The sequence below is a fragment of the Saccostrea echinata genome, unplaced genomic scaffold (genome assembly GCF_033153115.1).
Source record: "Saccostrea echinata isolate AGI-Se365-2 ecotype Australia unplaced genomic scaffold, CSIRO_AGI_Sech_v1 ptg000041l, whole genome shotgun sequence".
Lineage (NCBI taxonomy): Eukaryota > Metazoa > Mollusca > Bivalvia > Ostreida > Ostreidae > Saccostrea > Saccostrea echinata.
The window spans coordinates 1,285,831-1,425,335 of NW_026889790.1; the positions used below are offsets into that span (position 1 = coordinate 1,285,831).

At 34.3% G+C, this 139,505-nt stretch overlaps 12 protein-coding genes across 15 annotated transcripts; 6 read left to right on the forward strand and 6 right to left on the reverse strand.

Annotated features, from left to right (window-relative positions):
- Positions 1-1,845: 1,845 nt before the first annotated feature.
- Positions 1,846-14,174, reverse strand: LOC133200904 (uncharacterized). Its single transcript, XM_061336718.1, has 15 exons — positions 14,058-14,174; positions 13,727-13,828; positions 12,825-12,923; positions 7,885-7,983; positions 7,659-7,750; positions 7,070-7,421; positions 6,746-6,943; positions 6,317-6,618; positions 5,716-6,221; positions 5,441-5,598; positions 5,058-5,185; positions 4,877-4,968; positions 4,574-4,737; positions 4,272-4,396; positions 1,846-2,430 (listed from the first exon to the last, which is right to left on the reverse strand). Exons 1-15 carry the CDS (start codon positions 14,160-14,162, stop codon positions 1,950-1,952), a joined length of 3,003 nt encoding a protein of 1,000 aa, XP_061192702.1. The 5' UTR covers positions 14,163-14,174; the 3' UTR covers positions 1,846-1,949.
- A 1,240-nt stretch (positions 14,175-15,414) lies between these two features.
- LOC133200833 (uncharacterized) lies at positions 15,415-25,369 on the forward strand. Its single transcript, XM_061336649.1, has 8 exons — positions 15,415-15,419; positions 15,839-16,238; positions 16,328-16,511; positions 16,609-20,036; positions 20,143-20,405; positions 20,490-20,630; positions 22,596-25,257; positions 25,331-25,369. The coding sequence occupies exons 1-8, from the start codon at positions 15,415-15,417 to the stop codon at positions 25,367-25,369; spliced, it is 7,122 nt and encodes a 2,373-aa protein (XP_061192633.1).
- On the forward strand, positions 25,337-30,705 carry LOC133200703 (uncharacterized). The gene is made up of 2 exons (XM_061336469.1): positions 25,337-26,883; positions 26,998-30,705. The coding sequence occupies exons 1-2, from the start codon at positions 25,369-25,371 to the stop codon at positions 30,073-30,075; spliced, it is 4,593 nt and encodes a 1,530-aa protein (XP_061192453.1). The 5' UTR covers positions 25,337-25,368; the 3' UTR covers positions 30,076-30,705.
- Positions 30,706-31,369: 664 nt separating this feature from the next.
- On the reverse strand, positions 31,370-40,335 carry LOC133200905 (diisopropyl-fluorophosphatase-like). Its single transcript, XM_061336719.1, has 5 exons — positions 40,156-40,335; positions 33,319-33,459; positions 32,599-32,730; positions 32,253-32,469; positions 31,370-31,911 (listed from the first exon to the last, which is right to left on the reverse strand). The coding sequence occupies exons 1-5, from the start codon at positions 40,327-40,329 to the stop codon at positions 31,640-31,642; spliced, it is 936 nt and encodes a 311-aa protein (XP_061192703.1). The 5' UTR covers positions 40,330-40,335; the 3' UTR covers positions 31,370-31,639.
- A 172-nt stretch (positions 40,336-40,507) lies between these two features.
- Positions 40,508-59,346, forward strand: LOC133200702 (rapamycin-insensitive companion of mTOR-like). The gene is made up of 35 exons (XM_061336468.1): positions 40,508-40,591; positions 40,683-40,730; positions 42,461-42,620; positions 42,905-43,036; positions 43,272-43,462; positions 43,905-44,077; positions 44,212-44,279; positions 44,691-44,758; positions 45,056-45,138; positions 45,269-45,356; positions 45,531-45,621; positions 45,756-45,822; positions 46,030-46,110; positions 46,265-46,365; positions 46,892-47,060; positions 47,239-47,343; positions 47,489-47,535; positions 48,076-48,211; positions 49,137-49,196; positions 49,431-49,579; positions 50,177-50,303; positions 50,407-50,571; positions 51,072-51,227; positions 51,337-51,443; positions 51,541-51,628; positions 52,128-52,220; positions 52,643-52,749; positions 52,946-54,274; positions 54,502-54,670; positions 54,776-54,857; positions 55,309-55,428; positions 55,691-55,858; positions 56,103-56,226; positions 56,628-56,766; positions 58,000-59,346. Exons 1-35 carry the CDS (start codon positions 40,534-40,536, stop codon positions 58,111-58,113), a joined length of 5,163 nt encoding a protein of 1,720 aa, XP_061192452.1. The 5' UTR covers positions 40,508-40,533; the 3' UTR covers positions 58,114-59,346.
- A 574-nt stretch (positions 59,347-59,920) lies between these two features.
- On the reverse strand, positions 59,921-65,944 carry LOC133200707 (ATP synthase subunit delta, mitochondrial-like). The gene is made up of 4 exons (XM_061336474.1): positions 65,753-65,944; positions 63,720-63,873; positions 63,233-63,321; positions 59,921-60,160 (listed from the first exon to the last, which is right to left on the reverse strand). The coding sequence occupies exons 1-4, from the start codon at positions 65,891-65,893 to the stop codon at positions 60,029-60,031; spliced, it is 516 nt and encodes a 171-aa protein (XP_061192458.1). The 5' UTR covers positions 65,894-65,944; the 3' UTR covers positions 59,921-60,028.
- Positions 65,945-65,978: 34 nt separating this feature from the next.
- On the forward strand, positions 65,979-73,136 carry LOC133200705 (beta-lactamase domain-containing protein 2-like). 2 transcript variants are annotated; one of them, XM_061336473.1, is made up of 10 exons: positions 65,979-66,030; positions 66,333-66,428; positions 66,608-66,746; positions 67,367-67,558; positions 68,236-68,335; positions 68,783-68,888; positions 68,982-69,104; positions 69,536-69,693; positions 71,038-71,295; positions 72,580-73,136. In XM_061336473.1, exons 3-10 carry the CDS (start codon positions 66,634-66,636, stop codon positions 72,835-72,837), a joined length of 1,308 nt encoding a protein of 435 aa, XP_061192457.1. In that variant the 5' UTR covers positions 65,979-66,030; positions 66,333-66,428; positions 66,608-66,633; the 3' UTR covers positions 72,838-73,136. The 2 variants fall into 2 exon arrangements, with proteins under 2 accessions (XP_061192457.1, XP_061192456.1); XM_061336472.1 differs by having other exon boundaries at positions 66,003-66,030; positions 66,283-66,428.
- Positions 73,137-74,649: 1,513 nt separating this feature from the next.
- Positions 74,650-86,056, reverse strand: LOC133200708 (DNA excision repair protein ERCC-6-like). Its single transcript, XM_061336475.1, has 22 exons — positions 85,716-86,056; positions 85,443-85,542; positions 85,236-85,353; positions 85,045-85,138; positions 84,795-84,949; positions 84,254-84,638; positions 83,980-84,157; positions 83,538-83,663; positions 82,983-83,135; positions 82,631-82,766; positions 82,088-82,258; positions 81,604-81,780; positions 81,405-81,515; positions 81,180-81,275; positions 80,798-81,013; positions 80,356-80,466; positions 79,930-80,144; positions 79,095-79,816; positions 78,884-79,006; positions 75,807-75,990; positions 75,631-75,715; positions 74,650-75,404 (listed from the first exon to the last, which is right to left on the reverse strand). Exons 1-22 carry the CDS (start codon positions 85,954-85,956, stop codon positions 74,973-74,975), a joined length of 4,329 nt encoding a protein of 1,442 aa, XP_061192459.1. The 5' UTR covers positions 85,957-86,056; the 3' UTR covers positions 74,650-74,972.
- A 242-nt stretch (positions 86,057-86,298) lies between these two features.
- Positions 86,299-93,664, forward strand: LOC133200906 (tether containing UBX domain for GLUT4-like). Its single transcript, XM_061336720.1, has 18 exons — positions 86,299-86,407; positions 87,475-87,533; positions 88,131-88,343; positions 88,576-88,657; positions 88,815-88,888; positions 89,316-89,784; positions 89,963-90,094; positions 90,206-90,252; positions 90,386-90,410; positions 90,509-90,575; positions 90,769-90,841; positions 91,153-91,301; positions 91,437-91,499; positions 91,633-91,685; positions 91,875-91,926; positions 92,137-92,209; positions 92,403-92,539; positions 93,510-93,664. Exons 1-18 carry the CDS (start codon positions 86,330-86,332, stop codon positions 93,518-93,520), a joined length of 1,857 nt encoding a protein of 618 aa, XP_061192704.1. The 5' UTR covers positions 86,299-86,329; the 3' UTR covers positions 93,521-93,664.
- Positions 93,665-94,252: 588 nt separating this feature from the next.
- On the reverse strand, positions 94,253-114,786 carry LOC133200709 (coiled-coil domain-containing protein 33-like). 3 transcript variants are annotated; one of them, XM_061336476.1, is made up of 21 exons: positions 114,498-114,786; positions 112,442-112,905; positions 112,163-112,329; positions 111,917-112,038; positions 110,051-110,160; positions 109,634-109,738; positions 109,456-109,547; positions 109,260-109,380; positions 108,884-109,016; positions 106,409-106,542; positions 104,314-104,385; positions 103,921-104,163; positions 102,043-102,084; positions 100,389-100,561; positions 98,412-98,665; positions 97,777-97,865; positions 97,290-97,485; positions 96,167-96,240; positions 95,949-96,059; positions 95,604-95,723; positions 94,253-94,777 (listed from the first exon to the last, which is right to left on the reverse strand). In XM_061336476.1, the coding sequence occupies exons 1-21, from the start codon at positions 114,775-114,777 to the stop codon at positions 94,724-94,726; spliced, it is 3,156 nt and encodes a 1,051-aa protein (XP_061192460.1). In that variant the 5' UTR covers positions 114,778-114,786; the 3' UTR covers positions 94,253-94,723. The 3 variants fall into 3 exon arrangements, with proteins under 3 accessions (XP_061192460.1, XP_061192461.1, XP_061192463.1); XM_061336477.1 differs by lacking the exon at positions 97,777-97,865 and adding an exon at positions 97,972-98,060; XM_061336479.1 differs by lacking the exon at positions 102,043-102,084.
- Positions 114,787-116,912: 2,126 nt separating this feature from the next.
- On the forward strand, positions 116,913-122,229 carry LOC133200710 (caspase-7-like). The gene is made up of 6 exons (XM_061336480.1): positions 116,913-117,024; positions 118,135-118,207; positions 118,696-118,949; positions 119,163-119,338; positions 119,639-119,780; positions 121,277-122,229. The coding sequence occupies exons 1-6, from the start codon at positions 116,991-116,993 to the stop codon at positions 121,507-121,509; spliced, it is 912 nt and encodes a 303-aa protein (XP_061192464.1). The 5' UTR covers positions 116,913-116,990; the 3' UTR covers positions 121,510-122,229.
- Positions 122,230-124,410: 2,181 nt separating this feature from the next.
- LOC133200907 (RNA polymerase I-specific transcription initiation factor RRN3-like) lies at positions 124,411-135,669 on the reverse strand. The gene is made up of 15 exons (XM_061336721.1): positions 135,594-135,669; positions 133,810-133,866; positions 133,624-133,713; positions 133,355-133,493; positions 132,970-133,075; positions 132,546-132,714; positions 132,348-132,425; positions 132,026-132,185; positions 130,455-130,585; positions 129,553-129,683; positions 128,504-128,679; positions 127,771-127,879; positions 127,411-127,554; positions 126,243-126,315; positions 124,411-125,200 (listed from the first exon to the last, which is right to left on the reverse strand). The coding sequence occupies exons 1-15, from the start codon at positions 135,654-135,656 to the stop codon at positions 125,057-125,059; spliced, it is 1,770 nt and encodes a 589-aa protein (XP_061192705.1). The 5' UTR covers positions 135,657-135,669; the 3' UTR covers positions 124,411-125,056.
- Between the last annotated feature and the right edge of the window lie 3,836 nt (positions 135,670-139,505).

Below are 139,505 nucleotides of genomic sequence, written 5' to 3' on the forward strand. Positions count from 1 at the left end.
AGAATTTTTTTCCGCAAAAAACTTGTTTTTCATAAATTATTGGGTTTCAATGATAAGAACTAAATTGATAAGAATTTTGAGTTTTTATACATTTGAAGCTATAGGTTTTGCACGCCTTGTTTGTCCATCTTCCTTTCAAACTTCCCATATTAATAGTTATATAGAAACCTAGAGGGGTATGGTTTGATACAGTATTCTTCTCAACCAATGAAATTTCAAGATTAATATTAGAGGCAGATAACCTTATTTATACCGTTCCATTAATTGTTTTTTCCCATTATTTTGAAGAGAAATATCTATTTCTTATCTGTAAATCAGAACTGGATCAATTGGTTTTTTTTTCAATTTCAATAATCGATGATGTAACGGTATTTTTTTAATTCCAGTGTAAACCTATGGTGGCATATTTCTGCCCCTTGTGTGCAAGTTATTTTTCTGTCAAATATGTCGACATGCAAGATAAATATGTTGACATGCAAGATAGTTATGCCAACATGGAACATAACTATGTTGACATGCAAGAAAATTGCAATCAAATAAGAATTATAAAAAATCTGTAAGATATCTCAAAAATTGCCCACATGTGACTTCCAATATGCTAGATGCTACTTATTTATGTCGACATGCAAGTTATTTATGTTGACATGCGAAATAAAAATGTTGGCATGCAAGTTATTTATGTCAACATGCAACTTACGTATGTTAACATGCTACTTATTTATGTCAACATGCAACTTAGTTATGTCAACATGAAATTTGTTTATGTATATATATATATATATATGATTGTAAAAAAGTAAATATCAAAAATTGAAATCACAAATCGATGTAAATGTCTTAAGACTCATGAATCCCAAAAGAGTTTACAGTGAATATGATCGATTTGCGATTTCATTTTGGATATATACTTTTTAGAATATGATCAATTATTCAAAATGATAAGATTTTGAATTAAATGATTAAATTTGAATGCAAAAGAAGTTATGTGATACAAAATTTGTACATTTGTGCGAGCGTGCAGATTCGTTACTACCCAAGACACGTGCAATGAGGCACGGTTCTGTTTTATTTTTCTGTCGGTAAAATTGAAGTTGATTTTAATGATCGAAAATTTATTTAAGCAAATGTTGCAGTTTAAATTATTTTCTATAATATGAGGTGGACAACACAACATAAATTGGATTTCCTTAGATAAAATGTCCTGGCAATTAAGAACGTGACCGTAGATTATAAAACGTTTTTAGGGCCTTTCTCTGTGGGCTACCTATAGTAATTAGTGTGTCCGTCCATCTGTTCGTCTGAGGTCTCTTTTAAAGGGTGTGCAGTGACCTTGAACTATGTTTTAAGGTCTAAGATTAAGGTCATAGCAGAACTGTATCTGAAAAATGCATGTAAACATAAATAAGTTGCATATCGACATAAATATGTTGCATGTCAACATATTTATCTCGCATGTCAACATAACCAAGATGCATGTCGACATAAATAAGTTGCATGTAGATATAAATAAGTTGCATATCAACATATTTATCGCGCATGTTAACATAAATAAAATGCATGTTGACATAAATAAGTAGCATCTAGCATGTTGGATGTAACATGTGGGCAATATTTGAGATTTTTGAAGATTTTTTATAATTTTTATTTGATTACAATTTTCTTGCATGTCAACATAGTTATGTTGCATGTTGACATAACTATCTTGCATGTCAACATATTTATCTTGCATGTCGACATATTTGATAGAAAAATAACTTGCACACAAGGGGCAGAAATATGCCACCAAATAAACCACAATTATCTACATTTTGAATATATTTCGTAAAACTAAAAAAAAATGCAGAATTTTTTAATTTATAAAACATTGTTTTTGATCAGCGTAACGTTCACTTCATAGCATAATTCAAGGAAAATTTCACTTCAAATATCTTTTCTTCCATTGTTGCTATCTAATTTGCTAATTCAGATTGAGATTCTGAATTACGAGTGTTGTCTGCAGACAGGTTAACATCATCTGCCTTTTCCTCTTCATCACTAACATCAGACTCGTCACTTGATTGATTTTTTGACATATGATCCGCTTCATTTCCTTTGTCAGATGTCTGCCCGATATTTTTCTTTTCCTTAAGCTCAGATTCATCGAATTTAGATGTCCCATAAGTGCTCTCGCTTGCCTTTTGATAAATTCCACTGCTTTCAACATCATCTCCCTTTTCTTTGTTTTCGGGCTTGGACTTGTATTTTTCATCTTGTTCTGAGGTAAGATTCCCAGCCTCCTTGTGGACTGCTTGAGGAGTCATTTCCTCGTCGTTTTCATCCTCTTCCTCCTCTACCTCACTGTCATCCTCCTCTCCCGCCTCTTTCCTGATAGATCTCTCCAGATCAAGCTGAAATTTCGTCATTTTCCTCTTATCCTTATTCTTTTTTGACCTTACAAAATAAAAAAAAATCAAAGCAAATAAATAAGCAAGAAAGCAAAATCATCTTGCATTTAAATATCTGTATCTTCAATGAAATATATTTGTTCTCCTTCGGGTGAGACCGTATAAACCGAGGTTCCGTATCGCAGTAAGTGCTGGTACAAAAAAAGATCCCTTACTGCTCAAAGGCCCTAAGTGCCGAGTAAAGGCCTAAATTTACAGACCTCCACCGGCAAGTGGTGGCGTCTCAATATGAGTGTAAAATTCTCGAAGGAACTTTAAACAAACAAACAAATATTTGTTCCTTTATAAACAATGCAAATGAACCTACGTTTGGTCTAAATGGAAAAAGAGAGGACTAATTGACTAGTGGAAGTCTTAATGATTATTAAACTTATTTGCCATCAGTTGGACTTAGGTTTAAATGAAGTACATCTTCCTTGAATTAAATTGAACAAAATTTCATCCTGAAGAGAGATAAAGATACAAACAATGAAGTATTTTTTCTCTGTTCTGATTTTGATTCAGTTTGTATTAATTTGAATGGAAGCATAGGCGAAAGAAAAATGCCGAAAATGAATTTATAAAAAATATTTTGATTTCATGCTCATGCTCTCTATGAATTTTTTAATAGTTTCAAAACATTTGCATACTCTATATGTTAGTTTGGCAATTTAAATGTATTATTGTTTTTACGTCCATTCACATTCATTTATAGATTCTTTGTTTAACGCTAAAAAAATTAAGCAAATATTGAGTTCTGTTTTCAAAGGAATAACATATTACAACGCCATGATTACACTAGGCTTTTTTTAGGTCTCCAATTAGAAATCAAGTTTTTTATAAAAAGCACATATACATTTATTATGCAAAATATTTTCTTAAATATATTTTATGCTGAATATGCACAATAGGCAATTAATTTCTGTAAATTAATTTCCAAATTTTACCAGCTTAGAGAATCAATGTTCCAATAATAATTGGAATCTTTTCTGACTACATGGTCAAATTGAAAAAAAATAATAATACTAAAAGAAACCAAGAAATGCTTTTTTTTTAAATTCTTACTAAAGGGGGTCTGCCTAATATATATCATGTGAGGTATTTATACTTGTAAATATTCAAGTAGGCGTTTAATTTCAGGGATAAAATTGCATTAAAAAAGTACTGCGAAGACTCCAATCTTTTGTAGAGAAAAATATTTCTGAACACGTTTTGTGCTACCCCAATTTTAGTGAACTGTGAATCGTTACTATCCTAAAAGAACAAGGTACGGTTTCAATACAAATCTTGCCCTTTGTTTTTCGTAAAGATAAAAGTGATGTAAAAAAAATTAAAACTCATGCTTGAATCACTGAAATTCCATGCAGAAAGATCATACAAATCATTTTTCTCACACGACCTTCTAAAAGCTAATAGTTACGTCATAAATTTGTGCATTTTCCCGTACTTTCTTCAAAGTTGCAGAAGACACCAATTTTCAATGGAATTTTCTTTTAGATAATATTGTCCACAGGCATCGCCCACAAATATTTTGAGATATGCTATTTTTCAAAGAATTTTACACAACATATCCGAAAATTAAAGTGGGCGACGGCTGTGGACACTATTTTCTTAAGGAAAATAACCCTGGAAATGGGTAATTTTGATGATTAAGACGTCAGAATGGTACTCCATGCCATATTCTTTCCTGATTTGTCGCAGTCATATACTCAACTAATATTTAAGCCAGTTTCAAAACTTTTTGAAAACATTAAATCTTTAGGGCACAATAAAGCTAAAACTGCACCTTCTTCTTTATCGCGAACCATTACATTAAAACATTATCAGAACCAGTCATTGCATCAATACCATTCATTTTTGCAGTTGTGAATCCAATCTACGGCGTCGTAATTTTCAGTGGCTTGAAGAGCATTAATAAGATCTATTAAAGCCTCCATGCGGTCTTCATGAAGTTCACGTGCTACAATCAGCATCTAAATGAGATTTTAATAACAAAATTATTAAAAATATGAAGGAAAATCTCTGTTAAAAACATTGCTTCTTGAGACTGATGACCTCAATGCTGTAAGAACAACTTTTCCTCAGTGAAAGAAAGTTTAGTTTAATGAAATATGCTTATGCAACAAAGCTGGAAGGAATCGGTAACTCACACGTAAAACTTTATACTGGTAGTTAGGAAAAGTTGTGTCGGCAAATATGTTGGCATTTTGATTTTCTGGTATTCCTAGCAACACACCTAAATTCTGAAAATCCGGGTTAGCAAATTTTTCTACGAGGAGAACGAAAAATTCGTCTGACATTGGTTCTGGGTAATCTACAAAACGGAAATAATGACAGTAAACTGTTGTGGAAGTAAAAAAAAAAAAAGATAGAGAAGTAAGGAAAAATCCCAAATTTTGTAACTTTTAAATTTTTATGCGATTTGGCCGTAATTTCAGCGCTTTTAATTTTACCTTCATTTTTCGATATCTCCAAAGTTCCTTTCATGGCATTTTCTGCCCACTTATAAAACCTGTCACCCTTCTCAAATTCATTGTTTTTCAACCTTTAAAGAAAAAAAAATCTTGGGTAAGCATAAACATGACAATATGTAAAAAAAAAAATTGATTTACATTATTTTATGTTGTCAAATACCATTCACTCAGATCCTCGTGAACTAGTTCTGAGATGTCGTTCCGCCCCACTCTGGATAGGGCCGTGACTAGATCCACCACTCCCATATCGTCTAGGTGCTGAGAATTTTTCCGCCATTCTAACAATATCTGTTTGAAACAGAATTCTGTTTCTTATTAATAGAAATTGGTTGCTGTAAGTTCAGAGCTTGTACTTTTGTGGAAATGATGTCTGCAAGCTGTTTAACTATTTGGTCTATGAATGTAGGGAACCCGTTTCTTTAGAATACATCAAATTTAGTTTGAATATTTTATATTTAAAAAAGGAAAGTAATGATGGTCAGTTGATTAGGGAAACTTTTATTTAGTTTCGAAACTTTTTTAGTTTCGTTTCACGTCACTAACCTTAACAACTTTATTTTCTACCGATGCACTTTTTGTTGTCGACTTGACACGAATTTTGTCCACTTTGTGAAACGGAACCCCCAGCAAAACACAAAACTGAACCCATTCAGGACCGAGCTTAGAAGCAATCTCCCTGAGCAGTTTCTCTCTGGTAAAACCTTTATTTTGATAAAGAAATTATGACAATTACATGTATTATGTCGTAATAAATGTCATTTTTAAAACCTGGGCGGTTAACTCTGATTATTGACCGAGTCTGCTTATCGATATCATACCTTTAAATGTATCTTCTTCCTTAGGTACTTCCTTAACAGGCATATCAGAGAGCCAAAGAATGATACTGGTCACCTCCTTCTCTTTGGGAATTTCCATAACATCTAGAGCGCCGCACGGAGGTTCCTCCTTGTTTAACATGGATATAACAATGTGTTGATAGTTATCTCTTTTTGAGTGAAATTCCAGTTTGGTTGTTCCAGAAAACTTTTTAATGTTACCAGACAATGTAATATCATACTCCTGTTTTTCATATGTATCATATTCTCCAGTGCATTCAGGATTCAGCACAATAAAGTCTTGAGCCTTCCAATGATTCAGTCTGTCTTTCACTTTCTGAGGTTTTGTACACTCTAGAACCGTCCAATAAAGGTTTCCAGGCACAGCTTTAATTACAGCAAAAAACTTGACTATTTTTGCTCTTTTCAGTGCTTTAGTATGAAGTTGAGTGACTTGTATTTTTAAATCTTTGTCTGTGGCCCCCTTCCTTTTTTCAGCCAATACGTGTCTGAAAAAACAAAACACTTTCTTGTATTACTGTTGATGAAAAGTGCTTGGAATGACAACAGTGGCTTTTTATTTTCTTGTCTTTGCAATACATACGTTGAGAAGTGAGAAAGATCGCAGGAAACTTTTCCTTTCTTCGTCTTTGGATCTCTTTTCAAAACTTCCCAAACATTTTCGTCCAGAGCCTCATCTAAGTCGGGATCGAAATCTTCTGGAATATCTGCTGCTAATACACATAGTTCTCCCTCGTTTTCATACTCGTGAGGTAAAGGAGAAGTAAAGGTAACACCATTTTCTTGAAACTTGTTACAGCCCAGACTGTGGTGCAGGTCATAGAAGTGACCAATGGATAACACATCCCTGTACTGTTCAGGTTTATACAACGGAGTTGGAATGACCTAAAAGAAACTCCCCAGAATAGTATCCAATCAAAGCTTTGTACTTTTTCCGTATTTATTTACCGGGTACTTATAAAATTTTAAATTAAGCTATATCTAGCTTACAGGACAATGATATCTTTATTACCTCTAAGTTGACTGTCCCTGAATGGAAAGTATACGGGGCAACTCTTATGTTAATAAATCTGTCCACCCCAGAAACAAACTCCCCTCCACTAGAATCTATGGGGAATTTCTCCATCTTTGGTATCGTGATTAGTATGAAAGATTTTGTTTTTGTAATGTCCAAACGTATTCTTAACTTCCATCGCAAAATTCCTAGATGCTACAAAAATCCAAAGAAAAGCACAACTAATTTAAACTACATGTATATTTTTATTCTTTTATTTTAGATTCCATCGGTTTTAAAATAGTTTATAAAAAAAATGAAAATTTGATCAGTGGCATTTACCTCGCTTAATGTTGTTGGTCCTTCAACTATTGCAGATGGATCCTCTATAACACCTTCGTTCGTTTTTATCTGGATTACTTCATATGGATCAGGATGATCGTAAAGTGGAACTTCCAGCTCTACCATTTTTCTTACATGAACAGTGGACGTAATATACTCAAACGCATCACTGATTAGGATTTCTTTCCCGACAGGTTTCAGTGATTCCATACAGAATTCCGGACGAACACGTCTACACAAGAAACTGAGGCTAGTCAGATCAAAATTGTGGGGAGTAAATATTTTCAGTTCAATGTCTTCAAGGAAACTAACCTTTCCTGGAAGGAGTTCATCGTGTTGTATAATTACATCTCTGTAAAATAAAACAGCACATGTATTAATAATATGATCGCAAACAAATTAGCATATTTAGAAATATCCAACATAACATGTTCACCAGTACCCACAAGCATATTAGTTTTATGACTTTGGGAAGAAAACACAGGTGAAAAATGATGAAATACCATTTTCAAAAAAAAATTTCAAAATATTTGTAATGCAGCCAAATTAACTTTTAAGAACAAATGAATCACTCAAAAATATGCCATACTTGTTTTTTATACCCTCTAGAACTTTTCTGGACTGACTGGCAATTTTTCGAAAGGCTTCATCTCTGTTGATGGAAAATGGGCACGCTCCTTTCTTTAAAAAAAAATAATGATTACAATTCAAACGTAAAATTAAACTCAAGTCTAATCAGTAGTATGAACTTACATAAGCATGTCGCATCAGAACAGCTAGGAACGGCAAATAATTATAGAACATTGACGGTATACCTTATTTTTAGAGTAGGCGTCCGCTCCACAAAAGATGAGAATTTCTGTTGCTGCTAAATTATTGCGATCTGCGGCGTAGTGTAGAGGCGTGCACCCCTCCTGAAAATTGGAAAATCTAAATTGAAGAATACGCTCCTCGGGCAGGTAAAATTGGAGAGACGTGTAACAACTCTGAAAAATCTTACTTAAATCTGAGTTTAGACCTTGTAAAGAACCACTGTAAAAATATGTTCTATGGAACTCTCGGTCATAAGAAAGCAAACTTTTTCTCATATATTACAGCAGATACTATTTGTATTAGCACTTCGCTATCTTTCCTTAGGCAAATTTTCAAAATATTCAATACCCAAAATAATCACTTGTTACATTAGAAGATTCCACGCAAGTCTTCAAAGTCTACATCTATATATACCCAAACCATTCATGAAAGTGTAATTTTCTTTTCAATTTAATCGATCTTTTAAACAAAGCAAACCTCCTGATACAAGTGTTACAGGTGTAGAACTTTGGATACAAGTATTACATGTGTAAAACTTTTGATACAAATGTTGCGGATGTAAGGATCTTCGGATACTAGAATTACAGTTGTGAAGACTTTTGGATTTAAGTACTACAGGCGTAAAGAACCTCGGGTACAAGTACTGCAGGCGTAAAGAAGATCGGGTACAGGTACTACAAGCGTAAAGAACCTCGGATACAGGTGCTACAAGCGTAAAGAACCTTGGGTACAGGTACTACAGACCTAAAGAACATCGGGTTCAGGTACTACTGACATAAAGAACCTCGGGTCCAGGTACCACTGGCATAAAGAACCTCGGGTACAGGTACTACTGACATAAAGAACCTCGGGTACAGGTACTACTGACATAAAGAACCTCGGGTACAGGTACTACTGGCATAAAGAACCTCGGGTACAGGTACTACAAGCGTAAAAAAGCTCGGGTCCAGGTACTACTGACATAAAGAACCTCGGGTCCAGGTACCACTGGCATAAAGAACCTCGGGTACAGGTACTACAAGCGTAAAGAACCTCGGGTACAGGTACTACAAGCGTAAAGAACCTCGGGTACAGGTACTAGTGACATAAAGAACTTCGGGTCCAGGTACTACTGGCATAAAGAACCTCGGGTACAGGTACTACAAGCGTAAAGAACCTCGGATACAGGTACTACTGACTTAAAGAACCTCGGGTACAGGTATCACAGACCTAAAGAACCTCGGGTACAGGTACTACTGACATAAAGAACCTCGGGTACAGTACTACAGACCTAGAGAACCTCGGTTACAGATAAGTTACATGCGTAAAGAACCTCGGGTACAGGTACTACTGACATAAAGAACCTCTGGTACAGGTAAAACTGACATATAGAACTTCGGATACAGTTACTACAAGCGTAAAGAACCTCAGGTACAGGTACTACAAGCGTAAAGAACCTCGGATACAGGTACTACTGACATAAAGAACCTCGGGTACAGGTACTACTGGCATAAAGAACCTCGGATACAGGTACTACTGACATAAAGAACCTCGGGTACAGGTACTACTGACATAAAGAACCTCGCATACAGGTACTACAAGCGTAAAGAACCTCGGGTACAGGTACTACTGACATAAAGAACCTCGGATACAGTTACTACAAGCGTAAAGAACCTCAGGTACAGGTACTACAAGCGTAAAGAACCTCGGATACAGGTTCTACTGACATAAAGAACCTCGGGTACAGGTATTACTGGCATAAAGAACCTCGGGTACAGGTACTACTGACATAAAGAACCTCGGGTACAGATACTACAAGCGTAAAGGACCTCGAGTACAGGTACTACTGACATAAAGAACCTCGGGTACAGGTATCACAGACCTAAAGAACCTCGGGTACAGGTACTACTGACATACAGAACCTCGGGTCCAGGTACTACTGACATAAAGAACCTCGGGTACAGGTACTACAAGCGTAAAGAACCTCGGGTACAGGTACTACTGACATAAAGAACCTCGGGTACAGATACTACAAGCGTAAAGAACCTCAGGTACAGGTACTACAAGCGTAAAGAACCTCGGGTACAGTTACTACTGACATAAAGAACCTCGGGTACAGGTACTACTGGCATAAAGAACCTCGGGTACAGGTACTACTGACATAAAGAACCTCGCATACAGGTACTACAAGCGTAAAGAACCTCGGGTACAGGTACTACTGACATAAAAAACCTCGGATACAGTTACTACAAGCGTAAAGAACCTCGGGTACAGGTACTACTGACATAAAGAACCTCGGGTACAGGTACCACAGACCTAAAGAACCTCGGGTACAGGTACTACTGACATAAAGAACCTCGGGTCCAGGTACTACTGACATAAAGAACCTCGGGTACAGGTACTACAAGCGTAAAGAACCTCGGGTACAGGTATTACAGACCTAAAGAACCTCGGGTACAGGTACGACTGACCTAAAGAACCTCGGGTACAGTACTACAGGCGTAAAGAACCTCGGGTACAGGTATTACAAGCGTAAAGAACATCGGGTACAGTACTACAAGCGTAAAGAACATCGGGTACAGTACTACAGGCGTAAAGAACCTCTGGTACAGATACTACAAGCGTAAAGAAGCTCGGGTACAGTACTACAGGCCAAGAGAACCTCGGGTACAGATACTACAAGCGTAAAGAACCTCGGGTACAGGTACTACAGACCTAAAGAACCTCGGGTTCAGGTACTACAGACCTAAAGAACCTCGGGTACAGGTACTAATGTCATAAAGAACCTCGGGTACAGGTACTACTGACATAAAGAACCTCGGGTACAGTACAACAGGCCTAGAGAACCTCGGGTACAGATATACTGGCGTAAAGAACCTCAGATATACAGAATTTTTTATGACATGCTTTTGGGGTTTTTTATTATTATTATTTCAATATTGATTGATTTATAAATCATCAAAATAATTCCAATCTTCAGCTTGCATGTTTACATTATTTAACTGCACGATAGATGTTGCTTGGGTAACATAGGTGTTTTAGAATGGTTCTCTACTTTTGAAATATAAAAAAGTTGGGTTTTTAAATATTCATTATTCTAATTCGTATTTTTATGATTTAGTCAAACTTTGACATCAAACAAATATAGCACACTTCTGGAATTGAAAAACCATGATAATTCTGGGTGACTTTTTTCCAATAGTTAGGATATTGCATACTACATGTAGTATATACGTATCTCCTATGATAATCATTTATATTTTTCTATCTAAAGTATGGATAACTACGAGGGTTGATCATAACTGTTATGTCACAAAGCTACAAAATTTTTAATTTTGAATATTATCACCGAAAATTCATATACTTATTCCCCTATTGAATTTGATTTTCACTTTAAAATTCCATTCCGTTATTTAAAATACTTTTCAAAATATTAAGACAAGCACAACATTAGGTTTTGTCAATCGTCGCACGGCAAGAATTTTACCGGCGTCGTTATGACGTTACTTTTCGGCACTTATTTTCAGTTAATCCGCATATCTCATTAAACCTCTCATGTGCTTCCTTTTCATAATTTTTACTGCCATTTTGCTATGAAGCGTCTTGATTTGAGTTGCTGTATTTAAATTATTTGAACTTTGTTCAAAATTTATTTCTAAATCTATTCCTTCCTTTTTGCGTATATCTTAGTTGCGGATGAGCTGAAAATGAGTGCCAAGAGAAACGTCATGACGACGTGTACATTCTTGCAATGTGGCAATAGACGACACCCAACGTTAAGTTTATTTTAATTTTCTAAAATACACTAACTATATATATGAATGAAATTTTAAGAAAAAAAGTTAAATTAGATAGAGGTATTAGAATAAAAAATTTTGTAAGATTATATGGCAATTGTGACATAACTAGTCTTTTGGATAAACCTTCGTATCACATTTTCAACAGAGGGTATTGTGCTATGAAAAGTAAAATTGTTGGGAGTGTTTGGAAAGAAGCCTGATATTATACATCTCTGGCTATGATAAGTTAGATTTTTGGTAGTGTTGGGATGGAAGCCTGATATTTACCACATCTCTGGCTATAATGTTACATTGTTTGGAGAATTCTGATATTTACCACATCTCTGGTTACGATAAGTTACTTTGTTGGTAGTGTTAGGATGGAAGCCTGATATTTATCACATCTCTAGCTATGATGTTACATTGTTAGTAGTGTAAGGATGGAATTTTGATATTTACCACATCTCTGGTTATGTTAAGCTACATTGTTGGTAATGTTAGGATGGAAGCCTGTTATTTACCACATCTCTGGCTTTGATGTTACATTGTTGGGAGTGTTAGGATGGAAGCCTGATATTTACCACATCTCTGGCTATGATAAGTTATATTATGGGGAGTGCTGGGATGGAAGCCTGATATTTACCACATCTGGCTATGACGTTACATTGTTGGGAGTGTTAGGATGGAAGCCTGATATTTACTACATCTCTGGCTATGATGTTACATTGTTGGGAGTGTTAGGATGGAAGCCTGATGTTTACTACATCTCTGGCTATGATAAGTTATATTATGGGGAGTGTTGGGATGGAAGCCTGATATTTACCACATCTCTGGCTATGATAAGTTATATTATGGGGAGTGTTGGGATGGAAGCCTGATATTTACCACATCTCTGGCTATGATGTTACATTGTTGGGAGTGTTAGGATGGAAGCCTGATATTTACCACATCTCTGGCTATGATATTACATTGTTGGGAGTTTTAGGATGGAAGTCTGATATTTACCACATCTCTGGCTATGATAAGTTACATTGTTGAAAGTGTTAAGATAAAAACCTGATATTTACTACATTTCTAGCTATGATGTTACATTGTTTGTAGAGTTGGAAGTCTGATATTTATCACATCTCTGGCTATGATAAGTTACACTGTTTGGAGTGTTAAGATGGAATTCTGATATTTACCACATCTCTGGTGTCTATTGGTGACTGGTAAGCCAGTAACAACTTAAGGGTTTCCGTGTCCCCTGGTTCTGCCGTGTAATGAATCGCCGACAGTCCCAGCTGTATGGTAGAGATACATAAAAATTCACATTTTACCATATTGGATCTTGGAGATACAAGCTATAGTACTATATTATAAATAAAACTTTTCTTTTACCAGATAAAAAATGGTATGATGACTACAGGCTAATTATCTTAAATACAGTGTTAACTTTCTTACTGCTCTGCGAAAGTACTTATCTTCAAAATAAAAGATAGATTTTTTCCCTAACTCTTTAATCTTATGTCCATTTATTTATTTTTACTGGCCACCAACATTGCAGTTCATAAACATTTACAAAATAACTTAGATATTCATGATCAGTTTTGCACAAGCATCTCCTGCCGGTACATACTAATATTTGATAAGCATACGACTTTTCTTAATGTACACTTAAAGACGTATTTTGAACACAGTCATTTTCCAAAATAAATATACGTATAGATACGTATCTGACACTAAAAGCAAACATCAACATATTTTCCTGTTGATCGTGTTTCATTATTGATAATGTATTGCAGTGTTTCAGGAGAACTAAATAAACAAAAATTTTATCGGTAATCAGGATTCTAATGAATGAATATCCCCTCGCAACGAAGGTTGGGGAGATATATTAACGCGCTTGTATGTAATTGGGTGAGTGACTGCGTACATAATGGACGTTAATCAATTAATTGCATTATTAGCTTTCTTTATAGATGAACCCTTCCTAAAATGCATTTGAATGTTGGAAAAAATCTAATCAGACTATTAAGAAGAAGGGTATACTGGTAAAAGGTACCGGGCAGGGTGTGTACAGCACGTGTTTGACAACGGTTCTTACCGCATCCCTTGAAGTGATATCTGCTCCTCTTTGTAGGAGTAACTTTTGAACCACGTGATTTCTATTCTTAGCTGCTTTAATCAAAGGTGTTGCTCCATCATCCTTGAAATTATTGAAAACAATGCATGATGTTTGTTTGAATTCATAGTTTTATTAATCCGGTTATGCAATATCATTGTGGTAAGCTTCATCAGAGGTAAAACGTGAATTCCTAATTACTGTATGTTTAGTCACCCTAATTTATTTATGTTTTTTCTTCATCTCAAGTGGAATGTTTGTCTATAAAGTGTCACGATGTTCTGAAAACAAAGATGGCGGCGAGTGCACTTACCCGAGCTCGGCAGTTGACGCTTGCGCCCTGCGAGATCAGTATTTCTATCATCTTGGTGTGTCCTTTATCCACCGCCACGAAGAGTTGTCTCTCCTTTAAAGTCATCTCGTATCTATCGGGTCTTCTTCTTCTACTTCTGTTCATGGACACTGAGATTTTACAACGTTTCATCATTAAAGAACTCAGTATCTGAATACCTCTGAGTCTTTTGCAACATAAAACTACCCAGGAGTACTCTTAATGCATGTTAATGACCATTGCATTATTCATTTCAAATGTTTCTAACTAAGTCTTATCGTTTCAGCATTTGATAAAAATGTATATTTGACATCGTTTGAAACTGAATTAAGTTATAAATGTTTCCATTTGACAGCTTTCGATTTGGGAGTAAACTCCACAAGACTACATAACCCCCATGTACACTTACCTAGTCCAGGTGAGTTATATCTTGAACAGGTATTCAGCTGTTCTTTAACAAACTCTGTGGAACAAAAATGTAAGGCATTGATTTTTAGAACTCAATCTCTAAGAAGTGTAAAACAAATATTAGAAACAGATTTTTAAAGAATTTTAAATGAGTAATTGGAAAATATCACGAGAACGTACTTCACTTACCTTTTGTGTTAAATATCTCCAAAACGTTCAGGTGTTTTAATATAAATTAGGACTAGCAGTCATGTATGCCTCCAATGTGGTATATGGTGAGACTATTTACACTGATCCATTATCAATCTAACAGGCTTGTGAATCTGCCCAAGTCTAGCAGACAAGAAATCATTTTTGTGCCACAAGATTTGAAACCTGTTTATTTTCACTTTGACGAGAAAAAAGAACATATATAAACAAGTTGTAAGAATATCAAAATAAAATGAATTGGCGTCTGATTAAAGAGCGTATTTAAATGCTACTGACAAGGAGTGACATATTGTCTATAAACTTAGTCATCTGAGAATAATGCACTGCTCATAAAAATGGTTATCAACCTTCCATTTAAATGCTTCTATAGATATTAAGTCCACGGATGTGTATTTCCGAACAACAATACACAGGGTGGACATCATGTACTATTGTAGGAGATACTAAATTAAATGTAAGAACAGGGAAGATTTTAAGTAAATAATACAAAGAAAGCACATTAGTTCTCACAGGTGTCTGAATGTCGATCGATAATGCCCCAAATAAGAGATTTAACTGTAGATATCAAATAATTATCATTTTTTGTTGTGCTAACAGGCTTTAAAAATACAGATCTTGGCAACGAGGACGCCGATTATGCGCAGTGAGGCATTTTTGATTCTTACAACATTGAAGGGGAAACACAAATATGGGTACAGGATAGATAGGAGATATAGGTGAAATGGGGTATGTGTCGTTCTTTATATATGGTTCAGACATAATAATGTACATAAAAAGCATCTTATTCTGAGATTTGTGATAATTTTAGATTGTTTTAAGCTGTGTTAGCAGGAAGCCCACTGATTTTTTTTTTCTCCGGAAGGATCCAAACACTTAAGTGTCAACGTTCAAAATGAAAGACAACCATCAAACTGTCAACACTGTACTAAATAAATAAAAATTTTGTTTAAGCGATACATGTTTGTATAAAGGATTAATAAATTATCATGCAGTTGCCGAATATACCATTCTTAAATTATTCATTCTATTTATGATATGAAGAAAGTGACTAGTCAAAATGGCATTTCTACAAGAACATAAAAAGATGCATTTTATGATTGTTTCACACAGTTGTTGAAAGATTGAGTAGATAATATTATTTTCAGAGTAATTGATAAGGCGCCAGGGTATGGCGAGGATGGGTTGTACTCGTTCTCCTCACGCCCGGTCACTCCAAGAGACAAAGGTGGAGATCTCCTGGTGAAGTTCCAAGCTGTCAGTAGAACGCAACAAACCTTGACACACCACTATATCTCTGTCAACTCCAAAGATAAATTGTCGCATGTCCGACGCAGTATTAATCTTTATTTCAAGGAATACTTCGAAAGAGGGTTCATTTTCTTGTGTAAAACAAGAGAAATCTTGCGATCAGACGAGAAGACGACAACCGTTTTTGACATACTTCCAAAAATTCCTCAAATGAACTCAGTTGATCAGGGCAGGTCCAATCCAAAATGGGAATTACCGATGGAAAAATTTAGATACCCGGATGTAGAGTACAAAAGGGTATGGCATTTATTGCATAAAAATGAATTTCGAGATATTCGTGTTACTTTATCATAAATCCGTGAATCCCGATTTGTTTTTTTTTTAAGGTTGCACACTCCTATGATGGAAAGCGCTACATTGTAATGTGTGCTTGTGTGATTTTTCTGTACGAGCGGAGTAAAGTCAGCCACTGGACTCCACAAGAACTGAATCAACAGTTGTGTGAAAACCTTCTGGAGGGATTTTCTTTCATACCAACCGATATCATGTCCTGGAAACCAAATCTCTTGGGTAATCAACCATGATTGAAATTAGCTGAAACAACGATTAATTATATCAGTTAATATTACCATCTGTTAAATACAAAATGACTTTTTCTGTCTTTCAGAGCTAAAAGCGACATCTCTTCATATAAATGCTGCATGTGGAAACTTAGAGAAATTAGAGGAGGCTCTTCAAAAACTTCCATACACACCTAAAATATGCGATATTTGTGATGAACGAAATGCAACACCGCTGCATTATGCCGCTGAAAATGGAAAATTGGATGCTTGTGAAATTCTCATTAATGGCATTGGGAGAGATCAGATATATACTAAAGACATGAATGATAAATCCCCATTACATTGCGCCCTATATAGAAGAAGGAAGGAAGTAATAGTATACCTTCTCCAGCTAAACTCAGATGTCCTTGACGTGGATAACTTAGGAAACAACTGCATTGATCTGCTCCTTCTACAGAAAGAGGCTGATATAGAGTATATCGCTTCTAAACTAGAAACCCTTTCCCTCAGCAAACACCTTCAGTTTTACTTGTGTTATCTCATGCTTTTGTTGAAAAAAGAAAAGCATGCTCTTCGGCTATTAACGTTGCTTCCTGACTATGACACGCTTGATCCAAGGCTGGAAGAGTTGGAATGTTCCCTGCTACATTTGTCATCCACACTGAGTCCTCAGCTTACTGAGGTTTTATTAGAAAAGCGTTTTCCTAAGTGTAAGAAAAATATAGAAGGTGACCTACCTTTTCATTCTGCTTGTCAGTGTGGAAACGTGAAACAAGTGCATCTACTCTACGATGAGAGTTTACAGGAAGGGGATCTGAATAAAGGCATCCAAAAAGCTCTACAAAATTGTCACTATGGGGTATGTTTAGCTATTTTTGAGATTCGGAGTAACCTAATACTTTATGAATCCACAGTTTGCAAGATCATGAAATCATTAAAGAAAGTATTTGATGGATATCGGAAGGGTTTTCAAAAATGCAGAAATGTTGAATCTGTAGCAGAAAAACTGTTGCCTTTACTGAGTGGTCAAAATGGAGCATCTGAAAGGTATACGTTTGAATCGGCATCTCTTGGCCTCCATAAGATATTGCTTCTTCTGAAATCCCTAAGAATACCTTTCGACTTATCAGATGAAATGAAAAGAACGCCTTTGCACGAAGCTTGTCAGAACAATCACAGTGAATGCGTCAAAGTGCTTTTGGAAGCGGGCGTAAATTCAAACCCTACAGACTGGCGAGGTGCTACCCCTTTGCACTATGCCTGTGAAAAAGGACATGATATAATAGTAAATATGTTGTTGCACTCAGATCGTCAAGTCGATGCTAAGATACAAGATAACAGCGGAAAGACTCCATTGATGACTGCTATTTACAGAAATCAGCAGAAGGTGGTTAGAGTCCTTCTTCAGAAATATACTAGTAAGTGCAATTTAAAGGCTATTGACAAGTTGGGTCAAAACATCCTTCATTATTTGCCAATAATTGAGGAAGATCTGGAGGACATCGTCATACAACAATTGAAAATAGAACAGGCTAGTCAGGACAAACGAGAGAAAATAGTTCAGAGGCAAGAGGAAAGGAACATTATGTGGAATGAATCAATGAACTTTACAAACTTTTGCAGATATGATCGCCCTTTTCGAGAATTCAATAGGAATGAAGATCCATTTCAGTACGACAATGAAAAAGAAAAACCATGGAATAAGTTCTGGTCACTTAATTCAAAAGTACCCAAGTTGATCAGTAGTCCAACTAAGCGATACAAAAAATGTCAAAAGTGTTGCGATATTATTAAAAGTAACTCAAAGCATCACTGTGGAAAAGGAAATCCTGAAAGTCAAGAAATCTATGTTCATTTGAGAGCTTTTGAGTTCAAGCATCATGAAGAAGTAGCTTTCAGTACTCCACTGGAATGTGCTATTAAAGCTGGAAGAATGACAACAATGAAGAAACTAGCTCAGAATTTTCCAAACCTTTTGAAGGATACTGATAGTCTCGGAAGATCTATTATGGACTTTGCAATTCAACAGTATTCCTTTAAGATCATCAAGTCGATAATGGATGTTGTAAAACCCAAAGCCAGCTTTCTGTATCATTTGATGATGTTTTCAAAGAACGGAAAAACAGTAGTAATGCAGAAAGTTTTGGAACATTTTATGCAGTCAGCAATAATTGCGAGTGATATTCCAGAACCTGTAAATGTTATCCATGAGCTATGTGGATTAGCAAGATATAAAAAATCTCAACACTGTTATTTGAACTGTTTCTTTAAGAATCATTTACCAGTTGAAGCTGCAGTTATCCTACAAAATTTTCCCCTTTTCACCGCCATTCTTGAAAAAACAAAGGATGATAATTTAGGAATTGCTTTACATCTAGCGGTATATTATGGACAATCTCGATTCATCGACGCCATATTGAAGAAGAAACATAAACATGAAACAAACAAAGAGATGCAAGAAATAGAGAATATGTACATCCTGGACATAGCATGTAGATCCCCTTACGTCAATGAGAAAGTTTTTGAGACATTAATAAAGTATCAACCTGATATCTTGAAATCTCGAGATATTTTCAGTTGTGACGATCTGTCAGAGTTAAGACCTTATATCTGGGAAAGCATAAAACTTCTTACAATGCATGAAAAAACAACTTTAGCAAAACTTTTGTCTTCCAAACACTCAGAAAGAAATTCCAACAGAAAATTTAAGATAAGGGACAAAACGATTTTCGATAAAATGGGTTGTTTCCTTATTAGGTCGGGTGTTCAAATGGGAAAATTTGAAATTTTCGAGGAATCTACTGATACATATGTGCATGGCATATGTGAAGCGTTTTTGCTTGCTTTAGAATCAGGGCACTTTAATTCTGCAGCTCTGATGCTACATAGAGAAGGACATCTTTTATGGCATTGCGCACTTTCCTCAAACAAATGTCAAATTCAAAAACAATTTAACAAAACTTGGCAATCAAAATTCAGTGACAACGATAGCATTGTTAAGATAGAGTACATCAAGTATATCCTTGCCTATGCGTGCCTAAAACATGTCCCTGAAAATATTTTGCAGAGTTTGATACAGTCAGGTAGGGAGGTAGAGGGAATGAAGACAACTGAAATAACAACGAAAGAATTTGAAATATCCAATAGATTGTACAGTCTTGCTGAGTGCAAGAGCCCATTGGAAAAGATAATTAGGTGCATGGTTGAAATTACTACTGGGGGACAATTTGTGGAGGAAGTCTACAATAAGTTTCTGAAAAGAAAAATTTGGAAGCAAGGAAAAATCAAAAACTTTGAGATCCTTCCATTACTTCAATTAGCACCAAGGATTGTGACTAGTTTTAGTAAATATGAAATGAGAGGACTATTTGGAATAACGGTTTCAAAAGAGGAGACTAGAATATTAAGAGATTGTACAATAATGATGAATCTCTCGGGAGAACCTAACAGTATCAGCTTTCCCTCCGGTACTACACTTCTTCATTTGGGGTCCTGCACAGGAAATGTTGAATTCGTCAAAATGATTTTACAGGTATAGATACTAGTATTTTTGTTGGTCATAAAAATCTTGATTTGTTTCTAGAATTTCTCACTCATAGAATTTTAGCTTATTTTTAACTCTGATATCTATTTGTCAGGCTCCTCTCCCCGTGACTATTGACGCCAAGACAAGTGATGGTGTAAGACCTTTAGATCTCGCAGTAATATATGGATCATGGGATATCTATAAACTTCTTGTTGAATATAATGCCAAATTTACAGTAGACACCATCGTTGCCTGTTGCTCAGATGAACGATACAAGCAAGTAGAAATCTGGACAAGAAAAATTCGTGACCTGTGTTCTTGTGAGAAACCCTCATCGAAAGCAAAGAAAAAAATATTGATGGATTTGTATGAACGGTATGTATACAAAACAAATTTAAATAGCAGATTTGATAGTGTGTAATGGGAACATGAGGAACACCTTGACATTTTTTAATGCAGGAAGAAGATTGACTGGAATTTCTTCAGTCAAGAGATTGGAGGTCCTCTCCACAATGCTATTGAAAGTCATTTGGATGACATAGTGCTTTATCTAGTTGATACCAATCCTTCTCTGCTAGTGAGGGTCCTGAACTCCAACACGTGAGTACATTTCGAAATTTTGGGGTAATAAACTCGTATCAAAACACCAAGCCACATACAATACTTTACTATAAAAGTTAACTGTGGTAATATTATATCCTTTACAAATACATAATAGAGGGATTCATTTTTTCTGCCGGTATCTGTAAATGTAAACTTTTTATTTGTTTGCATATTAATTCTAATAAGAAGTAATTCTAGGGTATTTCTTTTCATGTTAAACAAGAAAATTTTTCAAAACATCACGCCTCAGTAAACTGTAAAGGCAAATAAAAAAATCAAAAACACAAAAGTTTCTCTACGCCACAGTAAATTCATATCATTAAGATTTGCTATTGTCCAACGGTCTACCTGAAAGACAGGGACAAAAAATGAATAAAAAATATAGTTTTTACGTCCTTTTGCCGAAATACTATTCACACGCCTTGAGTCATACTGAAAAAGTTGAAGATAACCAACAGTGATTGAACTCAAACAATACAAATCTGTGAACAGGGTATAAAACACGGACTGAACTCGGAAATTCCAGAGGTAGGATGAGGCGCCTAGGAAGAGTTACTATGAGGAGTAAGAATCCCCTTTCGACCGATCACACCCGCCTTGAGCCCTATGTATAGATTTGGTAAACGAAATACTATGTAGTCAAATTTAGTAAAAAGAAAAAAACCACAAACGCCCAACAATAGGTATACGTCAGTCAAAATACGACCTAATGAAAGGTTACATTTGCTATGGAAGTCATTATAAAGAACATAGATGTACGAAATACTGACATTAAACGAAGTTGTTGAAATCATAACATCAACTTATTTGTCACTCACCTGTCTTTTAAGTATCGGATAAGTTTAGAAACATTAACACCATAAATACAGGTGATAGCAGAATATTACTACATATATGAGGAAGGTTGACGATGGAAAAGCTGAAGTCATCTCTTTTGGCCCCTAAATCGTCTATAGTCAGTAAAATGCCCAAATATGTAACGGATGTAGCAGATTCTGAGGTGTTTTTAATTTAGAGTTCATTGAAATATATCAAGTCGACAAATGAATGAAAATAGGTATTGTTAATTGATAAAACGTTGTCGATAAAATATGAAGATAACGAACAGTAGTCAAGCTCAAAAATCCATTGGAACAATACAAATTTGGAGCAGAGCAAACACAGACCTCTAAAAACATAAGAGGTGGGATCAGGTTCCATGGAGAGTAAGCATCCCCTGACGACCTGTCATATATCTGAATGTCGAGTTAAAGGCGATAGCAAGTGTTTTCTTCTCATGTAGAAGTTTTTTGAAAAAATTATGCTTCAGCTCGGCTAATAAAGGGGCATAGTTAATGCCCATCGGAATTGCAACAGTTCTTTGGAAGCGACTACATAGATGTTGTCAATGAGGAACTCCAGCATCTTTTTAATATCAACTACAATATTTGTGCATAGAATCAGAGTGACTTTAACAAAGTTTGTTGATGACCAATTACAATTTCTGAGCTCAATTTTTATTGAAGAAGCAGTTGCCTTTGATATAAAATAAAGGTCAAGTTTTTAGTTCATCGTAAGGAATGGTTGTATAAAGTATGAAAAGTCGTAAGTTTTGATGTTACTGACTTTTGAACAATTTGGTGATTTTAATTTTTTTTAAAAAGTTTTTTGAAGTTTTTGAGAACCCACGTTTAATTTACACCACTTCTTGAATATGCTGTTCCACGGTACTTTATATTAGCAGTTAATATTTTGTGAAGAGTACGGGTAGGGGCTTGGCAGAGTATCTTTATTTGTAAAGAAAAAAACATAAATGACTAAGAACCCTGAATCATATATGAAAAAGAGAAATAAAAAATGTTTCCTGAATAAACAGTACATTAAAGAAAAGAAATGTTGCCTCCTGGTCCATTATGATATTTTTGAGTCAATCTCTAATTATTACACTTTTCTGCATCCTTAAACTAGCCAATTTATTTTCAGGAACATTGTTGCACAGCTACAGAAGTGCAAAGAAGGAACAATTGCACATGTGTACAACACCATGGTAAGTCAAGTAAGTAAGCTGGAAACAAAAACCCTGGGACAACTGCTACTCCAGACTGCTGTAAGCCGGAAAATGCATCTTACAGAGACTCTGACTAGAACATTTCACAGGATCCTTGAACAGGAGCAATGGGAAAAGGCTGTTGAAGAAGTGGATAAGCATGGAAGAACCATCTTTCACTTTGTTGCTATTTTTGGCTGGGAAACAATTGCCCGAATACTTACTGAGGTTGTACACAGGGAGAATTTGCCTGGTTTTCCACTGAACAAAGTGGATTTTGCTGGAGCATCCCCTCTGTGGTATGCTTTAGCGTACAGGCAATGGAAAATTTCAAGACTTTATCTTCTAAATGGCGCTAGTCCTTTTTTAAAGCGCGCAGTACCAGGATGTTTCACAAAGAGACACAGACCTCCTGAGATTAAAGATGTACGTTTCCGTGAATGTGAACATTCTTATTCTTTTATCTCTAAACATGGCATAAAAATGAGTGCAAGAAGGAAGATCAAATTGCCAGATAATAAAGATACCAGTGTCAAAGTTTGTATACATGGAAAGAATAGTTCAGACTTGCATGAATCTAGAAATGATCAACAACGAATAGAGGGGTCAGACTTAAAAATAGTAGTCTCTCCACCAAATTCCCAGACCATACCAATGAACAAAGATCAAAAGATCATTGAATATCTCTTCAAAAAAGCACATTTGTCCAGAATCTCAGGGTATTCTTTGATTCATTTTGCTTCAGGCATGGGAGATATGAAGCTTTTTGAAGAAATTCTTAGTATATCAGAGAACAAATTAAAGGTCAGTGATGATTACATGATGACGGGCTACAGATGCGCAATGTTGGGAAACCACAGAACTATTTGTGATATCTATCATAAAAATAACATCTATCTCAATGATAACCAAACTTTTCATTCCATTGTTTGGCAGGCACTCAGAACTGATAAAGTTCAAAGGAATGTCTTTCACTTTCTTTTCAGCATGTTTGGGTTTGTGTATGACAATATAATAACATCTGGCAAAACACCACTCTTGCGACAACAAACTGTACCGAAATACCATGGATTCAGTTACAAACATGAAGGGTTTAAATTTGCTGACTTTTTAACCAAACTTTGCGAAGTTTTGTCAGAACAGAGAGTAGAAAAGAGCATAGTCAATCAATTAAAAACGAAAGTTCAATATATTTACGACGAGATGCAAAAGAGTTCGAAAGAAACATTGCATATCACAGCCTTGCAAACTTCAGAGCAAAATCCACCTCATGGGAAAATTCTTACAAACTTTCTTAAATCAGTAGATGCGAATACTAGAATAGATGAAAATGACGTTCTACTGTTGTTATCGATGACTGAACCTTGGGTGATTTCTTCATTGATTGCTGCAAGTAAAACTAACAAGTATGTGTACAAGCTACTGAGAAAACAACTACTTTGGAACTTGAATATTCTGGATTGTATTGTTATTTCTCTACCCAAAGACTGCGGTAGATCAGATGCAGTTTTTCTTTATCAGCAAGATATAAGCGAGGAGGTTATTGCTCTAGTTGATCAATTTGGATTGAATTTACAAGAGACAACAATCCATTTTGCCTGCAATAAAAGTCTTTGGACTTTTCTAAGGCTTGTAGCTTCCCAGGTGATTCCAAGAGAACGAGAGCTGAAGGTGTGTTGGCAGCTTTCTTTGGCGCAGGCTGTTAGAGAAGGACAAATAGACTTTTTGAAGTCTATTCTCGACAATATTTCAATATCAAAACTTCCCGAAACAGTTCAGGCCAGTTTTGCGGCACTTTTGTGCAAGGCTGCATTCTATGGTCAAACTGACATTGTTAAATATCTTTTCAGGAAAAGTGTACCCATCAGGTTCGATACTGAAAACCCAATGTTTATGGATCTTCTCGATAAGATTTACATGAAGAATTTTGATGTGATAGAATATGCCATTCGTAGCAAACGACCCGACACAGTGGACGCCGTGTTAAAGTTTTGCAAATACGATCGTGAATTTATGAAGGCTGCAAAACCGGAATTTTATTTTGAGCTAGCTGCCTCTACTGGAAATTGGCCAATTATGAAGTATTTTACTGAAATTTTTTCAAGCACTGGACGGCCTACAAAGCAGACTTGGGAAAGATTTTTCATTGGAGCAGCCTCAAAAGGGCAAGAGGATTTCTGTGCACAAATTCTGACAGCCTTCAATGATGTGGACGTTTTGTGTGTAGACAAAAGAAATAAACATGCTTTACATTATTGCGGAATTTACAACATGAAACTTATTGCCAAATGTGTTCTGGAGAAGACAACTAGGGGCTTGGATGTTAGCGATTCGGATGGTATGAGACCAATAGACTATGCCGTGCTCCTCGGAAATATCGAAGTCGTTAACTTGTTCACTGAAACAAAAATTATGCATTCAAAAGAAAACATCGACAGTGTGGAAACTTATGGCTGGTTTCATTTTTTCATGAACAAGTTAAACACAAGCGGTACCGTTATGTCAGATGTTGACATTAGACCTACTCTTCCTAAATCGCGGCAGCTAGATCTAATCAGTCTATATAAAAAGGGAGATGACAATGCCGCGGCCGCTGTTGTGTCAAGTTCCAAACATATCCCCAAATTGCTCTTAGAAAACCCTTCATCACATGGATTCCTTCTACTTGAAGCAATCAAACATGGATGCAAGAAGGCTTTTCATGCTTTAATGGCATATTTTGATGGGGAAACAGAAAATCTTCGCCAAGTACTTAAACTTCAGGTTAAGGATATATGTCCTTTGGCTGTTGCTGTGTCTAATTCTCAACTAGAAATTGCAGAATACATCTTTCAGTATGATGACGGAATGAGCTGGAAATCAAAAAAATCAGCAGAAAATATTCTCCATCTTGCCATTCAAACTGGAGATCCAAAAATGATCGGACTAGTTCGTTCAAAGACAATGGGAGGGCTTTGCGAGGAAAAAGACGTGTGCGGATTAACTCCAATTATGTATATGAGTGCTCTTGGGCTTCAAGATTATTATTCTCTCCTTAAATCAGATGCTCTGCTAGACCCATGGGGGGATTCTCACGCTGGTCACAAAGACGATGATCCTGATATGTCGTGCCTCAATTGTTTGTTAAATAAATGTATTGGTTGGTCAAAAATATATAACAGGGGTCCACTAAATAAGGATACACAACCAATGAGGTCAGAAAATAATGCTCTTCCTCCTCAATTGCTTACGGAGTACTTCTGGAAATTAGGGAAATATAGGTCGGATAACCCATTGATTTCTGCTATGATGATATCTTGTGGCTATAATGCAACATTTACCTCTTTAATCAAAATGGTGTCCAGAAAAGAAGGCATTGAAAAAATGATATCCACGGAGGGCATAGAAAAAACACTGGACGAATTCCAAAACAGTCCCACTATTCTTGAAAATATACTAGCCATGTCCATTGTCGCTAAAAATGAAGAGGTTTTTGTGAAATTGCTAAGTCTTGCCAGCGGTTTAAACAATACAATGAAGAAAAATTATGGCACATCTATTTTTGAGGCTGTTATTGGGCTCTCCAGATTAGACCTTCTTGTCCATCTCAAGAAAGCTTTGAACTATCAAGAGGACGATTTTTCGACTTTTAAAGAAATCCAATACACATTACCCCAAAAACAACTTTGGTTATCAGAATTGGACAACATTGGAGGTAAACAATGGCCGAATTTTGAATTGTCACCAGAGAGACATGATCCAAGGATTCTTAAGTCTGATTTATGGCTGGTCCAATCAGTAACATTTCCAGAATCGATCAGACAGGAATTGGAGGCAAAGAGTGCCAAAGAAAACATCATTCCTTCAGAGTTTTCTGACTTAAAATACACTGTAGACTTCGACAGTTTTCGCAAAATTGCAGATTTTGGGAACTTTTCTGATGTTTGGATTCAATGTTTCCTAACATCTAGTATAGTTCTTAATCATATTGAGGACATTAAAATTAGTGAGGCCACTAAATCTACTCCTGTGAAGTCAGTTAAAGTAGTATGCCTTACGAGTGGAACAGCAGATCATCCGAAAGTCACCATGGATAACACGGGAGCCATTTTAAACCAGATTCGTGTATCCACGGACAAAGGATCCCTCTTTGTTAGATTAGACAAAAGCTGCTGTCAACGACAGAATGAAATTCTACTTAAAGAAGATGTACAGGAGAATGTAATTCCATACTTTGAAGATTTTGTAAGTATATGCAATTACTAGGACTTCCTTTGTATGAATACTATAGTTATGTCAGTATTTCGATTTTTTTTTATTTTTAAAACGACCATATTTACCGATTATTTTCTTTTACAGATTCAAAAGGAATTTGGACTTGGTATAAAAATAAAGGTAGACTGGAATGCCATTGAACTAAGAAAAAGGACTTACAACACAGAAGTTGTCATGAAATCCTTAAACGGATTAATATATGGAAATAAGTTAGGAGGGTTAGAGGATACATTAAATGAGTGCAGAGATATGAAAAATGATATCGAATCAATGTTTGATAGAGAGACCGCAAAATACGCCCTCCGCGATGTTTTGAACATGAAAGAAATTATAGTGTCACTTGAAGATAAGATGACTTCGCAGCAAACTGGATTCATAAGTGGACACAACCATGTTATTGGTAAGGTTAACTGGAAATTCACGATCACAAGATCTCGTCTTTACTATGACAGATCGCAATTCCCGTTATGGCAAAATCTTACCATTTTGCGCTCTGTCTGTGGAGCAGTATGCCAGTCCGTTTATTCCATCTCCAAGATCAATGGCATAGAAGACAATGATAACGCAAACAGCACAAAGCGCTGCATAGAACCTGTTACTTTCGAAGTAGACTTACCATCCTTTGGAATAAATGACCTGTCAATTTTGAGAACGCTAATGTGTCGTGACGTCGGCAGAGAGCTTGTAGCTATCGCCTACGATTGCAAATCAATGCTAAGATTAAAATACACTTCTAAAAGAGTGCTACTGAAGAACACTATATCCCTGCAGCACACGGGGGTATCTTTCCAAGATGACACAGCGACTGTTCATGTCTGCTGCAATGAGACAGACAATAAAGAATGGATTGTAGAAAGGAGCAACTCGTTCTCTAGATTATCAGACGCAGAAGACAAGCAACTATTGGTGGAATGGCCTGCGGAGAGCAGTAATGAACTCAGTCAAACGGTTATCAACGTTCAAGATGAAATCAAAAAGAAAATTGGAGTTGCCATTACTTTTCAGTCAGATGAAAAGCGATTAATACCAGCTTGTCTTTTGAAGTTCAGACGCGAATTGAGTCATCCACATGATTTGGTTAGACTCTCCTTGAAAGCTTCCTATACAGAATATAAAAATGCGTATATTCGAATCTTTGATGACCTTCTTTTGTCACAGAGGTACCCAGTCATAAATCAGAATCCAATTCCACAGGGTTTATCCGGAGTTTGGGTGAAAATTAAGCCAAATAAAGTAAAACCAGGACAACTTGTATTAACAAAGAAGCTAGCAAAGACAGAGTTGCTATCATGTCTTGAAAGACCAAAGTACGTGAAACTGCCTATTCTCGAAAAGGAATGTTTTGAAATGATTTCTGAATCGACAGAGCTCAAAGAACACCTTGAAGTATGGAAGCATGAAATCATAACAGAGAAAACTCAAGCTGATTTTAACCATTTTGTTGTTTTGCGTGAAGGAAATATTTTCACATTTTCTGATTCTGAATTTTACAAGAAATGCATTCAGGAATTGCCCTTGCGTGTTGTGATATCACAAGATACTGCATATGCTTTAGAGAGCGGATATAGGGATTTTCTCCGTAATAAAATTATGGATAATATAACACAAGCTGAATTTCCCTCGGTTAATATATTTCAGTTACATGTTAAAGCGAAGCAAAAAATCAAAAAAATAATAAATATTGAAAACATAGACATACAATGGAGGACATTTGTCTTCAAGGATGACTCAGAAATCGACCAAACATTTTCGGATTGTCTAAATGCTGTAGTGGAGTCATTCCATGACATTTTTCCTACGGTACCAGAATGCACTGTTTCTCAAAAAGTGCTGTTGGAAATGCATTCCATGTTCTCTGGTGTGTCAGGTTTGCGCATTGCGATGCGAGAACGCATTAATGCAGTGGATGAGGAAGGTATAGAAAGAACAATATCTGACGAAAAGAACCCTGGTGTAGTGATTCGGATTTTCAGTGGAAATATTCTTGAAATTATTTTCAGGCAAAAAGTGAAAATAACAAAATTCTCAGACCTTCTGTGTTCTGCAAGTGCTCAGCTTGCTGAAATGAAAATAAAATCACTGATAGGGTGCAATAGTAAGAAACAAAAACCTGCAGGTCAAGCTGAGGTACAGAAAGAAAGACCAAGGCCTATTATTCGTCCATCTTATGATAAAGTCATGCTTCATCTTGGAGATATGACATTTGCTGTGTCTTCAATCTGTTCCAGCATCAAAAGCTTTATAACAGTTGTTCCTGACGAGGTGGATGACTTTTACTTCGTTACTTCTAGAAGAAAAACGGGCTTCGTGCTGAAGAACAGAACATTGCTCTACAGTATCTCCAAGAACAATGTGAATCCTGGGGTGCTAGCTGAACAGCTTCTGGAGGAGTTTGAATTTCAAGGTTTAAAGAAGTCATTGGTCATTCTAGACTTGAGTGTAAAAGCACCAGCTTTTCACGATAAAAACAATAAAATATTAATTGTTACTATAGCAATCAGTAATTACAACGAAGATATGGATACCAGCAACCAATACAACTTAACAAATGCAGATGACTACAGTGTCGTATTACAAGAACACACAGAGAGCCTTAAAGTTTCTAGAGTGGAACAGAAAGAGGAACATTTGATCTTAACAATACCATTGTCTGACAAAGTAAAGATATGCAACAAACAAGGTGTATCAATTCATCACAAATACATTAGGCAAGAAAACTCCAAAAGTCTTATTTTGGACACTCATTCAGACAAACTTTCGGAACACCAATACCCAAAAGAAATGAATAAAGAGATCACTGTAAAGAAAAATAAAATTCTTAAATTTCTTCTTGAGCATAATACAGTGCTTAGAGAAGATGGGCATCAGCATGAAAGGCATACAAATGAGGGAAAATGTGAAGTAGTCCTTCATTCCCAGAAAGTAAAGTTTACCTTTTACTTTCAAAAGAAACATTTCCCAAGTTCAGCACCAACAATACCATTCAAATTGTCAGCACCATGGAATGGTCCTTACTCGTTGCTAGTAAATGATTCTCAACGCGGCTTCAGAGTCCGAGCTCAATGCCTGTGCTGCAACCAATATTTGAACATTATCACTCATCTGGGGAAAATTGATTCTAGTCTTGACCTTGAAGTGAATTACAGTGAAGTGGAATCCTGACTTTAATTTTGTGGACTATATATTTTTTTACAAAGGTTATCACAAAATTGTAGGTTTTGTTCTATTCATTTCATTATTATACATGTATATATATATATTTCTTTATTTTTATGTAGCTAAGAATGAAACAAAAGCAATGTAAATGGGTACGATTTTGTGAAGAAGATTGTGAAACTAACCATAATGCTAAATATCTCAATAAACAGTGTGAAGATTTCAAATTTTATTAAACTTCTAGGGCTCAGCATTTAAGGTTCATTGACTCTCTGATAAGCGAGATAATCTGTATACTCTTTAGAAAATTTTAAGTTGAAAGGCGATTTTTGTCAAATTTTGCTGAGCAAAGGCCATTGTATACTGAAATTGTGTGTTTTAACTAAAAATTACCTTTCTTTTGGAAAATCATCAGCATTAAAGCATTTTATAAATGAGTGAGCAGAGAGATGGTGAACCTTAAACCCTTTATATTGAGCATGTAATTTGTGTAGAATATGGGGATTAATCTATTTTGTACTCTCTTTTTCTCCTTGACATAAATGAAGCATGATAACTAACATTTTATACTTTGATACTATTAGTAAAAATACATGTACTTAATGTTTGCTTTGTAATTTTTAATTTATTATTGTCTCTTACACTTGTTTTATCATCTCATATTATTGTATGCATAATGATATTTATATTTTCCAAACATACTGAAAGATACAAACTGACAATGAAATTGATTTTCATATGTAATCTTTTTTTTTTTTTAAATTTAGCACCTTTTGACTTATCAGCACAATGAATGTCTTCACACCTGCAGAAAATTACAATTTGGTGGTGATGAAATGAATAAACTACTGAGTTCGCCAAAAGTGCCAAATATGAATTATGTTTAACACAACTAACAGTTTTTTTTTCCAATATATCAGTATCAAATTTTGTCGATGCATCGGTACACTTTGTGTCATTTCATCCATACTATTGTTTCAAATTCATAAAATTTTATTGAAAACCTCTTAAGTTCACAAGCTAAATATTTTCTAGATCTAATTATTTTTTAAGGTATATTTTCAGAATGTTTTGTATCAGTTCAATATTTATTAACTTTTTCAATGGCATTGACAACAAAAACAATAGATTTGCATAAAAATTATCTATTGGAATGTTTACAAATTAACAATAAAATTATGAAATAATCAACAGTAAATAAAAATAAACCATTGCTCTAAAATATGTAAACATTATTTCAATAAATTTGCAATAATCAAAGTTTAAAATACAATATAAACAAAAATTTTCGATGTAAAGATACCTGTATACAATTATTTTAAAAATGATTGTCATTTTAATATTTAAAACAAACTACGCAGTTATTGTTAATATATTGCATTTATATGTATATCAAAATATACATACAAAATGTCTGTTTTCTACATCAATAAATGCATCATACAATGTTTGTAGTGTCATATTTATTTTTAAACATTTTTTAACAACCAAGCTGTGTTTTAAGGTAAGAACCTAGCACCACTGATAAAGTCATAATAACTCAATAAATACAATAACATTATTAGCTGCCTCACAGAGATATGATGTCACAATACTGTAATTTGCCTGGTCTCTGCCACTCAAACTTCCAAACCCCATGAGAATCATGCTCAGTAACGTATACTTCCTTTGTCCCTTTCCTGAAGTGGAGGTTACTAGTCCTGGAGAAGGGGCACTTGATGCGTGTGTGAGGGCTCCCTCCCTCTCTTCCAAACACCTCCAGAAATCCTGACCCCCAGTGAGCCACTAATAAGTTGTTCTCCTCATCAAAGTCCATGCCATCTGGTCCTCCTTCTGTGTCACCTTTCAAGAAAAATATAAAATTGGCATAAAAACTTCTGTATTGTAACCTGATATGGAACATCTCAACTCCTAGCAAGTGCTCAATTAAAATTGTCATAAATATATGTACAGATAGTTTCTATAAATGAAATGGAAAAGTAGGCAATGTAGTTGTCTGTATATATATATCTATACTTTATTATTGCAGTCTATGATTAATTCTCAATACTGCATTCATATTTTATATGCAAAATTCAAGAGGATTTTTTTATTTCTAAATTAAAATCATTGAACTAATACTGAACTGTGCAGAGAAATGCATCAATCATGTAAATTTGTGACATTTTTGTTTTGATATATACCTGGCAGTTTTCCCCACAGTTTCCTCTGTCCTACTTTCCCATTACCCTGGATTTCATAGGCCCACAGGGATTTAGTGGGGGTCTCTGCTACAATCAGGGTTTGAGGTCTGCCATCTGGGGAATGTAACACAGCAATGCCATTAGGAAACCTAAGCCCAGTATCAATCAACGACATCTCCTTCTGACTAGTGAAGCAGTACACAGACCCAAAAGGTTCCTAAAAGCAAACTAAAAGATTTAATTTTCTGCACTTCATTTAGCGGAATTTATTACTACATGAATGAAGTAAAATAATACACATTAAATGCTCTCTCACAAAATTGCCCTGAAACAGTCATGTATGTACCTCCATCGACCTCTCGTATGGGTGAGGGGCAATTTTTCCAGCTGGTGCCGTTATCCACAGATTTCCATCGTAATCAAAGGCGCAGTCATTACAACCCTGCATTGTACGGCCTGTCTTGTCCTCCTTACAAATCTACAGATATGTCCAGAATTTAATCAAACTATCTGAGAATATCTTTACAAGTTTTTCTTGTCTGGTATCATTCAATCAGAATTCAATTTGCTCAAATTTGATGCATAAAGACAAATATTTACATTTGCAAATGTTTTCCCTTTCACATTCAATTTATACCATTGAGGTTTGTAAAAGTTAATCATTTTATGGGTTTAAAATTTTAGTACATAATATACATAATGAATCAGTCTCAAATGTAAATACCGGTATAAGTAATAAGATATCATTTTTAAACTTTTATTCTGATGTAAGTATGGGTTGGCATATGATCAAATCTACCATAAAGCTCTTTGGGCTTTATGGGATTTGATCACATGACCAACCTGTATTTACATCCCGATAAAAGTTGAAAAATGATTCCTTACTTCTTAAATAAAGTTTTGTCTCTTAAAAGCAGAACAGTAAAATTGTCCAAACAAAAAAATGAAAGAGCTTTTTTCTCTTATGAAGACTGAAATGTGACCTTTTAATTTACTTCCTAAAAATTACTGACATGTTAAACTATGATTCAATCTTGAAAATTCCATTGCTAAGATAATCACACACCTGTTTGAAGTCACCATTTTTGTCCACAGTGATAAGACCAAGCCTCATGTCTGCAATCCATAAGACGTTGTCTTTGTCACACTGACACCCAGCCGGAATTCCCCCTTCTCCATCCACAACAGGCTCGCATAAAATGGACGACTAAAAAAAAACAGCTTTACATCACTTTAAGTAATTTAACATTTGTACCAATATACTGTAAATCACTTTTTATTCATGACAACTTTATTTTCGCATAATTACACTAGACAGTGTGCTCGCAAAAATTTCATTCTCACGTATAATAGTATTCCTTAAGATTATATAGAGCAATAACCACCATTCTTGAAAATTTTGTCTCACATTAAAAAGATGACCACAATTCTTGAAAATTTTGTCTCACTAAAAAAGATGTGATGACTATATCGCAAAAATAAGATGTCGTGAAAATTTAGTGATGTACAGTACATAATTATGCAAAAAAAATTACATGTCCTTTTGTTGTTGATTAAAGCAATATAACACAGTTAAACTCTGAACCACTGATGAAGCATTTGTGAATTTGAATCATTGATCAGTGTCTGAGTCTGAAAAACTGATTCAGCGCTGGAGACTGAGCCATTGTTCCCTTGTTCTACTGATCCAATGATTACAAAAAACAATCCTTAATTGAGTCTGAACCACTTGATCCATAGATGAGTCTGAACCACTAAATCAATCCATAGTTGAGTCTAACCCACTAAATCCATAGTTGAGTTTGAACCACCAATCCCAAGGTTATGAATATGAACCACTGATCCTGTGGTCTTATTGTGAACCATTGATCCTGAGGTGGCAAGTCCAGGACAGTAAACTTAATATCCACTGCATCCAGGTCCGATAAAAGGACCCTGTCCCAATTGAAAATTGACTCTTTTTTGAAAATTTACCTAAAAATTCCCAAATGACAAGCAGATTGAATTTTTCAATGCTTTTTATTTTAAAAAAACTTGAATTTCTTTTTAATTATAATGACCCATCAAGATGTAAAAAAGGAATAAGCCTAAATTCTAACACTTCAATCTACAGTTTAACATAAGACATCAATAATTCCAAATTTTGCCCCCTTCTCAATTTTAAATTCCCAAATTGAAAGTGTACAAGACCCTGTACCAAAATAGGGCCAATTAAGCCCAGAATCCTGAACCACTGATCCTATACATGGTTCTGAGTCTGGACTACTGATCCTATGGTTCCGAGTCCAGACCACTGATTCCTTGGTTCCGAGTCTGGACTACTGATCCTATGGTTCTGAGTCCAGACCACTGATTCCTTGGTTCCGAGTCTGGACTACTGATCCTATGGTTCTGAGTCCAGACCACTGATTCTTTGGTTCTGAGTCTGGACTACTGATCCTATGGTTCTGAGTCCAGACCACTGATTCTTTGGTTCTGAGTTTGGACTACTCATCCTATGGTTCTGAGTCCAGAGCACTGATTCCTTGGTTCTGAGTCTGGACTACTCATCCTATGGTTCCGAGTCCAGACCCCTGATTCTTTGGTTGAGAGTCTAAGTATTAATCCCATGAGACTGCACGTTCCATTAAATTCAGACTGATGACTGCCCTCCTTACAATAGCCTTGTACACTTCCACCAATACTTGCACAACTATCAAGTTCTCGTTTCTTTCCTTGCTAGCACCTTATCCTGTTTATGTGAGTATTCCATTTATTTTAATATTTTATAGACATACTTAGATACTTAGCCATATGTACTGCAAACAAGATTTCAGTTTGTAAATTTAAATCAATGATATCACCATGGCAACATAACTTCATCACTTTCCCATAAGTGATAATTACTCCATGATTACCACACACATTGTTGTTCTATCAGTAGTAAATTCACCAAGAACAAAAAAAACCATGCAGGACTTAAACAATCTAGCTATTCCTGGAGGTAATGCTTTCATGGGTAGGTATAATTTTATTAGCTTTAAAATTAAAGAAAATCTATTTAGTAAATGAAATCAAATTCCCAATAGGTACTTAGAGAAAACAGATACAAATATATGTATAAGAAATGTACAGACTAAAAAAAAAATTTAGAAACTGCAAGCAAAAATAAACCATACAAATCTTGTTCATTACTTTCATTTTTTTTCTTTATCTATATACATTCACAGTTGTACCCTCTCAGCAATAAAGCCAATATACACATAAATTGTGCCTTAATTGATCCGACACATTATACCAACTTATTTTGATAAGCATATTGAATAATATACGTTTAGAATATTGTTATTATACCTTTCAATATTTTTTTTTGGTGAAATTTGACTTAATTTCATGGTTTCATGGGGAGACTTGTAAATCATACAGACTGCATGATTCTGTCATATGTAATAGTTATACCCACACTTTCCCCTTTTCTAAAGTTTCTAAGAATTAGCTATTAGTCATAATACATCTTTTAATCTAAACATATGTTCTACTAATCCATTGCCACTTTCACTCATTGTTTCTGAATTCTCCATTCACTGGGCTACACTCGGCCACTCTGAATTCTCCATTCACTGGGCTACACTTGAGATCACAACAGCTCGCTCAATTGTTCACTCTGCTCATAGTTTAATTTGTTCATCATTTGCCCTCCCTTTGCTTACCATCTATTATTCTCTTGTAGACTGTTTCCAATTAAATTAATAAGGAATATATTTTTAACTACATCACAGCAGCTCGCTATTTCAGTCAATTGAACACACAGTATGATTAACACTTCTGTCCCTATATAGCAGCTATGCTAACATATCATTTGAGGCTATATAAACCTACAAAGTCACTATTATCTTGAACACACCCCTGTGCTTTAATCAAGTGTTTCAACTCCACTCTGAACACACTCAGCATTCACTTCAACTCATCCTTTGCTCATTGTTCACTCTGCTCATAATAGTTTAATTTGTTCATCATTTGCCCTCCCTTTGCTTACCATCTATTATTATCTTGTAGACTGTTAACTTATGTTAATAAGGAATATATTTTTAACTACATCTCATTTTTTACTGGTAGACACATCTAAAACAATTCATTTGTTAATTTGTTGCTAGCTGCAGAAGTGTAGCTCTCCAAAAAATTTTTTTTTACATACTGAAAAATATGTACATTAAAGGAAAAAAAGGTATGATAAAATAGCAAAATCTAGCTAGTTTGAATAGCTAATTCAGTTAAGTTACATATTGTGCCGGAGCTGTATGTAGCAACAAAATAGCTGCAGAACTGTAGCTCTCTGAAAAAAAAAAATATTGACAGACCGGAGAGCTACAGTGCCACCCATAGGGAAAACAGTATATTTATTGTGCACAAAAAATTGCGCTTGATTCTAGATTTATTTCTCCGTATATTTAAACTGGCATCTCAAAATATTACTAACCGTGCGTTCCTAACATATTCTTAAACTATTTCGACAACAAAATATCCCACCATAACCATTGGTAATAGCCCTACTGGGCCTGAAATGGAGACCAACAAAAATATTTTGCTTATTTATACTGCCATTTTGGGTGGCAAGACAATTCGGTCCCTTGCGCTTCCTGCAGATGTCAACTATATCTGTAGTTGATAGAGATCTAAGGAATTTCATGAAATCGATCTTTTGTGCAGATGAGGTAAGAATTTGGAGAAATAAATCCAGAATTGAGTGCAATTTGTTGTGCGCAATAAATATACAGTTTTCTCTATGGGTGGCACTGTAACTCTCCAGTCTGTCAATATTTTTTTTTGCGGAGAGCTACAGTTCTGCAGCTTTGTTGCTATATACAGGTCCGGCACAATATGTAGCTTAACTGAATTAGCTATTCAAACTAGCTAGATTTTGCTATTTTATCATACCTTTTTTTCCTTTAATGTACATATTTTTCAGTATGTAAAAAAAAGTTGCACTTTGTTGCAGTGATAATTTTCAACTTTGTATTGGTCTGAAAACATGCTCATCCAAATTTGTTTCTTTTATAGACTTTGCACTCAAAAGTTCTAAATGTTTTTTAGGCTATACACACTTGCCAACCTCCAACATGTAAAAAGAGGGTCATGACCCTCTTTGGAAAGAAAAAAATCTGGTCATAACACATAATGACATTCCCCAAATATTTACCATGACAGAGCTTTCAAAAAGATAAGAAACAGGAGGAACTTTTACAAAAATAGGAGGTACATTGTGGAAGCGATTTTAATTAAATGTTTACTTATCAAAATTTTCTACAACAAATATTTTGGCTGGTACAATCATGATTTCAGCCAGGTGAAAATACCGGGTACCGGCAAATTTTTAAAATGTTGAAAGCCAATTTCCAGAATCTGCATGGCTGTTTGGAAGAAGGAAAAGAATTTTGAGCTAATCAAATTATGTTGGTTTTGAAGAAAACTTTCTTCTCCAGATAAACAAATTCTTCAAATAAACAAGTGAAATTTTCATGTAGTGTACAATTAGCCTTATACAATCTTTGATCACTTTATATTTTCAAATGAAATTTGTTTTCCAAGGTTTCTTGATATGTACATAAATATCATTTTCTTTTCATTGGTGGTCTTCCTGTGGGCCCTGATAATGATTTCATATCTGAAGACATTTACAATGATTTCAAACTTCGCTTTGTCAAAACAACTCACAGATTTTGTTATTATTTGCACTAATAATTGACCTTTACATACTGAAAAAGGCCACCTGCACTGCTTATGTAGATACAAGCTTGGGTTGATAACTGAAAATCACACATGCAAACCAATTTGCAAACTAAATCTGGTATTTGGAGATTTTCAGGTGTTTTGGCAAAAATCAGGTGAAAAACATGACCTTCCATGTCATTAAAAAAATCAGGTTAAGGGTTGAAAAATTGGTGTTATCGGGTGAGTTGGCAACTATGGTGATATGAACATGATAAAACAATTGATTTGTGTCTACACAATTACTTCTTGAATGAAATTATATAGCAGGTCAATTCTGGTCAACAAGATAATCGATTAGTAATAATTTAGCACAATGTAAAGCAACGCCCATCACTCACAAGGTGTAACTATATAGTTACCAAAACAATGGAAATACATCTCTTGCTTAAAAGTATTCAAAAGCTGCAATGTTCAATTCATCTTTGATTTGAACTGGTTTTTTTAACAGTCCATAGTTCAAATATGAGTAGTGAATTTTGTCTATTCCTAGTAAAAAGCACATTTGTGAAAAACTGTAAAGACTGCATTGAAATAGCTTTTCTTGAAAAGCTTAATAATAATTAATTATACTTGAAAAGCTAGTTCACACAATATAGCTAAATCAGGAGATTGTGCTAGACCTGATATATACAGTGTGCAATTAACGCCTGTCTGATAGGGTCTGATTCTACCTCAAGTTGAATCGGGCTATCCCGATCCAAATTAAAACAGGCTGCATTGTCTATCATAGTTTTGGCCATGGTTAAAATATTAAGATTCAATGAGAAGGAGCATTTTATATTTATAACATGTAATAATGGAAAAAAGGAATTGTGCAGAATAATTTTATACTTGAATTTGAAATCCTTATTTTAACAGAATTACTGTTAATTCCCATAACTTATTAACATGATTAATTTATAACATTGTGCATTAATTTTTCCATAAATGAACAATGTCCTTTTTAACCCAACTCTATTTGTTTGTGTACATCCACCATGCTGCAATTTCTTATCACTGGAAGCACAGTTAGACACAAATTAAGTAAACATTTATAAGTTATTGAGTTGACATTTAATTGAATTTGCAAGTATCAAAAATCAAGTTCAGTTGGGGGCAACAAAATTTCCAGTTTTCATAATATTAAAAGCCAGTTGCTTTCTTGAGCCGTAACCTTTCTGGCTGCCCACGGTCCATCAAAGCAACTAGTTATAAGACCCTAGGGAGACCCCAGGTTGAATACACCTCCAACGTATGGGATCACACCAACAAGACCCATATTAATAAGATAGAAGCGGTACAACGAAGGGCTGCACGATACATCATGGGCGATTACAGCAGGGAGAGCAGTATTATATCTATCCAACAACTCCATCTTGATACCCTGCAGTCCAGACGGTTAACAGCACGAGCCACCATGATGTTCAGAATTGTGAATGACCTCATAGACATTCCATCCAGTCATTTACAACTAACAAGTAACTACACCAGAGGACATGCTTTGAGGTTTTAACAACCATTCTGCCACCTCAAATGCTACCAGGATTCCTTTTTCCCAGCTGTAGTAGTGATCTGGAATTCTCTACCAGTATCCATGGCCTTCAAGTCCCGAATCAGTTCCTACTCATTTAAGAAATATTGATGATTTTTTTCAGATTTTAATAAGGCCTTCCTCAGCATAATTTTAACTTTTTATACATGTGGGATAATGCCAAACATTGGTGCCAGGCACATTAATGGAAGAAGAAGTTGTGAAGTTGTAACATTTTCCTGGCACATAAAATATCAAAATCATGAAAAACACCTGGAAAACGTCAGATATTTCGGACTAGCTGGCCGGTAAAGCTCAAATATGACGTGTGAACATGTGGTACAGTTTTTGTGAAAGGCACAAACTCTGATTTTATATTTCATTTTCACAAGATAAAATGAAAATATACTAGTAACAGATAATTCAATAAAAATAGATACATGAATAAAAAAAAAATTAAAAATATGAATAAAAATCATTGCACATTTTTTCGTGCTTGGTTCTTATGGACAGTCCCAGTTATCCACGGTTTATATATACCAATCCAAAATGAGATAGCCCAACAGGCTATTTCATCCTTGTTATTTTCGCACACTGTATATATCACATGATCAGGTGAAAGATACCCCTACCCCCCTCTCTTACCTTGCTATTCTTCAGATCAATGCGAAGAACTTGGCCAGCAAAAGGTCCATTTTTCTCTACCTCAGGTGCAACCATGTAGAAATTAGCGTCCTTGTCAAATACAGGACCTTCGGCTCCCATCATGCCATCTAAAAGTTTTGTAAACTTTGGCTGAACCACCTCCATCTGGTCCATGTTTTTCTTTTCGGATTTTGGCAGTTGTCGTAATCTGACGATACAATTTTCCTTCATCTTTTTTTATCATTAAAAGTAAAATTGAAATATGCCATTTAACCTTTATTCATTTCAAGTTTGCACTTTACCAAGACAGTCTGATATATAAATAAAAAGAATTAATTGACTACGACATAACATAAAGTAGGAAGTAATAGAAAAAAGATGGCGGCCAGTGGTCGCCACGGCGGTCGACCTTTCGTTAAAAGTGGCCGATTCAGAGGTAAAAACTGGAACAATTTCATAAATCAGTATTAAGTCACAGCAGTAAATCTCTAGATTTTCAGAATAATTGCATATTTTCTTCATTTCAGCTCGACATGAAAGTGCAGACGAAATTTTGAAGCTTGATTTTTCGAGAGGTGTGTACTCCTTTTTAAGATATGCAATATTTTCTTTTTACTATTCCCAATTAGTTGTGCAGTGAAAAAAAGGAGTGCTTATCAATTTAAAAAAAAACTTACAAATGGTTTCAGATCCTCTGAGTGACCATAATTAAACCTTAACTTAGTAAATTCGAAATGTAGAGGTTTGCTTTTTGTTTTATTTTGGGAGAATTGAATTAAAGTGGGAGCAATAAGGAAGCAGTTTTAAGTCTTTGTAATCTGCTGGAATTCCACTGCTTCACTGTTATACTAAGAAACCTTCTTCAATTGACCCAAGGCTCTGTCGAATAAAATATGGAAGAGTAGGAATGGGGAAAACCGCATATTAAGGTCAGACGACATGTTCCTTAAATATCTTTTTTGCATTCCTTTGTAATATACCAAAAATATTTATAATTATCATTATATTTTGATTTCTAACCTATTTTCAAAATGTCTGAAAAATATAAACACCAAAAACAATGGTATAAGCAGTTCAAGTGATCTCTAGTATAGGATTATATAGGAAATACCATCCTCCAGAATCTTGCACATGTGTCTGGTAATGCACCCCAATTTTTTGTGAAGGAACTTCTTGAAGTATCAATCTTTCAATCATAAAATATTGGGAAAAGTTATATATTTTTGAGGAACGTGTCGTCTGACCTTAACATGATTAAACTTGATTAATCATGGAATTTAGGATGGGTTATTTATTCTTTAAATACTTTAAAGCAACAAAATATTCATGAACAATATTTACATAATTTGTCACCACATTAAAAAAAAAACACCAAACTGGATTATTTTGTGTTTCACAACAGAGAATATTTACATTTCACATGTATTTTGATTATTCATTCAAAACACCATAACACAGACAGGGGGTCAAAAGGTTAATATATGCATTATTTTGAGAAACTATTGCAAATTTTAAATGTATCAGAAATAATCTCTAGGAAAAAATGAAACTTAAAGAATGTGTCACAGGGTGGTAAAATCCTTTAAGTCCTATTGTATTGCATGATTGAGAAACTGTTTCTTGCAAACTCCGAAATATAAGAGTTTCTCCAAATTTCACAGTAGAAAACTTCAACCTTAAGTTTGCATTTAAATGTTCTCCATTAACAATATTGTCAAGAATATCTGAATATGAAAAAGTAGTTGTTTTAAAACATGAATGAATCATCAAAAATTTAACAGAACTAACTTTGAACTTGCATAGTATATTTAAAAGTGTCGCAATGCAGATATAAAATAAGACTAAAAAAAGTTAATAGTTTTATTTATCGATATACAACAGGTGACATAATGATTCCTAATATTGAAAAACTTAAGAGATAAATTTGAAAACTAGTTTTCTTTGGGCTAACTTAATGAACAGTGCCAAGTAAAGTCATCCAAGCAGAATGAGACAAGTTTACCTGTAGCAGTTGAACCATTTAGTTAACTAGGGGAGTAGTCGACATTGGTGAAATTTTGAAGTAATTTATAAGTCTCAAACTGACCATTGTTTGAGATGTTAGACTCTACTCAGTGCTAACGCACCTTGGACCATCTAATATCCGACATAATGGACAGTTTTTTGCTTATATCCATTAGTTATATGCAAGTACTATGATCAAAATTCACAGCAGTTGATATTAAGATTTTGGGTTGATACTTACATTTTTTATTAGCAATTACTGTTTTGGCACCATATTCATAATATTTTACATCTTTTTCAGACCCAAATGAAAATTTGAAAGAGATTTTAGCTGTCATAGTTTCCCAAAGTAGTGTACCAAAATCTAAGAAGCTAGCATACCTGAATGCTTTAGTCAAACTTTTACTCAAATATGGAAATGACAAATACTCAGGCTTCACAAAGAGAGATATTTTGTGTTGGTGAGTAATAGTTGAGTTCTTATTCAGAAAGAAGTAAATAAAAAATTGTGTTTATATTGTCATAAGGAGATCCAAAATCAAGAAACGAAGTTCAGATTTAAATGACCTCATTTAGACAGTTCATCAGGGAGCTCAACAATTTTAAGCACTTGAAAACTGAAACTTGTGTGAGAAATTTTGCAAATATTTATATCAATTTTCATTCAGCCTGTCAATTCCTATGTTACTGAATGGCTATAGTCAGGTCATATTGTATTTTTTCTGAAGAATGTGATATTTTACAGTTTAAGGGTAGGTTTATTCCATGAGGCAAAAGAAGTGCGGGCAGCAGTGTTACGAGTGCTGCGGTACTTTCTCCGGGACCAAGAGACCGTCGATTTATTTTACACTCTCCACATAGATTACTTAATTGTCAGGTTTGTAATCCACTTCCTTTTATTAAGATTGTTTTATGATATTCTCATACCCGACATTATCAATTTCTAATTATCAGAAACTTATACTGGATTTATCACTTTTACTTCTTTTTCTATAGCACAGCTATTCGACGACATGTAGTTGTCATAATTATAAGAAATTTAAATTTTCTTACTGTTGAGAAAAGATACCACACAATTAAATTGTATTAAAAGAATTCCACTTGCATTGCAGGTCAATAGATTTATGTTTAGACAATGAAGTAGAAAGAATACATGGGATTAAACTAGTCAGAAAAATTCTGCAGATTGCACCCAAGAAATTGTCTGATCTCTTGTTTTATCCATTGGTTGCCATAAGTAATGATGGAACAGCTGAGAGAGACAGAATGGTCAGGATAGCTCTAGAAACTATATGTGAAACAGGTTAGTTTGGCACAGAGAAAGTATTTATAGAAATGATATGTGAAACAAGTAAGTTCGGCATAGTGAAACAGGTAAGTATGGCACAGAGAAGACATTTATACATAGAAGATATTTATACATGTAGATGTGGCAAAGAGCTGGTATTTCAATATGTAAAACAGATAAGTATGCTATAAGAAAGAAAGAAATTTGATTATAGCAAGATATTACAAGTATTTATTTCCCCCTGGAAAGTATTTATTTCCCCTGGACAAAATTTATTTCCCGTGGAAAGTAAAACAAAGAAACTTGGAACATAATTACATAATAATCACCTACATGTGCCTATAATGCAGATTGTGTACTTAACTCTTATGTGTACCATACATTATAAGTATTAAAGTTTTATAAAACATGTATATAATTTATTTTTTTATGCAGAACAAGTGTACCTTTATTGTAGCATTTGTGAATCCGGAGTTATTGGCAAGATGTGGAGGAATTGGTGCTATTTTAAGAGCAGCTCTGGACTGCCATCAGTATCCCAGAATAAACGAATCACTGGTGTCCACCATTCTCCATCTACTGAACCATCCCAGAACCAGGCATTTCATCAAATTCAATACAGACCTGGAGGTAAGGTTGTACATGTATATTGTGTGCTTTATCTGCCAGGATGTAATGTTTGTACATGTATAATCTTATAGTCATGTGATTACAAGATAGATGGTTGGTACTTTTGTGTTGATATTTTTTAAATATATTTTTAGCAACTGTTAGCCCCCTTCACAGACTGCCATTACAGATTCAGTGCTGAGTCGTCAGAACAGTCCTCAGGGTGAGTGAATTTTCTTACAATTTTTATGCCCAGCAATGAATATGGCAGGGGCAAATAGTGTTTGTCATGTCTATCTTCCATCCTTCTGTCCTTCTGTCACCTTTGCATGTAGCTCAATTTCAGATAAACTATTCAAGATATTTTTTTCAAACTTCATACATATTGATGAGAGCTATTCAATGGCATGAAAATTTTTTTGACCTTAACCTTTCTCTTTTCTTAAATTAATGATTAGCTCAGTTTTAAAAAAAACTATTCAAGATATTTTTATTAAACCTTATATGCTGATACATACTGAAGAGAGCTATTCAACTGCATCAACTTACACTCAGATGTATACAGTAGGAGCTCTCCCTAATCTATACCCACAATATTAATGTTTTTTACATATTTACTGTTTATGTTTTGTAGTGAGGAGAAAGAGAATCGATTTGCAGCCAGTAAAATGGCCGTCGTCTCTATCATGCGGACTTGGTCAGGTATGTATTTAATTAATATGATGTATTGCTATATAGGGAGTTTTGATCTTTTTAATCAATTTCATATATACATTAATTACATAATTCTATAAGGCAAATAAACTATATAAAAGGAAGTATTCGATTAATTTATAAATGTTTAATAAAACAAAGTTTTTAATTTAGAGAACACAGAATTTGTTTTTGAGGGAAAATTCACCATTGTATGTTCATGTTCTTTGGGTTATTTATATTCTTACAAATTATGCATTGCAAGAACTCTACAACCAATTGAATTCTGTTTTAATTATTTGGCAGGAATAATTCGTTTCTGTCGACCAGATGGCAGTGGTTTACAGTCGCTTGTTGGCATTCTCTACCTACCATACAAAGAAATTAGGGTACCTAAGTTAATGTTGTAGTTTAAATGTTTTGAATTGCACAAATGAGGCTTATTGAGGATTTTTTTCCTGTATTGCATTTATTTGAAGAATTAATTTTATGTAATTAATGGTTATTTGCTGATTTCAGCATGGAATACTAGAGATTTTATTTGATTTATTTCGTTTGAAAATTCCTGAGTCAACAGATGATTTCAACACAGCTTTACTAAGTGTGGGTGAGTATCTGCAGCTCAGCTATTAAACTATTACTCTTTGTCGAACATTTCAATTTAAGAGAGTTAGTGGATTAGCTTATCTATTTACATATTGATACAATGTACCTATTTTTATGTGTTTGCAGTCATGGATAAGAATGCATTAATTGACTTTCATTTTTTGCTTTTCTTCAGATCCGTCGGAAATGCAGGAGAACTGGAAGATAACAGATGGGTTTGTGGCTGAGGAGGGGAAGTGCATACTGCCCCACATGGCAAAAATCAGGTGTGCAAGAGCAGAAATTCCTCAACAATTTTGCCATCAAACATGCACCCAGTCCTCATATCTAAGGGAATTTAAAATTTTGCCAAGTATTGTACAATTATACTTAAACTTTCGATGTCTTTCTTTGATTTCAGACCAAATTTAATAGAAAACCATTTAGCATTACTTCTGTCTGCATGGATTGGAGCAGGGATTCTAGAGGTAAAAACTCGGGGAACCTCTTTTGCAGCAAATTTGTACTTGGAATAGGTTATTTAGCTAGTGTAAAATGTAGCTCATATTCTGATTCTATATAGTATAATTACACTCTGTGGTAAACTGAAGTTTAGGTCATTGCTATTCTTTGTTGGAAACATTTATTGCAAGGATTGTATTATTTTTGGATTGAATTGTAACACTGTTTTTCAGGCATTAGTAGAAGTTATAATCAGCAGTGATCGTCAGCTCTTTGTTCGTGCCACAATCCTCCTTGGTGACCTACTTCATTTAGTAAGTTACTTCAGCAGCATTTACCTGTAGCTTTTTTTAAATAAAGAATGTAATTCTATATTCAGCTGCAAATTCACTCAAGTGGAATAGGTAAAAAAAATTTCAACTTGACAGTAATTATATGTTGTACTTAACTAATGCTGATTCTTTACAGGCCAGTACCATGCTTCCTCCTGAGTGCTCCCATCACAACCACTGTCTGCCATCACTCCTGGCCCTAGCCTCCTCACCTGATCTCACCTCAGCTCAGACATTGTAAGTTTTGATCTCACCTCTGCTCAGATATTGTAAGTTTTGATCTCACCTCAGCTCAGACATTGTAATTTTTTATCTCACCTCAGCTCAGACATTTTAAGTTTTGATCTCAGCTCAGACATTGTAAGTGTTTTGATCTCACCTCTGCTCAGTCATTGTAAGTTTTGATCTCACCTCAGCTCAGACATTGTAAGTTTTGATCTCACCTCAGCTCAGACATTGTAAGTTTTGATCTCACCTGCACTCAGACATTTGTAAATTGTGATATCATCTTTGCCCATACATTGTAAAACTTGGTCTCACATTTGCTCAGACATTTATAGACTGCAAAGACATGCTCAGACATTGTAAGCTTTAATCTCAGTGTAGATCAATCTCACTTTGTGTTTCACTCATTCTTTTCTTATTTACATTCAAAGAATTTTTCATGATTTTTACATTGTATTTAAATACATGCACTACCCTATAGATTGACCTTAAACAGAGCTGTTTCTTTCTCACATTTATGCCCATAATCCTTTTTCAGTCAAGCCAGAGAAGCCATTTATTACTTAGAGCGTCTTCATGCCATGAAGAAGCGAGGCCCTGTGCCCAGCAGTCTTTACCTGGATCAGCTGATTCAGAGGAATGGAGGTAGACCTGTAGGACAGACAAAATTCTACCTGAGGAAGAAATATGACCTTTACATCAATAAAGTAGGTGTTAATGCCTTGACTTCTCAGATTTTAGGTTTCAGAATTATTTTTGTATTAAGTAAAGTTTACATTTGAAAACGGAGTTGGCAAAATTGGAATGCCTCTTTCATAATCTCACATTCTGACCATCAAAGTTTTATTATATGCCTCTGAAGAAAATCAATTTTGATCTTTTCAGTCTCCCACAGAGGATATGATAGGACAGGCCATTAAAGATTCCAATGTTGTCAACACCAAGGATATTGTTAACTGGGACTGGGATCTGGTACCTGCTATCCTGAAGGTAAGGGACATACTCTCAGGGAAACTTAAAACTTTACCAAGGATAACAAGTTCAGTTGTCTCTCAGGTCTCAGTTTATGTGACTATAGATCTGTATGAATTTTAAAATATCTTCGTCATTTTGTTGTCTTATTTTTAAACTGTAGTGGCCAGAGGAAAAGTTAAGAAGACTGGATGACCAACTTACACTGAAGTAAGTGATTGTTCACAAGTTGGAAATGTGTGTAGTATTGAAATGTAGAACTTCGGAAAACTCCTTTCAGGAAGTTTGACATAAGGTTGTGCTTTGGGAGCATTTTCAATCAGACAGACTCTACCAGACAAACATTTTCAGTAAGACAATTGGTTCGTCCTCTTGATAGCATTTCTAGTGCCTATTTTATATGGCAAATGGCAACACCCACTTGTACATTGTATGTACTTTCAAGGAAAAAAATAAAATCTAATCAATTTTTTTTACCTCTGCTGTCATTTCTTGCATTTATTAAAGTTATGAAACATTTAACAATAGTTCAGGAATTACTGCTATTCAGTTTTGAAAGATTTGATATTACTGTTTATGATGAAAGTGAAAGTATCATGGGATTAAATTTAAGCCTATGCAATTGACACTCATGGATGTACATGCACTAGTAAATTGCCATTCTTCATATTTTTCATCCTAGGCTAGACCACCGATGATAATTTTTTTCAAAAATTTGACAAAAGTTTTAATTTGTATATGTATTTTCAGGTTCTTTAAGAGGCTTGTACAGTTTTACAAACCGACCAATCACAGATTTTCAAGACTAGAGATCAACCACAAACTGACTCAGATGATGGTACATTCTGGTTGTCTGTTGGTGGACTTTCTGTTGTCAACTGAACAGGTGAGACTTAAGTCTGTTAGGAACCAGTTCACAGGTGGGACTAAGTCTGTTAGGAACCAGTACACAGGTGGGACTTAAGTCTGTCAGGAACCAGTACACAGGTGGGACTAAGTCTGTTAGGAACCAGTACACAGGTGGGACTTAAGTCTGTTAGGAACCAGTACACAGGTGGGACTAAAGTTTGTTAGGGACCAGTACACAGGTGGGATTTAAGTCTGTTAGGGACCAGTACACAGGTAGGACTTAAGTCTGTTAGGGACTAGTACACAGGTGGGACTAAGTCTGTTAGGAACCAGTACACAGGTGGGACTAAGTCTGTTAGGAACCAGTACACAAGTGGGACTAAGTCTGTTAGGGACCAGTACACAGATGGGACTAAGTCTGTTAGTAGCAGTTACACAGTGGAATCTTTGCTTTGTGATACAAAGTCTATTAGTAACATGTGAACAGACTAAGTCTATTAGTAATATATAAACTGATGAGATCAAGTCTATTAGTAACACAGCTAAGTCTTTTAGTAACAGGTAAACAGACTAAGTCTATTAGTAAAACATAAACAAATGAGACTAATTCTATTAATAACAAGTAAATAGATGAGACTAATTCTATTAGTAACAAGTAAATAGATGAGATTAATTCTATTAATAACAAGTAAATAGATGAGACTAATTCTATTAATAACAAGTAAATAGATGAGACTAATTCTATTAGTAACATGTAAAACATGCACAAGTAAGACTGTGTTAATAACAGGCTAATTGGTGAGACATAAGGTGAGAATTAAATTTGCTTATATAAACAGAAAAACAAAATTAAAATTAAAACCAGTTGTCATCAGTGCATTAACATGTGATGCTCATATCTGTTCATTATTATTGTCAAGAGAAATGTATTTTTATTTACATGAAATATTTGTTTTTTGCAGGATGAAGTCCAGAAACTGGCTCTAGATTTTATAGGAGATATAGGGGGGTGCATGTCTGAGGTTAGATGTAGATACTTAATCTTTATTTTATTGTCATTTTGAATAGTAGACCCTTTACATGTACATGTTCTTCATGATATAAAGAGAATGAAATCCTTTCTCAGCAGTGTTTTTAAGCCTATACTTAATGATTTTTGTGTAGATTGTCCAGCAGCGTTTTAAGCCTATATTTTATGATTTTTGTGTAGATTGTCCAGCAGCATTTTAAGCCTGTGTTTTATGATTTTTGTGTAGATTGCACAGCAGCGTTTGGTACCAGAGTCCGTACTGAGTCCAGGGAATGTCATTAACACATGCAGTCAGTTCTACTTTCTGTTTGTGGGCCGATTCTCGGGGACTGTTTTGGGGGACAAATATCTAGAAAAAACTGGTGTATATCAGTAGTAAGTACCCAAGTTGATATTGTAAACAATTTGCCAACTAGTAATCAAATGAAATTTTTTTTTTACCATTTATTTTTTTATGGCCACTATGAATATGGCTTAGGTTAGTTTCAAAAAATCTGTTCAAGATATTTTCATTAAACTTCCTACACTGGTACATACATAGTGATGGCAATTCAGCTGTGTCAAATTTTTGTGAGCTTGACTTCACGCTTCCCCTTTTTTTTTAACATGAAGCTCAGTTTCAAAGAAACTGTGCAAGGTATCTTCATCAAACATCATGCACTAATACTGTACATTTGGTTAGAGAAAATTCAGCTGTGCCAAATTTTTCTGACCACCTCACTCTCCCCATTTTCGTTTTAGTAAATGAATACTATTTTTTTAATTTTCATTATTTTAATGTGCTTTATTTTAAGTATTTTATGTCTGAATACCTGTTCAAAGTACATATGAATCTGTGAAGATATAAACGTCATATGATATGTACATGTACTTCAGAGACCACATACCAGGTACATATAAATTTGCTGTATATGTATCTGTAAATTTGCACACATAACCCTAGTTTCCACACTTAGCCATCTTCTCTTTCAGTTTACTGGACATAGTTTCCATAGCACCCCAGGACAGCTTTGTAAAATTGTCTGTCTCCAGCCTTAACTACAGTAAGGATGGTAATACCAGACCAGTGCTGGCCAAAGCCCTGTGTTCTGCCACAGAGGTAATGTAAAACAAATACCTCAGTATTGTTATTGACATCCTGTAATATTTTTTTTGTTATTTATTTGTATGTCAATAAAATGCATGTTTTTCTGTTTTAAAAGTCTGCCCGTCTCTACTGCACCAAGTTTCTGCGTACGTTGCTGCGAACAAGAGTTGCTGGGTTCAGTACCTGGGGTATGGAGCTTCTGGTAAATCAGTTGTATGACCAAAGCAACCAGGTTGCTCAGGCAGCTCTTCATGTCCTGGAGGAGGCCTGTGATGTACAGGTAAGTTTTATCACCTGACCATTGTATCACTGTGATGTACAGGTAAGTTTTATCACCTGACCATTGTATCACTGTGATGTACAGGTAAGTTTTATCACCTGACCATTGTATCACTGTGATGTACAGGTAAGTTTTATCACATGAGCATTGTATCACTGTGATGTACAGGTAAGTTTTATCACCGGAGCATGGTATCACTGTGATGTACAGGTAAGTTTTATCACCTGAGCATTGTATCACTGTCTCATACCAAGGTAAAGTTTATAACACACAAATGGTCTTTTATTTAAATGAGCCATCATTGAGCATTATTGGATAACACAGAATGTGTGAAATACAAACATGTATATTACTAAGCACCAAGAAAAAGCAACACAACTATTTAGGTATTTAAACATTTCAGTATTTAATACTAAGTTGTACATTTCCAGCCCTGTCTGAGTTCCGTTATTAAGCTGGTTTTTAATACTAAGTCATTAAGTACTATTGTACATTTCCAGCCCTGTCTGAGTTCCGTCATTAAGCTGAGGCCTCAGTGCCTACACCTGGGTGAGAGAGGTGTCCTACTGCTGTGTCGCTTCATGTCCACGTCCAAAGGATTCAAAATGCTCAGTGATGCTAACTTCATACACAACGAGGTCCAAAAATGGGAAAAGGTAACAAAATATACACAAGGTTTATATTTTAGCACGATTTCTGTAGAGCAGTACTTTAGAATAAATTGTATTTTTGATTGTTTGATGTGTGACTTCCTTCTATTCCTAGACATATAATGTTAGATACATTCACATTGTGGAGGACTTGTTAAATGAGGCCCTAACAACATACGAGAAAACGTACGAGGGATCCTTCACTCGCAGGTCCAGCAGGAAGTAAGTTCTGTAAAACTGCTTTTATATTTATGATACATAATGCATTGCATTCTTTCATAGTGCAATGTTTTTCATTGTGGCACTTTAATTCTACCAGGAGATCTAACAAGGATGCATATGTACCAGTCCATTTGTATGGCCAGCTCACTCAGCATAAGGAGGGATTCAATCTTCTACAACAACAGGTAACTGGCTGTAAAATAAAATATTGAGAATTAGTTCACTATATCTGTATAAGTATATCAATGTTAGATTATAAACTTGTACAGAACCTATGTCACATTTCTAAACATTTGACATGTAATTAATAATTCAATATTTAATTTTTCTTTAATGTGAATAATCAGAAGTTATGTATGTTTAGTCAGTTTTGAGCAGAGTAGGCAATTTTACTGTGGTTATTTTCATCTTTTCACACTACCATGCATTGTAGTTTAAGCTGTCTTCAACAAATCAAAAAGTATTTACATTGTAAATAAAATATATTAAAGAACCTGTTCTGTTGAGCTTTTCTTACCTTGAGATTGGATAATTCACAAAATTGGTGTCTTTTGTACTTTCATATTATCTCCTGTTGATTTTAAATAAAAAGACAGTGAAGATAAAAGAATCAAAAATTTTATTATTTTTTTTTTGTAGTACAACTTGTACACTGAAGTATAAGTTTGTGTTATTTCTTTACAGGAATGTATTGGAGAGTTTTTTAAGTGTATTAAATGTTTGGAGCTGCATTCTGATGAGGATGTTCTGAAAATGAAGACAGCATTATGGGCAGTGGTATGTTTAGATAATTTACTGAAAACTCTGTTACATAAGAGATTGAAATTTCATGATTTTTTTGATTCTGTATAAAGTTTAGTTTGTCCGTTTTTTTTTTAAATTTGATGTAATGAACAACTGACATTAACTCTATAATGAAAATACATATACCTGTAGCTTAAACAATTGATAAATGCTGAAAAAAGACATCTTTGACTCAAAATAGAGCAAAATGGGAAGGGGGGGGGGGGGGGGAGAAAGCAAGGAATTGATTTTAAACAGAATTACATGTATAATTGTATAAAAACAGTATTGCAAACTTAATGCGAGGATTATATATATATTTTTTTTTCTTAATTAAGGTCTGCAGTTGACAACAAATAATTTTGTTGTGTAATGCTTTAATTGAACATCTACTCAATTTTTGGGTTGTTATTTAGGGCCATATTGGGACATCTACCTGGGGTGTCAACTGGTTGGAAGAAGAAAGACTCTTGCCAGAAATCATAAAACTAGCTGAGGAGTGTGGGGTCTTTTCTATACGAGGGTATTATTTTATTTCATATCAGCTGATAAGTGTAAATTTGTATTTTCATTGCACCAGATGTATTAACTCTAAGAAGTACATGTATACTGCAAGAACATGGTCAAAGACACTTGCATAGTTTGCAGAATAATTAAATTTTGATAAAGTTATTTCTGATTTCATTTAACACATAAAGATTCCTTTTTTTCTTCAATAGAACAGCTTTCTACGTCCTGGGACTTCTGACCAGTACAAGGGAGGGAGCTGAATACTTAACCCAGCTGGGCTGGGAATCTTGCTGGCACACACGGGAGGATCGGTGGCCGGTGGTAGAGGACCGGACAGAACTTCTGACGGAACTCCAGGATAGTGATAATGGACGCTGTGAACTGGAGTCTCGGGGAGCTAGTTCTCCTGGCATTTTATCATCCAGTCTTTTCTTTATTGAGGAGGAGAATTCAGCTTTAGACCAAGGTTGTGAGTCGGGACTTATACACAGCTGTGATCAAAACTCAAATATTGAGGCTTCTATGTTCATTCCAAAGAGGAGTAAAACATTACCTAATGAAATCGCTTTTCATAAGAGGTACAAGTCCCTACCAAGTAGGACTGCTAATATAAGAAGTTACTCTTTAGGGCATCATGATCGGGACAGAATTATTCGCGATGATCATAGACTGATGACAAGACGATTGAATTCACCATCCAGACAGACTGAGGATGTTTTATCGAACAAGTCACATTCGTCTAGAGGAAGTGAAAAAAAGGAAAGTCCAAAAAATATTCCTGTGATATGTTTATCAGACATGGACTCTGGAACATTTGAGGGTTCCATGACAGAGGATGTGGACAGTAAAGCTCCTATCTGTGATAACTTTAGTGCAATGGATGATGAAGGGGAAGGAATTTCTTTCAGTGTCAAAGATAGTGATGAGAAATCAGACACCTCAGAGACAAAGACTCTGACGAATCAGTCATTAAAAAAATCACCAAACCTGCGGGACGGTAGATGTAGCAGTAGTGATAGCTCGCGGACCAGTAATAAAAGTCGTGCGGATAGTTTTAACACAGATTCCACTACTAGTGGGGTCAGTTCTTGTGAGTCTGGCCCACACACCTGTCTTTCATCAGAATTTATGTCCCTTAGTCCTATCGCCAGTACTAGCTCTATAGACACATTAGGGGTCACTGGTAGTTCAGATGCCAGAGACCTCATTCATCCATCTTCATTCCGACGAAAATCTTTAAATCTAAAACGAGTGCCAAGTCTTAGAAATAAACAAGCCAGTCCAGCATATGGTATTCTGCCTTCAGCTCAGTTACTAGAGGGAATGACAACAGAGAGTGCTATCATGTACACCACGTCACGGGATGCAATGGGATATGCAACGTGGCGGTCCATCAAGCGTCAGCGCAGGATCAGTTCTGATGTGGAGTCAGACATGGGTCTTAATTCTCTTTACGGAGAAGAGGAAGGGAATGAGATGATAAGAAAAAACAGTATTGAGTCCAAAAAGAGCATTGACACATTTACTTTTCGTTCAAGGTAAGTCATTTGATGGTACAAGCAAATGTATATATTTATCTGAAATCTACTCTTTGATAGTGTACACTTTATACATTGCGATAATACACATGTACATAAAAAAATATATTTTTTTAGCTTTATTTTAAACCCACATGAGCCCAAGACTCAAGTCAGCTTATGATCAAAGTTCATTTGTATATTTGAATTGATTGGTACATGATGTTTGTGTTTTTGTTGTGATTTAGTTCTGGGATTCCACGTAACGCCAGCAGTGTATCTCTATCAGACCAGGAGAGAGCTGGAACTCCCTATGGGGTGGCCCCTAAAGCTATCCTTCTACAGAGGAGGCCACACACAGGAGAAGCAGAATTCCTGGGTCTTACCCTGCCAGTAGACATTAACATGATGTTCCAGGTGTGGGAGAGGAATTTTTTTCTTCTAATTAATCAAATTGTGCAGATATTTTAAAAAATGAAAACCTTTATGTCAGTATAAAATAATAAAATTTGTAATTTTTAGGTTCATGCAGGGGAGGATCAGAGATCTGAGGCTGCCCCAGTAGAGAAAGAAGAGAATTATCAGGAGCAGAAAAAGAAGCCAAGTAATCATTATTTTACTTGTAATCTGACAGGGAGTAATCATTATTTTACATTTAATTCTGACAGGGAGTAATGTAATCTTACAGGGAGTAATCATTATTTTACATTTAATTCTGACAAGGAGTAATTTTTATTTTACTTGTAATTCTGACATGAAGTAATCATTATTTAAGCTGTAGTTTCTGACAAGAAGTAATTATTATTTTACAAGTACATGTAGTTTTGACAGGGAGTAATCATTATTTTACATGTAGTTCTGTTAGACAGGAAGTTCTTGATGAAAGATTTAAAATGCTGATAATTTTAAACTAGAGTAACTTGTATCTACATTTATGATATAAATACTTCTTAATTCAGTCAAAGTCAATCTTAAATCAAATCCAAGAGGTTAGAGAGGAAATTGTAGTTCATGATATTGAATTTTTATTTCAAAAATATATCCTATTAATTTAGGATCTAGGAAGTCATCTAGGATTGTGCCTGCTTTGGAAAGCTTTGAACATGACTCAACAATATGTCTGCTATGTTCTCAACTTAAACGCCAAGATATCAGTCAATCAGAAATAGAGGAAGGTATGTGCCTTAATGTCAGATAAATAAGTGGTTGCCCAATTGAAGATGTCTTCTTTTTCATGTTCTACATTCATACCTGTATTCATTATAAAGAATGCTTCATTCTTTGTATTATTGATATCCATTTAAATTGGTTGTGAAATCTGTAAAGTAAGGTGACATTGTTGAATTAGAGAGAGAAATGGATATAAAGATGCCTTTATATTTTTTGTTTGTTATGACTGAATGTCTGTGTATTCAATTATCTGATTAATATTTGTAGGTTCACAAGAAGATGGGGATCTTGAGTCAGTGTCCTTGGATAAAGACCCTGGGAGTTTGAATGCTGCCATCAAACTTCAAAAGGGGTCACGACCCCGCTACAGCAGTGTTAATGAGCCATCCTCTGCCACTCCAGGAAGTGTTACAAGCTGTACAAGCTCAGACTCTTGTAAGCCAATGAAATATTGCCTTACAAAACAAACTGGAAATAAAACCGTAGCAATTTTCACTGCAGATACAATCAAAGAAGTACATGCATTTTAAACAATAAATCAAAATAAAATGGAAATCCTTATTTCAAAATCTGTTTATGATCTTTTAAGAAATAACTCCTCTCTACAATGTTTTTGTTTTTTGGGGTTGAAATTCTGATTAGAATATTTTCACGATTGTTAAACAATGTTGACTTACAGTGACAGTAAAGATGTCTTATGACAATGTTCATGGGAAAGGCCTGATCAGAAAAGAACTCCGAAAACTGGTGATCAACCTGAGTAGCTCTGTCGGACTTAAGGGCTCTGAGCAGGGACTGCTAATGTAAGGCTTCATTTTCTTAATTTGACTTTCATTTTGAATAAGATTTTACCATTTATTGTTATGTGTTTAGCAATACTCAAAGCAGTGAATGACTTATTTTTGATAGAACAAATTTTCTGAATTGCTAAGATTTTATGTCAGTAATTTATTGTTTCATAAATTTACATGAATATACTTGTACAGTAACATTATACATACTTATAAACATGTACTAATATTGGAATTCTCTTGTCCATCATTAATTGATGCTATGAATTCATAGGCGAGGTAATTGTAAAATACATAAAATGTGAATTGCAGTATGCTAGTTCAGTTTCTTTTATATTACATTGTTCTGAAATGTTTATGAATGCTTTTTATATTTGTTCCAAGATATTATTTTTTTTCTCCTTTTAAATCAGGCTGAAGCAGAAGTTCCCTGCAGTGTTCAAAGATGTTTGTTTTTACTCAGAAGTTTGCCACCTTTTATCCATATGTTCGTTTAGATTAAATGCCAGGAGATTTGTACAGGAACTTTTTGAAGATTTCAAAATAAATAAGGTACATATACATGAATGTATATCATTTTATACTGTAGATCACCAAATTTTCATGGAAACTTTATTTTCTTGAGATAGTTATTTGGTATATATAAGCAAGTCAAAATTTCCACGAAATTTTGATTATTGCTTATAAAATCTTTTATTATACAAATATATGTGAGAATGAAATTTTTGCAAGTGGAAGATCTCATGTAATTGCATGAAAGTTAAGTTCTTGCAAATAAAAAGTGATTTAAAGTTCTATGACACTAAAGTTGATTCTGAGGTTCAAAGAACTGATGTTCATATTACTAATGGAGCTTTTCTGATCACATTCCATCTGTAAACTTATTCTTCTCTAGAACCACTGGGCCAGTTTCAACCAAACTTGACACAAAGCATCCTTTGGTGAAGGGGATTCAGATTTGTTCAAATGAAGGGCCACGCCCTCTTTCAAGGGGAGATAATTAAGAATTAGTGAAAATTTAGTGGCATCTTTAAAAGCTGCTTCTCAAGAACCACTGGGTTAAAAAAGTTGAAACTTATGTGAAACCTTCATTACATAGTGTAGATTCAAGTTAGCTCAAATTATGACCACCTGGGTAGGGTGGGGCCACAATGGGGGATTGAAGTTTTTGCATAGGAATATATAGGAAAAAAATCTTCTTCTCAAACAGCAAAGCCATGTTTAGTAATACTGATATGGAAGCATTCTCAGGTAGTGTAGATTCAAGTTAGTCCAGAACATGACCCCAGAGGGCTAGGGTGGGGCCGCAATGGAGGATGAAAATTTTACATAGGAAAATGTAGGAAAAATCTTTAAAAATTTTCTTCTCAACAACAGCAAAGCCATGATTAGTCATTTTCATCCTCAGGTAATGTAGATTCATATTTGTTCAAACCATAACCCCCGGGGGTAGGGTGGGACCACAATGGACAATCAAAATTTTACATAGGAATACATAGAAAAAATCTTTTAAAAATCTTCAAGAACAGCAAGGCCATGATTTAGTCATATGGAAGCTTCCTCAGGTAGTGTAGATTCAAACTTGTTTAAATCATAACCTCCTCTGCTGCCCCTCTGTGTGTGTGTTTGGGGGGGGGGGGGGGGAGGGGGCACTTATATATTTAAACTTTTCAACACTGAACCGCTTTCTGCTTTTCCCTAGTTAAAATGCTCAGGTGAATGATGTGGCCCATGGACCTCTGTTTGTTTTTATACTGGATGTACATTTAGGATTCTTTTTTCCAGCTGATAGCAGAGCCTTACTCTTTAACTAGTATGATTGAAGGATCAGAGAAGAATGTGATCCCAGTGACTAAACACGACAACCTGGACAGCCTCTCAGAATACAACCAATTCTAACCTAGAAATGATGCATCTCAGACTCAAAATCTGGACAGCCTCTCAGAATACAACCAATTCTAACCTAGAAATGCTGCATCTCAGATGGAGTTAATTCTTACTTAATCTGGAGAATTAATGACTAAATCTGTAAAGTTTGCAAGACATGAGTAGAGTTTCCACTGAATGAAAAGGCTTTAGTTTTTGCATGTCATACCCAGTGGGTTTATTAATTTTCTGCTCTTGTCAATGGAGGACTGTGTAGATTTTATTGTAGGTGTACCAGCAAATGATTTTTAAACTTGATTTGGAAAAGATTTTTGTTTTTGTTATGTTCCTGAAAACTCTTAGTTGATGTCTAGGTATTCATTCCTCATAGTCAAGATTTCGTTCTCTATTCCAGTAAAATATTACTTGTTGATGTTTAGGCATACAAGTGTTCCTGATGGAGAAATACTCCTACCTTTTCTGTGCTGACTTCTCAGCACTGGAATTATTTACAACTTCATTTTGTCTTGTGTATTTTGTACGATTTAAAGTTGTACAATACATGACTATTCTACATTCTTTTTGATCTCTGTAAAACATGTAATTCATAACACTGTAACTTGCTGTGTAGTGTTTATGCTTTTTTCCAAGTGTTGGAATGACAGAAGGGGAGATTTTTCTTTGAATGAATGTTTATTGATATACATGTACCTGTATGAATAAGTGCTTCAGAAGTGCTTAAAGTTATTTTGTAACTGTTATACAGTTATTATTGTTAAATCTAGGGCAAATTGCAAATCCATGGACTGTGGGCGAACCAGGAAACATTTCTTCAACAGACACTGGTACCTAACACTGCTTAACAGAGTTTTTATCAAGTTTTTGATGTTTGTTTTAGCATCAGGTAACATAGACTGGAATATTTGGGCACTATGTACCTTGTAAATGCTTTTTGGAAGATGTTTAATGCTGAAATGAATCCCAATATTCACCCTTCATGATTTCACTATGCAACTCTCCATCAAACCCAGTAAAAATGCACAGTCCAAGATTGTTGTTTTCCCACTCTTGTGTTTCAAAGTTAATTAATAATCAGGAGATAATTATAACATCTGTCATTTTTACCACTGTCCAATGTTGGCATTGTTTAACCTTTTATTTTTCTTATGTATTTTTGAACACCAATTGTATTCACATTACTCTAATTTACATATTGTGATCACAAAATATTTGTTATTGATGGAAATCTGAAAATAAACCAATTTACCATGCAGATTTATTAGTATTTCTTTCTAGTGTCAGGGATGGAGTATCTGTGAACTTAAGGCTTGCTTTATATTGGAGGACTGACTGGAAAAGTGATAATATTTGCAAGTAGAATACTGTTCTTTGTCTGACAGTCTCTTTACTCAGAAATTTTGAAAGCAACACTCATGTTTCAACCTTGCACAGATAGCTCATGGTCAGAGGGTGTCACAACTCAAAGGATTTTTTTCTTGCCTACTCTTTTAACTTTGTACTTGAGAAACTTTAGATTCTCATACTAATCCAAAGTTAGGTATGATCAGAGGATTTTTATGTTTGGAAGGAAACGTCAAAGAGATGGAAATCCTCATCTGTCCTTCACTATACCATGAACACTTGGCATAAAGTAGGTATTGATCAAAAAAATGTGACATGAATCTGAACCAAATTTATCAATACGCCAATAAAATTCACACCAACCTTGGGACTACTTAGGAACATTCAGATGAACAATTTTTCTTTTGTAAACTTTAGAAACCTACATGGAAAATGTTTCCTGCTCTGTATTAGCAGACTGACAATACAAAACAAGGCGTGTAATAAATGTGATTTATTTAAATATCACTGAAATGATCACAAACTATACTTCTTGTAAATCGTTTTGTACAAACTTTTAAATGTCAGTCACTAATTAATTAACAATTCAACTCTTAGACTCTGCTGACTTTAGGATGGCCTCGTAAGCATCGACCTCGATCTGAAACTCAGCCTTATCTACTGCCTCCACTGCTGCATCTCTGGCAGTTTGGGCCTTGTGCATTGCGTCACGGGCCTCCTGTCAAGGGTAAAATCAAGGTTAATAAATTGTTTAGAGGATTCCTTAAACAAGGACTCAAAATAAAAATGTATCAGTTTATCAGTTTCAATATTTGTAATGTTTGCAGACATGTTCAACTATACATGTTTATGGATTTTATTTTATCCATATATATCTAAGTTTCCAGTCCATGATTCACAGATATGACACATTTACCCTATTTTTTATCTGGTAACTGTACTTACTGAGGGGTCCAGTGTGTGTTTACAGATATGACATGTTTACCCTATTTTTCTCTGCTAACTGTACTTACTGAGGAGTCCAGTGGTAACTGTACTTACTGAGTGGTCCTGTCTGATTTACAGATATGATATGTTCACCCTATTTTATCTGCTAACTGTACTTACTGAGGGGTCCAGTCTGAGAGTTCACAGATATGACATGTTTACCCTATTTTTATCTGGTAACTGTACTTACTGAGGGGTCCAGAGTGTGATTTACAGATATGACATGTTTACCCTATTTTATCTGCTAACTGTACTTACTGAGGGGTCAAGTCTGAGAGTTCACAGATATGTTACCTTTTCCCCTTTTTATGACGTCGAGCTCTTGGAGCTCGAACGTCATCTAGCAATCAGCCAGGTGAAATCGCCACCGGATGTACGCGATCAAATATGTCAGTGGATGCATCCGCAATAGAAAATAGCAATAGCTATAGACCAATTTCTTTTAAAACACTCACAATGAATAACAGCTTGAAAATAAAATTGCATCAATTGTATCTACAATTAATTCTTTTACAAAACAACGATATTATGTTTTATTTTCACACAAGAAAAACGTGATGGTTGTTACGAATGAATTTCTACAGAAAGGGTGCGTCGAATGACATGGATAACATTTTGGAACGATAACCGTGGAACACAAACATCCCAACAGGCGGTAAAATAATTACAAAACTAGAACTGTCCAAAAGGGACAAATACCCCCTGCTGGGTTTTTCAGAGGTGCCAAATCACTAATATTTTATGGATCTAAGAGGTGTTCACAATCTTATTATTAACATTTAGAGTGAAAAAAATAATTGCTCATTATATTTTATTTAATGAATGAAACCAAGGAACAACCTAATAAAACATCAATACCAATACATTGTAATTACATTGTTCTTTAATACATTGAAAAAATAAATTGCAACTATCTGTCATCTTTTTGAGACTTGACATTCTGCAAATTGATTTTTGAAAAAAAATCAATTAATTACAAAATCAAATTAATCTTGATAACTTTATATCAAATTCATTTTAAAAATGAAAGGCTGGTCATCCAGTAACTATGTACTATGACAGACAATAAATTACAATTAAGAGAATTAAAAAACAGAGATCTTAAAATTCCCAGGAGATATAGACAACACATGCTTGATCAGAGATGCCCTAACAATTCCCACACTGAACTCATTAATTTATCTCTAACTGGATGATGTCCACTCATTACTCCCAAGGGACAAATGGATTTACACTATCTGCTGTGTAATGTAAAAATTGTTTTTAATACTTGGTGAATTTTTTTGGTTTTTTTTTTTTTGTTTTAATGAATAGTTTTAAGCTGTAGTTCACATAGTTGTACAGATGTTCTAGATTCTGTGTTTCAAACCTTAGAAATAAACCCAAAATGACTAAGTCAATAAAAATGAAAAAAAACCTGTAAAATGCAGAAAAATTATTAAATAATGTTGAAAATACCAGGTGCACATCTTCATATGGTAAATAATGAGTGTACAAATTTTCATACAATTATATGAAATAGTCTTTGAGAAAAGGTCAGGACAAAACCACATAATAAAAATGAAAAAAAACACCTGTAAAATGCAGAAAAATTATTCAATCATGATGAAAATACCAGGTGCACACCTTCATATGGTGAATAATAAGTGTACAAATTTTTAGACAAATCTATGCAATAGTTTCCGAGAAACCCTCTGGACAAAATCTTGTCTACAGACAGACGGACAGACGGACAGACAGACGGACATGGTGATTCCAATATACCCCCCCTAAACTTTGTTTTCGGGGGGTATAATTACATAAACACGAACACTAGAAGACTGAAAAGATTGAATTTCTAAATCTTAGCTTTACTTTTACAATCTTTTAACCAACTTTATCCTAAAAACAGATGATATTGACCAATATTTACATTTGCTGTGTTTTTCTACTAAGCCAACTGTGAAATTGATTTGAAAACCATTTTTGTGTATACTCACGCGTAGAAATACACACGGTGAAACTCGCGCTAAAGTGACATCACAATGAGGCTACAGAGACGTTAATAAAAATGTAACGATATAGGGCAGCAAAAAATTCAAATATTGAGTATATTATTGGTGCTTTTAAACTTGAAAAATGTAAATATAAGGAATGTTTTTAAGTAGTGTGAATTATTGGTGTGTAAATCACACAGACTTGCACGAGGCATATTTTTCATGAAGCGCTAGCGCGCTTCATGAAATATGCCTACGTGACAAGTCTGTGTGATTTACACACCAATAACTCACACAAAACTCAAAAACATTCCTTAAGTATTACTGTATTTCTCCATTTCCCCGTATACTGTACATCATGCCCTATCATAACTCGATCGTACTTGTAACAGAGCAGAGTCATGGTTGTAGTTTAGACACAATCACTAAAACAACGCTTTGACATTCACAATTAGAAAGAATAATATATAAATTCATGAAATCCTCCATAGTTCTTCAATTGACTGAAAAGAAAATTAATAGTTTGTTCAATGGTGCCTGGTCAATTCGAACCCTGCTCCATTAGGACCATGACATAAGGCCCCAGACTGTAATTTTGACATTTTGTTTAAAACTATTTTTTTTTAAATTATTATTTTTATTATGTCACCTGAGTTACTCGACCTATTGCTATCTTCAGATCTTTTGAAATTGTTTTTCTTGTTTGACGTCATTGAAGCCTTTCAGGCTTTTGATTTTTTCTGGTAACTGTACTTACTGAGGGGTCCAGTCTGAGAGTTCACAGATATGACATGTTTACCCTATTTTTCTCTGGTAACTGTACTTACTGAGGGGTCCAGGTCTGAGAGTTCACAAGCCTCCTCCGCTAAGACATGGACAGATCCGTCAGGGTTCACAGTCAGAGAACCACTGCTGGCTGTTCACACAAAGAAAAAGACAATAACATAGCTGTATGTTTTTATTGCTGTATACAGGGAAATTTTCGCCTGTTTATATTTGCCCCTTTTCGTCCTCGACACAAGTGGGCGAATTTAAGACAAGGCAAATTCAAAGAAGACAGTATAATTTCTTAAACAGAACTGTGACTGAATTTGTGGCAAATTTAAAATGGGGCAAAATTGTTTGCAAGTGTGAAAGGGCGAAAATTACATGTGGCGAAATTAACCCTGTATACAGTTTATTGTGTACTTATATGATTCATTTTCAAAAATCTGTATTTGATGATTGAGAGTATAAGTATTACATGTACAATGTTCATAGCTTTCAAAATAATAAAGAAATCTTTCCTTTGATAACAGGTTTGTTCAGACTTACCAAATATGTTCCTAGTGTCTGAGTCATTAACAACCACCGTAACAACACCTGGTTGTAAGACAGCGAGCGTTGGTACGTGTTGAGGTAGAATACCAAACACTCCATTTGTTGTGGGAACGTTAACTTGTCTTACAGCCTCATCTTTGAAAAACACCTGAAAAAGAATTGAGAAATAATTGAATATAATCGTCATTTTTTGTTTATCATAAAGATTTTATTATCATGAGAAGGACAGGGTGTCAATGCAGCTGGCAATGCACAAACTTTAATAGTCTTACTGGAACACTAACATTCTTAGCTCTCTGCAATGTTCTTGGTGATCAGGTATTACATATACCCGGTACCTAACCTGCCCTTTTAATACAGTCTTCACCAAATCTTTTTATCAGCACATGCCCTTTGGGCAAGTGTATACACCAATTGCAGTAGCCCTAACAAATAATTTCATGCTCAGAATTTCCTTACATTAATTTTATTCTTATTTGCCACTCTATATCAAGATATCCATTTTTCCAAGGTTTAGCTACAATGTCACATCATTGTCCTCAACCTGTACACTTTTATGTGAAAGAGTTTCTATAAAACTGGCAAGAATGACCTGTCAGTAAGATTTTATGTGTCACTTTGGATGAGTATAAATATCAAACTAACATTTTAAGTTCACTTTATTATCTCAAACTTCCATATCTCAAATAAATATAGCGAGCACAGTGAGTGGCACTTGCACTGCGAGCTGTTGCAACAATGCCTATGCAAAGAGAAAATTCAGACTACTACACACTGATGCAATAAAAAATTTTCTGCAGTAACCTCTGGACCCAAAATCCTTTGCAAATCACATCTCACCGCCAAACTGCATTCTTACAAGAACCAAAGAAAATGTAAATGAAAAACAGCAACTCACATTGCTTTAATCAAAATTGCAAATAGATAGCATAGTATTGCTGTTAAAAAATTTGCACTTTTTAGACTACATTACATGGATATGCAACAAACATACAATGTCATGCGACATCACAGTCTAGACTGAGTCTTGTGCAGTTTGAAGAGGCGAAGCTAAGTTAAGAGTACACTATGTATCCAGTAATAAATACACAATTGTGCTCCCCCTAACAGCTGCACCATCATACAAATTAAATAACATTAATAATGTCAATAACAAAATCATATCTGTTACTTATTTAAATACGATCCTATTTATAGCAAGTGCAGCGAGCGGAGCTCGTCACTGCGAGCTCTTAAAGAAGCCTGGGCGAAGAGAAAATTCGGACTTTGCACATTGATCAAAATTAATTTCTTTCCGCAGTAACCTGTGGTCCCATAATGCTTTGCGAATTGCATCTCGCTGCAAACTACGTTCTCGCGGTACTCAGAAGTTCCAAAAAGAAATAAACTCGCCTTGATTTAATGGATATACATGTACACTGTATAGCAGATAAATAGTATATTTTAACGTTCTTTAGTAAAATTAGCACTGTTCAGACTTTGTTTTGGTAATACAACTTACATACGACGTCAGAGTCTAGACGTACCAAATATCACTTGCGGTTTGAAGAGTCTGATCTAACTGAAAAGGTATCTGCGCTCACCCTAACGGTTGCACCGTCAACATATTAATTCATTTAAGTGATATGCCTTTAACGTTATAAAGAACATAAGAAAATCATATTGTGTTTTGCTACTGCTGTACCTGGAGACAATTTTATGGCTCTCCTGAAACATTAGGTTTTCACACAGGTACTTGGGTCTTGGTTTATAAATATGTATGTACCTTATTGATATGTAAAAAGTACTTTTTTTTAACATATCAATAGGGTACATACATATTTATAAACCAAGACCCAAGTACCTCACCTGTGGGTTTTCATGCTAAATAAAAGCCAGGAAAGTTTAACATTAAAAAAAAAGTCGATTCTACTTCTTTAATTAAATTATCACGTTGAAATAAGTTCCGGTTTGCTGTCAGATATGGTAATTACACAGACTGAGGAAAGTTGGGCTAACTTCTCTACAAGGTGAACTCTTTATCAAACCTTATTTGGGGAAGCCATTGTGAATGTTAAGCTGGAGGCATCAGCATATCCCCTCTTCTGTTGATTCTGAAGAGTAGAAACTCGGCAACATTGGCCAATTAACGATGGAATTCTCGCAGAACGTCGAATAAGGCTTGCCATGGCTGCCGGGTTTCGCTGTTCCGCGACCTCTAGTAATTGACGAATATCGAGCCCGACTTTATTTCAGGTGGACTAGAAGCATGAAGCACTAAGCAGCTCACCTATCACATCTGACAAAGGTTACCCAAATGAGTAATGTATGTGAATAAGCATTTTGAGATACGCTTATAGAAATATAATTATTTATTTCATAATTAGTATGCTCTGATTTCTCTCTAGAAAAAAATCACCTTTCATCAATAAATATTAGTGTACGTGGCTTGGAGAGCAATGTTGTTATTTTAATGTCAGTAATAATCTTTGACATAAATGTGAGTGTATATATATATATTTTTTTTTTCATGAATAGATGACTTATTAAAGTTAAAACTGTTTTATTCATTAAAAAGGAGGAGAAACAAAGAAAGATAACTCTTAATTTTCTGTGTGTGTAATGCAGAATCCAAAGTTCAGAAACCAGGCCATGATTGTCCCAGTCCAATATAGAGAGATTTAAGGACATTTACACAGAAAGTAGTTCAAAGATACATCAGGGGCAAGTATACTTGATTCAGAAACATAAGAGACATGCAAAATTGGTTCTTATATAATGATAGTGATTGAATTAAGTTGCAATTGTTTATATACTGATCGAATATGCTCTCAGAATATGTTGTAGGAGCATGTTTGTTTTCTGTAGCTGGTAAAATATTTCTTTTGTGTTCTTTAATATAGAATAAAAGAATGTACAGGCACTTTGTATGGGCGGAAGACTAACATTAATGAAAACAATGTCACAACCTCACAGAAAACAGCCAATTCACATTGATGGATTTGTCAAACCAGGATTTGAGAAAGTCTTGGAAGTATTCAGGTTTGTTGATAGGGATGCACGATTTTATTGGTATGCCTGTATATTGTGATTTTTAATTGTGTGATACGTATCGTGATACATAGACTAAAATAATGGCATTTAGGTACATATACTATAGAAAATTCCAGAAATTACTCATTTATTTGTTCAAACTTTTGAATTAAAATTACAGGAAGTGTAACAAATGTTGAAAACTGAAAAGGAATGGCATCCTAGCATCCAAACAATTGCTTTATATTATGTAAATAAATATTTTTAAAAAGTGAAGTTACATTTTTCAAGCATATTTGTAAGAAATATTATGGATATCCATTTAAAATTATAGTAAAATTTGTGTGTAAACATTTCATGAGAAAATATTTTGATATTTTGGGGAAAAATAGTGATTTATCGCGATAAGAAATTTTTGGCGATACCCATCAATATATGTTGAGATTATGGAACTACATACCAGTATATTAAACATATATATAAACATAGCATTGAAGAAATTGCTTATCCTGTTAGTATAATATGTCCCTAATATATAATTCTGTGCCTCAGTGAAACTGGGATACTATATACACGATTGAGAGAGAGAGAACTGTGGTAATTTTAGATTGATTGATTATAATAAACAGGTATAATCTGGAGAATGACATTGAGAGAGGGGGAACTTTTGCGGCATACTACAGGGGGGAACTTGTGGTAAATATCTGGGGAGGATATGCTGATCGGAAGTCCAGGGTCAAGTGGAAGAAAGATCTGATGCCATGTTTTTATTCCACAACAAAATCTCCCTCAGCAACTGTTATAGCTCACCTGGTAGACAGGTAAGTTATTGCTCACCTGGTAGACAGGTAAGTTATTGCTCACCTGGTAGACAGGTACGTTATTGCTCACCTGGTAGACAGGTAAGTTATTGCTTACCTGGTAGACTAGTAAGTTATTGCTCACCTGGTAGACAGGAAAGTTATTCCTCACCTGGTAAACAGATAAGTTATTGCTCACCTGGTAGACAAGTAAGTAATTGCTCACCTGGTAGACAGGTAAGTAATTGCCCACCTGGTAGACAGGTAAGTTATTGCTCACCTGGTAGACAGGTAAAGTTATTGCTCACCTGGCAGACAGGTAAGTTATTGCTCACCTGGTAGACAGGTAAGTTATTGCTCACCTCGTAGACAGGTAAGTTATTGCTCACCTGGCCGACAGATAAGATAATACCAATATTGACAATACTGAATTGTTAATATACAAAATAATTATAGTTTTGTAGACATGGAGTTGATTCATCATAAAGGTTGTGTTTAGATATGATATATACATGTATTTGTAACTGGTGCTTTTAGGGAAGATAACTGTAAAAGTTGTAAGTATATAGAGGAACTATGAGGCTTTGCTTGAAAGTTATGTTTATGTTTTCTTTTATTACCAAGTACTTTCTATATCTGTGGTCTAGATAAAAATAATGAGTTTTATTTACCTAGTCCTTGCCAATTGTTATTTACAGAGGTTTCCTGGATTATTCAGAAAGGGTTTGTAAATACTGGCCAGAGTTTGCAGCCAATGGGAAAGAAGACATCACCTTGGAAACACTAGTCACAAACAGGGTAGGTAGCAGACATATTTAGCTGTAGATAGGTATTGTTTGTTTCCCTCTATATCTAACTTACCTGTACACAGGGGTTGTTTAATGTTACCTGTCTTACCAGAACAGAACAGAACAGAACATTTATTTTCTAATTTAGAGCCCATAACAGACAAGTATGAAATTATTACAATAATAAAGAAAAGATATGCCAATGGATGGTATAACAATTTGTAAATGACATTGCTCATTTCAACAATAATATTGTACTATTTCAGTTAAAGGGAATACTATATGTAAAAGTGTATGGCTACTACAACATGTTATCATTTATGAATTTGCCCACAGAATTAAGAGTTTCTTTGTCTTCAGTATTGAGTAACTAAAAAAGTTTTTGTTCATCATCTAATGCCGAGAAATGTGGAAATTTACTTTTAATTGACTGAAAAATTTCTTTTCTTACCTGTAGGCCGGGTTATCATGTACCGAGGAGAAGTTCACAATGGCCATGTCTAAGGACGACCCTGACAAGCTGGGGAGGATACTTGCCAATCAAAAACCGCTGTGGACTCCTGGTGAGGATATTTATAGCATACTGACATGATAAGTTAAGCAACAACTATTATTTATGTTCAGAATTGAGGAAAAAACATCTTTCCCCATTCCAGGCACTAACCATGGGTACCACCCTATCACCTTTGCTCTATATTTGGATCAAATTGTCAGAAGAGTGGACCCCCAAAAGAGGAGCCTATCACAGTATTTCTATGAAGAAATGGCAGTACCATTTGGTGTGTAACATTTTTATTCTGCTTTAAATTTGAAAATTCGAAGGGGAAGGGGGCATTATTTGTGTGTATATATATATATATATATATATATATATATATATATATATATATATATATATATATATATATATATATCTTTTAAACTTTGTGAGAAAGAGTCTTGATGTTTGGTAAGTTGATGTCCAGGGAAGGTCTGTTGCTGTTGTTTCATGAACATCTAACAAAGCTCTATTAAAAAAATGATCTTCAAACTGCAATTGATACAGCAAAGCACACTCATAACAAATATTGATTTCGTGCAAAAATATCATTACTTTCAAGTTAAGAGGAAACTATTTTCATTCCATACAACCTTTGTTTGCTTTGCAATTATTACAAATAAAACAAAATTTATTAATTTATTGATTTTAAAAGTTTCGAACATATTACAGATCTTGACTTCCACATTGGTCTTCCGTATGAGAAGCAGTACAGAGCACCTCGTATAGTGATGATGAAGAGCTTTGATCAGGAGGAGTATATCAGAAACTTCAAAGGTGACCTCAGCATTCTACAGCTAACAGGAGGGAACCCCACAGACTTCATCGGGGTAAGAGGAGAAATCATTAGGGACAATAACAGTCGTAAGCTTTACTGACAGATACATATTTAACAACCCTACAGACTTCATCCGGGTAAGAGGAGAAATCATTAGGGACAATAATGCTTTACTGACAGATACATATGTAACAGTCTTCATGTAACTTTTACACTATTACAATTCATAATTTTGAGTGTTTAAACTTTCTCTCCAGCAAGATATGTTTTAAAAATTTTCATGTATAATAATTTTTTTTTCAAAATTCCTGTTTGATTGTTCAACTGGTAAAAATTAGGGATGTCAATTCTGTCGATAATTCATATTCGAATATTCAATGAAAGTATTCGAATATATTCGAATATTCGATAAATAAATAAAATCTGGTTTAAATATGTATCATCCTACTTGAAAGGTTTAGAGTAGGTATTCTTATATTGGAAGTAAAATTGTTTGAAGACTTTTGTAGGTGTAGAAGAAGGAATTCCTTTTGATATTTATCAATGTTTGAAATATTTGATTTAAATGTAGAAAAGTACAATTTTAACAAATTATACAATCATGTGTTTTTATAGTAGGTCCAACTGAGGAACCAGTCGTCTTACCAAAGGCAGGATAGTCGTATAATGTTCAGATTTCAATACATGCAATTAATTACAATTATCGGCCTAATAAGAAATATGATCATAATCTTTGATACAATGTTTTTAAAATATAAACAAACATTTCCATAGATAATTTTCCTAGGTAATTAACTATTTTCCCGATAATGAAAATAAAATTCAGGATTATGCACAACCCGTGATAATCAAGTAATTTACACATTTATTCTGAAATTGAGCCCTTTACAAAATTTAATTACAAACATCTTCCATCGGACATCCATTCAATGATCAATTAAATTTATTAAGATAAGTATTCTCTTCATGTCTTTTAGACATTCTAAGAAGGTTTGCCTTTTGTTGTCCTCATTTCTATATCCGATTGTATTTAACAAATAAAAAAGTATGAAAGTACGTTTTGTATTATACATAAAACATTAATGTATAATTCATTAACATCTTACTCAAAACAAAATAATTTAGTAGATCTATATGTGAAAGAAATCAGGCGATCAAAATTGATCGCTTGTAAATTAAAGGGGATATCTAATCAAAATTTATTAATCGCAGTACATGTACTTCTTTTAATGAAATCTGAAAAATACCGAATATTCGAATCTTAAATTCATATTCGAATGTCAACTCATCGAATGAATATTCGAATGTTCGAATATTCGTTGACATCCCTAGTAAAAATGCATTACTGAGGGAAAGTTCAACAGATTTGCGTTCATTACTGGCATTTTTTTTCCAGGTTCGGAGGATGAATGACCCAGATATCAGAGTACTCCCCGTAGGATCTGTATGTGGTCACGGGACAGCGGAGTCCATGGCCAAGTTCCATGCTATTCTAGGGGAGGGTGGGGTGTGGCAGGGGAAACGACTGCTCTCCCAGGACTCGGTGGATAGATTCCAGCGGATAAAGAGTGGTGGGTATGATCTGGCCTTTAGTATGGATGGAATGTGGAGCTATGGGATGATGATATTCCCAGTAATGGAACAAGGAAAGCCGGTGAGTGGATGTTGCTTACTGTTGGCAATTTTACTTCAGCGAATTATGTGAAAGGATACTGCAGATGAAAATTTTATACATAAAAGAACTGTACATTAAAACTTGATGTAAATACCTTTTGTTGTGACAGTGTATATGGGGGAAAAATACAAAATGCTTGCAGGTTTCTATTTTTTAGGCCCCCGTATCGAAGATTCGGGGGTATATAGTTTTTGCCCTGTCCGTCTGTCTGTCTGTTTGTCTGTTTGTCCGCAAAAACTTTAACATTGCCCATAACTTTTGATTGGTTGGAGCTATGGCTTTCATATTTCACATGTGTATTCCTTGTGACAAGACCTTTCTTTGGGTACCACCATATTTGACCTTTTGACCTTGACCTTGGAGTTTGACCTAATTTTACAAAATTTTACCCAACTTTAACCTTGGCCATAACTTTTGAACAATTGGTGCTAGGGCTTTCATACTTCACATATGTAATCCTTGTGACAAGTCCTTTCTTTGGATACCAACAACTTTGAGCCTTTGACTTTGACCTTTGAGTTTGACCTACTTTTGAAAAACTTTAATCTTGGCCATAACTCTTGAACAATTGGTGCAAGGCTTTCATGCTTCACATATGTAATCCTTGTGACAAGACCTTCCTTTGGATACCAACAACTTTGACCCTTTGACCTTGACCTTAGAGTTTGACCTACTTTTGGAAAACTTAAACCTTGGCCATAACTTGTGAACCGTTGGTGCTAGGGCTTTCATACTTCACATATGTAATCCTTGTGACAAGACCTTCCTTTGAATACCAACAATTGTAATTCATTGACCTTGACCTTGGAGTTTGACCTACTTTTGGAAAACTTAAACCTTGGTCATAACTTTTGAATGGTTGGTGCTTCAGCTTTCATATTTCACCAGTATATTTCTTGCGAGAAGGCCTTTCCTTAGGCACCATTATTTTTTTTCCATTTGACCTTGATGTTTGACTTACTTTTGAAAAACTTTAACCTTTTCCACATCTATTCAATGGTTGCTGCTAGGGCTTTCATATTTCACAGGTATATTCCTAGAGGCAAGACCTTACTTTGGGTATCAACATATTTGATTTGCATTTGAGAAAGTTTAACCTTTGCTATAAGTTGCCATATGGGGGCATCAGTGTTTCACAAACACATCTTGTTCAATAAAAAGAGATTGCATATACCGGTACATGTACTACATATAGTACAACCAACATACATATTGAGATATTTTTCCATTTAATTAAAATAGGTGCTCTCGTCTTTATTCTAGACAATGTTTATGTTTGGCCATGGTGGATATGGAGGACAGATGGGCCTGGCAGACACCACCTACAGAGTGGGGCTGGCATACGCCACCAGTCACCTAGACCCCACATCCCGTCCTGGGGCTGATGCAGACAAACGCTGGCCATCTATGTACAATGCACTCTACAAGTGTATATATCAGATAGAAAATATCCGCGTCCCCAGGAAAACTTTGTATCTGTATGAAGATTATAAGAAAGCCCAGAGCACGAGCAAAATGTGATCATTTTCTTCTCTGTGTACATGTATTTTCCATTATTTTTTTTTAAATGTCTTCTAAGAGAGGCTAAAGGATATAAATATGTACAGCCTCAGAGATGCAATATTCCTCAGGGACAGCTGAGAACTATTAAAAATGGTTTTACCTTTTTAAATACCTTAAAAGCATATGGCTTATGTTTTTATATAGTATACATATTCGTAAGTGTAATTAATTAAAACGTAATTTATTCATGATTTTCAAACCTTGTTAACTGACTTAATGATTATACAATTGTTGAATTTTATATCCGATAACCAAAATTATTTGTTGACAATAAATTAAAATATAAAAGCATGTATTAAATTATTAATGATTCTGAATATACATATTTCCTTGATATATCATCACATTTTCTTTTTTTAGAAAGCAATTTAAAACATAAGTAACATGTCTATCGTCTAAGTTATACAACTACACACCACTTAAGTGGATCGACATATAAAGAAGATATAGGAATCACCCTTGTCAATCTGTTTGTCTGTGCAATGTGTCTACACCAAAACAATGTAATGGAGAAACAGTGAAAGATTGTACTTGACAATAAGAATCCTAGTAACATGAGAGTGTTCTCAATCTTAATCATTCATTTTTTCATGGCCAGAGTCACTAGAAGGAGAATTGTAAAGTACTTGTCCAACACATAATATTGTAGCTGGATAAACACTAAATGCTGTGGCGCAGTGGTTAGAGCATTTGCTCTAGAGTTGCGGCATAAGGAGTTGATCCTTATGGATTCAAATCCACTGCAGGACGTGGAGACCGGTCCTTCGGATGAGACCATATAAACCAATGTTTGTCACAGTAGGTGCTGGCATGAAAAAGATCCCTCGCTGCTTAGTGGCCCTGAGTACAGAGTATAGGTCAATATTTGCAGCCCTCCACCGGCAAGTGGTGGCGTCTCCATATGAGTGAAATATTCTCGAGAGGGACGTTAACCAACCACCAAACAAAACATTAAATGCTAAAACTTATCATCTGGGCTGTTCATGACTCCAAGGTTTATCATGATCTTGACCCAATGTCATTGATAAGTTCAAAGTTAATGGCAGTCAATGATGTCATCCATGTAGACCTTAACTTTGCAGTCAAAAACATTGGACAACCATACTGACAGGACAAATGCTCATGATCTTTGGGAGTAGCATAATCTTAATCCAACTTCATTAAAGCAAGCTCAAGTCACAGAATAAAGTGTAAACTTTCAATTTGTGAAGAATGTCATCTGAAGCTGATCATAAATGTGTAAACCTTGTTACAAAAACAGTAGTAAATTATACCAAACTTGGATATTGTTTACACAGTTTTTGGGGATGGGGAAAGGGAGCATAATTTGATGAGCTAACAGTATCCCTTGGTGGTACAAATACAGGAAAAAAAATCATGCTCCAATTTTATCTCTTTTCCATTCCACCAATCGTACCATCAAGTTCAAAGATCTAGGACACGTAGTTTTTTGTCAATTCACAACTTACACTTTGTCATATTTTTTTTCAAATTGTCTTAAAATTTTACATAATTTACAAGGATATTATTTCAGGTCAGAGTTCAAGTTTAACCATGTTACTATTTGGGGCATTTTGCTTTACATACACTTTTAACATTATAATATACTCTTCAAGTGCTGTATGGCTTTGGTGATCTATTCACTGTATTTCTCCATGTCTCTGATTGTAGGCATTCTGTTTTTTCTCATTGAAACATCTTTTCATACAAAACACTGGACTCTTCTTTAGTTGTATCATCTTTATGATCATGATATTCTTTAATATACATTTAAAATTCTATCATATCATGAACACATACATGTTTTCCCTGACTTCACAATGGAACTCTGTATCAAAATTGAGTTTAACTGGCAATTAACATTTAGATAAAAAACAACCTGGTATCCTTTAATGATAGTCATATTATACTTTTATCATATAAATATAGTGTATGCATGCCAATAAAGCTTGCAAAACATTCATAAAAAGTTTCAAAGCACCCTTAAAATACAAACTCCAAAATAAAGAATGATTGCAAAAGAACTCCCTGAAAAAAAGAAGGTAATTTGGTGTAAACAAGACAGTGCATTTCAACCTCAAGTACATATATCTTCAACGGAATTCATTTCTCAGTTTCCAGAATCCTATGCCATTATTTCGTTCAAACACACATATTTTGTTCAACATGGCTTTAAACAAGGAGGAGTTGGAAGGAGGAAGCTTAGGACCGAACTCATCCAGAATCTCCTGAGTAGAAGCCTTGCCAATCATACTACACCCAAACAGAATAAAGTTTTTAATTTCTGAGATAAGTTTGTAAGAATCTAAATCAATCACAGGGTTCGTGGAGTTATCTCCCATGTCATCCTCCTCTTCATCACCGGGTGTTGCCACTAGCTCATTTCTCTTCTTCATCTGGTTCAATAAGAGGTCAGAAGTCATAGAACTTGATGAAGATTGTCCTGTTTTTAGATCTTTCACCACGTTGCCTACCAGAGAACCATCAAAATGCTTCACTGGTGGGTCTGAATCAGATTTTTTTAACTGCAAAAAGCAAAGTAATCATGTTATTAAGACATGAAATTTTCTTATTGTTAAATTTACTTTGCTATAATTGTTTAAATAAACCATAAAATTAGGAAAAATAATTTTTCTTGTTTAAAACCATGGTTTCATTATAAAGATGCTCATTATATTTTTCGTGTACAATGTACTGTACTCCATGCACCCATGTAAATACAGAAACTAAGCATGTGATAATGAATCTTACAGTGGACACTGAAGCAGCAGGTTGTGTCTCCTGTTTCTTTGTGGAATCAATCAACATGCTATTCTTCTTCTGTCCAAATCTTGGCCTGAAAATAAAAAAGAAATTAGGATTCTTGAAATGTTGTTGGAAATTGAAATACCTGATATTCTTTTCTACAATAAATACAAATGACTTACTTTTTGACCCCTGATTGGCCAGTCCAAGTAGGCAGTCCTGTAATTGCTAAGTTACAGGCTGACCTTGACCTCTTCAGAGCTCGAGCAGCTTCCTTGGCAACTCTAGCTGCCTCATTCTCCACAATCATGTAGTCATGCTTGGAAGGATCCATAATCACATCATGCTTCATTGCAGTGTCTATACCTGTATGTGTAATTGTAAAATAATAATACATAGATGTATATGTTTGGTCCTGAAATAACAGCTTGTAAGCATTTTGTTTTTGATACATGTCTCTGCATGTCTTTTACTTTGTTTTTCATCACTATGTCACTATCTCCTGAACATAATATAAGGGCCTACAAACTTTATATTTGGTCAAAGTAAAGGTCAAGGTCATGACAGATTACGATCAATGTCATATATGAAGGTCAAAAGTCAAAAAATAAATTTGTAACTGCATGTACCCAACAAAAGCCACTGCTGAGGGCATATTCCAATACATCTTGTTATATATATATATATATATATATATATATATATATATATATATATATATATATATATATATATATATATATATATATATATATATATATATATATATATATATCTGTAACAGGTAAATTTAACAAGAGGCCCAAGGGCCTTAACGGTCACCTGAGTATAATACAACAATTTAGAGGATCCATAGAGTATAAAATGAACTGAAAGGTGAAGCTTTGTTGCCCAAAAGCAAGAAAAATAGGGTGATCAGGATTAACAAAATAATTAGTCTAGTATTCATTAACAGTTCATAAATTAGGTTCTAATCTGTTCCCCATTTATCACTCTCACCAGACAGTATATTAAGAAACTATCAGTGCTTCTGTACTCTTTTAATTCCTTGTGGAAATCTCTTACATTGGCCTGAGTAAGACTCTTGGTCTTTGATTAACATTTAAGGTACTGGTATTCCATCCCTAATAGCCTCATATTCAATGAATTTGAATACATAACAGATGTGTACGGGTGGAATACTCAGTATATTTAGACATAATCTACATTTATTACTATTAGCATGTAAGAATGGAAGTGTCCTAATTTATGACTTGACCTTTGTTGAAGAGTTATCTCCCTCTTTTTTAAGTAATAAAAATCAATTTTAAAAAAATATACGGTAAAAAAATTGTTTTCAATTGTCATTCTATTTCTAATGATTTAATGGATCTTTCCACCACAGTAGTTATTGATATTCTTATTATCTGAATTTTTATTTTAAAAAAATCGCTTGTCTCCGTAGACTTCAATGCAATTTCTATTAATTACATACTGCTTAGTTAATTATGTTTTTGAAACTTTCACTTGGTAAATCCTTTTCTACTGTAAAGTTCTTTGAATTAATATCAGAGTATTATATACGTGATTGATATTTAAGGATAGAGAATTAGTTCCTATTAGGGATGGAAAACCTTAATAAGACAAGTCTACCTGATCATTAAAACTATGAAAGTACTTTTTGTATTATACAATAAAAATTCTTGCATAATTCTCTTATTCTATTAACCTTTCAAGTACATTATTTACAGTGATTAATTATCACAAGTAAATGGCAAAGGGGAATAACTCCTCTCAGTAGAATACAAATTAATAGAGCCCTGGCCTGGACTAGAACACTTGACCAAATGGTCTTGATGTTCAAAAATCTGGTAAAAATACCCTTCCTTATTAAAACTTTTACCCTTTTTGCCTCTGATATGCCCAGGTGCAGAGAAGATTTTTAAAGCATTAATGCATTTTCACTGTATAATAAATAGAGTCCCGCTCTAACATCAGAACCTCTGATCCAGGGGTCAGGAAATTCACAAATTTGGAAAAGGCATCCTTGCTTATCATAACCATGTATTTGTTTAAATAATACCCAGGAGAAGAGAAGAAGCTTTTCAAAGAAATAATGCACTTTCACTATATGATCTATATAGCCCCACCCTAGCACCAGAACCCCTGACCCAGGGGCCATGAATTTCACAATTTTGGTAGAGTCACTCTTGTTCATCATAACTATGTATTCAATTTGTTTCAATAATACCCAGGAGTAGAGAAGAAGATTTTCAAAGAAATAATGCACTTTCACTATATGATCTATATAGCCCCGCCCTAACACCAGAACCCCTGACCCTGGGGCTATGAATTTCAAAATTTTGGTAGAGTCACTCTTTCTTATCATAACTATGTATTCAATTTGTTTCAATAATACCCAGGAGTAGAGAAGAAGATTTTCAAAGAAATAATGCACTTTCACTATATGATCTATATAGCCCCGCCCTAACACCAGAACCCCTGACCCTGGGGCCATGAATTTCACAATTTTGGTAGAGTCACTCTTGCTCATCATAACTACAGTGTATGTATTCAATTTGTTTCAATAATACCCAGGAGTAGAGAAGAAGATTTTCAAAGAAATAATGCACTTTCACTACATGATCTATATAGCCCCGCCCTAGCACCAGAACCCCTGACCCTGGGGCCATGAATTTCATAATTTTGGTAGAGGGCTCAATGCTTATTACAATCATGCCAACAGTTTGACTGCTTGATGTCCAGGAGTAAAGAAGAAGATTTTTAAAGATTGCATTAATTTTGATGGTTTTGGTCCCACCCCTCAGGCCCCAGGGGGGCAGGGGCCACGAATTTCACAATTTTTGTTCCCCTTCACCCATAGATGCTATATGCCAAAATTGGTTGAAATTGGTTCACTGGTTCCAGAGAAGAAGCTGAAAATGTTCAAAAGTTTACGACCGACAAACGACGGACGACGCACGACGACGGACGAAAAGAGATAGCAATAGGTCACCTGAGTGACTCAGGTGACCTAAAAAGGCTTTAATGTAGAAAAAGAAATACATTGTATGAAGATATACAGTTGAACTTTGGTATCTTGAACACTGGTATCTCAAATACCATGGATATGTCAAAGTGATTTGGAAGTCCCAAACACTTATTCTTTAAGTATTTTACCCTTGATATCTCGAATCCTTGGTTATCTCTAACTTCTTTCTCGGTCCCATTGAGTTTGAGATAACGAGGTTTGACTACATATGTATATTGTGTTCCTGACCTTTTTTGAAGAGTTTGTGGAGGACGTAATCATCCATGATCTTCTTCTCCTCTTCCTCCTTCTCCTGATTCTGTTTGTACACATCCTGTTTCACAAGATGAGGTATCTTCTTCCCCTCAAATTCTACAAATGTATCCGATACAAATAAATGGTACCTTTCAATGAGACTTGACTCAGTGAATACAGCAACACTGTAAGAATTTTGCTTTACCTGCATCTCTGACCCGCTTCCGATGCTTATGTTTATGATGTTTGTGATGTTTTTTATGGTGGGAGTGTCTGTGATGAGATTTATCTTTAGATGAAGGTGATTTGTTTTGGTGATGAGGACTAGACTTGGCTTTATCACTTTGTTTATCATGACAATCCCTGTCATTAGAGTCAAGCCTGACTGATATCTGAGAACAACCTTGACTGCTTGTGGATGGTAACTGTGAATTCTCACTCTCCATTATGCTGCTTTGAACAGAGTCCTTAGAATCTTCAGATCCATGAGCAGAACTGTCACTCTTCATCTGAAAAAGATTCTTAGATTCCACTGAACAAATACCTGCAGTATTGTTTGTTATGGCACTACCATTGTGTGGCACTTTTTCAGAAGACTTTGATTTCATTAATTTAGAACTGAGCATTTTTGCCAGCTCTCTCATTCTTTTGATTTCACTCTCATCAAAGTATTGATCCTCCTCTTCTTCTTTCACTGCTTCAGCCTTCTTTTTATCTTGCAGAACATCAAACCGATTGGCTCTCTCTTTGACCTCTGATCTCTTGACCTCTGACCCTGTTCCAGCAAAGATTGCTCCTGTTTCTGTTCCTTCTTTATTGCCCTTACTTCCAAGTTCAAATAATTCATAAAGGTCATTGGATTTGAAGAACCGCCTCTGTTTTGGATCCTTTAAGACTCTGTTGGTCAGAAACTGCTTGAAAATTTGTCTAATGATAAAAGAAATAACAAATAATTATTTTCTTAAATAGACAACAGAGAAAAAGAAGTTGGTGTAAAAGGAAATACAAATTTAGAAAACTGACAGAGGACAGTGACATACCTGTGGTAGATCTTTTCCTCTATGGTGCCTGAGGTCAGGAGTCTGTATATAGTGACTTGTTTGGTTTGACCAATCCTCCAGGTCCTTTCTCTGGCCTGGGTGTCTGTGCTGGGGTTCCAGTCAGGGTCAAAGATGATCACCCTGTTGGCCCCTGTCAGATTTACACCCAAACCACCCACTCGTGTGGTCAGCAGGAACAGGTAGATTGAAGGGTCCTACAGTATTGAATGATTTATACATGTATAAATTATGTAGAATAAATTGGTAAATACTGTCTCCAGTAATACATGTACATGTACCCGGTACTACATATTCTCAATACAACTATTGCAAGAAAGTACTTAATTATTCTTGAAAATGAATTTCAATTTATATTATTAATAAAATTAAAAGAATAGCCATACTTTAGTCAAGTTTGTACTGTACCTGGTTATAAGTGGTTATCATGGCCTGTCGTGATGAGATAGGTGTACCACCATCCATTCTGAGATAACTGTAGTTACGACTTTGTGTGAAAGACTCTAAAATGTCCAACATCTGCAATACACATAATCTATGGATAAAACATAAACACTATTTCCAATGAATGTATAGCTGTATAACATAATAGAATTTTTTTTAAGCTGAAATACAGTTGAACTTTGGTATCTCAAACACTGATATCTCAAAATGCCATGGATATGTCCAAGTGATTTGGAAGTCCTAACTACTTATTCTTTAAGTATTTTACCCTCGATATTTCGAATCATCAGATAACTTGAAGTTTTTTCTCAGACCCATCGAGTTCGAGATAACAAGGTAATTCTAAGTGGTTTATAGAGGGTAACAGACTAGCTGTGATGAAGACAGGAGAATCTCTTCTTCTTACCGCTCTACTCTGACTGAAGAGTAGAACCCTGTGTCCCTGTTGTTTCCATAACTTCAGCAGTGCCTCCACAACAATCATCTTTCCTGATCGTTTCCAGTAGCCATACTCCAGGGATGGGTCTCCCTGGCTGTCCTCACCAATGAAAAGCTTGGGTCCACCCGTACAAATGTCTGGGTGATTACAGATCTTTCTCAGGGTGATCAGGCCAGCAAAGATCTGTAAAGCAGCATAATAAAATCAGGAGCTACTTCTGGGATTCCTTATTCATTATGAATTGATCAAATTTATGAGCAATAAAATTACTAAATTGCTTTTTCTGACACAACAGTACATACAGTGTATAAATTCTGAGCTTGAACAATTTTTGTCTCCATTCCATTACCTGGTATTTCCCAGCCAGAATAGCCTGACACTCTCTTGACTGGAGATATTCTAGGTACACGTCTCTCTGTTCATCAGTCAATCTGCAGAACAGTACCTAAAAAAACAACCTCCTCCATTTATCAGTAGAAAATTTAATTACTCTACACAAACTGAAAAATAAAATGTCATACCTCATCCTCCTTGAAAAATTTGGATACACAAAAACTTACATGTACATACTTACTTGTTCATTTTTACTTGGAAGGTTAATTTTGACATCTGCTTTCATCCTCCTCAGTAAATATGGATTGATGGTGTCTCTTAACACACAAGCACATTTGTACGCTGTCTGAACCTGCTCAAACATTGTTAAGGTATTAGACAACTTATCTTGTATCTACCAAAATTGATAAAAATGGCTTCTGATGTTGACCATTGCTTACCTGCATTTCTGTGGCATTGGCATATCCTCCCTGAACTATAGGAATTGAAAAATGCTGCAGGAAATCTGGCAATGTGCCAAGTTTTCCAGGGAACACAAAGTCAAACAAGGACCATAACTCCTTCAGGTTGTTCTGGATAGGGGAACCAGACAAAATGATTCTATGTGGAGTCCGAAACTGAAAGTAAAAATACATGCATCTTATCAAAGGAAAAAAGCAATGTTTCCAAATTAAGAGACACATAACTCTCCATCAATGGGCAAAACTGATTATCAAAATTTGGCGTTTTCCATTTGGTTCATAATTTATTAAGTTAAATCAATACTTTTCAGATTAAGTTACTAAAAGATATTGAAAAACTCTCTGCCATATTTAACTATCATGTACATGGGAACTGAGGGTGAATATTGGCCTAATCTGAAGTCTATAACATTAACCCAACCCCTCCCATTTGTGCCTGACTTCATACTTTTGTTATCTTTACCTGTTTGCACGCCTGCGTTACTTGAGCATCTGGGTTCCTAATTTTGTGGCCCTCGTCAAGCACCACATAATGCCAGTCATACGGCAGGATCTTGTCCTGATGGATGACCAGGGTGCTGAAAGAAGTGATAAGGACCCCCTTATCCTTCACAATACTCCGTACCAACTCCTCCTACAAAATATTAACCAAGTCAGTGAGTGATGAGGACCCCCTTATCCTTCACACTACTTCGCACCAATTCTTCCTATAAAATATTAGCTACCAGTAAACAAGTTAGCTGATCAATCCTTCACAATACTCTGTACTAACTCCTCCTACAAAATATTGACGAAGTCTGTTAGATCATTATTATTGTACATGTATTTGTTATCTTAATACATGTATATTGCAATGTCCTCCTTAGGCTCCTATTCAAGCAATCTCTTTCCAGATTCATCACAGATTATGACTTGACTCCAATACATGATCCACAGGTGTGTGGAATAACTCAACTTATCTAACAGCGGAGAAAATACCAGAAGAGTTCAGAATTGTCAGACTTACCTCATTCCCAGTGAAGGACCCAGAGGAGTGCAGGATGGCCACCCTGAACAATGGCCACCACTTGTGGAACTCTTTAACCCACTGAGACATAACTGTTGTTGGTGTTACAATGACTGTAGGCCCTAAACCACGGTATCTGAAATGTGAAACAATCCATGTTGAGTATGTGAACCAGTGAAATTGTGTACAAATAGAAATAATTTATAATAAATACTTGTGAGAATAAGAGCAAAAAAATTGTAAAACCAATGCATGAACAGACAAACTAATACATAAACATGTAAATTTACTGATTCACTATCTCTTTCTAACCCCTACTTTATGTCAATTTTATGAGACAAAACCAGCCTACTTGAAGTGCTTGGAGACTATTTTGCTCTGTCTCAGGGCCGCCAGGAAGGCTATCATCTGGATGGTCTTGCCCAGTCCCATCTCGTCTCCGATTATCCCCCCTGCTGACTGACAGTGCAGCTCCCACAGCCAGCTCACACCAACTCTCTGATAACTAGATGTAAATTTGTACATTTAAGATGTGCTGTATTTGGCATTAGTTATCACATGTGTAACATTTTTTTACTGGCACTTAGTTTAAAGTGGTTCTTGTTATTTATCAGATATAGAGAATCTTTTTTAAAAAATAACAATCATTGTTACATTTTCAGTCTGAGACTTTGAAACTTATCGGTACTTTCTTGCTTCCTATGATGGAGTGTGATAAAAAAATCAGGAAAAGATCAGAAAAATCTTGATATTTACTCTCTTTTTTTGATCTACCTGGTATCAGTTTATGTACAGTGTACATGTAATTCAGAATCTTTTTTGAAGCAACACAATTTACAACTACATGTATACTTATATTAAGATGTGCTTTTTTTTCTCTTTAAACTTTAACACTGTTAACATTTACTTGAATAACTTGGACCAGATTCTGCCCGGTACTCGGAGCCCTCCCTCCAGTTCTTCATCAAGCTCCTCCTCAATCTCCCCAGTATCCACCCTCTTTAACCTCTTCCTCTCAAGTTTGTTAAATTCCCTATAAAAATATTAATACTGTTGTAGACATCCTTTTTTTTCTGTGTGGGATTAAGTTAAGTTATGTACACAGTCTAAAATTTCCGGTGTAAATTTGTCACAAATCACAACAAACTTTAAGTAAGTTTAAGACACAATGGCAGTCCATGAAATCCACTTAATTTTCTAACAGGAATTGTGATTTTACAGAATTATGACTCCATGTGAAAAAAAAATATGTTTAAAGTACATTGATACATGTATTTATTCAGAAATTTTCTGTCACATAAAGTTTTCTTTCTAAAACAGAATTCCCCCTAGACTTTTTTCAATCTTACTCAATACGGCTGTGATAGAAATCTTCATCCCCATCATCTTTGCCTTTTCGCTCTGCAATGTCTCGATTAATTTTCCTTTTGCTTGCAACAGCAAAGTCCTCATCTTCATTTGACACAAAATACTTTGGAGGTTTCTTCGGCTTTATTATTGAACTCTTTTTCTTCCGTTTCTTCTCTTCTATTAACAGTTTAAAAACAAAAGTTATTTACTATTTATATATATAGTCTGAGAGAGCTAACACACACCCAGTAAAATAATTTAGTAAATCATTACTTGATATATCTGGTTCATCCTCTAAACCCGAGTCCTCAGAGCTCGGTCTCACGAGTTCCCCCTCCTCTGGTTGATACTCATCCCCCTCTGACAAGTAACCCTCTGGGTCATCATAGTAACAGTTCTCTTCATCACTCAAGGCTGAATCTTCACGGAAATTCCTGGAAATCCTAGAGTATCTCCTCTTACTTCTGTAATTGTGTTTGTAAAATGCCCCCTCCACATCATTCCGGTAAGATTTCTTGTCTCTCGAGTCAAAAAAGTTTTCAGATCTGTCTGTATTTTGTGATGTTGAAGCTGGTGAGTCTATCATTCCATGGCTGACAGAAGAATTTGAGCTTTCATGAGTTTCTTTATTACTTATTGTTTCCTTTGATGATCCATTCTGCAAATGGTTGTACAGGTTTTAATACTGAAGGTACATGAATACCCTGTCTGACATAACATTAAGCAAAATAAAACCGATATCTTCAAAGCAGATAGTTACCGGTTGCCTCATTTTTTTTCCTTTTAAAATTGGAAAAGAACAAAAGTATTCTACCTCGTTCACACCCTCCCCTGTAAATTTTGGATCCTTTTCTGTTGATGATGAGACAACAGTTCCAAAAGGAGTCATCTGCCCCAGTCTGATCATCTTTTCCTTTTCTGTCTCTGATTTAGAACCCAGTCCTAGTAGCTTGTTCAGTGCAGCTCCATCTAAATTCAATAGAATAAATAAAAATCTTACTGTTTTAAACATTCTTCCTGCCTGAAATTGCATAGCAATATCATTATTATTCTGAAAAGTTTACCTTGTTTAAAAACATCCTGTGGAATGTCTGAGGTCCCATTTATCTTGATCTGTAGTGCACGTTGTCTTGCATACAAAGTTTTCAGTTGACTTAACTGTAAAAAGTTTAAGCTATTTCATTATTTTTTTTTTTAACAATGATTATAATCAAATTATTTTAATTAAAGAAGGATGTCATAATGTGAGATTTACCTTATTTTCTCTCTGATTCTGGACAGAGACTAGTCTGTTTCTTACATGACTGTTTCCCACTGCATTTCCAAGAGTTGACAAAACTTTATCCATAGTTTCAACTTCTTTCTTAACTTTGCTTTAAACATAAGAAATTGGAGATAGGTAATTCAAATCAATATAAATATAATAATGTATGTGTTACATAAATATTATTATACTACTTACGCTATATCATATTTGATGTCTGTCTCTTCCTTTTGAAGTTTCTTTTTCTGTTGTTCTTCCTCTTCTTTAGCCAAGGCCATATCTACCTGAGCCATTACACCTGTATGATAAAAATCCATGAATTCTTCATTAAAACTGACATACCGGTATTTTGTCTTGCAAAAGATGTACCTGGGGATTAAATTCTTAAATACATGCTTACTTTTAGGTTCCTCTCTAAGGTTGATCTTAAACCATTTACAAGAGAAAAAAAAACACTCATTCAGAACAGACCTTCCTCAAATTCTTCTTGATTGAAGACAGTCAGCCCAAGATCCCCCAGTTCACTGTCTTCATTCATTTCTGCGAGTTGTGCAGAAGGAATAAGTGTCCTATCGACATGAAACCTAGTTGTAGAATCCTCCTCTTGGGGAGCAGAATCCTCATGACCAGATTCTGGGGGACACTCTCCTCTCACTGTACCATTCCAGTCTTCCATCACACCAGAGATGGAGCTTGGTTGGATTTCACTCATTTTGAACGCTTATATTGACTTCTAGCTTACTGGAATTAAGTTCACTAATGTGATGTTTCATTATGAAGATCTACTTTTCCATTCTTCTATCCATATTTTACGTCTAGTCAACACCGTTTAGAAACACTGCTTCTTCTGCAAGAAAGATTTCATAACAACCCCTCTCAGTAGTGTCGCTTATGTACATGCCGAAAACTTTATTTTATATAATATCTTCATGAAGTAATATTCTGAATTTTTTATTTTGTAATTATGAATAATTTAAATAACCTTTGTTGATAATGTTAGTGATAATGAGTACGTAAAAATTATTTATTTTATGAAACGTAAGCGGCTAAAATTTACTTCCGGTGTAAACAAAAAGTTGAGAGACATGTCGACTGTTCAAGTTCTATGCCCCAACGGCCGGCGACAGAACGTTAAAGTAACGCCAAATACGAAACTACTTCAGGTAAGTACAAAATACCTTTTTTTATGCTTATTTCAAGCAAACGGTCGGCATTTCTTTTAATGACATGTCAAACTGTGTTACAAGTCCTTCTTGAAGTTTCAAATTTGCATGTCATCCTTGGGCAACACACACATTTTATAAACATTTGATCTACCACTTCAGTCTATGTTGAAATTCAAAGAATTTTTTTTAGCCCACATAGAGCTTTGTCTAGTGAATTTGAGTTTATCAATCTGGAATAAATAAATCTTCTCTGAATATCATTTATCAGTGTTTTCTAGTTACGGGTTATCTAATCTCAGCGAGATTCGTAGGGACTAAAAATTTTGGTCTGGTGTCCCTACGTAGGGACACCAGACCAAAATTTTTAGTTCCTACGAATCTCGCTGAGATTATGCAGGGACACCAGACCAAAATTTTTAATCCCTACAAATCTCGCTTAGATTATGGGTTATCATGCTATATGAGGAGTCAACTCGTAACCAGAATGTTAGTTATGTAACCAGAATCTTGGTTACGAGTTGACTTTTGCCTTTTATTATGAGTTGACATATTTGGTTCAAGTTGACTTGGTTACAAGTCAGTCAGGGTACAATTAAGTTGAACAGAAACCTTTGATGTCAAACTACCTACTTAATTATACACTGTATTAATTATTATTTATAACCAAGGTTTATGTACTTTCTGTTTCCAAATATATCTGTTTAAAAAGTCCCTAAAGGACTCCCTTATACATGTATTAGCCCATTGTTTCTATGACATTATTAGGCATTGGAATACAGTGTGGGAATTGAAAAAAAATATATATCCAAGGGATAAACGTAATAAATTCCATTCAAATTATATTTTTTAAGTGATATAGTCTTAGTATTCATTGATATCCACAGTATTTTTCTCAATTCACATGTGAATTTTAGAACCAACATAATAATAATAATAATTAAATTTCAGTGTATGTAAGTTGTAATCCCTTCCCATTACCCAGTGTTATTTCTTGTTGTTTATATCAGTATGAAAAGTTCTGTTTACATATCACTTGTTTTATTAGACATCATATTCTATTTCAGGTACTAGAGGAAGTGTGTAAAAAGCAGGGATTCCTTCCTCCAGAAGACTACTCACTTAAGTATGATGTGTACATTATTGTCCACTGTTTCATGAAAGCATAGGACATTAAATCTCATTCAGTCTGTCTATCTGTCTTGCACAAAAACTTTAACGTTGGGTATAACTTTAAATTGGTTCTTTTAGCATGATGGACAGACAAGACAGTTATAAGCCATAGATCATGGCACTCCAACCAATAGGACCCAGAAAGCGGGCAACCACAATTCTCTGAATTTGCTTGTTTTTTTATCTCCCCACAATTAAGTTGGGTTGGATATAGTGACATGCATGTGTGTCAGGGTTGAGTGAGTGTGTGTGTGTATATCAGAAGTTATGCAAGAGATAATTTATATTGGGATTGATGTGCTCATTTGCAAGGGGATGCTCTGCTTTGCAGTGCCTTTTTTATTATTATTTTCATTGTTTTTTTTATATTGTGGTTCTCCTCTGGTCATGCTTGTGATGAAATTTGAGAAAATGTCATAAAAGAGATAATGATTTCTTTGATGTAATGCTTTTTGGGGAATTAATTTACCCAAAATACTCAGAGGTACTGTAGCTTTAGTCTATATTTATAATGTCTATTTACCTTATCATTGTAATTATTGTATTACAGACATGGAAGAAAGACTGTAGATGTTACCCTATCCATAAGGTATTCCAATCTACCCAACAATGTTAAACTGGAACTGGTGAAGAGTGAATCCAGCCGAGCGGAACAAGATGTTCTGATTGCCTTACAGCTGGAGGATGGTCAGAGACTTCAGCAGACATTTTCACCTGCCACATCACTGTGGGACATACTACAGCACTGGGAGAAAGCAGACAGGTCAGTCTCTGGGAAATATGTACTGATTATTGGTTCTTCTATTTCAAGAGAAATTTGTCAGTGGATAATACATGTATCTGGAATATTTTTTCTTCCAGAGCATGACATTCACACAGAATATGTACAGTATTGAAATGTCAGACTTACTGAGACAGAGTACATACAAGATTTACAGTAAAAATGAATTTTTATAAAAACACGGTTATTTTAGAGTAAAAGTAATTTTTTACAGTGCTCACACAGGAAACCTGTGTAAGATGGATCCTTCCCATACACCCCCCATCCAAACTACTTGTATCTACATGAGAGAGGAGGTGAGCTAATGCTTGTAATATATGTGTGATTATTGGCTTGATCTACTGGTCCCAGATAAATTAAAAATAACTGTACTGAGTTTTAAGACCTTGCTGTTTTTAATTGTATTAATCACATGTATAAAAGTATAACAATGAAGATTCACTTTATTCCTAGGTAATAGGTGAGGTTGCACTACAGACCATGACACTTAGAAAACTTGGTTTAACTAGTGGAAAAGCTGTCATAAGGTGAACATCATATAATACTAGTACTGTCACTAATTTCACTAATTTTTATGGGGGTTTAATTTTTGTTGTTTTCAAGGTATGAGGAGACCCACTAATTCATGACCACCATGAGATGTAAAATGTCATATACATGACTACTCAACAATTCTTCATCCACAAAATCAAATCTTTATGAACCCATAGTTTCTCCTGACTGCAATAATTGGGCCCCACGAAAATATGTGATTTTACAGTATACTAGTATATGAATACAGTTTATCCACAAACTATTGAATAATTATTGGGCTGTTTCATACACTGTAAAAATATCATTTCATAGTTAGTCAAACATATGATTTCATATCACAATTTAATAAAAAAAAAAAAAAAAGGATTAGATGTTTATTGTGGTAAATACACTCAGAAATATTTTTGTTTTTCTTATCAGACTTGTTCACAGGCCAGTAGATGACACAGTGATGGCAGAAATTTTAGATAAAATAGAGAGAGAGAAAACAAAGTTGGAGAAGCTAGACTCTTTAGCTCAAAGACAGCTGTCCCAACAGGAGGATAAATCTCTACCTCCTAAAGCTGAAGAGCTCATTGACAGGTCTGAGGAAAAGTCACAATCAACTGAAGACAAATCTGAGATTTCAACTGAGTCAACAAGTCAGACCTCGGAAGCCATGGAGGTAGACCCAAAACCCAGTACATCAGTACCCAGCACATCACAACAACCAATGGAAGTAGAGGAAAGGATTGAAACTCCAGGTCATAGGGCATCAAATGAGGGTAGAGGTCAAAGTCGTGGTAATCAGCAGCAGGATTTTGTAGAAACAATCAGGCAGATGAATATTCCAGGGGTTCAAGTGTTTGCTCCTGGAGATTTCAATGAATTGTCACCACAAGAACAAGAGGTAATGATGTAGTGCATGTACCACTAAAAACTAATAAATTTTAAAATCAGTGATGTAGTACATGTACGTTATAACACTAATAACTTCTAAAACCAGCCATAATATTACTTTGTAATGTACAGAAATTATTTAAAGTTAAATTAAACCAACAATTATATACTACTATATTAAATTGTAGATTGCAAGATGTTTGGCAGCATATTACATGCCACAAATGGGTTTACACCCATCACCCAATCGGCAAGCAGCAGGGGGATCAAAACCAAAGAGAGGTCGACCTCAAGAGGCAGTTCAATTTGCAGAGTTCAAGGTCATTTATTGTTGTCTGTTATGTACATCTTGTTATAGAAAAAAACCTTCTGATTAAATACAAAAGTTTTTTTTTCAATACTTATAAAAGTGTGTTTTTATATTAACACAGTTTCCAGAAGACACAAAAGGAAAAGATGTTTATAAAAATGAATTAAGGTAGGTTAATGTATATCTGTAGAAGAAGGAAAATCAATACATCAACAAATTTCTTATGAACAATGAGAATAACCATGTACATGTAATTAAGAGAAGTCTTCTAAGGATAACCAGTAAATTATTTACTTTGTAGTGAAGTCAACCGAGAGGAATTCAAGGTAAATTCAGACATCTTAATGCTGCTTTGTTATCCACCTTTTCTGATGCCTTTTTCTCTGAACTACATGTATATTTAGTAACTTCTATCTGATTCTAGCCCTGTGACAGACAAGCTGTTTTGTTTAATGCTGAGGAAGTCATCCAATCAACAGCTTCAAATGAAGGTCAGTTGTCTGCAATGCATAAGTAAGATTAGAATATCTTATCAGCTTAAAAACATTACAAATTTTAACAATGAAGCGCCCTGGAATTTAAGAATGGGATATGAACTTTTCTCAGTATCATTTGGGAGATGTGCTAAACTTATGCTAGTTAAGCCTGTCATTCAGTAAATTTTGTATTTATTTGGGATTGTAGATCTTCCTGATGAATTCTTTGAAATAACAGAAAATGATATCAGGAAAATGATGGTAGACCTACAGAAGAAAGCGTAAGTATCTCAGTTCTCTACTGCATGTGGATGTATCATCAAAATTATACTAAGACTATTTTTAGCGCTACATGCATGTAGAATTGTTGAATGATTTGAAAACAAGTTTGGAGCAATGCAGGAGATTCCTGTAAAATTTTATATGAATCTATACTGTTTCATTTGGGGAGGAGGGGGTGCATTTTGAGATCCTGCTTTATTTAAATACTAGAGTGGGCTGTATGTTTTATTGAAGGTGTCTTCTTGTCTTGCATTTTGAAGTTAGTTTATACTGAAAGATTACACTTAAGATTTATAATTTCCCTACACAGACAAAGTGAGATGGAGCAGCCACTGTTAACACGAAGCATGGTTCAGGAAAGGCTAGAATCGCAGTATTCTAAATACCAACATGTGGTCATCCGGATCCAGTTTCCAGACAAAGTAGTGCTCCAGGGATTATTCCGACCAAAAGAGACTGGTGTGTGAGAGAGCTCCGATTTGTTTTCATTTTAATTTGAATTCTTGTTTTCTAATTCAGGAAATAATTTTTGACAATTTGAAATGCATAATTAATTTATGTTGTATAGCCATCACTGATTATTTGATTTTTCAGTTCATGCATTGCATAAATTTGTGAAAGAATATCTGGAGGACAAAAGCCAAGGATTCTATCTTTGTAAGTACAAAATACAGTTCAGTGCTATCACCATGCATATGTCATAGAAGAGGATACACTGATCATATTGAATTACATTAACTAACAGTATGCTGTACATGTATTATGATCAATTTTCTGCATTATTTTTCAGACACTGCACCTCCAAAACAGGTGTTGAAGGATCAAACACTGAATTTGATTCAGGTATTGTATGCATTTTATAAGCTCAGAAAGTAATTTTTCAATCTTAGTGCTAATATGGGCATACATGTACATGCAACAGTTAAACGTAATGAAGAACTAAGTCGAAAAAAAAGTTTGTACATCAATTGTAATGCAGTAATAAGTCAGAGAAATGTTTGAAGATGAAGTTTATGTGGATGTATTTTACAGGCAAAACTAGCACCGGCCTCTGTTGTGTATTTTGGATCAGAGACAACAAAAGGTTTGTCACTTTCAAAACATATATACACCTGTACATGTATGTAAATTATTTTAAAGTTTCCATCCAGGTTTGAATGTTTTTGATTCTGCGCAGCAGTAAATACTATATGCATTACCAGTAGGGAACGTTCCTTTATTATGTATCTTGTTTGAGTTTTCACACTGGTGATGTGTAATTTTTATATGTACATGATTTCTGTTTTACTTTCAGATCATTATCTTTCGGAGGCTGTAATGAAGGAAATCAGTCCAAAGAGCAAAGCAGAGGATATTGTGGAAAAAAGGCAGGTTTTTGTCAGGAAATATTTTGAAAAAAAAATATTATGGTCACCTCTGCTTGTCAGAAAATCTCAAAAACTTCTGCTGTTGGTTTTAAAAGCAAATAGATCGTGTACAGGAAGACGTGCAGATATACAGTAGATGTATCTTATTTGCTTGTGTAAAATTGTAAAGTTTTCTTTATTTCTTATTTTACAGCTTGCCTAAGGATGAGACTCCAAATTCCTCAAGAAAAGATCAACAACCTGGCACATCTAAACCAAAACCAAGCAAAGCAGATTCTGAACCATCAACCGGCTCGAAAAAACCAGCAGTCCCAAAGTGGTTTACTGCAGGTAATGTCAAGAGCAATTCCAGAAATCTTCTGTGTTTACTTGACTTTCCATTGTTAGTGTGAGACTCTAGAAGTCCTTACAGGTGAAACTGGGGATCTAGAGGTTAAGGTATCAACCTTTATCAACTGAAAAATTTAAAATAATCTGTTTCCAAAACATTTTATTTAAATTGAACTTTGACACCATTGTTGCAGATAATCTTCAAGTTTCAGAGGATTCCATTCATTATTCATGTAAATACATGCACATGTATCAAAGTTAATTAACTTCCAAGTTGATTAAAATTTCTGTTTTCCAAATGAATTTGAAAACTACAAATCGATCAAGAGTTGGGAAATTACTTTGCAAAGCAGAAAACTGATCTTGTTCTGAGTTTCGTAGGATTGTGACCCTTGTTTTAGGGAATTACAGTCTTTTACCAATTAAAATTGAAAAACCCTTAAGAAAAAGCTTTTCATTATTGAAAATTTCATGAAATATGAAATGAACTTAGACTTCCCAAAACAGGCAAATTTCATGAAGCATGTTAGTGCTTTAAAGCCATTCTGAGAAGTCTCGAGTTCATTTCTTTCATGAATTTTTCAAAAATGAAAGACATTTCTTCTATTTGCCTGTACATATAACTTTCAAATACACATAAATTGAAAAAACGTCCCCTGGTTTCTTGAAAACATGGGAACATTAAATCTCATTCCTCTGTGTCTGTCTCAAAAACTTTATAAAAAAAAACCATAGCTTTGACTTTCGTATTTCACATGTGCATTACCTGTGACAAAGCCTTTCAGAATTTACCACGGTTTTTGACCTCATAATTTTGAAGTAGTTTGATAATTATGTTGTTAGCATAAATTACTGAACTCATAGATTTATGTCATAATGATAAATGTACACCTTGTAAGAGTTTGCTGGGGCCAGTGCTTCAGCATTACTCTCAGAATGCTTGTTGATGCTTCTCATTCTTGTTTTGCAGGGAAAAAGTGATATGTTCAAAGATATGGAAAAAATTGTGCAAAACGCTACATTCTTCAACACTGGGACTTGGTTCTACCTGTTAGCCTCAATCTGACAATACATGACATTGACATCAATCAGTCTTCATTCAACAGCTTATCAATGAAATAAATATGTTTAAATCACTACAAAAGTATTCTTTATAATCAGTCCAAGGATGAGGAAATGTTCCATTTCTATAAAGTGTAATTACTACCTATAGTAAAACTCGGTTATAGCGAAGTTCTGGGACCTGCGAATTTACTTTGTTATATCCATTATTCATTATATCCGTATAACGAATTAATTATTGTATACATAGCTAATTCGCAATATAGACTTTTTTATTCAAGTATGACTACAAAAAGTATTAAAAATTTACCTTGGATTTCAAAAGTTTTCGGATGAATTGCATTTCAAGTATAAATACTTATAAAATTATTGTCAGTTCAATATTTTAAAAATTAAGAACTTTGAAATTTTGCTATAAAAGCTGTTAATTTCGTTATTTTCAACTTCTAGTTTTCAACAAAATCAGTTTGCTATAACCGTAAATTCACTATATCCAAGTTCATTATATCCATAAAAATTTAATACGGAATTGTTAAGAATTTCGCCGGGGATTGCAAATTAAAAAGCTATGTCCGTAAATTTGCTATATCTGTGTTCGTAATAAACAAGTTTTACAGTAATACACTTTAGAGCAACATCAACAAAAAAACATTTACAACTAATAAATAATTTATTTCCAACAAAATGCATAATCTCTAACAATACATAATTATATGAAACTGATAACAATATAAGAATTATTGTACAACGATGATGAACAATGAGCCATGGTTTACAGTGGTTCCTGCTACCACAGTCGAGAACAATCCAGGAATATGTATGAAAGTCCGATACATAATGAGAATAAGCACATTACCCCTTAGTTACCTTTAATATAAAATGTGATTAAGAATGTGAAGAAAAAGACAATTCAGCATCACTCCAGGGTATAAGCAGTAAATCATTCAGTTGACAATATCATTTTAACACAGTTGTACAATTCATGCATTCACAAGAGGCAGCAACTTTAGATCTCTTCTTGAGTGGCGTGATGTAACTAATAAATAAAGGTGACATTTATAGTCTGTTCAGCTCCAGTTGGCAGCCATATTGAAAGCACCAGAAGGGGGTTCATGAGTTGTATCAGCGGTACAGGGGAGACAATCGCCGAGGACTGTTACGGGCGAGTTTATCATTCTGAAAAATTATATACAAACACATTCAAAATTCTAACACTCTCCATACTCCAACAGTTGTTCAACAAGCCAGAATAAATTTTACCATCTTTCAATTCAGCAAAGGCCTCTGTGTATAAATAAACTTTTGAGTCACAAAAAGAAAATTAAGAACAAATGTAAATTAAGTTTAAAAAGAAGGATAAATTATGCTAATCTAATTTTTGGCACGATAATACACCAAAAGTAAAGGTTATAGTGCATCAGGTATCACACTAGTGCATCAGATATCACACTAGTGCATCAGGTATCACAAACTAATGTGAGGGCAATGCAGATAACAACAACAGTACAGTGTTAGGACAATACATAATATCTAATTGGTGGTTATCATGGGTGATAAATCTGGAAAGGAACTTGGTGGGATTTTATTAAGGTAAATAACTCTGGGCAGGAACTCAGTGGGATTTGTTAAGGTAGATAACTCTGGGAAGGAACTCGGTGGATTTCTCTGTACCTGGCAGGCACATCGACAAGGAGGAGGGGCACTTAAGTAGGTGTGTTTCCTCGATTGTCGCACCTCTCTTGGAGACTCCTGATTATTTATTAAGACATGTTAACCACAGAATAGACAGAAACTTAAATGTCCTAATTACAGAGAAAACATTATTAATCTAGTGAGAGTTTCTGGAATATAGTAAGATTTCACATTGTGGGATCTGAAAAAGGCAAGAGCATGATAAGGGAGGTAACTTTATATTTACTCAATACGTTAAAGTCATGTTAGTCTTTTTGATTGGGGTTTAAACCTAAGTAACTGGGTTCACATGATAGTCATTAGAACTTACATAGACTGGGTAATCATGTAGAACCATGCCCGCTGAACGTCCAAACCCGTGTTCCGCTTCATTTAACTTTAACAACATATCTGCTCTCTCTTTACCCCAACTTCTAGAATTCTCTAAAAGCTGTAACAATAGAAATTATAGGAAATCTCAAAATATTTTGATGCCTTTTCTCTTTTAATCATTTTTTATCTTAACAATGCCTTCCATAATGTTTCATACTGATAATGTTTTGAATTAATAAACATTTTTAATGTTTCACAAATTAAAATGAATATTTTGAATGTTTGTCATGTGAAAATCAAAATTTTCAATTTTTAGCAAATATAACATGAAAGAAGATTATACCTGGGTTTCCAGAGACTGTATCCTAGCCTCGGCTTTCTCCAGAGCCTGATAGAGTTCCAGTTTATCTGTTTCAGATGTTGATGATCCTTTATTACTTAATCTCAGCTGATCCTGGAATAAATATTTTCCAAATAAACACAGAGATATGGAGAACATTTTTTACTGAGCTGTCCATTTATTTTCTTTTCTCAAAATACTTGTCCACTTATTTTCCTTACCCGTAAGTCATCAGCCTGTTGTCGTAGTCTCTTGTTCTCCTCTAACAAGGCTTCATTGGCTTCTTGGGCAGCATCTGTTGGCAGAGAAGTCAATAATAAGTCAGGATTCAAAATCAGCAAGGATATCTGACACGTGATGTTTACCTTAGCCCAAGGTACAAGACAAAAAATAAATTTGGATCAACTCAACTTGTATTCTTAAAATTTGAAAATCATGAAAATCTTGCAAATATGGAAAGAATTTAAATAGGATGGCAGATTCTTGAAATGCTGCCACCAGTGTCTCCATCTCAACTGTTAGATGACTGATGTATTTCTAACTATCGCCTTTCAAAGGTACATTTATTTGTAGTAAGAAGAGAAACAGGTCAATCCTCCTGTCTACCAGGGTTTCCATTACTAACAACTAAACTTTGATTTTTTTTGGAGTTGCATCCACCTTACTAACAGTGTAAGTAACCTGTTGACTTTTTTGCCCTGGTCTCTGTGTTTGACTTATCTGTTGACTTTTTGCCCCAGTCTCTGTGTTGCTTCCCTTACAAACAGTGTGATTGTCGACGTTTTGCCCCGGTCTCTTTGTGACTTACCTGTGACTTTTTGCCCTAGTCTCTTTGAGACTTACCTGTTGACTTTGCTTCAGTCTCCATGTGACTTACCTGTTGACTTTTTGCCCCAGTCCCTTTGTGACTAACCTGTTGACTTTTTGCCCCAGTCTCTTTGTGACTAACCTGTTGACTTTTTGCCCCAGTCTCCATGTGACTTACCTGTGACTTTTTGCCCCAGTCTCTTTGTGACTAACCTGCTGACTTTTTGCCCCAGTCTCTTTGTGACTAACCTGTTGACTTTTTGCCCCAGTCTCCATGTGATTTACCTGTTGACTTTTTGCCCCAGTCCCTTTGTGACTAACCTGTTGACTTTTTGCCCCAGTCTCTTTGTGACTAACCTGTTGACTTTTTGCCCCAGTCTCTGTGTGACTTACCTGTTGACTTTTTGCCCCAGTCTCCATGTGATTTACCTGTTGACTTTTTGCCCCGGTCTCCATGTGATTTACCTGTTGACTTTTTGCCCTGGTCTCTCTGTGACTAATCTGTTGATTTTTTGCCCCGATCTCTGTGTGACTTACCTGTTGACTTTTTGCCCCGGTCTCTGTGTTGCTTTTCTAGAATCTTCTCCATCTTCTCTATGACCTTCTCCTGTTTTTTACACGCCTCCTCCACCGTCCTCATCTTCTTCAGTTTTTCCTGGAGTTTGGTGATCACCTCATTCTGTTGTTTGTAGTTCTGAGCAATCTTTATGTATCTCTTTTCCTGGTCATTTTTCTACAAAAAAATTCTATTGAATTGTCAAAGAATTCTTTTGAATTCATCTCAGAAAAAAAGTGTCTTTTACAGGTAAATAATTTAAAAAAGTTTTCTTTCAGACTTAATCAAATGAAAAAAAAAACTTTTTAAAGCTGTATTTGTATCAATACATGTATACACATGTATCACAGCACCATATTTTCATAGATTTACATTTTAAAAGTACATAAATATGAAAATAGTGCCAGTAATATACCATCACACTTGAGTGAAGATATCGCAAAAAAAGCATGTGTCACCATATTGTACCTTGATGAGTTCGTTCTGTAGTTTCTGAACCTTGTCTTTGTAGGCTTGTATGTCACCAGAGTTTGACTGCAGTGTTTGTTTTAGTGCAGCTGAAAAAAGCAAAACGTGCAGAGTCCCAATTACCCTCTAAATAACTACACTCCTACTTAAGCTTAATAGAGCTTATGTTCACCAGCTCAGCTCAAGTGAGCTTACTTTAATGAGTTCATTCTGTAGTCGCTGAACTCTCTCTTTGTAGCTTTTGAGATCATTACTGCTAATTACTAGAGTTTGTTTCAAGATGGCTGAAAATAGTTTACATGATTAATGGAAGAAAGATTCAAAATAATCAATAAACTTCTTGTTCTCTGATATCACACCTGCATTTAACATTACTGTGGAACTCTTAACTGATTTTCTTACAATTGATGTGGAAATTTCTTTATATTTTTTATCCATGAAAATGCTTCATGTATTGCTTTAATTCCTTTATGTGAAAATTTTTGTATTTTTATAAAATCTCACAACTATCAAGATTTCCTTGCAAAAATTATTTCTCGAAGAATTTTTTACTTCAGAAATGAATTGTCCAGTTTATTTGGTCCTGTTTCAAATTTTCAAATGTATTTCATAAGATGGCAAACATTGATAATTACCATATCTGGACATGACCTCTGGTTTTGTGAGATTGTCTAGTTCCGCTGATTCAATCATCAGTTTACCGGCGTCATTGTAATTAGCCAGATCTCGACGGAGCTGACTGTTATTTGCCTCCAGCTCTCGGATCTGCTGTCTCAGGGCGAGGATATCTTGACCCATTTTGTGGACAGCAGTCCGATAATTCTCCAGTTCCTTCATCTGGTGGTCCAATACATTCATGGATGTCTGGTCCAGATTTGCCGGTTGGTAACTGTAATGTGAATCCAAATTATCATTTTCAATGGAGGATAACTATATTTACCTTTTAGTTGCCAAATTCAATATGAATTCAAAATAGAAATATGAAGGAGACAAAGCAAGTCAAATTCAAATATTTCTTTTATGATATTTGTACCATAAAATTGAAAGAATTATCAAAAGTTTTGATACTCAACTGCACAGTGAAGCAAGCAAAGAGTGCAAAATATATCATCTGTTCATGTTAATGTCACATGACTTTTATTTATAGCATAAAACTAGTGAACAACTGTAATGGTAAAAAAATGTTCTCATTATCTTTTACAAAGAATGTATCAAAATCCTTGGTCTAAGTGATATTCCACTTCTAATGTGACTTGAGACCATTGTAACTTGTTCATGTTTCTGTGCATTTTACAATAAGGAGGAAGGAGTGAGCAATATTTTCATCCTGGGCCAAACAATAATTTTTCTTTTATATTCTAAAACTTGTAATTTTATGAAACTTAATGCTTTCAATATTGAAGTATTGGCCATTCTCAAATTAGCAATAAATTTCTTAAGAGTGAAAAGATAAATAACAGTTGGAGATGCCCGAAATTCGTATTTTTTATGATTTTCAAATTAAAAAAACTTCTAAACAGGTTATAATAAATCAGTCAGAACTGCTCTTGGTATATGTAAGCCATAATATTCTACCGAAAAGTTTGAAAATTATAAATTTCAAATCTGTTTTCATATACTCCTTGTAAGCTAACTCTTCTCTCTCGATCATTCAGTGTTTGTTCTCTCCGAAGTTTCATATAACTGATATCATGGAATAAAATGCAAAACATATAGCATCTCTAGGAGCTATGTCATACAGCCGCTCGCATTTGAATGATTGTCAAAATAATAATTTTCATAGAAGAATGAGGATGATAGCGAAATACATCCGTGGAAGTATCCGATACAAGGGCACCGCATGAACAAAATTTGCAAATTCTATATTTCTCTTTTTCCTATGTTTGCTTCACAGTTTTTTTTAATTACAGAGTAATCCAATAAAACACATGGGTGCCCATTTTTCCTTTTTCTTACAGTTTTAACTTCTTTAAACAAGTTTAAGGACCCTCTATACACCAGTGCAAAATGTTTTTTGGACATTGAGAAGATCATATTGAATAAAGTTGTAAATATTGAGCTTATCAATTTAATTTTCAATATATGGTACGTGGCATTTACCTCCAGGAAAAATGTTCTCAGACAATCAAGTATCAATGAACATAAATCACTATTGTTTACTTCCATGGAGAAAATACATGCAAATAAAGTGTTCAATTAATTTATCTTGGCTATTTAAAATGTTATGAATGCTTGAACTGGTTACAAATTGAGTAATATACTGTAAATTTCAATTTATTGGAATTTAGATCTAAGGGCAGATCACTCTAACTGCAGAAAAATACCATAGAATCAGAACTCTTTACTGTGCAGTGTAGAGAGGGTTCTTAAATTAAATAAAATTTAAGACGAAATATCTTAAATTTACACATTTTAAAAACAACATTAACGAGTTTAGAGAGGAAATGCAATTTTCAATTGCATTACAGCTGTGTTCAGGAAGATGAGGTTAACATGAAAATAATCATTTACTCATATGTCATAATTACATGTACCTGATGCAAATTTTTCAGCATAGCATTTTTAGGGCCAGGGGAGGGGGGTCAGGGTGGACTGAATCCGTAAATATTTACCTGGTAGAAGGGCCTCCTGGCATCGAGGAGGTAGCCCCTGGCAATTGGGTGGCAGCTGGTGGCCTCTGGGGTGGGCGACCAGATTTGTTGTCTGGGTCCACAAAGATGTACTGGTAATCTGGGAGTATGGACTCCATAGCTTCATAGGGAGGAAGATCCCCATCTTTGATAGGCTGAAAATCAACAACACAGACACATGAAAAAAGTTCTACTGAAAATAAAATTTTACAATAGTAATTCTCAAAAATTTAAAACTTGCCTGTTTTGGTAAATACCGTATATACACAATAACAAAAATTGATCATTTTAATGTTTGTAAAATAACATTGAACAAATTAAATGATACATGATTAAATTTAATTGATTTTTATGTACATCTAATCATTCATATAAATCAAACCCCTTTTTTACAACCTCATTAAATTATCAACCATGGTTAGAGAAAAATAAACAGAAGAACAACAGTTCTTTAGCATATCAAAGAATTACTTTACATAAATTTGATAATGTGCTCTAACACATTTTTTGTGGCTTTTCGGCTACCAATAATATTTTGTAATTTGATAATGTCTTCTAACACTTTTTCTGTTGATTTTCAGGTACCAATAATATTAATTGAGTAAATTCAATGTCTCTGAACACCCAACATGGTATTTATTAAATGGATTTAAGAAATTTAGATTTAAAAGAATCACCATTTTATCTAAGCAAATAATAGAATTCTGAACGTACTAATTCTTACCTCAGCCGTATAAGGCCTATAATACATAGTAGCCATTTTCCCAGATTTGTCTGTTTTATCACAAATTACACAAATACAATAATCCCCAACACACTATTTATGATGGTGGCCTAATTCTTCTTCACATTTTCAATTTTTATGACACACATTTGGCAAAGAAATAGTTAAATCCTTCTTGGCATGATCAGGCTGTACAAAGATCTTCTAATATTATACACTTTAAGATTGCATGGGGCTTCCTAAAGGAGCTGATCTCAAAAAACACCACATGCATTTAACATGCACCTTAAAATACTTAGTTAATCTTTTCTTAAGGAAGTGTTTGTGTCAGTTTTGCAATTAATTGTCTGGTGATTTAAAGAATTTTGACAGGTGTAAATCTGAAATTTGGTAATCTTTTTGTTTACATATGGCCTCTTGGTAACCAAGGCAAGTTTGCACAGGATCAACAGGTAACATGATTTCTCCACCTGGCTGAACATTTAAAGTTACCTGAACTTAAAAAGAAAACTGCAGCTCATTTTACAGGATAGCCCAGAGAAATCAATATTTCTTTATCAACAGATATAATACACACACGAGAAAGACTTGATTGATAGGAATATAAATCTAGAATGTATTCTACACATGCAATATTATACATTTTATTGACTGGCTTGATATTTCATGAAATATTTAATCTTTATCTTATTAATTTAATAATAAATTCCACTCACACAGCATGCAGGTATAATACATGCAGGAAGTTTGTAACAATTAGACAACATTCTTGATAGAATTAATAAATTGAAGAATTCTTTTAAATACATTGAAAATGCAGTTAAAGGGGAATAACTCTGAATAGCAAAATATTTAATTGAAAGCAAAGCAGGGTAATACATTTAAACAGGGTTAAATAAATCCAGTTGTTACCTGTAAATCTGATAATGAATAGACTTGGAACAAACAATTAGGCTACAACATAATACAACACTGATTGAAATCATTCATTTCTATTATAATCTGTAGAGAAAGATTTTTGAGTCAGAAAGGAGGATAATTCTGAAAGACTAAACTAAAAATTGACACCCCCCCCCCCCCAAAAAAAAAAGGAAAAATCTTATTCCTAAATAAGGCAAACACTCAAAATTACCAGTAAGAATAAGTACAACCCCCAAAATTATCGTTTGTTGGTGTTTTTTTTTTTTTTTTACAGCTGCAGAAATTAGAATTAAGTGATCAGAAATTTTACTTTGAACATTGCTGAAATGCTTTCTGTGTTATGTAAAATTTGTAAAACAAAACTGGTATATGTAACACTAAAACTGTATGCAGTGATCTATGATGAATAACAAAATCTTTTCCTGAGTGACGTGTTAACTCATAATATCATAGAAAAACAGAAAGTATTTGGATTAATAAACTTTGGGCATCATGAACCTTAAAATGTCCAGAATTAAATAGTCAAAAAGGGTATTTTAGGTGTAGAATCTCAGAAAAAAAAATGAATTAAAACCTTAGCCCTACTGGAATCAAACTCCTGAAAAAATAAAGCTTACTAAGCTATCCTTGTAGATAATGCAATTCAGAAGGACAAATCACATAAGATTTAAATTTGATAATTTATTGTAACACACATTATTTGCAACATTTTGACAAAGTTTTATTCTACTTTAACCAGTACCATTTTATGCCCTGTTCACACGAATATGCATTAAATATTTCATTCGCAGTAAATAAATTCATAGTAAAATAATGCGAATTAAACTAATCCGATTTAATTCATGTTCACACAACAGTCAATGCAAAGTAAACTATGTGAATTAAATTTTTATTTCTATATAGTAAGGCTATTATGATGTCATTTACAAATCATGTCACCTTATGCACAGCAGATTACATTTGACATAATATCATGGTGTCTGTACAGATATTTACTGATAAACTTAATTCATCTTTGTTTTTCACTCAAAAATAGCATAAGTACTGATATCTGACCACCGACATGTGGCAATTAAGTGGCTTTACTTTGCTATTACACATGCGTCAGAATTAAATTTGAATTAGCTTTGCTATAGCCTTAACACAGAGCTAAATGTGAAGTAATTTGATACGTAGTAAATTAATTCAAATTAAACTAATTCACATTCAATTCTCTCTGTGAACATGGTTCAAATTTAATTCGCAGTAACTTAGGTTTAATTCAAATTAAACTCTCTGTGTGAACATGGTTCAAATTCAATTCGCAGTAACTTAGGTTTAATTCAAATTAAACTCTCTGTGTGAACAGGGCATTAAAATGTTAATGTAAATTTCCCATAAAATTATAAAGATGAGACAGATTGAGGATAAAGTTAATTACATACAATGACATCAGAGTCTTCACATTCAGAAGTGTATACATAAGAACGTAGCAGAAATGAAAAAAAAAAGACACAGCGGCCTCTGGTTTGATCTTTGACTTACCAAATCACATTAATCTGCCATATCAAAATTAATATCATTTAAAATCGATCAGAATAAAATCATCTTGACATTACATGCACACATAAATATGAATACCTCCGAAGCATACGCTTATCAAGCACTATGATAAAAATTAGAAACAACACAAGTATGCAATGTTTGTGTTTTTCTCTATACATGTACATAATTTAAATATTTCTGTGCAAAAAAAAAAAGATTTTTTTCTTTCTAAATAAGTTAATATTTAAGCATTTCTTTGTGCACATTACAAATATAATGAGGACTAAAGGTGATGTAGTTAATGTTCAATAAGTTAGAACTACAGGACAATAAACCTGTACTTACAGACATGGGTTTCTTGTATACTTTCTGTAAGTAGTACCCGGGCTGTTGCGGGGGAGATTCCGGTTTCTCAGTTCCCATCGAGTCCCACGATGTCTCGTCAGCAAAGTTAACCTTGAACACTTCTGGTGATTTCACACCATTAGCGTCATCTCCAGTACGGAAGTACCCAGCACTCGGCTCAGGGAACAAATCCAGAGCAGGGAGGGATTCCAGATTGTCTGCCCTCACCATGGCATCCGGTTCCTGAAGGAATCCAGAAAATTATATTAACCAAAATCCTCCTTTTTCATTTCTCTCCTTGGTATTCATTAAAAGAGTTTAATTCTTGCAAAACCTTTAGAATTTTCTTAAGAAGTATGACTTCAGAATGTGTCAAATTTGTTATTAACTTACACTATTTGTAATGAGCTTTAAAATTACTCCAACTGTGGGTTGTGTCCCCTCGATTGTTACGATGTCTGTACCCTGTAAAATATACACTGTTCATTTCAGCTTCACTGTAAAACAACTATCAAATAATTTGTGTTCATTATGCTATACAGTTAATTTATAAAATGTTAATTAAAAAATTAAGATTCATTTTGCTTTATATTTCTTGGAATTGAATTGTAGAATGAAGAAAATGATACAGTACATGGTGTTTTATTAATACTACAAGAGTGTGAAGTAAAGAGTATGTGGGGAAATGACTGGTATAGAACACAAAAAAGTACCTATATGAGAAATCAACAGCTTATAACAAAATATCAACTTTTTATATAATTCATGTTCATACATTGTCCACCCACGAATAGTTGACTTGGCATAGCCAGCTGAACATTTGATAGGTGGGTACAGTTCCAATGGGTAGAAGCATGTGTAAAATAAAGTTTTCCTTTCATGAATCTTTACAAAATAATGCCTATATCTATATATGAGGTCAGATGGTCAGCCATTGATTTTTCATTAACTTGTCATAATGGACATTAGCGAGTAGAATTTTTTTAAAAGGTAACTGAAAGGTTACTCCCGCTTGGTCAACTTAGTGTGGGTGGACAGTAGCTATTAACAATGAAAAACTAAATGGACCTGGTACTAATCTACAGGGTGTGAATAAAATCTGTCATCTAACTAATTAATGACCACTGACCAATACTTTTATTATCTAAGGAGATGTTTAGTTTTCATGAACTTATGTGTCATTTACTTACACCAGGATAATCTTTGAAAACCTTTAATAAAATATTCTCAAGTATAGAATAAAAGTGCCTAATTTCTCACATCTTAACTGTCAGGGTATATAACTTCCTTTTTTTGATTTCATAAAATGGGAAAATAATAAAGTAAATATTAATTTAATACCACGACAATTTTAATGATCAAATTACTAAACAATGAATGATTTACTGTATCATTCATGAAGCTCACTGATTATCAAGTCGTTGAGCACTCAATCAATATTACTCATTTATTGATTTGCAAGTGACTGTTCACAGAAAAAGATGGGTTGTTCAAGTCTGATGGAAGGTGAGACGAAGCCTTTGTCTAACTTTTTACAGGTAGATTGTATACTCTCAGTAATTTGTCTTACCTGTACTGGTCGATTGTCCTCTCCTAGCCCTGTGTTTTACCTGTACAGGAAGGTTATCTACTCTCAGTCCTTTGTCCTACCTATGCAGGTAGATTGTCTAATTTCAGTTTTTTGTCTTACCTGTAGAGGTAGATTGTCTACTCTCAACCCTTTGTCTTACCTTTACAGGTAGATTTTCTACTCTCGGTCCTTTGTCAAACCTGTACAGGTAAAATTTCTTCTCTCTATTCTCAGCTCTTGTCTTTCCTGTACAGGTAGATTGTCTACTCTCAATCTTTTGTCTTACCTTTACAGGTAGATTGGCTACTCTCAGTCCTTTATCAAACCTGTGCAGGTAGATTGTCTACTGTCTACTCTCAGCTCTTTGTCTAACCTGTACAGGTTCCCAGCCCTTTGTCTTACCTGTAGAGGTAGATTGTCTGCTCTCAGCCCTTTGTCTTACCTGTAGAGGTAGATTGTCTGCTCTCTGCCCTTTGTCTTACCTGTAGAGGTAGATTGTCTGCTCTCTGCCCTTTGTCTTACCTGTAGAGGTAGATTGTCTACTCTCAGCCCTTTGTCTTACCTGTAGAGGTAGATTGTCTGCTCTCAGCCCTTTGTCTTACCTGTAGAGGTAGATTGTCTGCTCTCTGCCCTTTGTCTTACCTGTAGAGGTAGATTGTCTGCTCTCTGCCCTTTGTCTTACCTGTAGAGGTAGATTGTCTACTCTCAGCCCTTTGTCTTACCTGTAGAGGTAGATTGTCTACTCTCAGCCCTTTGTCTTACCTGTAGAGGTAGATTGTCTACTCTCAGCCCTTTGTCTTACCTGTAGAGGTAGATTGTCTACTCTCTGCCCTTTGTCTTACCTGTAGAGGTAGATTACATTCAGCCCTTTGTCTTACCTGTAATGTTATATTATCTACTCTCAGCCCTTAGTCTTACCTGTACAGGTAGGTTATCTACTCTCAGACCTTTGACTGCATTCTCCTTTATCAGCTCCTTGTACAAATCTTTGTCAAGCTGTAAAGCTGAGAACCCCATAGGACTCTTCACCTTCCAGAACTGATCTGTCATGGCTGGAAAAGAATATAAAATCTGTGCAGAAAAAGTCAAACAAGAATACATAGAGGATATTATTTCAGGAGTGGGACAGGATTTTTTTTTAAAATATTTTCATGGATGGGAAGCTCAGTCTCACAAAAGAAATAAATTCCATATCCAACTACAAAACTGTCATACAGTGAAACTTTTGTTTTACATCGTTTTACATGTTGTCTATTCCGGAATGTTGTCTAATCCAGACAATTACTTTAGAACCAGTGGTGTCCGGATTAGACAAGTTTTACTGTAATACCCTTAGCACCACCCATCATCACCGTATGATTCACTCAGAATGTGAGCATCCTTTGATAATACTGATTTCTCTGTTTATTACATTTTCTTTGCCTCTCTCTTTTCGTAATCCAGTTCTTTCTCTATCCAGAGTTCTTGTTCCCACTACGCTCTTCTGTCAATGCTTGTCATACAAGATTCATGGAAAATTTGTAAATGGGGAAAAATTGTATTAAATTTTTTAATTATATCGTTAATCAGGATTTATGTTTTTAAATCTGTCATCCTTTTAAAGGATTTTTTCCAAGTTTTTTATAAAATTTTTACTCCGCAAAATAGTTCCTTAATAACTGAGAAAGTAAATTTGTTTTAAGTAGGGATGTCAATTTTGTCAATAATTCATATTCGAATATTCAATGCAAGTATTCGAATATATTCGAATATTCGATAAAATAAATAAAATCTGTTTAATTTATATAATGCATCATCCTACTCTCATGAAAGGTTTAGCGTAGGTATACTTATATTGGAAGTAAAATTGTATGAAGACTTTTGTAGGTGTACAATAAGGAATTCCATTTGATATTTGTCAATGTTTGAAATAAATAATTGATATCAATGTAGAAAAGTATAATTTTAACAAAGGAAACATGTGTATTTATAGTGGCTCCAACTGAGGAACCAGTCGTCTTACCAAAGGCGAGATGTAGTCGTAACGGTGTACTTTTCAGATTTCAATACATGTAATGAATTACAGTTATCTGCCTAATAAGAGATATTATTATAATCTTTGATACAATGTAAACAAATATTTCCATAGACAATTTTCCTAGGTAATTAACTAATTTCCCGATAATGAATATAAAATTTAGAATTATGTACAACCCGAGATAATCATTGACAAGTAATTTACACATTTATGCTGAAATTGAGCAATATTGAATACAGACTAATTCTATCGGACATTCATTCAATGATCAATTAAATTTATTTTGAAAAGTATACTCCTTGCGTCTTTTAGACATTCTAAGAAGGTTTTCATTTTGTTGTCCTTGATTCTAGATCCGATAGTATCTAACTAATAAAAACTATGAAAGTACGTTTTGTATTATACATAAAGCATTATTGTACAATTCATTAACACCTTGCTTAAAACAAAATACATGTAATTTAGTAGATCTATAAGATAAGAAAGTAGTGAAAGACATCAGGCAATCGAAATTGATCGTTAGTAAATTAAACAGGGATAATTCCAGCACTGTTCTAATCAAAATTTATTAATCACAGTACTTCTTTTTACGAAATCTGAAAAACACCGAATATTCGAATCTTAAATTCATATTCGAATATCAACTCATCGAATGAATATTCGAATGTTCGAATATTCGTTGCCATCCCTAGTTTTAAGGGATTATAGTTTTAAAATAGATGATAAAATTCCATCTTTATTGATAATTACATTAACTTATTATGATTTTAACTTTAAATTTTCAACATTTAAAACTTGTCCAAGAATCTTGTACAACAAGCACGACAGAGGTGTTGGGAGTGTTGTGGAAGACCTCATAGTTGACTGTGACATCATAGTTGAGCAGATGTGAGACATCATAGCTAAGTGATTGTGAGGTTGAAAATTGTATACAGGGATATACAACAATTTGGAGAAACTGTTTCAGTTTTAGTCTGTGTCAGGATGATTAATACTCTCGCTCTCTTAAAATGGGGAAAAAGGCAGAGATTTACTTTTACATTGTAGTGTCAGCTCATTTGGGGACTTTAGGCTCTCAGTATGTTAAAGAGGTACAATTTTTAATCTATCAGATCATCTCAGGTTAAGGTCTTCAGGAATTATGATTTTTCCTTTTCATGTAAATTTTCAACTTAAATTATTGGAATAAACTGAAGCTATTATTGGATCATTGACCTTGACCCTGCTTGCCTGAGTCCTGGTGGTAGTACTCTATAACTAGAGCTGCTGATGGGGTGAAGAGAGTGACCTTGACCTTGCTTACCCGAGTCCTGGTGGTAGTACTCGATCACTAGAGCTGCTGATGGGGTGAAGAGAGTGACCTTGACCTTGCTTACCTGTGTCCTGGTGGTAGTACTCTATAACTAGAGCTGCTGATGGGGTGAAGAGAGTGGCCTTGTCTCTCTCGTCACAGAACAGGTACGGGTGATTCCACACTGGCTGTACGTCAGGCTTCCCTGGCAAACTTATCTGTTAAAGGAACAATTTCTCTTTTAAATCAACATCTGCATTATTATTGCTAATCAATTTAAAATTGAACTCCATGTTTCCAAGATAAAGAAACAAAACCTGCATGTCTCACAACCAAATGATAAAACATGAACAGGGTTTTTGAAATTATGAATAAAAGGAAGCAATTTAAGGATCTTTCCATACTGTTTTTTTTACTGTACATGTATTATTTGTAAGGTACATGTACTATGTCATACATACCTGAGGATAGCCATGTTTAGTCCCTGGGGGAACACTGAAGGAGGCAGGGTGGGGTGAAGGAAATGAGACACTTGTCATTGTGACCCCAGCAGCACGAGGGTTAGAGATCAAGTAATTACTTCTGTAAATTAAAAATAGGGTTGTTTTATTTAAATGCAGTTAGATAAATCAGAAGATGATGATTCCTAAGACTAACCTGTAATTGTAGAAGTCAGGGACAATCCTAGCCACAGCAATAAGGGGCCCCATAGAGGTCTGTAGTGGTTTCTGGACAGCTTGAAGTAAAACCTACAAATTCACAATTACAATTTTGTATATAAAATAAAAACTTAAAATCAAAGGAAAAAAGTGAGAATTTAAGGCTTTGTGTGTACCTCTAGTCCCAGATAGTTTGGAGAAGAAGCATCTTTAGGGAGTTTCGACAGTTTTCTGGTTATTGAGGCAAACACTCGAACTCCATTAGGCACCCCCTTCTTTGGCTATAAAAGTATTAGTGGGAAATGTTACATATATGCAATATGTTTATAAATACATGAACCAAATTGCTCTCCTTGGCATCACATTGACAGCAGAAACTTTTACAAGGAATTTCTATGAACTAAAGGAGTCAACAACCTTTTACAAAATTCTTTGAAACTTAACTTTTTTGTCCAATGTGGAGGTCTGCCTATTATTATAACTGTGTAAATTTATTTTTTTAAAAAGTCAACATTGCATATTTCAAAAATAACTGTGAGTAGTTGAAATTCTGCTGATCTCCCTTTAAATCTAGTCTTGTAAGAGTTACTTACCTTGACCAGTTCCAGGTGATATTGGTGGAATGGCTGTAGTGAGTTGACAGGGATTTTGTAGTCCACTAGTTCCTGTTTAGATGGACCGTCAGCCACTGAGACCACCAGGACTGAAGAACAACATTACAGAGTGTAACAGAGGCAGAATATTTGTCACATTTTGTACAATTTATTTTTTACAGCAAAGAAGTAGGTATGATTGGCATTTGATTTTAGATCAAAGGAACATATACATTGATCTAAAACAAATGCCAATCATACCTACAAGGAACATATACATGTATTTCCATAGCTTAAAAAATGACTTATAATCAACCTCACCTGTTACAGTGTTACAGTTTAATTATGGTCTCACTGACCATTAAACCAGTCAATTTTTAAACATTTATTGTTATGCTTTGCTTTTTTCAAACACTTCTCTATGCATGTATATGTATATGTTTGCCTAATTGTTAATAAATCAGAAGAAACTATCTTTAAATCAATTGAAATCACAATTAAAATTTCCTCAATTCTAGAGTGATATATTTTTTCCCTTACAGAAAAAAAAATTACGGACATTCTGCTGAAAAATATATAGGAACTCGTGTTGGAATTCAATTTATATAAAAACTTTCGAACAAAAAAAAATCTCATTAAGTAAGAGGAGACATATTCAATTTCTAATAAATTGCAGTGCAATTCAATTTATGACAGAAGACCAGTAGGGTCCCTCAGATAATCAAACTTAAATCAATACAAACTCCTCCAAAGGCAGAGGGATTAGACTGCAAATAAATGAAACAAACAAAGGGATTCCATTCATTTTAACTGTTGTGTCATGGAGACATTTGTAGCTTAGAGACATTAATATGCTGACTTGTCACAGACAATCTTACATCTTATGTGTTAGAGACAATCTTACTTCTTATTTGTCATAATATGTACGAAGCAGATATTTGCTAAGTCACCTGTTGATTGAATTAGGTTTCCCTAAGACAACTGCATACATTTCATTTTCAAACACAAATAAAAAAAAATTTAAGCCAGCTGAATTTTCTCAATCTAAATAATTATTTTCATTATAGTGGTAATTGTTTTCATGTTTAGTTGTCCTTTAATCAGTTTCTTAGATATTTTTCTTAATTGTTATATTTCTAATGATATGTCCCTCCCTGTTATCTAATCTCAAATATAACAATAGTTTGATTTCAAACTTATACATGTATTTACATGATTACATGTTTACATGATTACATTTTACACACAAATCATCATCAAAATTTATTAAGAAAATTTTCAAAACTGCCTGTCCCTCTTGAATCTTCCATAAATATATAGAGGATATTCAATGTTTTGTAGTTGGATATGGAATTTATTTCACGAGTGGGACGGGATTTTTTTATATTTTCACGAGTGCATTTCTGCTGGATATTCATCCCCATTGATTATATTTTTGCTGAATATTCATCTCTATGTTTATACATTTTTGCCAGTTATACATTTCCATGATTACACTTTTGCTGGATATTTATCCCCATGATTTCACTTTTGCTGGATAATTTTTTTTATCACAATGATTTTATTTTCCCAGGATACTGATTGAGACATTAGCCTAAGGATTAAATTTTTCTAGGACACTTACATTTATTTCTATTATTACTTACTTTTACATTTCCCCTGGATATTTTAATTTATTACCAATTGATTACATTTCCCAGAAATCTTACATTCATCTAAGTATTTACATTTTTCCATAATATGGACACACACTTCTCTGATTGCATTTCCTCTGGATATTTACATAAATCTATCTGATTACATTATTTCATTATCTGATTACTTACATTTACCACCATGATTACATTTCCCCCCCAGGATACTTACATTCATCCCCTGCCTCTGATGAGTCCAGGGTAGTTTTGATCATCTCCTCCCAAGATGGGGAACTTGTAGGTCTCAGAGAAGTGTGGGTCACAGAACCTTTCTGATCCTCATCCGATTTCTTCCTAAAAATAATTATTTGATTTTTTTTAGATTTTGGGCCATGTTTGTGTGTGAAATACTACAAAGAAAGCAAAAATTTTTTGTGTACAGTTAAGATGAAAATCATGCATCAAGCAATTCACTTACAAGATGATAAAAGCTTGAGGCGTTGTGCCAGATTCTGTGTTGGGGAGACTTGAGGCTCCGTGGAAGATGACATCGATCTGTTCCTCCCCCAGCTTTGACACGTGTCTGTACGAGGACTCGGTGTGGTAGGTGTGTCTGTCCTTGTCCTCAAGAGGATCCTCCTTAACCTGAAAAATAACAATAAATTAACAAATCAACCAAAAACAAATATTCAGTCACATTTCAAATTTAGGGCTTTAAATCTTTATCCCTTTTCTATAGAAGAGTTTAGTCCCTTACCCTTTTGTTGTCAGACAGAGGTGGGTAGGGTGGGGAGGAGGGAAGCAAAATGGATATGTTGTCCCCACCCCAGGAGCTCGTTGGTGAGGGGGGTGGTTTTGGTTTTGGGACTGGTCGGCTGGAGGGTGGTGGAGTTTGTTTCTTTTTTATTTTTTTAGGTGGTGTTTTAAGTGGTGATTTTGGTTTGGGAGCAACCACTTCTCGCAATGCATAAACACTCCGTATTCTCCCACAATGCATCTGAACACTGTCTGTACTGACTGTCCTTAAGAGTGACAATACATCGGTGTAGTTGTAGAAATCTTCACCAGGCTCCACATTGGCTTTGATTTTCGGGGCATTCGGCCGAGGGTAGATAGCAAACTTTCCCTCTCCGACTTTCTTCCCCATGCCACCATTGTTTGGAAGGTTGAAGGCCTCCACAAGTAAATACAGATCATGATTCTTGTCATTCTTACAAAATCCTGTTCAAGAAAAGAAGTCAAAAGACATTATTAGTAGGGATGTCAATTTCGTCAATAATTCATATTCGAATATTCAATGAAAGTATTCGAATATATTCGAATGTTCGATAAAATAAATAAAATTTGTTTAATTTATATATGCATCATCCTACTCTCATGAAAGGTTTAGCGTAAGTATACTTATATTGGAAGTAAAATTGTATGAAGACTTTTGTAGGTGTACAATAAGAAATTCCATTTGATATTTGTCAATATATAATTGATTTCAATGTAGAAAAGTATAATCTTAACAAATGAAACATGTGTATTTATTAGTAGCTCCAACTGAGGAACCAGTCGTCTTACCAAAGCCAAGATATAGTTGTAACGGCTCTACTGTTCAGATTTCAATACGTGTAATATACAATTATCTGCCTAATAAGAGAATCTGATATGATTATAATCTTTGATACAATGTTTTTAAAATATATAAACAAATATTTCCATAGACAATTTTCCTAAGTAATTAACTAATTTCCCGATAATGAATATAAAATTTAGGATTATGTACAACCGGAGATAATCAAGTAATTTACACAATTATTCTGAAATAGAGCAATATTAATTACAGACTAATTCTATCGGACATTCCTTCAATGATCAATTAAATTTATTTTGAAAAGTATACTCTTCGCGTCTTTTAGACATTCTAAGAAGGTTTTCATTTTGTTGTCCTCGATTCTAGATTCGATAGTATCTAACTAATAAAAAACGATGAAAGTACGTTTTGTATTATACATAAAGCATTTTTGTACAATTCTTTAACACCTTACTCAAAACAAAATAAATGTAATTTAGTATACCTATAAGATAAGAAAGTATTGAATGAAATCAGGCAATCAAAATTGATCGCTAGTAAATTAAACAGGGATAATTCCAGCACTGTTCTAATCAAAACTTATTAATCACAGTACTTCTTTTTATGAAATCTGAAAAACACCGAATATTCGAATCTTAAATTCATATTCGAATATCAACTCATCGAATGAATATTCGAATATTCATTGCCATTCCTAATTATTAGGCTTTTAGCTTTTTTTAAGGATTGCATTGTAACAATATAGTTTCATACCAAAGTTAACATTGCAATTGGTGATATTTATCCAAAAGCTATGTAAATATTATGCAAAGAGTGAAATTAAACCAGCACTATTGTTAATGACCATAGAACAATATCAAATTCTATTTCAAACATGTATCTTTGTATTGACATTTTACTTGAAAAATACTGCAGATCACTCAAATTTTGTTAAACCTTATTTTTGTGAGACTGTCCTTTAATTTTTATTTAATATAATGAAAACAAATTTTTCATGAAATTTGGTTACTGCTCTATATAATCTTTAAGAGTAGAATTATAAGCAAGAATGAAATTTTCACAAGCAGACAGTCTTGCATAATTTCGCGAAAATAAAGTTCTCCTGAATAAAAAATGATTTACAGTACGAATGAATCAATTAATTTGTTATCAATGTAAAACATAACTAAATAAAGTAACAAAAAGTTAAACACGGTTCTCTACTTGTACAGAAATGACACCTCCTGAAACTTACCAACAGGGAGCCGGAAGGTAAATTGTTTGTCCTGAAATCTGGACAGCACTGCAGACTCCTGCTGTGTTACCACGTCAGTTTCAGCCTCGTTCTCATTTGTGTACGGAGCACCGTAACCTTTCTGTACCTGTACCCCACTGTAGTCCTTGGTGTGTAGGCTCTGGATGGAGAGCCTAAGGAAGTATCGACCCTCATGGTTAAACTGTGCATCCTGAATGTCCACTTGGAATTCTAAAGCCTTGTCATCCACCTTAGGAAGATGGGAAGTCAGTGATTCCATGTCTTGTGTTATTACTGAAATAAAGTCCCAATAACAAACTTGATTATGAAACTAAACATGTTTTATCATTCTGTTACATTGTAATTATGACTTTGTAACAAGAATAAAACTTACAATTTTCTTTTACTCTATCTGGTGCATAACTGTTAAGTAATTTTCAAAAATCTTTGAACCTCAAAATATTTTAACAAAGCACATGTATAAGATTTCAGGCAGGGTAAAAGGTTTTGTAAATCTTAATTCCTTTTTCCAATTATCACACAACTGATATAGATTCGAGTCTTGATATACCCCCTCCTATCTTAATGTTCCTTTTAATCACTTTAATAAATGTTTTCTCTATGTGCAAGCTTTCATCTCCAATAATAAATTCCACATACAAGAAATAGACCTTTACAATCTTTAGAGATTTTTGTCATCAAATTTCAAATTTAAAGCCATGTTGACATCCAACACAAACCATTTAAAGAGCCCAAAAAATCCATTGTCACAGAAAAACCCATAAATAATAAAACTGATAACCAAACATGTACCTGATAGCAGAGAAATATGTGTGCCTTATATTTTGTTAGTGAGATTTAATAAAACCCTAAAAAGACATCTCTAATCATTAAAAGTTGTTCAGAAAAATAGAAAATTAAATTCCAAAAAGATGATATCTTTGAGGACTGGTCAATGGTGTACTAAAAATTTTCTAACTACAATTCCCTAATTCCATTGCAAATAAATATGAAAAAAAAATTAAACAAATCATATAAAAAAAGTTTATATTTTTATACATTTAAAACATCAAATTAAGTATAACTATGAAACTAAATTTCCTACACTTTCATCTTACCCTTAGATAAACAGTATTTCCATTCCTGATCAATTCTCTGAAGGAATGCTACAAGTCATCTTATTTCCATATTAAAGGCATCTACCAAATATAAATTATTGTATAATATAGGTTAGCAAACTATGAAGTAAAGAAATTTTCTCTTTGTGATTTTCATGTACAGTAGAATCTATTGATAGATATATAATAGTATTCTATCATGCATTCAAATTTAAAAGTTTAAATCTCTGGTGCCATGAAATCAAGCAATGCACTGTCAATACCTTTGAACACAGACTGAACAAATCATTGGGAGATGGTCTCTTTAAATGGCACTGCCAAGATTCTATAAAGAAAGGATGAAAACCATGTTTTCCTGATCATTAGATCACATCAAAGTAATAAAAAATAAAGGAAATCATAACTATTCATGCAGGTAATAGACTCCATAAATATGTACAGGTAAAACATATATTTTGAAGGTATTGAATAAAATCTTTCCAAGGAATCTGAGTTACATAAAACTGGGGATTTAAATTTATTTTACTTGTAAAACAGTGAAAATGTTTACCTTTCTTCAAAGAAATAATTCTAAAATTCTATTTATTCATTTTACTAAAATATAAGCCCATGTGAGGCATGCCAATGATTTAATGCTGAATAGGATATAAGGTATTTAGTAGGATAAGAAATATCCCCTCCCTATTTATAGATTTGATTTGATCTGAACTGCAAGGTTCATAATCTTAGGATAACTCCAGAAAAAGCCCAAATCAACTAAAACAAAATGGTATTCATCAAAACTACCCACTTTCAAAGGTAGGCCCTATACCTTTACTCCTTCAGCATCATAATACAGTGAAGGGCTATCGTTATATTAAATAAATCCCCCCCCGCCCCCTCCTTTCAAAAGGGGAAACAAAAATTAATATCCGGTAAGTATGCCTATAGATAAAATTCTAAGAGGATTATTATACATAGTCATCATGTCTTATTGATTGACGGCATATCCTAACACGACACTTTTGGCCTTGTTTTAAAGATGCAGTAGTTGTCAACTTTTACATAGGAGATCGTCACTGAGCTATGTCGAGTAGTCGTACCTAGAAAGAAATACATAAATGCCCTGAATGAAATTGAGCGCAACTTTTATTGAACAGTAAATTAATATATATTTATTTTTCGCCTTTTGATTTAAATAATATACGATAAAATAATGTCATTTCAAAATCTGAGTAATTACATGACTAATATTACGTACGAGTTGCTAGAATTTTTCTTATTTATAGAAACTGATCTATTTATAGAAACTGGTGTAATCCGAAAGTGAATAATCGTTCGAACAAAGCGAAAGCAAACAATTTTACTGCCAAAAGTTTTCAGTTTATCAGGAGCCATGGAAGAAAACATGAATACAGAAAGCCGACAAGGTTTGTAATAAACAATCAACCACTGTTCAATGTGTGAATATATGATGATTAAGTATGTATGACTATGCTTTTGACGTCATTTATTGTTTTCATTGGAGAAAATTCGAAACACATCCGATACCTCAGTTTAAGAGCAATAATATTTGAATTGCTATATCATCAGGAGTTTAGATAGGTCATTCTCTAAGACACAAATAATACCATTTAGAAAAAAGTAGATTATATTAAATAATTACAGTACTGTACCTATATAGCATAGGGGCTTGTCTTCCGGATTGTTAGATGTAAAATAAATTGAAAAAAAATTTGAATCTACTTTAAGTACACTTTAAAGTTGTTAAAATAAAGATTCTGACACTTTCAGTCAAGAAAAACCACGTTTAAAAAAGAGGTACTACACCTATATACTGATTTTTCACTATATAAGAGTAAATCGATATATTTTGCTGATTTCCTGAAAATCACCGGAAAATAGACAGGGGTCCATTTTACAAAAGGACTTATGACTAAGACCAAAATTTAATACCGCTTATAACTTTCTAATTTACATTAAATATGGTTTTAATCTTTTAAAAAGTAATGTAGAAAGATACTTTTACGCTAGCAATTTTAAACAGAATGATTGAATTTGTAACATTTCACAAACAATTGAAGTGTTTGGTCTTAGTCGTAAGTTCTTTTGTAAAACAGACCCCTGATTCCCTGCACTAAAGGTGTGTCAGTTTGATGAACTGATACACATCTATTTGGAACACCTAACAATTTCTTTTAATCATATGAAAAGTACTGATATGTTCCAGATAAAATCATGAATATTCAAAATGCAGCTCAGTTAAAGTTATATATAAGAAGGCGGGGCTTAATTGAGACTGGAAAAAGTAACTTGTTAATTGTGACGTCAACATGGTAAACTGATGTCCACTGAGAGCTAGAGATCACGTAACTTTGTCACGTAAACGCAGTGTAAATTGTTATAAAATAAACAAAGTTGCTTGCAGATATATGTATTTTATAGACCATTGTTTCAAAGGCAAATACCTTTTAATATTAAATTTATTTAATATTTATTTTTTTCAAAACAACATTGAAGTTCTTTTTTACACTGTACAGATGTAGATGTTTCTGATGCTAAGCCTATCTCAGAGACTGACGCTTTTGGATTTGGAAAATCCGCTTCACACAGGTGAATATTTATGTGTATCATAATGAAAAAGAAATATAATAATTATTGCAATTTTAGGGAAGAAAAGAATGCCAATTATAAAAATTTAATGTTTCACAAAATTATGAAACCACTGAAATGATGGCATTTTCTTTGAAACAGAATAAACATTTTAAGAAAATTCTTGGCTACACATAATAGATATACCGTATATACTCGCCTATAAGTCGGATTTTTGGGAGTTAAACTTTGGTCCAAAAACCCTTGTCCGACTTATAGGCGAGTTATAGAAATATTGGTATTATAGAGGGTCAACCCCTTTAATGTAAGCTTAAAAATTACAACCGACTTATAGGCGAGTATATACGGTAATGTAAAAGTGTTTTTGATAGTAGGATAATTTAGAAATTCTAGAGATTTTGTAAACATTTTCATGACACTGTAAAAACGTCTCTGTTAATGACATTTGACCTCTTTAATTAATATTTTTATGACTTCTTTATGTACAGTACTAAACCAGTAGCCACTACAATACAGACAGCCTCAGAGTTTTTCTCATCAAAGTACAAGATGGACTATGATAACAGAGGCAAAGCCATTATCATCAATAACAAGAAGTTCAACCCGAACACTGGCCTGAATGACCGAAATGGAACTGACGTTGACGCCTCTGCTCTCTGCTGTAGGCTTTCCGAGCTCGACTTTGAAGTAGATCTGTTTCACAATCTCAAAGCAGATGAAATTTTATCTCAGTTAAAAAAAGGTAAAATAACTTAACAGTTCTCTCGATTTTATAATGTCAAGAAAGATAGCTACAACAACCGATACAGAATAAATTGTCAGCGATATACAATTTTAGCGATCTCAAAACACTCACTAATAATGCCAAAATTGAATCCTCTCTAATAATTCTGCTTATACGGTATAAAAATTTATCCACCACTGTTTTTAAATACTTCCCTTTACATTGTAACAGCTGCTGCTGATGACCATAGGAACAATGACTGTTTCGCTTGTGCTATTCTGTCCCACGGGGAGGATGGTTTGATTTGGGGAATAGACAGACTGATTCCAATCAATGACCTCCTGGAGCCATTCAAGGGGAATAAATGTCTCTCTCTGGCAGGCAAACCCAAAATCTTTTTCATTCAGGTAGATACAGTTTGTTAGTTTCTTGGACTGTGTCGTAAACCATTTAATACTGTAATGATGTACCTTCTATGTATCATTTTGTGAGAGGTAAGAATACATTCAAGGAATTTCAACAATTTAACCAGTGTATAACTCAAATTTTGAAAAATTAAAAGAAAAACAATTTATCATATGCAATGAAATACTTTTAGTTCTAAAGAATTGTTGATTGAATCAGTTTCAATTTTTTTTTATGGTGATGTTACAGGTCTTAATTAAGATTGTTTATTACACAATATGTATAAATTTATTTTTACACAGGCTTGCCGTGGCACTAAGTTTGATGAAGGTGTGGACATGAACGTTGCTGATGCTAAAGGATTCATGGATATTGAGCCACAGTTCTCTCTCCAGAAAATCCCATCAGAGGCAGACTTTCTCTTGGCTTACTCAGTCGTCCCAGGTGAGTTAAAGTAGAACCAATATGTCTGGACAGCTTTGATTAGTTCTAGCTTGTCAATTGTATTTCAGGTATTTAACACATTTTTTATCCTGAAATATACATGATTTTTTTTCTTGAATTTCAAAATCTCAACAATATGTAGACATAAATATGAGGAGACACAAGACTTACATTTCAGGAAATGAATTAATTTCAGTCAGGTGTGCTTGCTTGAGGTGTTAAAATTTTGAATGACTCAGGTAAAACTTCACAACAGTAAAATATATACATGTACATCAGACTAGGGTCTCTTGGTGTGTAGTAGAGATCCTAATATTTAAGCAGAGAATCTTAAACAAAATCTTAACCCAATAAAAACTTTTCTGTTACTCAATAAATATCACATAGAATGCAAAGTTGAACTTGAAAAATATATGCCTTGATAATACACTTACAAATTAATCCTTGCAGCAAACTATATTACTTCTTAGGTTTGTTAATGACTGTTCACAGAAATAGTTGGGTTGTTCAAGTCCATGGAAGGCGAGGTGAAGAACAACTCAACATATTTTTGTGGACAGTGAATTACAAACTATATATTAAGTGTTTTGTTTTGTTGAGGACCAATAACAGTTAAAAGAATTTCCAAGATTAATTACAACTAAAGGTATTTCTCATCCAGGCAAATCTCCTTAATTCATCATTTTGCTGTTCAATGATTATGTCACTGAAATGGGGCGCTACTCTAGATTAAATCACAGCATTTCCAAATCAATTTATTGGTTTTATGCACAGAATGCCAACATGATTTTTTTATGATTTGGATGACAACATTTTATCCGCCATATTGTCCTCCAAATTCTTTCTACTCCCCATCCAAAGAGACATAGATGACAGGCACATGACATCTATTATCCAATGACAGAGTGTCATTCTAATCACACAGAAAACAAAATAGCTTCATCCTGTACTTAGTTTCAGTTGAATGAGATTTTTTTAAGGTCACCTGAGTCACTGAATGACTCATTGATATGATGGATTTGATTTGTTTATTTCTTTCATAATACAATTGAACTTTGGTACCGTATATACTCGCCTATAAGTCGGATTTTTGGGAGTTAAACTTTGGTCCAAAACTCTATGTCCGACTTATAGGCGAGTTATAAAAAGACTGGTATTTTAGAAGGTCAATCCCTCTAATTTAAGCTTCAAAAATACAACTGACTTATAGGCGGACCGACTTGTAGGCGAGTATATACGGTATCTCAAACACTGATATCTCAAATACCATGGATATGTCCAAGTTATTTGGAAGTCCCAACCACATATACTTTAAGTATTTTATGCTGGATATCTCAAATCCTCAGACCACATATTCTTTAAGTATTTTATCCTGGATATCTCAAATCCTCAGATCTCAAAGTTTTTTCTTGGTTCTATCAAGTTTGAGATAATGTGGTTTGACTGTAAATTGTCCTGAGGATTGTGTTACTAAATCAATTGTCCTTTTTCTATAGGTTACTATTCATGGAGAAACTCGTCCAATGGTTCCTGGTTTGTACAGGCTCTGTCTGAGGTTCTCATGAAATACGGCCAGACCTTAGACCTTCTGACCATGATGACCCGGGTCAATCAAATCGTCGCAAACAAATTCCAGTCCAACACGTCCCACCCTGACATGAATGAGAAGAAACAGATTCCGTGCATCACCTCCATGCTCACAAAAGAGGTTTACTTTAATAGTAAATGAGGAGGGGCACCTGCTGTTAAGTTGATGTGATACACTTTACTGCCAGGAAAAAAGAGAGTTAACAAACAAAATGATCTATTAATGATTTTTTTTTTCTCCACTGTCATACATTGGCAACTCTAACTTTGTGTCAGTTGTTACAGATATAAAAGTTGCCATCATAAGTGAATGCCTGAATGGGTATTTTATTTTTTGGGAGAATGTAGATTCAGTGTAAAAGTGTTGATATAAGATAGCATTCTTTGATTGTGTTTACCTGTTATAATCAAAATGAGAAATGTTGTAATAAATAATTTTTTTTAGACTTTTAGAAAGTCATTCATTTGTATAAGAATAGTAACTTCACCATTTAATGGAATTTTGAACAATATTTTATTACATCCAAGAAATTACTAGAAGAAAAATAATAAATGAAGATGAAAATCACAATTGCTTTCATGTGGAATAGAATTTTCAGCATAGAAAGATATACTGTATGGGTTTCTTTTTTATTTTTCTATTATTTTACAGTTATATAATATCATTGAGACAATGACTACATTCAATAGAAAAATATGTGTGTGAACTTTTCATTATATAAATCAAAATTCCTGTTTGATTATATACATGTATGTCATCTGTAAATACCAGTGTACATTATCTTTTTGGACTTTGTGGTGCCTGTGAAACCCACAACATTTATCTTGCCTTCATACAATTAAAATCTTATACACCTATAAACTATTTAGTCCAACAATGTATAGTCTTTACCATTTCCTACTCTTGTGTGAAGTTTGTTATGTGGCATCATATGGTGAAAAGAAATACTGTTATATGGAAAAGTGCAAAACTGTAGACATTTTCACAGATATGTTCATATGTCCAGGGCCAGAAAAGAAAATGGTGTTTAAGAGACACTGATGTGTGCATGTAGTAGATTTTTCAAAAGCAGGTCAGATGTCAAGGTCATGGGGTCAAAAAATGTTGGTACCCAAAGGAGGGTCTTGCTGCAAGGAATATATAATACAAGTGATATATGAAAGCCCTAGTACCAACCATTCAAAAATTATGGTGAAGGTTGAGTTTTACAAAAGTATGTCAGACTCCAAGGTCCATGTCAGAAATGTTGGTCCCAAAAAGATCTTGTCTCAAGGAATACACCTGTGAAATATGAAAGCCCTGGCACCAACTGTTCAAAAGTTATGGCCAAAGTTGAAGTTTACAAAAGAAAGTCAAACTCCAATGTCAAGGTCAAAAATGTTACCCAAAGAAACGTCTTATCACCAGGATTATGCATGTGAAATTCTAAAAGCCCTAGCATCAACTGTTCAAAAGTTATGACCAAGGTTAAAATTTTACAAAAGGTCAAATGTCAAGGTCATGAGGTCAAATATATTGTTACCCAAAGAAAGGTCTTGTCACTAGGAATACGTAAGTCCTAGCACCAACTGCTCAAAAGTTATGGCCAAGGTTAAAGTTTTTGAGGACAAACACACAGATGGACAGACCAAAAATTATCTTAGATTGTGGAGGCATACAAATATTTTTCCAAAAATCTTTTCTGCAGTATCTTTGTTTTTTAAAATTTTCCACCTTTTATGTGTGAAAATAAAAATAAAATAAAAGAGGAAACTTTACAGTGTCATATTTACCTTGTTGTATCAGTGTTAAAAAGTTTGGGTTTTTTTTCCTTAACCAGTGTTTATCTGACCGTAAGAACTTGAGAAAAGATTTTCAAGTTTTTGAAAAGCTCCTACAAGGAGGATCAACTCTACTCTATATCTTGAGAATTGAATCAATGAGCATGACCCCACTTATTTTTTCCTTTACAATTTTAAATTGTATGAAGTTCTCACTGAAAATTACCAAAAGATTCAGATAAAATTCACTGAAGAGATTACAGCAAGGAAGAATCATTTTAAAATTGTGGATTGATATTGTGAAAAATCCGTATTTTTCTTAGACAAGACCCAAGATTTCTTAGATCATTACATTATATATTGCATGCAGTGGTTCTTTAAAACTTCAAATGACCAATTTAAATATTGTTCAAAACTATAATTTAACTACCCCATTGGTAGTAAGCCCATGAATGGATCAAGTTTTACAGATATGTACGTAAAATATTTAAGAATTATCTCCCTTTGATAGAAAATTTTTACCCTTCATTTGAGTATAGGGGTAATCCCCTTCATCCTTTTGTGCTTTTTCTCTTGTTTCTATTATTGGTCCAGTGGTACTGGGGAAGGTCAGAATGACAAATACATAAAAGATAGACAGACCAGGTTTCTTATCAAGCTGAATCTATATTTTATGTAATACAGAAGGAATTACTAGTCTTTCACATCTGAATGAGGTCAAATGCAAGTCTGACAGCTTAATTTAATGAAAAAGGTGGAAGATAATGAACTGTGATCAATCTTAAACTTTGTGTTTTGATAGTCAAATGAACAACAAAATATTATCCAGCAGTAATTTTTATTTTCAACAAAACAGCTATGCATCATATACAAATTGGTTCCAAGACTGTAAGGAAAATAACCAAAATATACTCTTCTTTTTAATACATGTAATGAATAAAACATTAAAGTACCAATGTGTATAAATGCAAAATCTCATGAAAATGAATATATCTACTGTGAAATTCCCTTTTTTTAAAGGAAAGGGGGGGGGGGATTTTTCCTTGTTTTCATGGTACATGTATAAACATACCCACAAATTCATGTCCTCTACGAAATGCTAAAACTTTAAACTAATATATCATGTTTCTTCTTCAACCATGAAATCAAGTCCCTTGAACCAATATTTTTTGCTCAAATCATGATAATTTAACATCCGAAAATTGATTTTACAGTATGTGATATGTGAGAATAATATACTGTAGATTCCTTATTTTACACGAGTACTTATTATTGCGAAATGAGCCAAGGGCGTCAAATCGCGAGAATAATAATCCGCGAATGGTTGATTTATTTAGAGATTTTACATACATTAAAGCACCATAAAAATAAAAGCGAGTAATTTTATTTCGCGAGCGGTGCTTCTCGCGTAATTCCGCGATAATTTATTCCTCGCGTATATTTAGGAATCTATAGTAATGTGTTCTTACGAGGGTAATTCACTCGGGAATGAACAGATCAAAGAACAAAGCACTACAGAGAGCATACCTCTCTGTAAATAACGTACTGACCTCTCTGTAACACAGAAGGATAATGAAACTCATGACTGTCACAACAACCGGGCAAATATTCAACCCAATTAAAAAACTTTTCCCTAACAGACTTTATTTATACTTTTTAAAAATAAGTACCTATATGTACATGTATATACATACAACATTTGTAAAAAGAAACACAAATCTGAAACAGTACTTAAATTACTTTATAATGTTGAAGCTTAATGAAACTCATGACTTCTGGTCATGACTGGGAGAAGTCACGACAACCAGATTTTCACCCAACAATGGAAAAAAATCAGCTTAAAAATGGCGACCAGAAGTAGCATATTTCAATCTGTGTCATTTAATGACATGTAGTATTGCACACTGAGATGTCATTCACTCAAACGTTCAGGTGATGTCCTGAATATGCTTGAAGCCTGGAGAAATGCCATAATGAAGGAAGTCTTTGGGAGTTTTACTGAGAGACATACTTTGGGGTAGTGATTCAGATGTGGAGGATAGTTGTTCCTCTTGGAGAAAATCATCTTCACCCTGGGAAATAAAAGCATCAACACATTACTACAATTGAATCGTGACAATCACCTGAGTATGATACATGCCATAATAATCAGCTTGTTGATTGTGGGCAATACTTGGCAGAAGAAGAAGAAGCAGCAACTTGTACTCAGATTACAAAGGACATCTTAATGTTACTAATAAAATCCTCATTTTCCTCTTTTAACAAACATCTCCCCAGTCCTTGACTTTGTCAATATGTCCTTGTATCAGATGCCTAACCTCTTTGTTAAGTGTGAGCTTTCAATGTCATCTAGACAATCGTGTGTTAAGATGATATTTCATAAATTAAACATATTTTCATTCAATATTCATTTAGCCTAACCCACAGGATACATATATAAATTTCATAATTTTAGCTGAGGGTTCAAAATCTTGCTTATCAGCAGTAAATGACACGCTTTGAAATAGATTAAATCTTAACATTATATTAGATAAAGTAACTTAAAACATGATTTGAATGTATTTTCCTGATGTAAGTAGATAACAGTGATTTATATTCACTTGTACTTCATTGTCTTTGAACATTTTTCCTGGAGAATTTCAGAAATATGGCAGGTAGCCTATATTAAAAATGAACTACAGCACTAAGATAAACTCAATACGTACACCTATATACATATCTACAATTTTCTCAAAGTCCAAAAAAAATTGTTATAAGTGTTAAGAGCTTCCTTAAAAGGAGAAAACTTTTCTTTTCTGAAAAGTGATTATGGGTACATGATAAAAAGTTTACAGATGATGTGCACTCAGATAAAATATAACCTGAATAACCCGTGCGACACTAAAACCAGATGTTTACAATTGTAAGAGTACTCCATCAAATTAATGGTATAGGTCAGTCAGGTACATGTACCACACAGATTTTCATCAATCTAAACACAATGCTATGGATTCTAAAGCCAATATTTCCTGAATACCAAAGGTTATGTTTCTGTTGTACAAAGAACAGTGTTTACATAATTTTGACAAAACTACTGGAATTCTTATAAGTTTTTTTAGATATATGCTGACTTACATCTGAGAGTTCTTGGTCCTCTTCTATAGAACCCTTATACTCTCTGTACAGAGGAATGATGAAGCGACCTGACCTACAATCACAGAAAATCATATATAAAATCATACACAAACTCATCTAAAAAGTAAAATTATCAAGGAGATCAGTTAAAAATAAAGGAATCTTTATCTTATATAAGATAGAAAGATAATTATATACATTAATAGAAAATCATTTCTCAATTATTTCTTGTCTTTAAACTTTGATTTTATTGTCCCCTGCTTTTGAAAGTGCAGGGAAATTTAAGCTCATTTGTCTGTCTGTCCATCCGTCTGTTTCTGTCAGTCACAAAAACTTCAATCTTGGTCATAACTTTTGAATGAGAGAAGATAGGGCTTTCATACTTCACAAGTGCATTACCTGTAACAAGACCTTATTTTTTACCTTTTGAGTTTGACATACTTTTCAGAACTTTTAACTTTGGTGTTAACTTTTGAATGAGAGAAGACAGGGCTTTTATGTTTCACATGTGCAGTACCCATGACCAAACTTTTCAAATATATTTTGATTTTTGACCTTATGACCTTGACCTTTGACCTATTTTGCAAAAATTTTAACATTAGTAATAATTTGAGAGAAGAAAGAATTCTCATATTTCACATGTGCATCCCCTATGAGAAGACATTTTGGAATACACTGTGATTTTGACCTCATGACCTTGCCCTTGAAGTATTACTTTCTTTTCAAAAATTTTAACTATATTATTACATGTAAGTTTTGAAATAGAGAATTTAGGGATTTCTTGTTTCTTGTGTGTAATAACTGTGACAAAACTTTTCTGAATGTACTATTGCTTTTGAAATAAAAGTTTGACCACATTTCAGATACTGGGGTATTTTAATATTGGTCATAGCTTTTGTACCTGAAGAGACTATGAGCTTGAAGTTTGACCTATTTTAAAAAAAATAATTTGGTTTTAATGTTTCCACCAGAACTTATTACTTTAAAAATATAAAACTTCTGTTTAGCACAATGAACAGACAAGACAGTTAAATTATGCAAACTGGTTCATTGCATTAAGACCAATAAGACCCCAAAAGTGTGGGACCACAATTCTCTGAATTTGCTTGGTTTTTTAATAATTTTTTTTTACAAGTCAGAACTTAATTTTACAGTGCTAACAAGTTACCTATTTAAAAGATATGGGTCAAAGGGGAAATAGGAGTCCAGCTCAGTGAGGACAGACGAGGTCCCTATACCATTACTTGTCACCGGCAATATACATCGCTTGTTACGCTCAATAATCGTATCACAAAACGCCAGCTGATGCATTCTGAAATAAATGTTTTAAACTTGATCAAGTTTTTGTTAAAATGATTGAAATACACGTTTCTTCACTAACAGTGGTCTAAGCATAAAAAGTTACATATCAATACAATTATTGTAGCCACTAAAGATGACAAATAGACTCTTATTTATCAAACAATATAAGTATATTCCTGAGTGAGAAAATAAAAATTAGGATGACCTTAATGAGATTTTGAAATACCTTGAAATGGAGGAGAACATTTTGACAATCACTGGTAAACAAACTCTGAGAGGATTTAAACGACAGGTGACAATTCGCTGGAAATTCAGAATTTCCGCCCACTTATGACCTGAAATTAAAATAATAAACAATCACAAATAGCAAAGAAGTTTGTTCTTTCTAAGATATCATGCTTCATTCCATCCTCATGTGATGATTCTACTACCAGACTCCAATCAATCATTCACATATTACAATGCAGCCAGAAGATTTTATCTTTAATTACTTAAGGACCCTCTCTACACTCCACCATAATTTCAGGGTACTTTTATGTAGTTAGACTGACCCATCATTTGATATAAAAATAGAATAAATTGCAATCTGCACTATATGGCATAATTCAAAATAAATCCAAGTATTCTAAACATTATATTAGACCAAGATAGAGTAGTGGAAACTTTATTTGCATGTATTTTCTCCATTTGAGTAAGCAAAAGCGAATTTTATTTATAATTACTTCATTATCTTTGAAAATTTTTCCTGGATAAAAAAGGCATGCTCCCTATATTAAAAATGAATTAGTTATTTTCAAAATATCCTCATTTATGCCATATAATTTTCTCAAAGTCCAAAAAACATCTTTCATCAGTGTATAGAGGGTCCTTAAATTGGATGTCTAAGGATCAAAATGATTTAAATTTCTGATAAACCTGTATGGGAAAAAAAATCATTATAAACAACCTTCAAATATTACCTTTCTTCCATTCAAAGATTTCCTTGTTTCTGAAAACAAACACATAAAAGACTGCCTGACAGACGGAGTAGAATGGCCCATGATGACTGACATCTGCATTTACAATCTCCTCACTTGTATTGTCTAGATACAGATGTATCCATTCACACATAAGGTCTAGACAGGCTGTTACTGTGCTGAAAATAAACAGAACTAGGATTTAACAAAATGCTGAATTCAACAAGATGTGTTAAAGCTGAACAAGACTCGTAAATAGGCATACACCATTTTCTATATTACTATCTACGATATCAGCACCGGGGTATACTCTTCGCATTTGTTACACATGACTGCTTTATTGTCAAGGGTATCGGCATGGAATGGCGACCCGTGTTCGTGCTGGTTATCTTGCAATACCTTTGTTTACATTTTATTGCAGTTACGTGTATTTGTGTTTGTTTGTATACTGCACTGACCTGTGCAACTGTTGTAAGTCCCTTTGGTATCTTACTCTCCTGCATTAGAAGTAAACAGTTATTTTTTTGTCGCTACCAAGTGCTATATAGCATACGTCCTTCTACACCGGTGACAATTGATTACACTGAATAGTGACTAAGTGAGCAGCTCTATATGTAGGGGCCCTCAGATATAGCAAGAGTCCAATCAAATATGGCGGACAAATTTCTTTTACGAATCGTGTTCAGCTTTAATAAAACACTGATGCCCCAATATGGCAGCCCAAGGCCAAGGTTAATGTTTTTTTAAAGTGGGTCAAAGTCATGAGGTCAAATACATTAATATCCAAAGAAAGGTCTTGTCACAAGGAAGACACAAATGAAATATAAAAGTTCTAGCACCAACCATTCAGAAATTATGGCCAAGGTTAGAATTTTTGCAGACAAACAGACAGACAGACAGGGGCATCAGAATAAGCTTTACGTAAAAAGGACATCAATTTCTACTGATACTGTTACCAATTCTATCTTTAATTCAACACATTTAATTTCACTTAATCCACAAATTTTCATAATATACAGGTATACAGTAACCAGTCAGAGCTTTTATAATACCTGAGAGGTACAAACATGGCCCTGGAGAGTAGACTTCCCATGTAGCCCACTGCAGCCTGTCGGAACACACTCTCTGTGTTTGGGTTCTGTACTTTCTTCCACAAGTAGTCTATAAAACCTTCACAGATTGGCTGAAATACATGAAATAAAGGTTACATTACACAGCCAGCTGTATACTGCCTAACATGTTCTACAAAACCTTCAAGGACTGGCTGAAATGATAGAGTTGCACAACACAGCTAGCTGTAATCTGCCTAAGATGTTCTATAAAACCTTCATGGATTGGCTGAAATGATAGAGTTATACTACATAGCTAGGTGTATACTGCCTAATATGTTCTATAAAACCTTCAAGGATTGACTGAAATGATAAACATTACACTACACATCTACATGTAGCTGTATACATCTAACATGTTCTATAAAACCTTCATGGATTGGCTGAAAGAAGAGATGTTAAAACTTCCTAGCCAACTGTATACTGTTTATAGACAAACATATTCCTCCTCTGTAGTTGCAAAATTATAAAAGCAAAATCTTTGAAAATTAAACAGAGATGCTGTTTCTGAGCATAAAGATATACAAATCTAGGTCTCCTCTGTGTTTTAATTTAGAGGTAAAGATCATGTTATGATCGTGATCTTCTTTTCTATGGTGAAGCCCACAAACCAAAATCAAGAGCCTGTGATGCTGCTTATCATGTATATACTGAGTATAAAAAAGAATTTATTTCACATATACTGAACAAAATAATCCACTTAGCAGTGGACAATTGCCCCAGATGTAGTTGCTTTATTGCTTTTCATTACAACTTCCAGAGACACATAACTGCGCACAAAATTCATAATTATGAAAACATTTTTTTTTGGAGGAAGTAAGGAATCCATTATTTGTTTGACTTACTAGTTTTGTGCTACAGAGATAGAACATGATAAACTGGACATGACAGGAGGCGTGTGTTGGAAGAATGAGGCGGTCAAACACCAGTAATACCTCCCTGTATAGCTTCTTTGTGGCTTCCCAGTTACACTCTCCTGTAAAACAGATTCACTCCAATCAAAGCATTGAAGAGTTAATCCCAGTGAAACACCATTACATGTATAATAATATACAAGATCAAATGATCTCTGAAATGTCATCATCTATCAGCATTTTATTGTTAACCGCAACTCCCACAATCCTATTGCCACAAAAACTAGAAAACTGACCAGTCAGCAAGGGCCCCACCAAGGGGTAGAAATATAAGGGTGCAGCTTACAGAATGAAAATTTTACTTGACTACAAAAATTTAAAAATATATGAAGAATATGCAACAATAACTGTACCCAGGTATTTATAAAATTTCAAGATAATTCCTAAATATCCAACAACCTGTAAATAGTATCCCTATATTTACATAAGGCAGTAAAAACATCATATCTATAATAACTCAATTAAATGTTTATTTAAACAAGAATAAAGCATGTGTTAATAAAATGCCAGCCTTCAGTGAATGCAAATATCACCCAGGCTTGGCCTTAACCTCAAAACAAACATCAGTTGCAGACAAAGATGTTAATTTATCTTAAAGTGATAAATAAAGATAAGCCTCTAAAATTTTCCGCACCAGGCAAGATAATTAATCCCAGGGGATTAATTGTACTGCTCCTTCATCCTTTTCTTCTAAGTTTACAATAAGAACTATTTCAGTAATGATAGAATGGGGTTAATATCGGACTGTCTGTTAAAATTAATAGTATTCTTGAATTTACATAAGGCAGCCAAAAAAAAAAATAAATAAATAAAATAAAATAAACAAATAAATATAAAAAAGCAACAAAAAAAGAGATATCTTTATGTATATCTTGTTTTTAGAATTCAATAAAATCATAACTCATTGTGTATTTTACCAAAATAAAGTATGAACATTATTTAAATCCACATTTCAGAGAATGTAAACATCATTCAGAATTGACCTTGACTTCAAAACAAACTTCATTTGCAGACAGAGGTGTAAATTAATCTCAATTTGACAGAAACAGATAATGCTTTGGATTTTCTTCAAGAGGAAAGTTAATTAATCCCATGGGGACTTGTTGCAGCTTTCATGCTCTACAATAGGAACATTCTTAGCAGTTATCTCTCTTTGCCCTGACATTCATTCTAATGTAAAGTTAAGGAATCTACCCCACCACCCCAGCTCCAAACTGGATGACATAGAGAACAAAGCTTAGCATCAAAATATGTCTTACTGCCTATTCAACCAACATACCAAATTTGAACTTAATTGGTGAACTATAAAAAAAAAAAGTTATTAGAAAAAAACAGAAAATTTGTGGATGGAAGAATGACAGATGGACAGACAGCTAGACAGACAGACAGACAGACAGACAGAGTGATTACTATAGGGCACCCACAAATCCTTGCCGGACCCTAATTACTTTCATATTGGTACATATGACACTGATACTTGCTAATCATTAGCATTTACATACCATTAGTATAGCAGACATTGGATATATATGTCAAGGTCATTTCCATGCACACATCAAGTATATTGGCTTCTCTGTGGGTCATAGGTTTATCTGAACGTTTCCTATCAAAGATGCAACCATCTTTATTTTCCAGATCTCTGGTTAAGTCTTGTTCAAAATCCTGAAAACAAATTAAATGTAAAGTGAAAAGATCAAAAGATTTCTTTGATTTTATCTTTGTCAACTTTAGAAATTCAGATGGCCTGAATAACATATAGCATTTTGAATGAATGGTCCTGTACTTCTTTGTGAATAGTCCTTGACCTCTGACCTTGACACTCACCATGTCAAACACAATGCCCTCTTCCATGTCCTCCTCATCTCCCTCAGTTTCCTGGATGTCCTGTCGTGGGGCCCGAACCTAAAAATACAAACCATTAGCAACCCACTATAAAAAACATGATTTCTTTTTTTCAAACTGCCCAGTTGTGTTACTCAGTTGTTATATTACTTTCGTATACTTTGTCCTTGACATACTTACATCTAACTTAAGCATCCTGTCTATGACCAGTTCCAGAATTCTCTGCCTGGCACTAGGGAGGTATGTGGTAATTTGTAGGAGGTTTCTGATGTAGCATTCTTGTATGTAGGCAGCCTTCCCAAGGAATGGAAACAAATCATGTAGTAGGGGCAACAATACTGTCGATGACCTGGAAAGGGAAAGTACAAGGTTAATTTACAAAAGCATTTATTTTTTCACAGCACCCATCCCATCCTTTTGTCATACAACCTGCATGTTTAATTCAAATAAATGACAATAAAATGGCAAAATATTTTTCACTCACTGACATCCCAGACATTGCCACTCACATAAAACATTGTACTGCTCTACAAACCACTAATGGGTTCTTGGGATAAAATAATTAACTACTTCTAAAACCATACCTTGTCATAGTAATACTTACATTGGAACAGAATCCAGGATAGCTTTGAGTACCATGTGTATATTGAGAAATACTGCCTCATTTGTCTGTTGTATCTCCATACTCACTTCTGTATCTGGGGCTGACTCTAAAATGAATTCAAGGTTTAACTCAGTATTACATATAGCAAGAGTACAGAGCATAAGAATTTTTCAGTATGTTTACAAGTAAAAATTGCTTAATGTTCGGAAACAATTATGGAACATCTTTCAAAAAAAGCAAGATGCTATCAAATTAGCAAAAACGAAAAAAATAAATAAGCACCGGTAAATAAGATTACCTGTTTCATACACATATGTGTAAATTATTGAAGTCGTACACTGAATTTAAAAAAAAAGACTATCCTTACTATGCACTAGCTACTTACTGTTTATGGCAGGAGTGAAGTACTTGACGAGCATACGGAGACTGGCCCTGAGGTAGTAGGAGTGAACACAGACGAGTCCCACAAGAAGGGACTGATATTCCCTCACCACCGAGAGCTCTCTATGTGGCCAGTCTAATTTCTAAAGGAGAACAATGAGAAAATTAACAAACATCAATTTTTTTTATGTTTAATAATAAATTTGGCCTTGTACATCTTCAAAAGATATTACATATTGATATATTGAGAATCGGAAAAAAAACGATACATACCAAAAGAACTGCCACTAAATCCTCAAACTCTCTGTTCAGTTCTGTCACATTCTCTTTAATTCCTCTTAAGTACACTCTCAGGTCCTCAGCCTACAAACAAATAAGAGATACAACATGCTGACAAAAAAAAAATAAACTATGCAACAATACACTGTTTTACTGTAGAGAAGAAAAAGCAAATCATACCTTTGTTTGTGGATCTGATAAAATGTTGACAAATTCATCATAGTCTTTGTGTGAACCCTGAAATTGACAGGAAAGGCAGTGAATAAAAAATGGCAGAGTTAAAATATATAGAATTTTTTCACACCTTCAAAAGAGGCAGAAACAAGGTAGTGCAAGTTAGCTAAACCATGTAAGTAAAGGTCAAAAGTAATGGTAATGTGTAATGAGATTAGCTAAAGGTCAAAAGTAATGGTAATGTGTAATGAGATTAGCTAAAGGTCAAAAGTAATGGTAATGTGTAATGAGATTAGCTAAAGGTCCAAAGTGATAGTAATGTGTAATGAGATTAGCTAAAGGTCCAAAGTGATGGTAATGTGTAATGAGATTAGCTAAAGGTCCAAAGTAATGGTAATGTGTAATGAGATTAGCTAAAGGTCCAAAGTAATGGTAATGTGTAATGAGATAAGCTAAAGGTCCAAAGTAATGGTAATGTGTAATGAGATAAGCTAAAGGTCCAAAGTAATGGTAATGTGTAATGAGATTAGCTAAAGGTCCAAAGTAATGGTAATGTGTAATGAGATTAGCTAAAGGTCCAAAGTAATGGTAATGTGTAATGAGATTAGCTAAAGGTCCAAAGTAATGGTAATGTGTAATGAGATTAGCTACATGTCCAAAGTAATGGTAATGTGTAATGAGATTAGCTAAAGGTCCAAAGTAATGTAATGTGTAATGAGATTAGCTAAAGGTCCAAAGTAATGGTAATGTGTAATGTGATTAGCTAAAGGTCAAAAGTAATGGTAATGTGTAAGGAGATCAGCTAAAGTTCCAAAGTAATGGTAATGTGTAATGTGATTAGCTAAAGGTCAAAAGTAATGGTAATGTGTAATGAGATTAGCTAAAGGTCCAAAGTAATGGTAATGTGTAATGTGATTAGCTAAAGGTCCAAAGTAATGGTAATGTGTAATGAGATTAGCTAGAGGTCAAAAGTAATGGTAATGTGTAATGAGATTAGCTAAAGGTCCAAAGTAATGGTAATGGGTAATGAGATTAGCTAAAGGTCCAAAGTAATGGTAATGTGTAATGAGATTAGCTAAAGGTCCAAAGTGATGGTAATGTGTAATGAGATTAGCTAAAGGTCCAAAGTAATGGTAATGTGTAATGAGATTAGCTAAAGGTCCAAAGTAATGGTAATGTGTAATGAGATTAGCTTAAGGTCCAAAGTAATGGTAATGTGTAATGAGATTAGCTAAAGGTCCAAAGTAATGGTAATGTGTAATGAGATTAGCTAAAGGTCCAAAGTAACGGTAATGTGTAATGAGATTAGCTAGAGGTCAAAAGTAATGGTAATGTGTAATGAGATTAGCTAGAGGTCAAACATATGATGTTAGAGTAACCAGTAGTTTTAAAATGCCAGAATCAAATTCTTTTTTTTTTGCTTTCTTTACTGGGGGGGGGGGGGGGGGGGGGGGAAGGGCTGTCAAGAATTGAGGCACCAACAACTTAATCTTCTTGTCTGAATACAATGCTAGACTCAGAAAGGGAAGAAACAGGTGAAAACAAAATGAAGTTGGCATCTGATGAGTATTATATTTTTAAGGGGGTAGGGGATGAAAAGACACAATTTGTATAAAAAAAACATTATGAAAGGTGATATCATGTGTCAGGTATTGAGATCTAGTCTCAGTGTATCACAATAGATCATGATACACTTCAATCATATCGTTTCACTATTATCGTTGATAAGAAACCATTTGGATTAATTATTCTTTCTTTTTTTTACATATTGAGATAAAAGATGCCCATACCTGTTTATATTGAACTAATAACGCCCTCAAATTGAATCTTCCAGACCTTTCTTTCTTAGACATTCTTTAAGAATCTGTATATTAAATATGCAATATAAAGACATTACTTCATCATGTTAATACAGTACTTGATACTATCAGGTCAAGCAAAATCTCTTGATTTAGCTATATAGCTTGAATAGCTAAATAGCTTGCTTTAGCTATTCAGAATAGCTTGATTTACCTATTTCATCACTTTTTCCTTAATAGTGTTATTTTTTCAACATGTACAAAAAGTCGCATCTTAATGCAGTAATAGAATTCAAGCTTGAACTCTTCTGACAACAATGCATATGTAAACACTGCTCATCAAATTGCATCTCCTTCAGACTTTAAACTCAGTTCTAAAAAGTTTTGAGGCTAATATATAAAGCAATTGATCTGTGACCTCACAGTTACTTGTTGAATCGCTGCATTTCATCTCCAGAATTTTGCATAGCATTTCCGACATTTTTTTATTTCATTTCGGACAATTTTTTTTCATTTCCGAAATTTATTTTTTTTTAATTTCCGGAATGTTTGCAGGGTTACTCTCCGGCAATTTAATGTTAACCAAGCAGGTGGAAATGGAATTTTAAAAGAATTTATACACTGTATACATATACCCAGTATACATGTTTATCAATATTAACTATCTTCATCCGTTGTCATACATTTATAATATTGCATTTTTCCCTGCACTACATGCGTATGTGATGCCTCCGTTCTTTAATTCATTCTTCTGTCTATTGAGAATTCCCTCAACAATGATGGCTTTATTCCCTCTAATGGTTTCTGAATGCCTTATAATTTCCATCATAACATATCTGATTTCAAACTTAAACTAAATATAAGTATAGTCTTCAATCCTGCTTTCATTGCCAAAAAGTATACTACACGTACCTGAAAAATGTCGGAAATGAAAACTATAAAATGTCGGAAATGAAAAATTGAAAATTTAAAAAAATTACAGAAATGAAATGCAGCCTGTTGAATTAAATTATAAAGGAGGTCAATTATGATCAGTAAGATAACTGATTGGTAATAATTCAGCACAATGTGAAGCAATCATTCTTATCCATGCCTCAAAGCACACAAGTTGTGTACAGTTATCCAAACAATGGAAATACATCTTTTGCTTAAAAGTATTTAAATGCTCTAATGTTAGAGCTATCTTTGATTTGGGTTGCTTTTTTGATAGTCCATAGTACATATACAGATTTTCCAAAAAACCATCGGTCCTATCGGCAAAACAGATAGAAAATTGAAATGTCCGATGCAATTCACTATATCACCGGTCCTCATGACTGATCAATTTCTGCCTTAACAATCCATTGTTTTTTTGGAGTTTCTGTTGTACCTGTAAAGTTTTGTCTTTTTATGGTAATCTCAAAAAGCCTTTAGCGAGTTACTTTCTGGCAATGCAGCAAAATAAATGGGGCAGATAATTCTAATCTACACTACTACGAATAATCTAGAGAGTTCCGAACGCCAGCATGGATGTAACTTCGAAGTGAGGACAAGTGTTGAGAAAATGAGTTGAATTTTTGTCTTCAAATGGGTTATTTTTTAGGATAAAAGACATATACAAGCTCAAAAAGGTTAGTTATAATTAATTAAGTAGTTATTACCTGTAAAACTTGTTAAATATGTACCGGATCGACTCCCATTTGCTACATTGCAACTATCGATATATGGTTTGCTAAAGGTTAGTTATGATTCATTAAGTAGTTATTGTAACATGTTTGGGTCCATGAATCTGGGTAAACCCTTAATCAAGACAATTAATTAAACAAATGAATAGAAATGATAAGTGACAAAGGATGTGAAAAATAAACGAGTCAATATATACAGATATAAATAATATAAGGACTTCCTATCCTTAACATAAAGCATACAACTATCTTTAAACAATTATTGGTATGGGTCTCGCACAGGTCTGTATCCTGTATGTATCAGTACCAGGACAGGTACGGGTCTCAAATCCGGGATAGGTCCTGTATTCAGACAGGTCTGTGTCCTGCATGTATCAGTACCAGGACAGGTACGGATCTTCGAGGTCTCTGTCCTATACACAGACAGATCTTAATAAAATTCGAGGAAAAGTAATTACAATTTTATTAACCTGAATAATGTAAACCCAGTATACTAGACACCGTATACTGTATTAATTACAAGCCTTATTAACCTCTGCCGTACCTCACTATTGTGCCTCCGACGACCGTCTACACTGAGCTCTGACTGGCAACTGCCAGCTTTCTGCAGAGCGCTCGTAATGTACACCCGGACTACCTTTGGCCGCTATTGTATCACATTACGATAAAGTCCTGCTGATGTAATGCATAAAGACATCCCGAGCCCGATCTCTGTCACATTATTACCTGTACAACTTGTTAAGTATGTACCGGATCGACTCCTATTTGCTACATTGCAACTATCGATATATGGTTTGCTAAATTGCAACTATCGATATATGGTTTGCTAAATTGCAACTATCGATATATGGGACGTATTGTAACTGTGGTTAGGGTCTGTCTCGAGTCATAGATAGATAATTCTAATTAATTGTACTCTGATCTATTGCAATGTCTCGCAATTGGTGCTATTATGATCTGCAATCTGAATACTTTCAAGGTCCATTTAGGTTGGCATTGATGTTCTGAAGCAATCTGATGTATACTTTCAGGTGAAATGGACCAGTCCCAACAAATTTCATATTCTTTTGAATTACATCATGAATTATACCATTTATTCGGACCGGTAGAATTTGCTTCAGACTGAGAGAATATGTTAAGTCATCAGTCCAAATGACTGATAGAAATATTTGGAAACTCTGCATATATGAAGAATCACAAAGAAACTGGGGGGATAAGCCGAGTCATATGCCTACATAACGATCGATAAAAAATCAATAAATTCATTTTACAACAATTTCACTTTTTGTTGAATTAATGTAATGCTTATTACCATTTGCATATAAATTTGACAAAACCTGAATACTGTAACAGCGAAAATGATTCTGATTAACACAACAAAATGGCATCACGCTCAATTTTCACAGAAACTGACATAAATTGGATGATATAACTACATTTTTTAAATAGAGTGGGTCATCGTACCATTTTTTTGAGAACGATTAATGAAAGGCAATGGAAAGATGTTGCTTTTTACACTTGCAAAAATTTGGTATGAAGACCCACTCTACATAAAAATTAAGTTAACTTACTTAAATTTTCACCGTGGTCTTAAAAAATTCTAAGTCCAAAAACGCTTGCTAAAAATAGAGAACTGTATGCTATTTAAATGGAATTGTTAGTGTGACTCCGTGGTCTAGTGGTTAGCGATGAGCTCTTTAAAGGGACGTTTATTGAGGAAAGTGTTCGAGTCATGCTCTGATTTTTTTTTTTTTTTTTTTTTTTTTTTTTGAATTTTTTGGTTTTAATTTTGTTTTACTTTATAAAAAATGTCTATAGGAATAACATATTTTTCACTGGAAATAAAATATATACATGTAGTAATGAACTTATTTACAGTAAATTATTTAAAATGCCGGATAAAAATTATAATAGATATTTGAATACTTTTATTCCCGTTTTATTTATTTTAAATAAAAGCGCTTCTAGATCACCATTATCATTATATACGATGTTAACATTTTGATAATATCTCCACAATAAGTGTAAACACTCAATATGCAGATTAATTAGTAGAAGTCTTTACCCATGTTAGACATTTGTGACAGTAAATGAAAGTCAACTGTTTAGCTTGTTTAGAATATAAATATCATTTTGAAAACTACGGTAAACATTAAAATGCTTAAGTAAATTCGAACAATTGAGAGATTTTTTCCAATAAATGTTCTTGCAAAGCCGAAAAATGGGAATGGGCACATGG

What these genes read in the sequence shown, in the direction of transcription:
- LOC133200707 (XM_061336474.1), bottom strand. Translation starts at nt 65,893, where the DNA reads ATGGCAAGCCTTATTCGACGTTCTGCGAGAATTCCATCGTTAATTGGC. An exon ending in CAATGGCTTCCCCAAATAAG is followed by an intron (nt 63,874 to 65,752) that starts GTTTGATAAAGA and finishes ATTCTTTTTCAG; the next exon opens with GTGTTTTTCAAAGATGAGGC. An exon ending in AGACACTAGGAACATATTTG is followed by an intron (nt 63,322 to 63,719) that starts GTAAGTCTGAAC and finishes TTGTGTGAACAG; the next exon opens with CCAGCAGTGGTTCTCTGACT.
- LOC133200906 (XM_061336720.1), top strand. Translation starts at nt 86,330, where the DNA reads ATGTCGACTGTTCAAGTTCTATGCCCCAACGGCCGGCGACAGAACGTT. An exon ending in GTATCTACATGAGAGAGGAG is followed by an intron (nt 88,658 to 88,814) that starts GTGAGCTAATGC and finishes CTTTATTCCTAG; the next exon opens with GTAATAGGTGAGGTTGCACT. An exon ending in AAACACTGAATTTGATTCAG is followed by an intron (nt 91,686 to 91,874) that starts GTATTGTATGCA and finishes TGTATTTTACAG; the next exon opens with GCAAAACTAGCACCGGCCTC.
- LOC133200703 (XM_061336469.1), top strand. Translation starts at nt 25,369, where the DNA reads ATGGCATATTTTGATGGGGAAACAGAAAATCTTCGCCAAGTACTTAAA. An exon ending in TTCCATACTTTGAAGATTTT is followed by an intron (nt 26,884 to 26,997) that starts GTAAGTATATGC and finishes TTTCTTTTACAG; the next exon opens with ATTCAAAAGGAATTTGGACT.
- LOC133200904 (XM_061336718.1), bottom strand. Translation starts at nt 14,162, where the DNA reads ATGACTTTAAAGGAGAGACAACTCTTCGTGGCGGTGGATAAAGGACAC. An exon ending in CTAGAGGGTATAAAAAACAA is followed by an intron (nt 7,422 to 7,658) that starts GTATGGCATATT and finishes TTTATTTTACAG; the next exon opens with AGATGTAATTATACAACACG. An exon ending in CAGGGACAGTCAACTTAGAG is followed by an intron (nt 6,619 to 6,745) that starts GTAATAAAGATA and finishes AGTTTCTTTTAG; the next exon opens with GTCATTCCAACTCCGTTGTA.
- LOC133200702 (XM_061336468.1), top strand. Translation starts at nt 40,534, where the DNA reads ATGGCGGCCAGTGGTCGCCACGGCGGTCGACCTTTCGTTAAAAGTGGC. An exon ending in TAAAAGTGGCCGATTCAGAG is followed by an intron (nt 40,592 to 40,682) that starts GTAAAAACTGGA and finishes TCTTCATTTCAG; the next exon opens with CTCGACATGAAAGTGCAGAC. An exon ending in AAAACTGGTGTATATCAGTA is followed by an intron (nt 49,580 to 50,176) that starts GTAAGTACCCAA and finishes CTTCTCTTTCAG; the next exon opens with TTTACTGGACATAGTTTCCA.
- LOC133200907 (XM_061336721.1), bottom strand. Translation starts at nt 135,656, where the DNA reads ATGTCTAAGAAAGAAAGGTCTGGAAGATTCAATTTGAGGGCGTTATTA. An exon ending in ATCTCTGTAGCACAAAACTA is followed by an intron (nt 129,684 to 130,454) that starts GTAAGTCAAACA and finishes CATGTATTTCAG; the next exon opens with CCAATCTGTGAAGGTTTTAT. An exon ending in GCCATGTTTGTACCTCTCAG is followed by an intron (nt 128,680 to 129,552) that starts GTATTATAAAAG and finishes GTTTATTTTCAG; the next exon opens with CACAGTAACAGCCTGTCTAG.
- LOC133200710 (XM_061336480.1), top strand. Translation starts at nt 116,991, where the DNA reads ATGGAAGAAAACATGAATACAGAAAGCCGACAAG. An exon ending in GGAAAATCCGCTTCACACAG is followed by an intron (nt 118,208 to 118,695) that starts GTGAATATTTAT and finishes CTTTATGTACAG; the next exon opens with TACTAAACCAGTAGCCACTA. An exon ending in CCAAAATCTTTTTCATTCAG is followed by an intron (nt 119,339 to 119,638) that starts GTAGATACAGTT and finishes ATTTTTACACAG; the next exon opens with GCTTGCCGTGGCACTAAGTT.
- LOC133200709 (XM_061336476.1), bottom strand. Translation starts at nt 114,777, where the DNA reads ATGGAATCACTGACTTCCCATCTTCCTAAGGTGGATGACAAGGCTTTA. An exon ending in TACAGAACGAACTCATCAAG is followed by an intron (nt 97,486 to 97,776) that starts GTACAATATGGT and finishes ATTTTTTTGTAG; the next exon opens with AAAAATGACCAGGAAAAGAG. An exon ending in AACAGGCTGATGACTTACGG is followed by an intron (nt 96,060 to 96,166) that starts GTAAGGAAAATA and finishes TATTTATTCCAG; the next exon opens with GATCAGCTGAGATTAAGTAA.
- LOC133200833 (XM_061336649.1), top strand. An exon ending in CGGATGTAGAGTACAAAAGG is followed by an intron (nt 16,239 to 16,327) that starts GTATGGCATTTA and finishes TTTTTTTTTAAG; the next exon opens with GTTGCACACTCCTATGATGG. An exon ending in CTGGAAACCAAATCTCTTGG is followed by an intron (nt 16,512 to 16,608) that starts GTAATCAACCAT and finishes TCTGTCTTTCAG; the next exon opens with AGCTAAAAGCGACATCTCTT.
- LOC133200905 (XM_061336719.1), bottom strand. Translation starts at nt 40,329, where the DNA reads ATGGACCAGATGGAGGTGGTTCAGCCAAAGTTTACAAAACTTTTAGAT. An exon ending in CATACGAGAGGTCGATGGAG is followed by an intron (nt 32,470 to 32,598) that starts GTACATACATGA and finishes GTTTGCTTTTAG; the next exon opens with GAACCTTTTGGGTCTGTGTA. An exon ending in ACTGTGGGGAAAACTGCCAG is followed by an intron (nt 31,912 to 32,252) that starts GTATATATCAAA and finishes TTTTCTTGAAAG; the next exon opens with GTGACACAGAAGGAGGACCA.
- LOC133200708 (XM_061336475.1), bottom strand. Translation starts at nt 85,956, where the DNA reads ATGAGTGAAATCCAACCAAGCTCCATCTCTGGTGTGATGGAAGACTGG. An exon ending in GGTCCTTCACTGGGAATGAG is followed by an intron (nt 82,259 to 82,630) that starts GTAAGTCTGACA and finishes AATATTTTGTAG; the next exon opens with GAGGAGTTGGTACGGAGTAT. An exon ending in GAGGAAAAGATCTACCACAG is followed by an intron (nt 79,817 to 79,929) that starts GTATGTCACTGT and finishes TTTTATCATTAG; the next exon opens with ACAAATTTTCAAGCAGTTTC.
- LOC133200705 (XM_061336473.1), top strand. Translation starts at nt 66,634, where the DNA reads ATGGGCGGAAGACTAACATTAATGAAAACAATGTCACAACCTCACAGA. An exon ending in AAAGTCTTGGAAGTATTCAG is followed by an intron (nt 66,747 to 67,366) that starts GTTTGTTGATAG and finishes TATAATAAACAG; the next exon opens with GTATAATCTGGAGAATGACA. An exon ending in ACCCCACAGACTTCATCGGG is followed by an intron (nt 69,694 to 71,037) that starts GTAAGAGGAGAA and finishes TTTTTTTTCCAG; the next exon opens with GTTCGGAGGATGAATGACCC.